The sequence below is a fragment of the Aptenodytes patagonicus genome, chromosome 1 (assembly GCF_965638725.1).
Source record: "Aptenodytes patagonicus chromosome 1, bAptPat1.pri.cur, whole genome shotgun sequence".
Lineage (NCBI taxonomy): Eukaryota > Metazoa > Chordata > Aves > Sphenisciformes > Spheniscidae > Aptenodytes > Aptenodytes patagonicus.
In genome coordinates this window covers 158,887,712-159,007,455 of record NC_134949.1, presented here as the reverse complement: position 1 = coordinate 159,007,455, position 119,744 = coordinate 158,887,712, and the positions used below count along the sequence as shown (strand labels likewise).

Genomic DNA, 119,744 nt, shown 5'->3' with positions numbered 1-119,744 from the left:
CTTACTTCTCCCATCCCCTTTTTCTTTCTTGTCCCTATTTGTGAAGGTATTGTGCCTAGCAAATCCAGCAGCTTCAAGATCTACTGATCAGGGATGGGGTTTAACCTGGATGTTCTCTGGCTGTCTACTGTGATTTTACATTTGTGCCTGGTAGGGAAAAGTGAAGGCAAACCTTCTCCTGGCCTTCAATTGCTTCTGTGTTAGGAGTCCTGCAAGGACTCTCATTTCAATCATCTCGAGACATATCATATTCCATAAGGAGCAGGCAGAGTTATCATTACAGGTATTTAAATACAATCATTGCATGTAAATACATAGTGTTAGCTGTGAATAACATCTATTTTACTTAATTGTCCCTATGCAGTTAAGGGTTTCTCTAAAGATCACACATTAAGGAAAAAAATCCTTAAAGTAATGACAGTTTGGTGTGAAAAGAAGAAGGTATAACTACCCATTCAGGAGGAGACATCCATTCCTCAGATGGAATAAGGCAGGAGTTTTCCAGGAGCACAGATAATCTTAAATTTCTGTAATTAAATACTATTTCATAATGCATAGGTACAAGGGCACCGAGTGTAGGTCAGATCAGCAAATTCCCTTTCTGTAAGTTCCCAGCTTTGGAGCTTTGAACTCTGCAAAGTTAACGTGCTCCCAAGGAGGTCGTTCTTCACTGTAGCTTTCTGCATGTTTATTCCTTACACATTTTTCAAACTCACAGGCTGAAAGAAAAATAAGAAGTTTTGTGAAAACCCAAACTTGGGTTTGACAGCAAGAGCGGCTGAAGCTTCTTTCAACTGCAGGGTTATCACAACAACCATCTGTACAGATATGCCTCAGTATTTACATGTAATCAAGGTGTCGGCTGAAGTATCATGTTATTTTTAAATTCCTTTGAAAGGTAAGAAACTTTGATTGCAACATCTAGGATCAAATTATGACTTCTCTCTGCTTACTTTGTCAGGCTACAAATTATATCACATGACTAGTACTGGAGGAAACATTCAATTCCCATTTCGTGTTAATTTGCAGATAAATGTCTCCCAAACACTAATGTTATCACTAGCTGATACATTGTAAAAATTGCAATTATTTAATTTAAATTTCATTTTTTTTATTTCAGGTATTGCTGACACTGTTCTTTCCTGTCTTAAAGAAATCAAATCGAGGAGGGATGTGTAGCACTGAAAACTGTCAGCAACATTTTGGTATTTCCATGGTTTGCTGCGTAAGTGGTTACAAAAATAACATGTTCTCAGCCAGCTGTTTGATTCTTTTTTTCCATTGAAAGTGTAGCTCACATGTCTACCATACACCAAATTTTTGACTGAGAAATTTTAGTTTCGCTATGTGTGAACTTATGAAAATTATACAACTCAATTTGCCGTTATTATCCAGTAAGCCATAGCAATCACTGTGTATGACAGTGCTGCACATTTGTATTTCTTCTGCAACAGGTACCTTCTAGTTCTGTATTTTCGTATTTCTCAACAACTTATTTTTCAAGAATTTTCTCCTCAGAAACTCCGATCGATAGATTATTTTTATAATAATTTCCTTTTACATGACATCTCATCACCACTAGTCCTCCATGAGCAATTGATAAACCTCCAAACACAGTCAAGTAAGCTTTATAATAATTATGATCTTTCCTGATCTATGCAAAGTCATTTTTTCACATGGTTGCAAAAGTGCAAGTGTCTTCTTATTAGATGTTGATGGAAAATTGATCATAGCCATAATCCCTATGTAGATGTAAATCAGTATCTGCTGAAATACGTAAGTAATACTTAGAATTGATGTTAGACCATTACAGTTTTGCCTGCTGTGGACATGCCTTGTAGGGGCCCTGATGCTCTGCCCCACTCGGTTACAATTTAGCCCATGATATCTACATGTGATGAAACCATTTTGCATTCCAAAGAATGAATCTATAAGTAATACCAGCTGCAATTCTCTTAACTACACTGTTCTGGAAATATCTCTCAGGCATAGCTTTTTGCATTTTGATGGCAGCATAAATGCCCTGTATAAAATTTGCTGAGAATTACAGACTTTGAGTATTTAATGGTTCTTTATATGTGTGCAACAGATTAGTTTGTGTAAATGAAACAACTTACAGCAACGAAAGCTCAGATTCAATCCCACAGAAGTCACCGGGATGGGGGGGAAGGGGCTGAGTGTTCATCATGCCTCTCTTAATCATTTTCAGTCCTTTGTTTCAGCCTGTCCCAGTCCCCGGGGTTCAAACAGCCGTGGCAGTACGGGACCAGAGAGCGTACGAATCACTCAAGGAGAGGAGGTGATTCTCCTCCAGTGTGCAAAACTCTCACTCAGGCCTTCACCCAAAAAAGGTGATTTCTCTCTCCAGTGCCCAGCTCTGAAGCCCACCCAAGGCTTGGAGCCCCCCAAGGCTCAACGCAGGGTTGCTGAGCGGGGAGAAATGCTGCTGGGAAGCTCTAGCACTCATTCTAGCCAGAAATATCCAGTCTCTCCCTGAAGGAACCAGCTGGTTCTCACAAAATATATTACACGTGGCTGTTCTGTCTCTCACATGGCATTTCTTTGCTTGTGTTACAAAAAAATGGAGGCTGGGGGCTATACGTTAAAGCAGGCCAGATCTTAAATGTGAAGGTACAGCCACAGTTTTACTTCACATTTGAGTAGTCAGGGAAAGCAAACATGAAGGAGCTGCAAGTAGAGACAAAGCAAGTTCAGCCTTCCATCCAGTAGAGAAAATGCTGGTTTGTTGGATATTGCACAGAACACCGTGGAGTTTTCCCCCTGCACATCACAGGATCAAATATAGCTCACAGCAAAGTTGCAAGTCTAGGACCTATATACAAGCTGAGAATTGAATGGTCAGATACCAGAAAGACGGACAACCTCCTGAGAACTTCCTCAGACCCACCCAGTGCTTCAGAAAAGAAAAAAAGAGAGTTTCCACAAAGGCGACTCTTGGAAGTCCTCTTCTAGGGAGGACTCAGCCTTTCAAAGTGCGGTATTCGTCAGCGTGACTGGGACTTACTCTGTGTGGAAAAACACCGGTGGCTCTTTTGATGGCAGCGGCTGCATTTTAGAGTACTGATGTGTGGTTACTACAAGGGGTGGTTAGTGTTCACAGTGTAGTTTCTAGTATGAAACAAATGCCAGATTATCAAGGTGGTGTATTTCCCACAGCAGTAGATAGTGTGTCCCTGGCAATACCATTCATATTCCCAGGGGAGAAGGCTAACGCTGATCCTTGCAGTCAAGCTTATGGCGTGATAATAAACAGTACTCAAAAACCTCACAGTTGCTGTCAAGAGTCCTCACAAAGGGGGTACTTGTAATGAAACAAGAGACAGCTCTGATGGACCGTTTTCTGGGAAGAAATAACAATTAGGTAACGCTTACATGAGAATTGATGGCTGGTTTTAGCTTTTCAATGGTCTGATTTTCCGCTCACGCACCCTGCAGTATCTTTTGTAAATACATCCTCCTGTGTGTAACTGGCTTTTGCGACTTGCACTTCCCTGACCCACAGAGCTATCTTCAGATGTTTGGGTCCGGCCTGCATTTAACGTTTCTCGCTAAACACTTTTCAAAACCAGTGGAGTAACATCAAATAATATTTGAGAAATTTGCTGCAGATGGTTGCAAAGAGCAAAGCTGTGAATGCTGAAATGTTGATAATAGGGACGTGCGAAATGCATATCTTGCCACTTTCGTTTTAGCACTTACCTTTAATTAAACTAAAAACCTATGTCGACCAAAGGCGTCTGGGATCTCCTCCCCGAACGTACGTACTTCAATACAGTAATCGAGTTGATGGTCTGTACTATTAAGGATGGGTGAAAATAGTTTAGAAGAAGGTGAGGCAAAACCCGTCTTTGATGAGTGTGAGAAGAGATGAGGCAGGACACCACAGACAATCACTGCATCAGGGTTTTTGCAGCTCTCATTTGAACATGGCTATTTTTAGAGGACCTGTTGTACATACCAACAACACTAATGACTGCCAGCAGGGACAATCACGTTCCTAGAGCCAGCGACATTGTGTGCAGCTCTCAGGATTTAGCTAAAGCATGTTTTTGCCAAGTAGGCGTTGTCATTCATTCTTTTTGTTTCCATCAGATTGAATTATGCTTCTCTTTTACCTCTCTTTCCCTCTGGGTTGCCATTTTTTAAGATAAAACTGTATGGAACAAAGGACTTACAGTGTAGGGCCTGAGAGGTTTCCATGGGCAAAATTAGCCTGAGATAAATGAGTGATATGAAGCCAACCCAAGAGCAAGCGTGTGTGGAGTGCAAGGGGAAGGGTGGCTCAGGGGGCATTAGGGTGGGCCAGTCCAGCTGGGTACGGGATCTGACTGCCCAGGATGGGTGAGAAATTACAATTATTAATGTTTAAATCTGATAGAGGAGGGTAAGAAGGTGTAGCACAAAGACACCAGTGAGAGCACCGCTTCCCCATGAGTATTCCCTACCGGAATATTCCAAGGCAGTCCTAGGAGGTAAGTTTGTGCTTTAAAGTGTGGAGTGAAAGTGGTTTAATTACCTGAATTCTGATCGGTTACCTTTCACCTCCAGAGAGTAATTTCACAGGTTTTAGTTCTCACTATTTAATGGAGTGAATGGCTTTTCTACAAAACTCTCTTTTTTTTTGTGTTATGGATGGTTACCATATTTTCCTATTGCCTTCTTTTTATAGCTATTCTGTGGTGCTTCTAACATTTTGGGAAGCAAGGCAATCGCTACCAAGAAACTTGTCTCCCTCATTACTTAATCCTGAGAACAGCAGAGAGCAAGATGCCTGTAATCCCTAGCAGGGGACATGTAAACACGTTTGCCATATAAACCCATGTTTGGCTGTCAGAGGGGCGTCCTGGGCTGGCCCAGAATAAGGGAGCTGTCGCAGGGCAATATTCCTTCTGCCTTTGCCAAGGGCGGCTTTCTTATCACCATTTACTATTAGCAAGCTGTTCACTTGCAGATCTACTCGCAGTGCCGAATGATAATATTCATAAGTGATAAAGCAGCCTTGTTAAAAAAAGCTTCCGACTAGCTGTGGTGGCTGGGGAATGCAAGTTGAATGGCAAGCGGCAGGGAGTCAGAGAGAGCACTTTGATCTACGCCTGCAGCAGAAAAACAGCCGAAGAAATCACTGTGCAAACGCTATGGGGGAATATCAAAAGGGCCTTGAAGCAAATCGTGGAGGATTTAATTGTTGATCTCAGCAAAACACCCGCCAGACCTTTTCAAGTCTGGAAAATGGAAAGAAAGAGCTAGATCCTACAAAACGCAGGGGCTCCAGATAGGCAGAGCCACTTTGTTGTTGGTTTGTGCTCAGCGCAGCTACTGAGCCCACTGCAGACATGACATCAAAACCCTTTGCCCTGAAGTGGCAGAACTTTGCAGAAGTCTGGGTGGGGGCCCTCCAAAATGATTTGTGTGGGGTGGAGGGAGCCAGTGCTCTTGCTGGAGAGGGATTGCAAGAGGTGCAGTCTTCCTCTCAGGCCTACACCACCACGTCATCTAAGTGACAGCAAACCCTGGGATTATTTTTGTCAGCAGTAATCTGGGGCAGCAGGCGAATGATTTCCACCCTGTAAGATATGAAAGGATGTTCTGTGCCAAGTGGTAATGGGGCTTTAAGACCGCAGCGTTATGGTACTCCTAAGACCCTGTAGCAACTTCACTCTCAGCTGAGCCTGGAAGCCCTGTGTGCATTGGGAAAGGCAGAGGTAATGGCATAGAGAGTCTTGCAGCAAGGCAAGGAGGTTTAGTTAGCCAAAAATGCTAGTTTTTTTCAGCCAAAAAATGCTGTGCATGCAAAGGGAATGCCCCCAGGCTAGTGAAATATGCTAGTGAGGTATTGCCTCTGCTCCCCTTAGCTCTGCCCACATGGCCCACAAACTGTTGTGGGGTCAAAGACAAGCTATTAAGACCTAGAAATGAAGTAGAGTCTGTGGTTTGCTGGAGGCATGAGCTACTAAGTGCTGCTCTTTGCCAGCAACATGCTCTTCTGAGCATAAATCAAGAAGTTTTCTTCTTTATTACCACTCAGCTTTTGCTGTGCATTTCTCCTTTCCTGGTACCCTCTTCTGTGCTCCACAGCTGCTTGCCGGCTCAGAGAGTATCCCTGCAGCAGCACTGAAACAGCTCCAGTCATGGCTGCAGACCTGCAGCGCTGGGTGTTGGGTGTGCAGAGGAAAAGCCATGGGCAAATACATTCACATATGTGTCCAGGCTCTTGCAAAACCCACCCATTCCCTGTGGGTGAGTGGGGACAGTAGTGGCGGTGGCAGAGCAAGGGGAGGCTGGTGTTTACATGAGGTTTTGAATCAGTGCTGCGTTACAGCACGCAGATCATCTGGTCTTGCAGCTTGTACAGACGAACAAAATGGCAGAGCTCAGCCCTGGTGCAAATATAACAGGCCTGGCTTGTTTGCAGTGCATTTATGGTCCAATAGCTGAGATAACATCCTCCTGCAATGCTGGAAATGTCAGAGGGGGTGCTGCTACCTGCTTTGTAGCAATACTGGCAGCAGCAGCAGCTGCCTGTCCCTTGTGCTGTCCAGGGGTCCAAGATGCAGAGGACCCTGCCTTCCTCCCCCCAGGGCTCCTCCTGCAGCTGGGGTGGTGGCAGAGGGAAAGTCCCAGGCTATCCAGGGAGGAATGGGTATCGCACTGGAGAACGGGAGGGGTGGAAAAATCCCTTCCCCCCCCCCCAATATTTTAGTTATTTGGGCACCAAATTGTCACCAAATTTGAGATTTGCAGCCAGAATGCATTATGTGTGTGCATTTGTGTAGCTGATCAAAATAGCGCATTGAAAATGTTTTTTTGAATGGCTGTGAGTACTTTCTTCAACAAAATAACAGTGAAGCTTCAGAATGGAGAGATTACTACGTTACTGAAAACTCTGTTGGTTTTAGGGGTTTTCCCAGGAATTAATGAGCAGCTGCATGTTGGAAAGACATTCCTACTCATGCAGCTCTCAGGAGGGCTCAGAAATCTTTAGTGAAAAATAAATGGGAAATTTGACGCACACAAGCAAGTTCTCTATGTTTCTTGGAAACACATGATTCACATTCCAGCTTCATTTTGTAGCCCTTGGACAGGACAGAAACATAAGGGGAAAGGTAGGAAAGTGGAAAGGAAGAGAGGGAAGCCAGCAACAGGAAATGTGTGTGTCACAGGATGAGCTTAGCGGAGTTTCCATGTGGGCAGTCAGGGAAAAACATGCATTCTTGTGTATATTAAAAGTACTCTTTTCAAGTTCATATTCCTACTTTTGTGAAGTATTCATATTTTTACTTTAGTGAATTGGTGAAGGAGTCCAGGTGAGTTTAAAATGCAGACATGGATTTTGAAAAACAGATATGGAGAACATATTTTTGTAAAAGTATGTGATGATTCAGTGGGGCCCAGCCTCAAAACTTTTTACCTTCTGGGGGAATTTGGCTCATGGTGGCGCAGAGATCAGTAACGCTGCAAGTCATTGCTTGAGTCTTAGTCTTGGATCTTGCTGTGGGACCTTTGGAGTCAGTCAATATGGGTATCTCTTAATTCATGTCAGTGTATGACTAAAGACCATAGGGGAGACAAGAAAATGATAACATGATCATCATATACCTTTGCTTCACCTCCTGGTAGAGCAATTTTAATGATTTTGTGCTGTGGACTGTGGCTGCTGCTGAAGTGGGTGATGAAGTTCCCTATTTCCATTGCAAATAATAATGTTTAATGTTCAGCCAAAGTACTGATATTACCATCTTCAGGGCAATATCCTCATGCCTAGTAAACAGCTGGTCATGCACACAAAATTAAACATTATGGGAGAGGCGTTAGGGAGGGCGAAGAGTTAACTCTTAGCTATCATCTTCACACGGTATTCGTTTTTCAGATTCCCTTAAGGACGCAGGGCCTTTCCCCATCTCCAAATGGCAAACTCGCCATCTGCAGGCCAGCAAGACCACTCAGAAGGACCGGGGAACAAAACAGTCCCCCAAGCTCAGGGACACCTTGCTTATGGTGGTCTTAGGATTTCCTCTTCTTTTATGCACCAGTTAGCAAAAGGCAATTGCCCTTTGGGTGTTATCCCAAAGAAGTTTAGAGTATCCGCCTCTGGAGCTTAATCCTATCCAAGTGGATTGTTTAAAAAATGTAAAAAAAAACAGACTGGATATTCTTCTGCAGCAGCCTGCTTCTATCCTTGCTAGCGGTCTCCTCATTCCCAGTCAGTGCCTCAGCTGCACGGAGAGAGCACGCTGCAGGGCTCCTGCCCCCTTTGGCTTCCCAGCCCAGGCCTTAACACCCTCCCCCTGCTACTAAAAATCAGCAACGGTTTCCCCATGAAACGTGGTTTTGATTGGAAGATACTGTTTCTTAAGCATATTTTTTTTTCCATGAGAACATGTTTTATTTTTTAAAGATACTAAAACACGGTGTTTCAGGAAGCTTGAGCTTTCTTGTCAGGCTGGAGGAACATTATTGGAATGCGTTTTTCTATTTGAAATAAATTTTAAGGAGAAAAGTTACCTTATTTCAGTGGCTGTCTTGTTGTAGTGCTCACGAATCACAGTTGCATCCAATTAACAGTAAAAAGTCAAAACCAAAAGAAAATGTTTCATTTTTATAGTATTGTTTCCATTCAGCCCTTAAAAAAAAACCAAGAGGAAACTGAGGCAACCTCAGTTTCACCCCATTTTGAATAAAAGCTACCTCAAAGCTGCTGAAAGGAAAACACATGTAGTCCAGCTCCCCCAGCAACAGAAGGGTTTGTAAGCACCACAGAGGAACCAGAAAATCTGCAGTCCTGCCTTTGCCAACCCTGTAAATAGTGTCCTAAATACCATCATGCGGCACGCTAATGAGAAGCAGCAGGGCCTTGTTACTGCTATGCCTCCTGCCCATAATTCACTGCGAATTTGGCCCCACTGGTCCTAGCAACTGTGGGCGAGATCCAAGCCTGTCTGCTATGGCCTCCTCCGGCTCTTATCAGAGGTTTGGTAGTGGTCTTGTCCCACCTGGAACTTCTGCCATGGAGGAAGCTGCTCCGCTGCCGTAGGTTTACAAGGAGGGCAGCCACCAGGGAAGGGGCTGCCCAGCAAACCTGTCAAAGCTTCGGGGTCCTGTCGCTGCTGGTTGACTTAATACGCTCTTACAATCCTTCATCAGTCACAGCGCACTCAAAGAGAAATTTTAATGATCTTCACGGAGGCTATCGTGATCTCGCAGCCTTCAGAAGTGAAGCTGAACTGGGAAGTGGACAATTATCTCATTGTAGTTTAGCCCCTGAGATTTGCAAACAGCTGATTTTTCATTTAAACCTCAGTTTCTAAAGGAGAAAGCATAAAGAAAGACCTGATTTTGCGTTTCTGTTTGCCTAGAGTTGGGCGCTAGTGGTGTACATTGGAGAGCAGTGGCCACTTATTTTAAAAAGATACTTAAAAAAGTCAGTGAACCAATTTTTTAGTACAAAACTAAACCTCAGTGTTAGCTTGTTTGAAAGGGAGCACCCAGAGGTTGTGCCTGTGCCGCATGTCTGCTTCCAGGTGAATTCTGAAAATGAGGGACTGAAGTTAATAGAAAATAATAAATGTAATCTTCAGTCTAAGTTTTCACATTGTCTGGAAACTTCAGGTGAGCTCTTAGTTGCAGTCAGATAGGTACCTCCGCATACATACACTTGTTGCAGGCTGCCATGGCCCAAAGAATATATATATCACGTATACAAAGACAGGCACCAAGGTGAGGGGAAAAGTCATTCATTCCCATTATGCAGATGGAGAAGCAAGGCATAGAAAGAAGCTGATTCTTTTGACGTCAGAAAGACTTACTGTATTGGGGGGGGGAATCAAGACTTACCTGTATTTTCATTATACTTTCTTAGGAACAGCTTGTGCTTAGATGTTTGCTTCCATGTGATACTTGTACAAGTCTGTTTCTTCTAATTCTTAGCGACATTCAGCTTCATACTCGCTTATGCTGGGAATGGCGCTCCCACACACTTTACACGCACCCTTTTTGCCTTTTTCAAACATGGGTTGTACAAGCTGGTGAAGAGAAATGCCAGAGCAACATCAGAAGGCCCCAAGCAACTGCTGGCATTGGTTTGGGTAATAACAGGGGAGTTGCAACTTGACTAAATACACAGCTGAAAAAATGTTGCCTGTGTACGGGATCGCTCTGATAATCTGCGTGCTCGCGTGGGTTGTCTTTCACCGCAGCTCTGCCCACTCTCCACCGCACTTCTCCTGCTCAGTGGCCATCTCACCTACAAATGTCCCCTGGAGAATTAACACTGAAAGAGGTGAAGGGGAGGCAAGGATCAGCGGTGGTGATTTTGGAAGTGAAGTCAGATGTACAGGACAACGGCGAATGTGGGTGGGCAGCCTCTGCCCTGGTTTCCCTGTGCTGCTCGTGTCCAGGTGGTGGGTCCAGGCTGGGTGCTTGCCAGACCCTGGCCATGGTTGGCACCCGAGCTCCCTGCTGCCTGCAGAGTATGTCCTCTGTTTTGCAGGTAGGACGCATGGACGGATTAAGTGCCGACAATTGCACAGAGAGTTTGTGACGAGGAGGAGCAGAACTGAACTTGGCTCTCCCCCCTGCCATGGGCAGGGACATCTTCAACTAGATCAGGTTGCTCAGAGCCCCGTCCAACCTGACCTTGAATGTTTCCAGGGATGGGGCACCCACCACCTCTCTGGGCAAGTGAACCCTCAGCAAGATCTCTCTCTTCCTTTCACCAGTGTTGGCAGGAACAGAAGAAAGGCCCAGCTCAGGCAAGGGCCAGGGGTTGAAGCTAGTTGAAGGTGTCCCTGCCCACGGCAGGGGGGTTGGACTAGATGACCTTTAAAGGCCCCTTCCAACCCAAACTATTCTATGATTCTATGATAGCCAAACCAGATCCAGGCCTGCTGTGGTGCCAGGTTTGTTTCAGGTGTGCATTTAATCTCTCCCATCACCAAGCAAAAGCAAGATAGGAAGTCATGTCAGGTCACGCAGCCCTGCCTGGCCACCCCCACTCTATGGGCAGCGTGGGAGGAGGAGGTTGGTCCCACCAACCTGGTCCTTAGCCCGTCACTGCTCCTATTTCACTGGCTGGAGTCACCTCCCTGCACGCAGCCTGCTCTTTGCCTGGGTCTGAGGAGCTGGCAGGGACAGGGCAGCAAGGAGCAAGCTGCAGAAAATGCAGCTTGTCGTGCTCTTTTCAAAGCCACGACATTTGCATAATTAATGCTCCACGTTTTCTACCTATTCCCAGCTGTCCCATGAAATTCAGCATGTGTCAGCTCTCTTGGGCATAAGGAAAAGATTTTGCATACTGATGAGATACTTACAGGCACCATTTGTCTTTGTTTCTCATGCTCCTTCCTTGATAATGACAGAATGATTACAAGATCATTATTTTGTATGCTTTTATTATTATTTTCATCTTCTCAACACACAAGTAAGACTCAGTGGTATAAATAAGTAACCCATCCAAGAAGGAAAACAGTTTTATTAAGAAATCTGTATGGCATGACAATGGTACAGACTTTCTTGTTACATGATGGGTGTAATTTAAATGAGTTAATAAAGATGTCTTTTGGGGATTTCTGTTCTTCTGTGATAAGTTTCTTGGAGCTTGGAGGCAGTTAGAGCTGAGATACATGTGGTGGGACCTTATTTGGGTGCTTGGATCACCGCTGCCCGCACTGTTCCCATTCTTCAGAAGAATGCAAGATCTCAGTAACCGGGGCTAGCAATCCAGAGCTGCCTTTGGGTAGTCCATTGTATTGGTATGAATCCCAAGGGACACAAGCATTTCACTCTGACGGTGTAACTTGACTAAACACAGTTTTTTCTTGGTAAGGATGGACTGGCTCTACAGTGTCCAAGAGTTTTCTTTCTTTGATTCCTCCCAGAAGCCTTGGGGAGCACAGCGATGGGAAGCACTCACCTTCTTTTTAGGCTGCATCTCCACCGTGTAACAACTCTCTCACCTCCCTGCAAGGGCCAGAGTGACTGGCTTAGCAACTGCCGTGGTGCAGGCCAAAAAGGTGTGTGGCCTGCAGAAAGTGGTTGCAATTCCTTGCGGTAAAAGCAACCTGCACTGGCTGCATTCACCCATAGGGCTACAGCAAGCTAGCCTGTCCCTGCTTGCCAATTCCTTTGTGCGCAGCCTTTTTTTTTGTAGATGCAGGGGCAAGTAGGTGCCTGTGAAACTCTCCTGTATTTCAGAAATCTGGGTCAATTTTTTTAGAAGGGGCTTTGGTTGCCTAACATGAGGCACCTTATGAAAGAAGCTTGATTTTCAGAGAGCAAGTGCTGAGCACTTCCCCAAAAAATCATATTCTTTGATAAGGTGTCCCATGTTGCAGATCCAGAGTCACTAGCCATTTTTTAAAATATAGGTCCTAACAGCTCTTTGGTGGCTTTTTGAGGACAACCAGTTCAGTGCATTATAGATTTTTATGACTTTATTATCTCAGGAAATTTTCCCTCTGGCAGTGCATTTCTGCTGTTGCGTGACACGCATCATTGAAAGCCTGCTGCAGCGCTTGCTTGCCAAGTGAAAATCCCACCATGTTACAAAGTTGTTCTTGCACCTGCAGCTCAGTGGAATACAAGCAACTGAAGGCACGTTAAGGACGAACCAAGTGCAGTAACAGGAGGTGTGTAGCAATGCCCAAAACTGTTTCAGGTCCTTCAGGTTGTAAGAGGTAAAATACTGACCTGCCGCTTCTTTGGCTACTCAGCATACAAGAAGTCTTGGCAGGAAAGCAGATACCCAGCAAGATTTTTTTCCTACGTTGAAAGTTCTCATCAAGGAGTGAAAAATGTTTCACTCTATAAAAAGAGGTGCTCATGGAAATGAAAAAGAGAAATAAAACTTGGAGGACATGATGCATTTTGGAAACCACATAGTGAGTAGAGTAGTTAAAATTGTTTCTGCTAATAGCTGATAATACCCCTGTGGTTATTTCTCAGGTAACAGAGTGTTCCTTTAGTGTTCCAGAGCAAGCCCCCACCCCAAAAGCCATAAAGATCCTCAGTTATTACTTGTCAGGTTTCTCTGTTCACACAGACAAGCTCCTTTTGGATGGTGTGCAGTCCTTACCGGCACAGGAATAAGAGAAGAAACGGTTCCCTAAATTTCCCTACTATTCCTACCACTATTCCCACTTCTGCTCTGCGTTCACCACTGCTTGCTTGCAACCGGCTTTACAAATTCAGCCGTTAGGTGGAGCGTTTCTACTGTCAGCAGCCCAGAGATTTCACCTGTGGCATCTCGGGGCTGGGAGGGATGCTTTACCCCAGTGCTGAATAATCCCTGCGTGCTGGGATCTGCTGGCTGCAGGTGGAAAGGAAAAAAGCTAAAATGGGGGGGGGGGGGGGGGAAGTTGCATTTTAATATGAGGTCTTTTCTATTCTCTTTAGTGCTTTCTTCTATTACCAGCTCCACTGACATTCAAAAAAGTACAATGGGGAAAACCTGAGACAAATCGTACAATTTCAGGTCTTGGTCTCTATCTTTTTTGTCATGCGCGATGTGTTAAAGGTTGTCCAAGACACAGCTCTTGAAGATGCTGATAAATTACTAAGTTATTTCACAGTTCAGAGCCAGAAGTGTGCATTCATCAATTTTTTGTTGCATTTGAACAATTTGGAATCAGACAGCGCTACTGGGGCAACTGTCTCTTCCCAGTTTTGAGATCTGGACAAAAGTAGCAACACATTTCCTAATTTTTATGTTTCCGGTCATGTCTTGTGGTACAGCACTGGCCTGAGTTCTTCCACTGGCTAAATCTTCTCAGGGCTTGGGCTCTTTTTGCTGAGAGTAGCTCTGCTTTATATTCCCTCTTTCAATTTAAAAAAAAAAAAGAAATCAGCAAGCGGGAGCTCTTTGTTACAGTTTCATGGAGACAACGCTCATTCAGCACGGCTTAGCAGCCCTTTCTGAGCTGGGGGGGAAGAGGGAGCTCTCAGCCCTTCCCCTGGTCCCTTTGGTCTCTTGGTGCCTGAAGCCCCAGAAATACGGGCATCCCCAGAAATACGGGCATCACATTCACTTCATGAAACTTTTGGAGAAAGTGGCGGTCTCTTTACAAAGCTGGGACCCTGAGGCCCAAGTTTGTCCCACTCAGCTTCAAGCTCCTCAGTCGAGGGCTGCGTTGCTGTAGGAGATGGAGGGCGGGCGAGGCACATCCAGAGGGCAGTTGACCTAGTGCTGAGTTTGGACACCAAAGGCAGAGGTTTGTCCTTCAGTCAGAAATACAAGAGGATGAATGGGGCTGCTGGAGGCAGCGGCCACATGTTCAGCTGTGGGAAGGGGACGGTACTACCACACTGGTGTGCAGTTTGTTAGGGTCCATGCTTGGCTATCCAAATCACCCCAAACCAATCGTTTTGTGAATCCCGTATTACTAAGCCCATCTGAGAGATGTCCTGCCAATGTGAAGTGCTAGGGGAGATTTTACTATGGCCTAATTAGAGAGGACATAAAAAATCTGAAAGACTTTACTGATGGCTGCTACTGGGAGCCTGCCTGGCTTCTCTGCTTGCCCCGACCTCTACCCCACCACTAACTACCAAATCCCCCTCAGACCTGCTTCTTCAGCTGGGACCCTTCAGGTGCCCCAGTTCTAGCTCAGCGTCAGGACTCCCCTTAAACACCTCCTTTACTCAAACTTTCAAAAACTCCTGGAAAGCTACACTTCGGAGAATCCAAAGCAATGGGCTACGCCCAGGGAAATGATGTTGTCATTCATTTTGCCCAGTCCCCTTAAAAAAATCTCTCTCTGTGAGAGGCTAATTCCATAAGAATCTGAAATTTCAAACTATGTCACCACAGAGGGGTAACCTTGAAAAACCTTTTATACCTGGTCTTTGTTTTTTCTTTATTTTTGCTGTGCCTGGCCTGGGTTTGATTGTCTGTCTGTATCTATAGCTAAGCTAGGGCTTTAAGGAAGCGTTACTAAAACTGGCAAAAAAATATTCCTGCTACATTTAGTGTGGGCTAAGGACCTAATGCCTTCGGTAGCCTTGAGAGACACTTGCTTTGAAAGATGCGTTTTAGTAAATCAGAGGGCTGTAGTGTGGTGGAGGAACAGAACTGTACAGAATTACACCCGTCGTGCAAAACTACAGAAGCCAAGAGATGTACTGGCAGAAGCGTCAAAAATATCTGTTATTAGGTCAGACAAAGTGAAATAGCAGCCCAGGAGGGTTCCCGTCACTGCCTCTCCTGTGACGGGGTGGGAAATGTACTTAAAGGAGAGCAGAGGCACAGGGCCTCTCATCCTGGGGTGATGGAGGCCGGGAAGGACTCCTGGAGACTGGGAATGAAACATTATTTTCCCTTGTGTGTCTCCCTTGGGCAAGGGTCTCACCAGGGTTTGAGCCTGGCCGTTTGCACACCTTCTGGCACAGCTGATGTAGATCTGTGTACCCCTCCTCGAACTCCTGTTCTTTCTGAAATACCCATTTCTGGCATTTCTTTGCTTATCACCAGTGCTAAATTTCCTGCCAGCATGGTCTGGAGTGGCTTGTTTTGGGGCTGTTGACTGCAAGACACACCAGTCTTCTACTGCTCTTCTAGCCATCGCCACTGGAATTTGTATGGCCTCACTTTCTCCTTTCCTGGAGGATTAATTGTATCAACGCCTGAAGCAAAACTGGGTAATTTGCTTAACTGAGGAATTACCTTAAGGATGCATTTAGTGCAAATCTCTATGGCATTTTAAGTGCATTTCAGGGAGGAACGGTCAATTGACTTGGATGGATGATTTATGTTTTACCAGCAGAGATTAAGGCATGCAGCAACCTAAAAGTTAACCCCCACAAGACGACTCTGCCTGACTTGTCCTGAACGTAGGGTGCTTAGTCTCCTAGTGCTGTATCTCTGTTGGGAGAAACAGACATTGCAGGTGTAAATTGGAGGAGTTGAGGGCCTCCTGGTATGCACTGACCACCTCTCTTGGATGGTACCTGCTTAATATCTGGCAGACAGGAGAAGTCCTTCAATTTGTGACAGGGTAGTGATTTTTCCAGGTGTGAAAAAGAGGCAACCCCCCCCCTGTAAATTTCTTTTAAAAGATTAGAAAAAGAATAATTAAAACAGCTTCTCCTGTGCTGGCAGGAGAAGCCAGCGGATAGAGAATTTACTATTCAAGTCTGGTGCGAATGCTTTACTTTGTAAGGACTTTTCTTAGATGGGAAATGAAATCATGGACAATAAAAAGTAAATTACGGTTTAGATTTAGTACAAAGTGGCCTTTATGGTTGCCAGCTCATAAAAGTGGTGGGTGAAACACCCCTCTGCACAGAAGGGCAGTCTTGTACCACCAATAAATTCCATTTAGCCTCTGTTTTGAGGACCGGTGTGATATACATATGTGCTTTTCATTTTGCGAGCCTCCGTATGCCAGAAAGACTAATTCTTGGCATGTTGTGAAGGAAAAGAAATCAAAGTCTAAGGCTTTTCGGCCGTCAGGGGACACGATGTTCATGTGCCCTCTTCCTCCTGGCAGCATCCCCGGCCGGGCCAGCCCAGTTGTCACGTATGTGACTCGTGTGCATTGTGCTGGCGAATGGGTTTGATCTCAGCTTGCTGCCAGCCTGCTCTTGTCCTCGTTCCATTGCTGGCAGTGGGTCGGGGCGCTCTGCCAACCTGGGCTGGAGGAGCGGCCAGCCCTCGGCTGCACAGAGTGCGGTCGTGAAGAGCGTCTTAAAAATTGAAGGGAAGTCACTGCCATGGGGGAGCAGGACCTCGCTTGCATAAACCCTCTCTCTTTCTGGATAGCTCTGCAACTTTCTGAAGGCGGGTCCTTAGGATATGCCTTTAGAGGTCCTCCACAGTAAGTTTTAACTTGAATGCGTGGTTACAATGCTAAGCTAAACTGGTGTATGGGAGAGCGGTGCTGTAAGATTTCTCTGTCTGTCACAGCTTTGCTACTACACCCAAGGCAGCAACCCTGCTCTCACTTCTCCGAAACAATGTTTGTCATGCACAAACTTTGCGCAGAAGCCGCTATTACTGTAAACACAATCATGTCCCATTAGTGGGATTCAGTGGCATTGGCTGCTTCTTACTGCTCCGTTTCACATCGCGTTGTAAAATAAACTCTTCCTAAGACTTTAAATGTGAGCTGCAGCGCCTGCCTCTCGTCTGTGCGCCCCGGGATTTGGAGTGGGACAGATGTCCCAGGAGGACCTGAATTGTCCCAGCAAGGTGTTGAGTCTCTCTGGCTTACATTGCCCTCAGGAGAGGTCCTCAGGGCCTTTCAGTGTCGAGCTTTTCTGAGCTCTTACACTTGTTGCATGTTCATCTGCAGTAATTAAGAACCCCTTGAAACGGTGTATCTTTACAACAATAGCACATACAGTGTATGGCCAAAGCGCAAATGGCTTCAGAGGAGGTTAAATCACTATTTTTCCAATATTAATATTAATGAGGCTGAACATTTGCATTTGCAGTAAATCCTCTTGTAACATCAATGTCCTTTGAGGATTTTTCTGCAGGTGAATGAAGCATTCCCCTCCTTCACTCACTACTTCTACTAACGGCATCACTCAATGCAGCAATAGATCAACAGTTCACATTAATCTGTGAAAAGGCAGAGCTTAGAACAAGCGCTTTTTGACATAATTAAAGCTGACACTGCCTACCACCATTCCTGGAAGAAGTACTAGCGGGGTTTCATTAGAATAAGTAAATACAAATAGAGTTCACCCTGAACAGTTGTCTTTGTTACAAACAAAACCCATTAGTTAGCAAAGAGAGTCTGGAGCAGGGCTGAATTCACACGATCTCAAAGCCCTTCTCATATTTAATTTATAAACTGATGATTAATTCAGCGTTTAGCTAATTCACTTGCAGTGATTAATTTAATTCATGTCTTCAGGCTAATGTTTAAGAAAGGAAAAAAGCCCAGCTCAGACAGATGCACATCAATGTCCTTGTGATTAAAAAATGATAATATAATGCCCTGAAGAGTAAAGGAAAAAAGAAAGATCGAGGGAATCAGTAGCGTGATCAGTTGTAAGTTCTTGCCTAAGATGTAGCCACATTTTTTAGCTGTCATGTTTAAATGTGTCAGTTACTCTAATGATCAATGGTTTGAAAGATGAATCTAAGGGTCTTTCACTGTAGCTTTCCACTGTGTATTTTGAGAATGACGCTGCTTTAGAGCAGTCCTCCAGTTCTGCTTTTCTCTCACTTGTTTTGCCAGCTGCCTGCCAGCCCTCCTCCCTTTCAGAAACATCTTTGTCACGCCTCACCAAATTCTTTGATGAGAGCGCTTGGTACTTCTTAAATCCAGGCTGGTTTTTCCTATTTCCAGCAGGACTTTCCTCATCTTTTGATGCAACATGAAATGAGGATGATTTGGGGGACTTCTCTGTATTAGACGAACTGGTCTCTTTTGGGCCAGTATTGCTTTTACAATTTATGCCATTACTTGGCAATGGAGCTTGGTAGCTCTTGAAGTCGCCCACAGGGCCTTCCTTTCCTAAGCCATCATTGCCGTGCTTCTCTGTTTGAGCTGAAGAGCGCAGCTGGTATTTCTCTCTTCTCTCAGGTCCACTCTTCTTTTCTGGACTACCAGTTTTATACGTTGTTTTTTCATCAAGTAGTGGTGGCGATTCTTTCTTTTTGGCTGTGGCGTTCTTTTCTTGAGGCTTCACCAACAAATTTGAAGGGGGGGACTGGCACATCCCAGAACCTGGATCTTTGCTTTTATCTTTTACAGCACTTACATCAGGCTTTGTAAAACTTTCAGATACAGTTTGTTGTTTTTTTCCTCCTGGAATATTTTTCTCAGGCTTCGCTGATTTACTCAAAGGTGGTAACTGGTGGTTCCTAGAACGCTGGTGTTTATCGTCCTCTTTTACAGCCTTTGCTTCAGGTGACCTGATGTCCTCTGCTACCAGTGTCTTTTGCCTCCTGTCTCCTGAAGTATTTTTTTCTTGGGACTTCACCACTTTCTTTGAAGAAGGTGACTTCTCAGAATTTGGATCGCCGTCTTTTTCTTTTACAGCATTAGCACCAGGCTTCTTAAAATCTGCAGAAGCTGATGTGCGATGCTTTTGTTCTGGAGTATTTTTTTCTTGAGGCTTAACCAATGTTTCTGAAGATACTGATCGGTACTTCCTGGAACTTGGAAATTCGTTCTTCTCTTTTGCAGCATTCATATCAGGCATCGTAAAATCTTCACATCTCGTTTGCTGCTTTTCTCCTCCTGGAATGTCTTCCTCACACTTTGCTGATTTTCTTGAAGGAGGTAGCTGGTACTTCCCAGAATGCTGGTGTTTATTATCCTCTTTTGCAGCCTTTGTTTCAGGTGACCTGGTGTCCTCTGCTGCTGGTGTCTTTTGCTTCCTCTCTCCTGAAGAGTTTCTTCCTTGAGGCTTCAGCACTTTGTTTGAAGAAGGTGACTGGGGCTTCTCAGAGGTATGTTTAGTCTTTTTTTTGTCCGACTTAGTTTCAGGCTTTACAAAGCCACCTGGTGACATCTGTTTCTGTATCTCTAGAGGGGAGGATTTCTTGTCTTGCTTCACCAATGGATTTGATAATGGTATTCGACTTCTAGAATCACACGAAGTATTCCTCTCTCCTTCACAACTCTTTTTATGCTGCACTGGTTCATTTTTCAAATTATGAGGGGTATTCTCCTCATCAGCGGTCTTATTGTCCTGCCTTGATGTATTTCTTGGTGGCATTGAATAATTATTGAAGTTTGACGTGATGTTTTTTCCCCCTGCATTGTCATTTGCATGTTTCATTGGTTCATTGGTTGAGGACAGGTGGTGTTTCCCATTATTGCAGCAGATGTTTTCATCTACTGTCATATCATGTTCATGTTTCACAAAATCTCTTGAAGGTGTTAGAAGCTTCAAACTCTGCCCAGTATTTTTCACTCCTTGAATGTTGGTATCATGCTCTGATGAAGGTAACTGGGATGTTTGAGGTCTATGAGCATTATTCTCATTTGAAGAGTTATTATCATGATCCAGTGTATCACTTGGTGTGAATACTTGTTCCTCCTCAGATTTATGCAAGACATTTCTCTCTTCTCTCTCCTCTGTCTCCATCCTATCATTCTCATGCTTCATGTCATCATCTGATGACAAGAGTTTATCCTTTGTATGTTTGGAGACCTTATTACTACCTTTTGCATGCTTCTTTTGGTCTGACACCAATTCAGTTGATGAAGGAAACAGGTTCTCTTCCAGCATATCACTTCCTTGCTTCATGGTATCATCTGAAGTTGGTGTTCGGTTCTTCTCCAAGGATAATAGGGGCTTTCTTGCTAGCACGGTTTTATTTTCATGTTTTCCTGGCTTCTTGGTTAAAAGTGAAAGACAGTTCTCAAATCTCTGACATATGTTTGTCTCTTCAGCTGTAGAGTTTTCATTTTCTGTTGCATCATTTGGGGACAGCACTTGGTTCTTAAAATCACATGAAGTTTTCTTCTCCACCGTCGTATCGCTCCCACAATTTGTCAACTCATCTGAAGAGGGTGGTGGATGCTTCTCACAGCCATGGCTGGCACGCTTATCTCCCACACCACCAGCTCCCTGTCTCACCAGATCAATAGGTGGAAGGGCTGGGGGATTTCCAAGAGTGTGATGGATTCTTTGTCCTGCAATCCCACTCATTGGTGTTGGTAAAGGGGTTGATGAGGGTGACTGCCATGCCTCAGAGTCAGGCCAGGGCATCTCATCTGCAGTGGCGTCTTCACGCTCAATGAAAGATTTGGATAGCTTGTGACAAGTCTCCAGGTCAGTCAAGGTAGTCCTGTGCAGGGCTCGATTGTTTGCATGATTCATCATTTCATTTGATGAACGTAATTTGTCCTTTCCAAAATCTTCCGCCATGTAGGAACTGTGCTTCACAAGGTCGGCTGGCAAAGGACTTCGTGTCTTTTCCAAATCAGAAGAGATGTGCTCTTCTTCTGCAGCACCAGGCTTCTGCTCCTGGTGCTCATTTGGAAGCGTGGGTTTGGTCTGATTTACATCTGGATTTGATATGTCAGCATTGGAATTACCAAAATTATTTTGTGGGCTGGGCATTTGAGGAGGCTGTGGCTGCTTGGTTTTGGATTCGTTTTGCATTTGGCTGTTGGGTGTTTTATTCTCCTCTTCCTTTTCAGTTGGGACATCACTATCATTTTTGTTATAAGTAGAGGATATTTTGTCTTCACTGTGATATTTCGCTCCTTCTTTGGCTTCCTCAGTACATCTGCCTCTTAAACCTGGTGCCTCTTTTTGGACTATTGGTGGCCTTTTGCCAGAAGCTGGTGTTAGGAGAGTTATCTGTTGATCCTCCATTGGAGGCTCAACTTCACAAGATGCTTGAACTTCTGGAGAGTGAAATAGCAGAATGTTTTCCAGTGCTTTCTGCTCCAGAAAACACATTTGGCCTGCAAAGAAAGGATCCTTTTTTGGCTCTGTGAGCTCTGTGTCAGCTTCCTCTGAACTGTATACGTACATAGTTATTTCAGGAATCTCACCTGTTTTAGTATCCTTAGGACTTTGTTCATGGGATCCTTCAACTGTGCTAGAGTAAGGCGAGTTGGAAGGTGGGCTGTCTTCCTTAACATGTTGCACAGCACTGGTAATCCCCAATAGTGAATATGTCTCAGGCCCAGCTGACATGTTATTCCTGTCACAGTCTAGACTACGTTCAGACAAGGGAGGAATACAGTCTGCAAGAGCTTTGTCTTTACGGGTAGTAGAAGAGCTATCTAGATTAAGATTAAAGTCGGGTCCTTGCTTTGTGGAATCTATTTTAGCCTCAGCATGGTCCTTTCCATCAGACATGGCTTTGGGTGTCACCAGTAGCTCTTCTTTGTCCTCCCTGTCCTGTGCTGCATTTGCTGGTGTTTTGTTCTCACCAGGCTTTCTGTCGGACCCCCCCTTTTCTTTCAACGGTGTGTCATGACCAAAAGGTTGTTTTACGGCGTTATTTTTCGACCAGCTCCAAGGATGGTTAACTTCGGTAGCGATGCTGAGTCTGGGCACCGGGACCGTGGAGCACACTAAATATTGGGACTCTGGACTGTTTATATCTGTGGCTGTCATTGCTGCCGTGCGCAGTACTCTGACCTCTGGCTTACGAATAGTTTTTCTGCTCAGGAAGTTTTTAGTCTTTTTTTCACCTTTGCGCAAGAGTGATGCTTTGACCTCTGCGGCTGAGCAGAGGGTGCTTTGTTCAAACTGCTCCTTCAGTTTGGACAGGACTGAACTCCTGTTGACTATTTTCGGCAGACTGCTGTTTGGCCCCTTCTTTTTCCAGCTGGGAGACTTCTCCTTGGCTTCTTTTTCTTCGGCAGCTAAAAATTTCTTCAGGATGTCCTTCACTGTGTTTTTCCCACTCACGCTGCTCCACTTGGCCCTCTCGCTGGGCGCTGTGTCTGCATCCTCCTCTGCTGCTTTTCCATCTCCTTTCCTGTCTCTGCTTCTGTCCAGCTTGTTACCAGCCCTGCTCACCCACAGCTTCTCTTTAATGACCAGTTTGCCGACTTCTCTTCTTTTCTTGGTGTACGGCTCGCGATTGCTGTTTAGAAACCTGGACCGCAAGAGCTGAAATCTGGTCGGATGCTGGCCCCTGTTTGGATCTGGACATGGCTGGTTATAACTCACCTTGTTTTCTTTACCTTCTGCCCATTTTGTCCTCTTGCTGCTGAGCTGCGGATCGCCGGCTGCAAGCTCAGTGACGTACAGCAGCAGGCTGCTGAGAACAGCAAAGGCCCCTTGCTCTGTTGCCATCCTATTGAGCTTCTTCTTCAGCACCAAAGGGTCTATCAGCATCTTATCATCTCCGCAAAAGCGTGTGCTTTTGGTGCTGCGCAAGAGAAAACACGAATATTCTTTTCAAGTCACCAACATTGCCGCTACCTCCTTATTTTGCTTTAATGGCATGCTGCCGTGCGTAAAATGGAAAAAAATACTGTAATTTAGAACTTCTCAAGAGAGTTGTCATTAGTGGCCTGTTAAAAAGCATGCAAAGTGCTTTACAAGCTTCGTGAGGCATGGTGTGGCAGAAGCGTGCAGGACTTCACATGGTCCCACACAGCACCGTCGGCTCTTTCTTCTGTGTTTTGTAGCCAGTGGAAGCACTTAGGGGAGCAAGCAATGCTAGTCGGGGTGACCACATCTCCTCTGTGCCACTCCTCACTCATTTAGCATTACCGTGTCCTAATGCGAGGGCAACATCGAAGGTGTTTTCCTCTCCTGCTAGGTAAAGAGTAGGCAAAGGTAGGCAAAGATAAATCTGATGAGAACGCAGTTAGCAGGAAAACATGGTTCTGCCTCTGGGTTATAAAAACAGACTCAAACCATTAAAACAAAATATCAAGGCTGAGGAGCACAAATATGCCACTGATGATAGTTTTTGCTATTGGTACAGGTTAGAAGTCAGTAGGTACCTCTCCAGAATTGAAAAAACCCACAGGATTTGCATGATTTGCTTTTAGATAGCGTTCAAATCGCACATCAGGACTATGCTCTTAAATCTGCTTTGTGAAGCATAGCACCACCACAACAACCCTGGCAATGTCCCTTGACTACACCCCCCTTTAATCTGGAGCAAGAAGGCTGGTATGTTGGACCTACACGAGTTTGAAGAATCAGGCCCTTGGACAGCTGGGGATTTAGGCAATGCTTTAATTGGTGTGGATCAGTTACTAAATAAAATACTGAACTCAGCACAAAAGCTGGAACATGAAGTCAATAACAATAGGTGGGGCTAGGAGGGAAAAATCCCAGAGGTGTCGGCTTTCTGACACCACGAAAAGCTGGAAGGTTACTTCACCGTGCAGTGAAGTAGCTTCATGCACAGAATGCAGCCTGCATACCAGGAGGGGATTACTTTTTATGAGCAGAAGTGGAATAAAAAATTCTTTAAATTAAGCCCACATGTAGAAAATGAAGAAAGGCTGCAAAGAGGCTCATCCTTCAGGGAGTGTCAGCCTCGAAAGGCTGGGGAAGGCCCAGCTGTGCCCCAGCAGCTGGTACCGCATGGACTCTGAAAGAAATTGGACCCGGCCCCCCACCGCGATATTACGGGGGCTGTTTGCAAAGTGGGGGGCTGGTCCTCGTCCAGTCGGGTAGTGACATTTGGATTCCACTTGGCTGCATTTCATGTGCACATATTGAAAATTACATCCCTCAGCAGTGGGATGAAGTTGCCATCTTGAATGGAAGAAGGTCTATTTATAATGGCTTTGTAGATATTTTTAAAGGCCAATAAAAGAAAAAAGTGTGACAACTGGCCCATGTCTAATGTGACAAACAATACTTCGTAGGTTTTGATTGGGAATAACCACATTTCAGCATAGCACAGGTGCATGCTCCCACGAGCACAATGTGGTAACATCTACCCTTTCCCTTACTGAATTGACCACAGCCAAGGAAGCAAGGCTCCTGTGTTACACCAAGATCTCCGTTTGTCACAACTATGGGAATTTTCAGAATAAAAAAAAAACCCCAGAATTCAGGATATAATTGAGGCTAAAAACATCCTGGTTCACTCTCCCTCCTATAGCCAGTCTGCTGATATTTTGACTGAAACCTTGCCGTGGCAGAAGATCGTTCCTCTCCTCCCTAAGAAGTGCCTGGTGTATTCAGAAACACATGTAGGGCCATCAACCATCATGATTTAGGGTCGTCTCTGATCTCTCAGAACAGCAGTGGAACCAGATGCCCTGCTTACCTCTCCCTTCCGGACTACTTTGGACACAGTAAATGGCCACAGTAAAATATACACTAGTTTTGCTTTCAGTGAGGTCAGCATAGCCAAACTACTATTGATTGTGAAGGGCAGAAGATCAGACCCTCTTTACTAGGAGTATTCAAGGTAATTAATCACTTATGAGCTATAAAATTCGAACAGCTTCATTAAAATATTTTACTAGTGACCTCTGTTCGGAGTTTTCCTTTTATGCTTTTGGTAAAATATATGTTAGAGCGTTCTTATAGAATGCCTTCTGACATGTAGCATTTGTGGGAATACTGCATTGTCTTAAGTACCAAGACATGTTGCATGGGTTGAGTGCTTGATCCGTATTCACCAGCAAGCAGCAGCAGACGAGCAAGCAGCTATGGCACCTTTTTAGGGCATCTGCAGTTCTTCCAAAATGACTGCACCTGCAAACCAGCATCATGACTGTGTAAATCTGAAATGCGTTCTGTGCAAGGGCTGTGGTACAACAACACTAAATTCTGAGACCACCACAGAAAATGTGGGTACTGATGAGACTGCGTTGTCCCAATGTTTGGAAAACACCGTGCTTCCGCCTTGGGGAAGGAGGGCAAAGGTGGAGGGTTTCTCAGGTTTGGGAGCATGACCACCATTTTCAACAGGCCAAGACATCAGCCCTAATATTTCTTCACCACCTTTTTCCAAGTAAAACAGCATCCTGCTCTTAAACTATGTGACCTATCAATGAAATATAGTCACCTCTACATCAACTACAGACTGTCAACTCTAGTCCCACCTATGGCTGGGAGGAACCGGGCAGGTACCCCCCGAGCACAGGGGGAACCCCACGCCAGCAGAAGTCACTTCCCAGTGGCGTGAATTACACCGGATGACAAGGCAGATATTTGGGTTTCTCCCTGATGCTGTGAAATGGCCTAAAGTGGACTTCAGCCTCCTTGCCCCTCTTCTCCCCTGGAGATGCTCGTTTTCACTGTACTTAATGTGTGTGGTGCTGCATCGGCCTGCTGCTGGTTTCTGGAAGCACCGCTGCATCGTTTTCAGTGTCCGGAGGACAGACCGCTTGGACCGCCAGGGGAGGCAAGGCCACATTCAAAAGTTTCCTGTCTTCTTGGCCCACGAATAATGAAGATGCATAAGACAGGCAGCTTAGTTATTTATTTATAGGTTCTTCGGTGACACTTATCATGGCAGCATCAGAGTGGCAACAGCCTGATATGCTAATGGGCGGCGGTGCAACCCTATCCTGCTAGCTGGCTCGTCCCAGGGAAACCTCTGCAGCGGACACCGCCGTGTTGCAGAGCGGAGGAAAGCCGACGTGCCGTGGCAGAGGGAGAGGAGCCAGCGCTTTCCCCCAGCCCTGCCCGCACTCTCCTGCACCAACACCCTCCTGCACCAACACCCTCCTGCACCAACACCCTCCTGCACCAACACACTCCTGCCTTTCCACTCTGTTAGGGGTCCGGAGGCTGCTGAGTAGCAGGGGGTGGTGGCATCCCATGACGTTTGCTAAAAACATGCAGCTGAAGGAGTTTCTGGTTTACTGTCTCTGGTGTGGAGAAGAGAAGTCCCTGTCTCTTGACCCTGAATTACATGTTAAATATCCGACCACCGTTTTGCACAGCCTGGCAACCCAAAGGACTAGCTGCTGCGGGGGCAGTGCTCAGGACAGGGCACGGGCATGGGCAAGAGAGGCAGCACTACAGAGACTTCATCAAAAGACAGGAAAAGAATTGGAAAACACTGTCTGACTCGCAGAAGCTGCCAGAGATTGATGGATTGCTCTGACCCACTGTCGGTTGGCTCTGGGGAAACGGCCACGAGCTGGAGCACACAAGATGCTGCATCCCGTAGGTCCCCTCGTCCCCGGGGATCCCCGTCGCTACCTGGCTCTGCGTTGTGTTTGGTTCAAAGAGCTGCCCGTAGACAAGGAAGGCAGCCGGGAACAGCTCTGCCTGCTCGGACCAATGCACAGGCCTTCTTAGTGCTGTCAGTGAAATGATGGCCAACACTACGCTCGCCTCAACAATTGCAGAAATGGTGCTTTACGAGTTCAGTCTTTGGGAACCGCCTTTTGAGTTAGATTAACAAACTTGGTCCTCCCCAGCCTGGATAGAAGGTAAAGTGGGAACAGTTATGAACGCTCTTCATTTTTTTGTGACTTTTTTTTCAAAAGGAAGAGGAAAAGCCAAAGTACTAGAGAAAATCCTACCTTATACAGGATATGTTCTTCTCTCTTCTCTATTGCTGAATTTATTACAGGTATGCTAAAGGCATCCTAAACTAGATGGAATGTTTTTAGAAGGTCTTGATATTCTCTTAAATCAAAAGCTACTGACACAAATGCTCGTTTTGGTTCAACGTATCTCCAGAGCAAACAAGAAAGCACCCTGCAAAGCTGCCAAGAGAAAACATGCTAAAACAACAGTGTGTGAAGTAGCTCATAGTACGGAAAACATTTTCATACAGATATTGTCATGCAGGCTGCTATTCATAATGACAAGCATCACCTGCTCCTCCTTCTGCCACATAACATCCCAGTGACGCTTCCAGCAATTGCTTACATGGAAAAAGGGGTGGGAAAGTACTTAGGTATTTTTAGCTATCTTTTTAAAACGCAGTTCAGCAGCTGAAGAAAGATAGGAGAAACCAACACCATGTAGGCAGTCACTCACGGTGGAGGTTAGAAAGTGCTATGTAGACCTCAGTTTCTGAAATTCTGAGGTAAAACATAAGGTTCAACACCGGGGACAAATTCTGTGCTTTCTTCTTCTGTGTAATTTCATTGAGGATTCCAGATTCGTGCCCATGCTGCTGTGGGGGCATCAGAATCTGCTTCACTGGGGTTTAATCTTTACTTTGTCTGCTGTATGCAACTTTTAACTGGATCATAGTTTGTTGGCTTTATTGAAAAATAACAATTTAAAAAATTTAAAAAAAGAAAAAAGAAAAAGGAAAAGAGGAAAAAGGAAAAGGAAAAGAGAAAAGAAAAAAGGAAAAAGAAAAAGGAAAAGAAAAAGGAAAAAGAAAAAGAAAAAGAAAAAGAAAAAGAAAGAAAAAGAAAAAGAAAAAGAAAAAGAAAAAGAAAAAGAAAAAGAAAAAGAAAAAGAAAAAGAAAAAGAAAAAGGAAAAGGAAAAGGAAAAGGAAAAGGAAAAGGAAAAGGAAAAGGAAAAGGAAAAGGAAAAGGAAAAGGAAAAGGAAAAGGAAAAGGAAAAGGAAAAGGAAAAAGAAAAAGGAAAAAGGAAAAAGGAAAAAGGAAAAAGAAAAAGAAAAAAGAAAAAGAAAAAGTTAAAGAAAAAGAAAAAGAAAAAGAAAAAGAAGAAGTTGGAGAGGCGAGGCAAGGTGAGGCAAGGGGAAAAAGGAAAAAAGGGAAGAAAGAGAAAAGGAAAAAAAGGAAAAAGGAAAAAGGTAAAGCAGTTGTAACTGTTTTCTTCCTGAGGTTTTTGTGGTACTCAGACTTGTGAAATGTATCACAGCCTGACTGCTGACCTATTACAACTGCTTGAAGACCTCAGCCAAAAATTCTGATACTGATACAGCAACATATAATCTGCTCAATCTAAAAATAAAGAACGATGCTTAGAAAATAGTGCAAGATTAATTTATTTACAAATATTTCAGCCAGTTCTATTTTAAAAAACCTTTTGTTCTGAAGACCGACGAATGGTAAAAGCATAATTCAGAAATTTTAGACACACTGATGCTTTGCTGTTCCTTGGGGGTATTTTTAGTGTTGGCTTTTCCTTTTCTGGAAGCTTCTAATGTAACAATACCTTGCACCACAGTGCTGATGCAGGGATCAGCGGTTCATTAAAAGCTAATCCGTGAGACATTAGGTTTACAAGTGTCAAAGACACATTAGATTTGAGAACAAGGAGGAACAGCAGTGGTGAAAGGATTGTCAAATATACAGAGAATATCCCCATAAGTGGGTAATACCATTAGTTTTGCAGGAAAGCATTAGTTCTGAAAATTAATTTTGTATGTGTAATTACTGGTCACAGCCGTTTAGGAAGTGGTATTATAGCAAGTTAGACTGAAATAAATCAAAAGAGGTTTTATTTATTTTTTTCCATTTGAGATTATCTCACTGGTTTAAGCAGCACTCTTTGTACTCAGAAATCCCTACATCTGTAAAAAAACCACAAAGACCATAAATATCTATATCAGTCTTGAATAATTCAGCTATTTTCGCTTGCACACAATCTGCATACAGCCTTTCAGACTAACTCTCGGCTAATTCCTTCGCTATGGACGTCAGTCAATTATCTACAAAGTTTGATATAGTCTTTATAGAAAGAGAAAATGGCAGAAACCGCTTTACTTTTCCTCCATGGATAGTCGGTAAAGATTCTCGCCCAAGTACTCGAGCCTCTCCCTTTGTTCCAGGTCCTGGTACAAGCCTTTGGGGACCTTGCTCAGGCCGTAAACCAAGCCGTACAGACAGCCAGCGATCGACCCAGTAGCCGCGCTTTCTCCTGCAGGTTTAAGCACAATTGCAATGGTTTCTTAGTGTCACCTTCATATACACAACCGAAAACTGTGCTGCACAGAGGAGGAAATACTACGCTGCTGACGGAGCGTGGTGGGGGCATGTTGGGTCAGTCCCAAAGGCTTTGCACCACCTTGTGTCCTGCCTCTGGTGGTGCCAGGTGAGGAAGCCTAGGGAAGAGACCAACACCAAGGCAAGGATGCGGTGATGCCCCTGCGGCGAGCGCTCCTGGGCTAGGAGCTTATTTGGTTTGGGGAAAATCCACTCCAACACAACAGCTCTTGCATGCAGCTAGCCGTCGCTAGGAAAAAAGGAGGGAAGAGTAGTTGCAGGGGTCCCTGCTACACGGCAAACGTCCTGGATTGGAGAGTGTACCTTCCTTCCTGACAGCACAGCATGGCATTGCACGCGCTTTAAAACATCTAGCCACGGCATGTAGCACCGATGCTCCGTGCGGTGCCTGCGGGTTTGTGCCTACAGGCTCTGCAGCAGGGGACCGTGAGCTCTCTTGGTTTCACTATGTTCCGTTAAAAGGTCGCATTGCCAAAGGCACTAGCATTTTGGCGGGGGAAGATGCCAGCCCTTTACTAAGTCATATTGGATTTACTTCTCATGCACCTCTCAAAACTGTGAGACTTAGATGGAGCAACATTTGAAAAGCAGCGTGAACGGCTTGCGCGGCAGCTGCCGCCGCAAGAAGGGGGTTTAGGGGGTAAAACCAGGGGTGCGGTTATAACAGGCGGCATGGCAGATTGGCCAACAGTGGCAGCTGACAGCCAGGAGGGCTCTCTCCCATCCCGCGATGAGGGACCGGGGGGGGGCGGGAGCCACGGGGGGACCTCACCTCCGTGGAACATGGAGCGGTTGCAGAGCTCTGTCCAGTCCCCGCCGCAGCCCAGCAGGGCATCGTAGGCGATCATGGGGGCGTCATGGCCGCGTCTCCCACCCCGGCCTTCGGAGCTCCACCTCCTGTACGTCTGCGGGAGAGACGGCGGCGTCAGGGTAGGGCACTGGAAATGGGGACGCGGGGCCCGCGGCTGCGCCAGGGTGGCTTCTCCCCTGCTAGGCGGGAATAGCTCGTCTAGCAGGGAAAGGGCGGTAGGCAGCTGCGTTGCTTGCATCGCTGCCTGCGGCGCGGGGTGAGCCAGGACAGCGGCAGCTACCGCAGCCGAGGTGAAGCCTGAGGTGCGGGTATAAGCCCGCATCCCAGCTTAACGCAACAAGTTCTTGGCAGGCCAAGAACTCGGCTTGATTTAAGCAAGCCAAGAATGCCAAAAAGTAGATCAAGGTAGATTCCAAGCTCACATCCCAGAAATTCCTTATTATTTAAAAATCTAGGGTTGGTAAGGACTTACTTTGTCAGTCCTCTTCCTGCCTCTCGGAAATATTCTCAACTCCCCTTGTCACACATTTGCAAATGTTTCAATTAGCCAGGTTTTACATGGGGGGTGAAAAAGTTCTGATTCAGTAACTTCCTTAGGGGCTCAATTTCAGACTATGTTAATTCAAGCCCCCTTCTCTGACTTTTTCTTGCCAAACCCTTTCTTTCCTCTTCCACAAGCATTTATTGAACAAGAGGGAAAATAATTTGCAAATGTAAAAAACATTTCTTCCCCAGGAGAAGAAAGAAGAAAGAAGAAAGAAGAAAGAAGAAAGAAGAAAGAAGAAAGAAGAAAGAAGAAAGAAGAAAGAAGAAAAAAACCCCAAAGCCCACAGCTAGCTTTGCAAAGGAAAACTGGGTTTTCTCTAGAGGAGTTACCTCCAGAATGCACTTTTTCCTGCCCAAAACCCCCAAATAAGCTCAACACTGAAATTTATAGTAAAAAAATACCTTCCTTTAAAGGAAATGGGCAGCTTTATTTCCTGAAGTTTAAGTTACATTGTGGTAAGTTGAACTGTTTGCTGCTTGGCTGGCTCTTGGCTTCTGCAACACATATGAAGGGTTTGCATTTCTATCTATTCACTTTCACCTCAGCCATTGCATACTTGGTTGTGGTTTATCTGCATATGCATCAAACAAGGTGGAGTTGGACTACAGCTCCACTCTGTTGCTTTCTTTTATTTTTTGCAGTCTAGAGAATGTCTTTATGCTGTCCTCGGACACATGCAAACTTTCCAGGCTTATTGCTGCCGTTTGGATGCTGGAGCAGTACTGACACACGCGTAATACTACCAAAGGCAAGAGGACTAAGCGTGGAGGTGCTATTCTGGGTGCGCAGGCAGGCTGCTCAAGTGTCGCTCCATTTAGCCCTTAAGAACGCTGATGCTCTGAACACATCTGATGTCATCTCGCCTTGCTGAAACAACTTTACACTAGGGATAGCTGTCCTCGGGACCGAGACTCTGGGGACTTAACCGCACCAAGGCAGCGTTTCTCAAACATTTCAAAAGTGCAACCTCCTTTTGACTCCTGTGCCTTCGTGCAGCCCTGCGGTGTGGTATCAGCCCAGCTTCCCTAGGGCGGGCGGGCGGGCGAGGGGCGGCAGCACTGAGTGCATGGACGGGGGTCTCAACACGCATTTCCTCCTGCTGGAGGCACTGAGCTGCTGCCAAGCCCTGGAGGTAGTTCACACATCCCCTCCTTGCTGTAAACCCCTGCGGTCAGTAATTACAGCTACCTCTGACTTCCTCCCCCCCCAGGAGTTGACCCGCTGCTGGCTAGCACTCCCTTTCCATCCATTTTGTTTCCCTTTCTGGGTCCTTTCACAGTGCTGGTTTAAGCAACTGCATCTTAAGGGGATGAGATCCTCAGAGTCTAATTGGCCTGGATGACTTTGGTTTGGTTCCTCTCCTTTTGTTGCACATCGTGTCCAGCCCGGGAAAGCGAGCAGGGCGAGTGATTTTTTTGCAGAAGCCAGGCTGATCCCGAGTGCAGTGAAGTTTCTGCCTATTTGCTGTATATCTAACATGTTCCAAATGCGCACCACTGAAAAATGATTTATCCTACATTGGCCCATCTTGTAGTTATACATTCAAGAAGGGCTAATTTGTCTTTTACCCCCATGTGTCTAGTTATCTCCAAATTTAAGCTGTATACCTGCTTATACAGAATGGGTATATTAGCATTTCGAGGTGTAATTTCTTTCAGAGAGGGAAATTGCCGTTGCAACGTACTCAGAACAATCCAAGCCACATTTGAGGGCTTCACTTTCACATCTCCTGCAGCTGGTATGTGCCTGCAGAAAGGTGCGCCTGGTCGAGCAGGAGCATGCTGGCCCCTGATGGCAAGAGTGGTGCCAGATATTGCCACTGTAGAAAGGCAATTAATAAACCTCCAGACACAAGTGGCCAGTTAGTTTGGAGGGAGTGCAAAGGAAAGCACTCCTGGGAAAAAGGCAGGCAGGATGGTTACCTTCTCCTCATTTATTCTTTCCATGGCTATTGACATGCTCAGCTTATAAGCAAATTAAGTCTCTCGACTTCTGTCAGGCTGTGATCTCTGGTTGGCGGTCAAGCTTGAGGGTCAAGCAACATTTTCCTTTCTTGTGCATCAAAATAAATAGCTCAATAGACCAAACTAGTTGGGCTAGGGTAATCACGGTAAATTTTGTTTCTGCATGAGGAATTCATGCAGTTCTCTCTTGAAATTATCATGGGGAAATACTGTTGGGTTTAATCTCTCCTAAAGCTCTGCTAAGACTCTGGTAGAACTAGAAGGAACAAAAAACTAGTAACAAGTTCATGGCACTGATTCCATAAAATAAAACTGGAAGGAGATCTATTCTTTATGTTTAAAGTGAGCAATTTCTTATTATCCACAGTCAATCTACCTTCCATCGGCACTTTTCACTGCACAGATGAGCACCTAAAAATATACAAAGTGACTTCTCAGAATCGAACTGTGCTTTAATAGTCTGGAAAAAAGGATTGATTTATAGGAAAAGGTGACAAAACCACATGCTTATTGCTTAGCTGCTAAGTGGAGAGCTTTGAGAGGTGCCAGCACATACCAGAAAGCTGTAAACACCAGGGAAGATGTCACATTATTTCTCTTGAGTTAAGAAGATATAACCAGAAGTCATGAGGCAAAGGAAAGATCATGTACGCTATAAAATAGAATCCCATGGGATGTGGTGAAACACCATCTCTCGAGACACTTAAAACTAGCCTGGGCACAGCCTGCGCTGGCAGAGAATTGCTTAAGACGGCTGTCTTCTGTTTGAAGGACCGTAACCGAGTCCAGCTCCTAGTACCCCGGGGGATTTCTGTGGGACTCGGGCCACAGCTCCATTAGGCTTTAATGGGAGCCCCTGGCGAGACGTTTGCCTTTTCCACCCTCAAATAGCCGTGGCTTATGTTTTGTACCTGCTCTGGGCGTCAACACATCTGACCGTGAAGTCCGCCTCTCTGCATTGCTTCCTCCCATTGCAGCAACCCCGGGACCGGTGGCAGCTGCTTTTTTACACTAACACATACCCGAGCCAAGGATGGGGTTTGTTTTTTCTTTCTTCAAATTTTAGGAAAAAATGAAGACTTCCTGACGGCTCTGGCACTGGAAACAGTTGAAGAATACTGGTGTGTCTCTTTGAAAATACCCCTCTCTGTTCAGAGCCTTTCTGAGCGCTTTCTGAAGTTGCAGTTACCTTTTCTCTCTCCTCTGCATCATAGTTGTCCGGAAAGACAGGTTTATTCTGATTTTCCTCATTGATTTCTCTCTCCTCCAAATAAAACTGCCACTTGGCTTCGAAGTAAAACCAGTGCTCCTGATATTCTGAATGCAAAGGAAATTAATGATGTAGCATTTCATCTCAGCAACATTTTCAGTTCTACTTAAATTTAAAAAAAAAAATGACAGTATTGACTGACCTGAAAACCTGGGTATTTTACAGTAATGTGCAATAAATAGGCATATATACTAAGTATGCATTTTAATATGAAGTGGGACATCTAACTGGAAACAGAAAATGTGAAAGAAGAAAATATTTTCAGAACCTCATGCTATTTTTATGATGTATTAAAATTACATTAAAATACATCAAGATGAGATTTTTTAGAGAACTTACTAAGGAACACTCCAAGGAAAAGATAAGAGTCAACAAAAAGAGAGAAAAAAAATCAATTCTATGCCAATTTTTGTATTCCTTTACTATGATTAAAGAATATCTAAAAATGATTACATGTCCTAAATGCAAATGGCTTCCTACCTCAGTTATCAGTTTTTAATCACATAATTTCTCCAGTATTTCTGTTCTGCTCTCACAGTATTTCTGTGTGATCTTTCAGGAAAAGGCAGATAGGCAAGGCCAAAATGCCATTTGCATATATTATAATACATATCAAATGTAGTAAAAGGGATAACTAACACACACATCTGCTATCTGTGCCCATACAAATAAGTCTTTTTTAATAACCACAGGTCTTTCTCCTTTTTCTGTCACTTCAGGAAGAGCATCTCTAATCATGTTTAACTTTGCGCGTGTAAATAATCTTATTAAATTCAGTTTATTGTCAAGCCAGTGCTGTGGTTCAACCTTTTTGTAAAGGCTTAAAAAGGCGCATAAGTCACACTGACCTGTTAAGCACACACATACGCACCCGTCTGCAGAATTGAGGCCTGAGTGAAACCCTGCCTGGGAAGCCGAGGGGGTAAGGAATTAGAAATCAGTGAGACGGACCAGATGGCTAGGTATGCCAAGGCAAACTAGCAATTCAGTATGGGACTACTGGCATACAGTTTAAAATAAAATGAAGTGTCGCTGTTTTTCTCTGAATCTGTCCTGCTTGGTTGCTCAGCTGTGTGCTGTAAGTGGCTGAGGATCATGCACACAACCAAACCATTCCTCTGAAGGACATAATCTCATTTTGCTTCTTTTCCTAAAAAGCCATACAGGTGACCCTCTTTGGCAATTAAGATCTTTAAAGCGGTTCAACTCCATGTAAAAAAATCCAAGCTGCCTTGTAGGACCTGATACGTTCACAAGGTTGCTGGTTCCCCAGTCCCAGACAGGCATGAGCCTTCAACCGCGTGGCCCTATATGCCTCGGGATGCCCAGCTGCCCTTTTTCTGAGTCCATGCCCCAGTTTTGCCTGATTACAAGGAAGCCATTCATTATTAGAACCCTAAAAAAAGGGAGGTGTTCAGAAAAACAGGGTGAAAATGCACTCACAGCTGTCAAGCCAAGGAGAGCATCTTGAGGAAAAAAAATGTCACACAAAGAAAATGTTGTTGGTTGAAGTAAGCTACTGACACCCGCTCCATCAGCTGGTTACAAGACTGCTGTTAGAAATGCAGGTGACCTGACAGGTGTCTGTCGTTGTGGGTTTTTTCCTATTTCCCCCATGACCATAAAACATGACTGTCTCAGAAACGGATGTTTTCTGTGCAGCACCTCATCAAGCAAGGAAGTGCGATTATTCCAATGCACAGGCCCAGAAACAAAGGGATCAAGAAGTTGCAGGAGATTTTGGTTGCACGGACGACCCATAGCATGGTCAGAAATCCCACGCCGCCAGCCCTAGCAAGGCTCTGCCCCGTCCCTTGAGCCCATCCTGAGACGGCAGTCACATTCAGGTCCACGGGACTAGTAATCGCAACTGAATATCAGAGAGGGGTGCTGAGTTGAGCCCTGTGTGACTGAACACTGTGTTTGTTATCCGCGGGGGATAACGCAGCTAAAAAAGAGTTTTCTAAAACTGGAGGACTCTGTCTGGCAGGATTTCTTTGCAGTGCATCTCACCAGCCAAGGAGCTTAACTTTAATGCAGGAGACTTTTCCCACTACCAAAATAGGACGAAGCTCAACAATACAGGCACTAGCTGGAGAGCGTGCCTCAGGAGTCCAATGCGCATACCTCCACGCCAAGGGGTCCTGCTGGGGTGGAGTGACAGGGACCTGCTGCAAAGCCACTCAGAGAGGAGCTTGCTCACACTAATCCTGCACCTGCTCCTCATAGGTCTCGGCTAAAAAAATCCTGGTGCGCAATGAGGTGCAGACGAAAATGCAGGGCCTTTCAGAAAGGCTCCCTGGTGCTCCTTTCAGATTTTAAAGTGGCAGCTTTCCTTCCAGGGTAAATCTTCATTTCTGAGTGCTCTTGAGTAAAGATTTCCATTGAATTCAATCTTTCTTAACAGCCATCCCTTGAGACTAACAGAAAAACCTCTTTCCTCGATGTTTTAATGTAATGATACTCGTCTGCTCGTGGCAGGTCTCACCATTACAAATGCATCACTCCCTGGCAAGAGGGGACTAAATACCTTTGCCCTAAAGATCACATACGTTACTAAAGTGGCAATATCAAGTTCGGTAGTTGTGTTACGCTCAGTTGTTTTAAAACAAGGATACAACAGGTTGTATCTTAAATATTTGTTCAGAAAAGCAACAAGTCAAGTCTGAATTTGTGGTCAAAAGCTAACTCTTGGTCAGGAGGCATCTGCAGGTGAACTTTTGCTGGCAAAATGAGGAATGTCAGTGGGTTTTCTTAGGGAAAATATTGGACTGTACTAACTGATGGAAGGGAACTGAATAATTCATATCTCAGCAGTCAGTTTGCCTAATAACCTGCTAAATAGCATTTCCTCCCTCCCCCCTGCCCGGCAATCTTTGAAGACTTTCTAAAAATAAAACTGTGCAGTAGGGCATTATCATTGTTATTTCTCTTTGTATTTTTGCCACCAATATACCAGGCAACTAACGGACGGTAGAAGAAGGTGGCACCACCTGTGAAGAGCTTACAGTCTGAGCAGAGAAAGCAGGAGGACAGCCTGTGGAGACGGGAAAAGGAGGGGAAACAGCAACATGGAGAGACTGGGGAGTGACGTTTCTTCAGTGTCTTTCTAGCTGAACATAGTTTTAAGAAAACAACTCTTTTGATTCAGACACGTTACCTGCCATGTGGCGAATGGTCTTCTTGCAGTATTCTTCAGCCATCGGCACAATCTTCATCATCTCTCTTCCCCACTGCACAAGGGGTTTCCCTTGTATTGCATACGCCACAAAGAGAGCTGTGCATAGGGACCCTAGAAAGCCTGGAATTCATAGATAACAATGATTACCAACGCACGGTTTGTGCTCTTACCATCCTTGTCATGTCCTTCGTAAAATCATTAATGGAATGCCTCATGGCTGTAAGGTAGATTAACAAATGCACATAACCTATCTCCGCCTGTTTGCAGGCTGGCTCGTGGCATGTCGAGATTCTTGGCTAATGCGTGGTGCCGGTTGGTTTACAACTTATTTTACACAGAAGGGAGCTTCTGTTCTCAGTGGTGTAACATGACAGAAATTGAGTTAGGGGTCAAAAATAAACATCATCCACTAATGTGATACTGAAAATCTTCTAACTCAAGTCACATGAAATAATTGACTTGTGCAAAGTGATTTGATTACAAGCTATATCGCCTTGCTTACAGAGTCATCCAGCTCAAGGGCTGTGGTTGTTAGATCTAACACTATTTCTGGCTCATTTTACTCTAAGGAGTCAAGTCCATGTCTTACTTGGACAATTGCTTCTTTCCTTTAAGGGGACAGGCCCATGTCCTCTTAGAGGAAAGAAACAATTGTCCAAGTAGGACATGCTGTCTGACTGCCTAGCTAGGTCTTCCACTTCAGATATGAGTATACTTAAGATGAACTTTCGTTAACGGGCACTCAACTCTTCCATGATGTCAGAAACAGAGGGGCTCGTTTCTCATATTTGCTTGTGCTCTTGGCATTCTGTCAAATGCAACAAAACCAACCCAGTGCAACATGCAACAGAAGGTTAAGAAAACAACTCAGGCATTTATATAAGCCCCAGGTGGACAAAGTATTGATGCGTGTGCTTCTCTCGGTGCATGGGTCCAAAAGTGTTCACTCATGCATAGAGGTAAACATGAACTTCATGTGTTTTGCTGAAGGTAAAACCAAATTATTTTAGGAGGTTACAAGTCCAGATGAGACGATTACTCATTCTCTCTGCCATAAGACCTGCAATACCAGCTCAGGCCAAAGGCACGTCTAACCCAGGATCCAATAGATGCTTTCAGAAAGAATAAAAAACCACGTAGAGCCAGCTCAAGGGGTCTCACTCAGATAGACAGCATCTAACCCAACTGCCATAAAGATCCTTGAGTGCCACATTCAGCGTGAGGGTGGCAGCAGAGGGTTTAGAGGGTGAAGCAAAGGGCTAACAGGGGGCAGCAGGACAAGTCAGTGCAGAGGGTGGTAGAGGTTGGGCTGTGCCCAGAAGGTTTTCGGGGGGCTGGCAGTCTCTTCCTGCCCTCTCCCCAGGTAGCTCCCTCCCCCTGCTGCTATCGCCCTGCTCCCCCTGCTCCCGGCAGCCCTCACATAGCCTGCTGCCCCTCACAGGGGAAGAAAGCAAGCCCCAGCCGAGGTTTCTGGCTCTGCAAATAATGCCAGTACAGAGTGAGCCTAATTGGTTTGGCTTCTCCACTCCCCAGAGCTTCTAGATTAGCTTAGGGGCACTTTTAATTACACAGCTTGATTGCTTTTAACAGCAACAGCCCTTCTCGTCCGCTTGCCTGATCCCTTTTGAACCCAGGCGTATCTGTGGACTTTGCAGCTGCCTGTAGCAGTGAGGTCTGTGGCTTAACTATGCACGACACGGGGAAGTATTTCCTTTGTCTGTTTGTTTCAGTCCTGACTGACAAGTCAGTTGGTTTTTCTCAGTCTTTGAGTTACAAGAATCACAACTGACGTTTCCCTGGCACCTTTCAGTATGGTAGTGAGGTCCATGGTGGCCCTTCCACCCTTCTCCTGCCCGCCTCCCCACCGCACCACTTGTCTCTTTTCCCAGCTGAAAACTCCTTCTGGATGTAATTTCTCCTTGTATGGAAGGCGTTTGACAACTTGGATGCTCCTTGCTGCCATTTTCTGGCTCTAGTGAGTCCTTTCTGAGGTGGGAGGCCCAGACTGCAAGCAGTCTTACCGCTGCTAATGCACCATGGACTTCATATATTGGCTTAATGATATTTTCTGTTTTGCTTTGAATTCTTTTCCTCTAATTTTATGCCATCCTGATGGCTTTTCTGACCGCTTCAGAGCACTGAGCGTGCTGAACATGTCACCGTTCATTATGGTTTTATTTATTGCTGTTTAAAGCAGACAGAATGAATACATGGTTAAGTGGCATAAAATTATCAGAATGAGAGATCTGAATATTGAAAACAACATTAAATCTACTTATTTATGTTTTGTTTAGAGAATGATTCAGATTGTGTCCTAAAATATGTGGAGTTAGATTTTTTTGTCTTTCTACCTTTACCTACAGTGATTGGATATGACAAAACCTGTCAAGAGAAAAATGTTATTATCCCCTGAACCATAAACTTGCATGACAACAGTGAGTCATCTAGATGTACATGAATCTTAAAGTTTGACGAGGCAAGTGACACGAATATGCTTTGGACAAGACAGGTTGTGTTTAGTTCTTGGGATTTTAGGAGGGAAAACTCCTATGCCTGCAGTTGCTGTCTGCATAATATACAAGCAAATATATAAGCTCATATAAGTAATATATACACGTATATATTATCCAAGCAAAATTCAAACCAAGGCCTTGGAGTCTGCGAAGCAGGAGCAGTTTAACCAGGTGAATTCACAGGAGCCGTGTTAGTCCCCGCAGAAGTGAAAAGCAGCCTTAGGGACTTCAGCGCGCCGATACATCAGCGGACATTACCTGTAGGATGGTTATGAGTCATTCGTCCGCATTCAATGCTCACTTCAATAAGTGACTCCAGCCTTTCCGGCTTCCAGTATCGCATCCCTAAACACATGGCTTTTGTGGATGCTCCAAATCCAGAACCTAAAGTAAAAAGATAATGCCAAGCATTTAAAAGGAGACTAATGATACACAAATATGTTGATAAAATGTGAAACAAGCACATTTTATTAATTCAGCTCATGTGTGGGAACTCCTCAGGGAACGGGAAATTAGCATGCAAAGCGAGTTACAAGTTTTGAAAGTTTCTTGCGAGGAATTTTCCTTCTACACGGTCATTCTGGTTTTACAGGTATATTCCAATATTCTCAAGTGCTACGAAGAGCATAGTGGGGTCAGAAAGCAGTGTGCTCTCTTGTTCACAGCACTTGTTTGATTCAAACTCTCATGCCATCTTTACTCATTCTTGGCTGACACAGCTGTTTTGCTTGCTCCAGGTGTCAGCATTAATAACAGAAGTTTGAGAAACAGATACACTAAGCCCTTATTTTAGTAGTCTTCATGCTGAAAGCACACAATTAAAACACTTTGTATGAGTATCACAGTTGATCTTACAATTTTAATGCATGTTTCATCCTAGAGAGCCCCACAGGTAGTTCACAAAATAGTTTCTGCTACATACAAAAATAACGTGTCCAAAAGGAAACTAAAGGCTATGGAGCCAAATCCTCCAAAGTTAGGTAATGTCAGAACTGAGGTTTCCCGTGCGACCTGAAGTCAGTGCTTGCGTGCGCACTCATTATGGTACAGCCTGCACTTACTGAGCTTGGTCTTGGGAATTTATTTATTTATTGAATAGCTAATTCAGTATTTCTCTTAATCCTCAGCATTGAGTGCATGATCCCAGGTGTTCAACTTTTAAACACTTCATTGAATGGAGAGTTAAATTTACTAATGAGTTTCTCTGCAGTACTTATCACAGTAATATCAGGATCCCACAGAAGTTTCAATAAGTTTATCTTTACAAGGCACCAGTGAGGTGATTATCTCCTCTTTGCAGCTGGTGAGCCAATGCCCAAAAAAGCATTAACTCATTGCAGGCATCCACCCTGAGATGGATAGGGTTTAATTTTTCAAAGTGCTTGGCATTTTTCAGCACTGTCTTTGCTTAATCACACTTCCCAGTGACCTTGGGTATAGTTGAGAGCAATCAGCATTTCTCTGCTTGGTCCCTGGAAGATAAGGGGCATATTTATGCCACCTAATTTTAGCATCTGTGGAAACTGCAATAGGAGCACAGTCACCCTGTCTTTCCCAGACAGGCAGCATGGAGAAAGGCTGTATCTCCATCAGCCGGTAAGATGGTGTAGTAGGAGCAATTCATGGGCCAGAGTGAATTGAAGCAGCAGAAGCCAAGGAGCCAGGGTCAGGGCTTTTAGTCACCTACCTTCAGAGGAGCCCTCAGCTGCGCCCCTGGGCTGTGCCCACTGTGGCTGCAGAGCACCAGGGGCTCTCCTGGAGCACCGCTTGCTGTTTAGTGTCATCCCAAGCGACTTCAGCTCAGGTGTCCTAAGATCATGAGTGTGATCAAAATGTGGTAGTGGGGGTGGCAGGAAGATTTACTTCAAAAGTAGTTGCCTGAGCCAAGGTGTAACACTAACATTGGTATCTGCAGGTGCAATACAGACCAATCTGAATTTCTCTCTCCTGAGAAGATCTCTTCTTCTCCCTGGAGAGCAGCTATCCTGAGTGAGCACCCTGGTTAAGTGATCTAATTAGCTAGCTGAAGACATTTCTTCCCTTCCTCCTCAGAGTCCAGTGTGCAAATTTTGCATGCAATAACTCTTCCAGTGGGTTTAACCATCAAGGGCAGTCTAAAAAAGGTCAAACATCTGATAAATGTGACATGACAGGCTTTGCAAAATACCATTTTATTCCCCGCGAGCTCAGAGCTTGCTTCCTCCTTACTAGCCTTCTTGATACTAGTGAAAGAGACCCTCTCCAGGACACCTTCGGCCACTGCTCCTGATGAAAAGGCTGGACACTTGTCTTGCAAATGGTGTGTTTGCTCCTGTACCTCGTATATGCTGCAGCTGTAGTGCCTGGTTATTAAGGAGCCAGGAGCAGATAAAACTGTCTGTCTATCCCACAAATCACATAGAAACCACAAGGAAGAGTCAGGAAAGAAATCCTGTCTTCCAGAGCACCAGTAAGCTTAACTGGGAGAACATATCTTCTCCTGCTTGCAAGACCAAACACTTCATTAAACCATCTGCTGCTCTATGGCAGAGTCTTCTTCACTATGCAATCCTGGTTCCTCCAAAGGACACAATCCATGCTGGTTATCCAAGAGGGAAGGGTGTTGTGCTACACAGAACTGCTAATTAAATAACATCTCTTAGTATATCCAAAGTGGAGCATGCACTACAGTAATCTGACCGCTGCTCTGAAGGTGCTTGTCTTTGCAACTTCATTGTGTTCCTCCAGTCTAGGAAGTTATATTAAAACCTTCTGCAGATTTAAACAAGCAAACTCGGTAACAACAAATTTCATCACGTGGAGTAACACTAAGCCGAGACAGGGCTGCAGGTGATTAGCAGCTGTTAGCTCCCCTGTCTCAGTATCTACCATTTGAATCAATGAAGTAAGGGACAGCGAGAGTACTCCAAGCAAGGGGTGAGACACATATGTAAGAACATAGATCAAAGGTCGACCTAACTCATCATGTCTGACAGTGGCCAACAGAGAGGATACTTAAGAAAGAGTAAAAGAAGAGTACAATGACGCTACCCCTTTGTACTAATGAAGCTGCTGACAATTGGCTCCCTGATCCAGGAGGCAGCTGGCTATTCGTCTTTCTGCCTAATAACCCTGGAAGGATTTTCCTTAGGTGAATTTGTCCAGCTATTTTTTGAACCCACATGAACTGTGGCATCTGCAAATTGGCATTGGAAAACAGTTGTGCAGCTTCATTAGGTGTTGAGTGAAGAAGTCTTCCTTTTTGCTTGCTTTGAACTCATGACCTGCCAGTTTCATTTGAAGTCCCTAGTTCCTGTGCTGGAGGAGACAGAGAGTTTTCTCATGTTCTCCAAGCTATCTATGATTTTACAGCTCTCTATCATACTGTCGCAGACATCACAGCCTATGGAAGCAGTTTTTTACTAATCCAACCATCCTTCCTGATATCCTTTCTAGTTCTCTTACATCCTTTTTGGGGGAGGGAGGGACCAGTTTATATACAGTAATCAAAAAACAGCAGCTATGGAGTTATGCACTGGTGCAAACATGTTTTGTGTTTCATTCTCTCTTCCTTTTCCAGTCATTTCTAATAGTCTATTTGCTTTCTGGTTCTTGCTGAGCACTGAAGCAACGGTTTTGTAGAACTGCTATAGCTCTACGATCCCTTCCCTGAATGGTAACTGAATCAGCAACTGCAACTATGTATATAAAATTAGAATTCCCCCCACACGCCTATGACTTTTCATTTATCTGCATTGCATTTGGTTCTGCTACCGTGCCACACAGTTATTCACCATTGTGGGCATCTTCCACAACTCTGCACCATATTATCTTTGACTTTGCTGACCTACTATGCACTTGCATTTCCAGATGGTTCGTGGACATGTTGAACAACAGAGGTCCAACACAGGTACCTCCTTCTCTATGGAGAAAACAGACTGCAATCTCCTCCTCTTCATTTACTGTCTTTTAACCAGTTGTCTATCCTCAGGAGAACCTTTCCGTCATCCTGTAGCAACTTAGTGCCTCATCACTTAATGCCTTTGGTGAGGGACCTTGCTGAGTGTCTTTTGGAAATCCTAACAGACCATCTTCACAGTGTCTCCTTGGTCCTCCTGTTTCTTGGCTCCTTCATGAGCTTTCTAATAGATTTCTGAGGTATGACTTCTCATCACAAAAGCTGTGTTGATACCTTCTTATTACATCATTTTCATTCATGCCCTACATTATTCTCTTTTAGTATGTAATACCCCAGTGTGCTTTTCTTCACTGTACCTCTGTAGAATAATAAAGATCAGCTTAATGGCTGCTAAGCCCTGAAGAAGCTCTGTCTTTTGTGACTACAGACCGCTCTGCATGAGAACTTATAGCCTGGCCCCTTTTATCTCCTGTTCCTCTGTGGCTTATCCTTCTCTTCATTTTTGCTCCCCAACTTTCTGCATTTAACTGATGCTTTTTCCTCATGCTCCTGTAGCAATGCCACCAGCAAAAAGGCACTGTTCTCGAGGGCTACTAGGAAGCCCAGCAGCTGCTTCAATAGCTGCAAATAAAGACCTGCTTGGGTGCTGCAGCCTCAGCCTGAAATGCAATACAGGTAAAGCCAAGCTGCCATTTGACTGGCCTTTCGGAGTGGCTCCGAAGGCACATCTCTGGCTCAAGGGGTACCGCCTTACTCTGATTTGGGTTCCAGCTCTCAAACATCAGCAATTCTCTTCTGAACAATTCGAGCTTTTGGCAATGGAACAAAACATTTTTACCGCGTCTCAGAAACAGCAGACTCATCTGCATCAGAACTTTAAACAAATGCTGACAGATAAACAGAGGCAAACACTCAGCAGTGATAAATTCAGCCTCGAGCTTATCAACATCATAAACTGGAAACAAGCTCTTAAAATGGAAGGTGTTAGACAGCCTTGGGCAGGTCTTCTGGTGGTCACAGGAATCTCACCAGCCTTTAACATAATCCGGGTACCTCTGCAATGAGTGTGGCAATGGACATGGCAGCAGGTGGCAAAGAGACACACAGGGCAGTTGGACTTAAGAACTCAGTGTGCTGACTATACCCACATGAATTTGAGCAGAGGAGCTTAATATAAGCAATGCAAAATTACCTAAGCTACGATTTCACTGTTCCATGAAGGCTGGCATGTGAATTCTTGCTAGAAATGAGGTAAGATAGAATGACCACAGGAAAACAGCATTTTAGTTCCAGCTCATCCAAGATATCATCTGACTGCTAGGCATTCAATGCCCGTGGAATGTTTTTGCCCCGAGAAGAAATTTGCGAAAATTCAATTAAAAAGTTAATTATGTCCATAGCAGTGTCAGGCCCCGTGGTATGCTGAACATCTCCACTTCAGGTCACCGGTTCTTTTGCTCTCAGGGTGAAAAAAAAGGCTTCTTGAGATGTTCAGGATAATATTTGTCAGACCAGATGGAGAAGGTGGGCTTTAGCTGCCAGGTCTCAAAGCAGGAGTCCATTTTAGATCATTCTAGCCCAGAGCATCCCAAGAGCAAATAGTTCGTCATGGAAAGCTGGGGAGGAGGAAGGCTAAAAGAAGGCTTGTAGCTCCAACACAGCAATGGGCTGGGGAACAGCCATGCTCCACTGCTGGAGGTGTTGAGAGCTGCTCAGGGCCAGCAGCAGCTCCCACATTTATTTTGGCCAAATTTTACTCACTGTCAATCAGAAAACTTATGACAAGTGCCAAAGGGGCACTTTCTCAGATCTGCCTGGCTAATAGTGGGGTGGGCAGAATAAACAGGGAGGGGATCCTTTTCCCTCCCAGCAGCTGTTGTGAGGAGTGGGGGCCGAGTGAGGGATGCTTTTTGTGTCAGAGAAAACTGACTGCAGAGACCCAGAAATAGCCGTGGCATTGTGCCACCGGGTCTTTGCCACGGTACTGCATCAATATGCAATGCTGTTGAGTGGTGCCGATACGTACTGCAGTGACGGAGCATCACACCGACACAGCGCAACGTCTGGGTGAGCTGCCATCGTCTTGTGGCTGTCCACATCTACCTCCTCTGATGATGTGGTGCCTCTACAGTCTTTCAAGATTAATTGCACTGTATGGGTATGGGTATATGCGTATGTGTGTGCACATAGCTGCCTGCATGCTACTTAACTTGAAGCAGAAATTCAATTCATGATAAAATGAAATTATCATAAAGACAAAGAAAGAGAGGGTCATGTGTAGGGAAACAGGGCTAGGAACATTAGGAATTATCAGCAAAACAGTCATAGTTGTTAGCGGGGCATCCACCTGGAGAAAAGTCTCTGCTTTCCCTCCAGTGAACACATTGGTGCATAGAGCATTTCACAGGCTCGGCTTTTTGTTTCAGATCTGCCATTGCTGAAAAGATCCAAGACTACAAACATTTAAACCCAAAATGGCAGAAAATATTTCTTAAAATAACCATTAAACTCAAGGACAAAGATCTGGACCCAGCGGCACAGAGCCAAGAACAAAGTCTCTTTAAATAGATGTCAAAGAGGGAAGGGTTCATTTATGAGAGGACATAGTGCCCTACAGAAGGAATTCCTGGCAGATCTTTTGCCATCCTCAGGCAAACATGGAAACGTTTCAGGGCTAGTAGCCTTTGATGTCAGGGGGGAAAAGGAAACAATTTCCATCTAGCCAGAAACGCTGAAAGCATGCATTATTCAAGCCGGGATCTGTAAATGGAAAGCGGTACCATACCCTTTTCATTGAATGGTGTGTGCCAAGCAAGAAGGTAGTTGTCTGGTTTTAATTCCCTGCAGCCTTCAATGGTAGCGGGGTCTGGCCGCCTCCCCGAGAGCTTGTCGACAGCATCCACGTAGCGTTTTACCAGCTCCCGATACAGGTCTTCTAAGCACCAGTAATCTGCTCAGAGGACGAAGAGAAGGTTGCTATGTAAAGGCAGAAGAGCAAGACAGGACAGAAAACAAACAAGCAAGCTCACTATGCATTTCATAAATGTTCCTATTTCCACTTCTGATACACCGAGTCGTGTTTCTGGTGCCACTGTCAACACATTTTTGCACACCATGAGAGCAGGCTGGAGGGACAACAGCCTCGTCTCTCTGGTCTTATCTTTTCCTGCTTTCCTTTCCATTTTTAATTCCTTTAATCAGAAAGACGAAGGCATTCTGTTCATCAACAGTAGCTGCTCAGGGGCTTTATTTAGGCTCCGTGGTGTGAAGTATTTACAGAGGTGTCTAACTGTAAGGTGGGTGTGTTGCCGCCGTGGGGACTGGGTGTGCGCATGAAGCCAGCTGTGCCTGGCTCAGCCCGTGCCTTTGCTGTCGTTTGCAGACACGAATCCAATTTAAGAATGAAAGCCTATTTTTTTTTAATTACCACTGAATTATTTTAAAGAGGTATGTATGATTAAACACAAAAGCGAATTAGTGACTTTATTTTTTAATCTGTATTTTATATTTATTTTGTCTAAAATTTGTAGGTCTTTCATGCAGGGATCCCTGTATCTTATGTCAGCACAGTAACCAGAACAGCGAGCTTTTATAAAATTGGTTATAAAGATCAGCAAGAGTAGTAAATCCCTACAGTCTGTAGTATTTCCAGCAGATAAGTGTCTTTCGGAATAAGTTCACTAGCAATATGTGTTTATTGATTGTTTTTACTAAGGCCTACAGTCTTGCCTAAGGAGGAACCTTTCCCCTGTTAAACATACACTGTTTCTTCAGTATAGCTGCTTCTCTCGGCTGCTGCTGCATGTTGTTGGCCTTGAAGAGCCCTGCCCTCAGCTCTTGCCAAGGAAAAGCTTCCACTGGCATCTACTACAGTTGTGTAATCAGTGGGAACTGAGGAGGCCGTCGGGATTTGTCCATTTATATCTTTTCTATGTACTTTGAGAAACCCCGTTTGATACTTGGTTTGACTCACAGATCGAATGACACAGCAGGGGAAGTTCCAAAAATATCTTCATTTTGTCAAAGATCGGTGATTTCTTGAAATCCACAGGGGAGGTTTAATTTAAGAGAAAGTTTGGAGCCCTGTAAGCCAGAGCCACTCAAAAGTACCAGTTAGGCAGACAGGTGAATAAAGAAGATGCAGGGCAAAACCAAGATTCCCCTCCTTTCACATAAAAAAATACCCTATCCATTACGCTGGCCATCCCACATACTGTCCTAGAGGAACAAGATACTTTCAAGCTGCCGACTCTTTCCAGATTTAGGAATCAGGTGTCAGTTTATTCAGATGGGAGCCAGGAGCAGGATTTACCACCTGGCAGCTTCTGCAGAAGCCTGTCCCCAGAGCCAGAGTCCCTGTGGTCCAGCAGCTCCGGGCTGCCCGAGCCCACCACAGTTCCCACACCTGGAGCTGGACTGCCGTCTCAGCCGTCAAGTCAATAGGACAGGTTCCTTCTTTAGAAATGAACCTTTTTTTTTTTTAAAACCCATGTTTAAGTCAGAGAGGAAAAGGCTTTCCTCGTTGCAGGGGTAGTTCCCCTGCTTTTGATGATGCTGTTTTCGTTCCTCCCTTATGGGACAGATTCCTACTGGAAGTAGGCGTTTTGTTTATCCTTCATTGTGGGATCAAATTTTCAGCCTGTGCACGTGGTGGATTTCGGGAGTGCCAGCTCAGTCTGCAGCAGTGCCCGCAGCCCCCGCTGCTTCTGGCCATGGCCCTCCTGGGGTGTCCTCCATGCAGCCGGCGAAGCGCTGGCCAAAATCACCTCCCTGGGTGAGAACTGTCTTCGTCCTCAGTGCAAACCTCCACCTCATGCTTGGCTGCTACCGCAGCCTCAGGCTGGGAGCTCCCCCGGGGGCAGTGCCCTGGCGATGGCACTTCACGGCGAGCCTAAGCCCTGGGCGAGCCCGACCCAGCCTGCAAGCATCCCGCATGTACCTGGAGGTATGCACCCAGGGGATGCTGCCTGCAGCCAGCGGGCAGCCAGCCAGGTGAACAGGACGTGCGGGGAGCGGGGCAGTGAGGGACAGGAATATTTTTATTGCTTATCCCCCCCTTTTTTTCTTTTTTTTTTTTTTTGGCTGGTAGTGTTCCAGGCATCCAACATATTCTTTAAAATCTCAGTCTATGCAGCAGCGAGGGCTCCCTGCTACACGAGGAAGGCAGGTCCCCGGGGCCGGTGGCAGCTGCCTTCAGCCTCACGGACCCACGTTCGCCTTTAGCTTCACTCCGTTGACCTGGGTGATTTTGCACGCGGGCCGGGCCATGACCAAGCCCAGTGGCCTTTTGTGTCCCCTTTGCCAGGAGGAGACACTGCTGTGGGCAGGAGCAGTTCTGTTTCGCTTGTGGGAAGCAGAGAGAAGGACTTGCTTTCCCCTGTTCACCAACATTACTATGAAATGAAGATTTCTTACTAAAATTCCCCACACCAGCTTGTTGCTTTCTCACCAGCCTATAAAAGCACCTTTTTAAAAAGCTTGTCTGATCAGGCCGAAGAAATGAGAGTGTAGGATAAATAGCTGATGGGAATTGTAGCTGAGACTTTTTTTTCTTTAGAGCCACAGTGCTCCTGCCATATTTAAGAAATAAAATTCACTATTTTACTGTTACTCTAACTGGCTTGATTACCCAGAAGTTATGGTTTTAGAGAGTTTAATAAGCAAGAAACATATGATACATATTTAATCATAGCCTATATTCAGAAATACGTTAGTCATCTTTTTTCTTGATAGGCTGACAACTTGCCCTTATCTTTAGTGTATTAGCTACCCCTTAAACCATTGGTTAGCTAATAGCCAAGCACGAAGTGTCCAACGCACTCTCCAACTGATCTCTACGTACTAAATTTAGAGCAGATTGGAAGCAGGGAGATAAAGCAGTGAAACAGAAGCACAAGGGAAATTTCATTGACGTGAAGGATACTTAGCTACATTGTGAGCTTCTGCTACTGTTAATTATCCAGTGTTACATGTGTTGGGAAAAATCAGGAATATTTTTACAGAGATTAAAAAATTTGATCCGTTCTGAAGAGGCAAAATACTGCTGAATGGTCACTGTCTTCTGGTGTACTTTTGATGACGATCTTGACAGTCTCAGAAAGCTCTAGTTCAATGGGTAGGGTGTTGATATAAATATCGCATCTTACAAAAGACTATTCCTTCTTTAAGAAAACACAAATATTGTCTCTCAAACTATTGTGATTTTAGAAGACACATATTAATAACTTCCATTATTCTGATAGACTTTATTATAAACATAGTAGGTTAAAATATTTTTTGGACTAAAGACACAGAGCTCTCCTTGGAAAGCAAATTGTTCCATTTCTGGCCTTGCAGGTGCAACCCTTTGCCTGAGGGGCAGCAAAGAGGAGACAGCGCTAGTGATTTTAGCCTGAAAGAGGTATTAAGGTGACTCTACTCCAGCCTGGAGTTCTGAACATAAACACGTTAAAAATGCACTTAGAAGAGCTCTTATCTTTTCCAGAAGAATTTCTAGTGGCTATATTATTCCCTGACGTACTCCAGCGTGCAGATAATCTACTTAGCAATTATTTTTGTTATGCTGGACGTGTGGTATTTTAATCTTTAAGCTTTAACCAGCTGTATAAACCTGGGGAAAATATAGGGAGAGCCCCTCCACACCCAAGAAATCAAAACTCCCCAGTTTGTGTGATGGTCGCCAGATTATGCTCACGGAGGAGACAAGCTAATGCACATCATCGTTCACGTAAGCGGCATTTCTGACACACTTTCTCATGCCCTCCCCAGCACTCAAGCTTATTTGAAGAAATGCAGCAGCTCGACAATTTTGTTCCTTCCCAGACTGCGTTCGCTAGTCCCGTCGTACCTACCTGTGATGACAGCCTCTGCTGTAGCCATGTGCATGAGCGTGTTGTCACTTACTGGCCACTTGTCGGGGGAGAGCACCAGGTTCTCAAGCCCTCCAATTTCCTTCAGCTCCTGCTGGATTTTTGCACCTAAGGCATTGTTTTCTCGGGAGAAATTGCGATAACCGAGAGCATCCCCTACCCCAGCCAGCACAAGCGCAGCCTTAAATTTATCCATCCCCCAGACACTTTCCGCTTTCCTTTCGTCCGAGACAGCCACCGAATCTTGATCTTCCTTTGTTCCTTTGCCTTCGGCTCAGCTCCCCTGACACTTTATATCAGCCATTGTGTCACACCGAGCGCGCTCTCTATAAGGCAAGGACTTCCTTTTCTGGCTCTGCAGATGCCGTCTCTTGTCCAGGACCTGACGGAGAGGAAATATTTCATAACCCAGGGATTTTACAGGGGCTTTGTTCAATGAAATCGCAAGAGCGGACCCGCAAAGTGAAGCGCAAAAGCCTTGTTTCTGCAACCCGCTGTAAAGCAAGCCAGAAAATCCTTAGCCCTACCCAGCGTAACTCTACACCCAGAAAAACAGATGCCTCCACAGGGGTGTTTATTTATTTAATAACTTGTAAATTAATATATTTTCCTGCCCTTTTCTGAAATGCTGGAGTCAGCCTTCCTTTCAGGGACCAGTCAGAAGGAAAGCCTGCGATAAAAGGAGTTTCCAAACTCTGTAAACACTAGAATGAGGGGTTAAGCAGTAAGAAATCTAGTCAAACGCAGCCGACCTCTCCCATTTCTAATTACACCCTAAGGTGATATTTTGTGAACAGCTTTCTCGCTCTCTTCCACCTATTACAAGAACATTTTGCAAATTCACTGCACCCCTGGATAAACACTGAGCAAAACACCAACTTCAATCCCACCCCTCTTACTCCCTGGCAAAGACTGACTTTTTCCTAAGGCTGAGCTCAGGTGCAGCCCACATTTGGACTCTGAAAGGAAACTATTTTGAAAGATGCATTTAAATGGCATCCTGTGAGTCTAAGAAAGTTCACATATGAAGAAATCTCACTTAATAAGAACCGAGCTTTATTAATACCATGCTTTCAAATTTGATACTTGTGCACTTACGTGCTTCATTCTGCTACCGCAGTTTTTTCTGTGCTTCTGCCATGCAGTGCAAGAAGGGGCTCTGTAGTCTTGCAGCTTTTTAAAAGTGTTTTGCCCACAAACATGTCTCTGTGTAGGCTCAACATCTTCCTTCAAGGGGTCTGCTGACGCTGACTCAGATCGTGGTTCTGAGTCACCATCCATGCTGTCCTAAAGACTCACAAATTACTACTTTACAGATAGAAATACAAATGTAAATATAAACTTAGGTAGGTAAACAGAAAGCTTTGATTGGCTTGACTGTAATTTTGATAAAGGATACCTGGGGAAAGGTCTTTGTTTTTCTCTGATCTTTTTCAGAAAGCAATACTGATTGCTATTCGGATGGAAAAGGCCAGCAGTACAAAGGATGCATCTTCCTATCACCCAGAGCGATAAGCAGTTAATCAAGGACTGAGTTATTGACATGTGTAGAAGTATCACTGTACTTCACAAAAATCCTTAATGCAGTTTCAGAACGCAGATAAGCATCGCCATCCCTATTCCACATTATAAGAAATAAGGTGCCAAAGTGGTGAAAGTAGCCTCTGTTAGTACACTCTTGTTTTAAAGATTAGGGTTAGGGCAACAGAAGTGCTGAGTATTAAGGAGAAGACACTGAGAGTGTGTTTTCATTGCTAGGAAGGAACAACTCTGAACTGAAAAAGCACAAAAAAAAAGGCAACTATGCCTTAGGATACCAGGGGCACTACGTAGGGAGCAGAGGAGATGCAGGGCCAGCCTGCTCTAGAGATGGCTCACGACGAGCAGTGAGGATACAAGCCCCTCTGCCCTGCATGGCTATGGGAACAGGCATCACATCCCAGAACCGGGGCATTGAAGCAACGCAGAGGTAATCTTAGAGTCACCCCTGCACCGTCAGAATTACTTCAGGTTCTGCGTGTCTGAAAGTGAACACTCAAAATGGAAAACTAAGGCCGAAGCAGCTTGCGAAAACCACACCAGGCAGAAGCACTGATGTTGATGTCTCCATTACAGATCCATGCACCCTTCTGCAGCACCCACCCCTTCTCTGTTCCCGCAGAGCATTACGATTTGGAAGCACATGGGAATTTGAACTTGCAAAGCAAGGGTGGGGGAAATCACTTGCTGAGGCACCGCAGAGAGCTAGTAAGGGCCTCATCAGATGGAAGGTTCCTTCCTGAAAATGGGCAAAGCTATTCTTAGTTTTCCATTTATCTCTTCCTTCTGAATGCGCCTGGCAGTTGCACTGCCCTTTTGCCTCCCGTGGACTTCACGCTGTTGCATGCACACTTGGCTGCTCGTAACACAGCCCAAATTAGGAATAAAATCTTTGGCTTCTGAAATAAGGCTATAATGAACACCCAGAGAAAATTTCAGATAAGTTCTATTTTTCAACTCTGCAAAACAGAACATGCAATAAGGAATTTAGCTTTCATTTAATTTGTTAATTGCACATGATCCTTTTCATGTGGTACTTCCAGCCACTATGAGCTTTCTGGGCAGAGGCACACTGGTATCTACCTCTACTCCCCCCAAAAGAGACAATTATTTGTAAAATATCATACTTGAAGATCTTAAACACAGCCAAAATACAACTCCATTAAGATGGATAAGTATTCACTTATACATATTCACAATAGGAAAAAAAACAAGTAGAGCTGGCAAAAAACTTTTGGTAAATGTTAAATCAGATAAAAACGCAGCTTTGGTGTCCTCTCATTAGTGTACACATGACTGCTTTCAGATGGGGAGAATCCAGAAAAAAAAGGAATGGGGAGGCAGGACAGAGAAAAGGCTTCTTCGTGTTGGTGGCAACACGCTGTTGTTTCAGCTCAACTGCATTTGAAACCCTCCATGAGAACATGAAAGCATGCCTTCAGCAAACGTGGCTCCACCTGCCTCCTCCGCCTGAGGGGATGCAAACCAACTGCTCTCCACTGCCCAGGAGATGGCTCTTGGGATACACAGGCACTGTTGTCTTTTATGAATAAAGGAACCGGCGAACGGAGCATAGGGTGAGACTGCTCTGTCACCACAAGCCCTTCAGCATTTTAAGTTAAAAGAAGAAGTACTTCACCCATGAGTGAGCGATGCATCTGCCATTCAAAGACACTCAGCAGAGAAATGCTCTTGATTCCAAGTTCGCCCATCCAAAGGAGGCAGAGCCATATCCTGGAAAAGTAGGGTTGATACCAAGCGGGTGTCAGACTTCTGTCAGAGCTGCATCTTTGCCACTACTGAAGTGAAGGGTTTCACTCTGGCAACAGGATCATTCCTTTAGGAACGATACTAATTACAGAACACATTCATTGAGATCCAGGAAAAAAATAGAGAGGTTTTACTCAACTCTTTAATAGCGGGGATGAATCATTTTCATACCGCTTTACACCACCATCTTAAAGGAAAAATATCCCTTTAACACCACAGCATGGACTGCTTTCTTCTTTACCCTCTTGACAGAAAGCCTGTGTCATGACATGAAGCCTATAGGGTTTGCCTAACAACAAATAGAGTATTTCACTGCTTGTAAAAGAGGCACAAGAAAACACACATGGGAATTTGTCAAATCCACGCACCAACAAGAGGAAGTATCCCAATAATTATAATCAATCAAAATTTGAACGCCCTTAAACTTCCCCAGGTCTTTCTCATTAAGAGGTGAACATTGTACCCACTTGTCTGAAATACGGAATTTTCTGCCTGTGGTTGTAGCGGTAGCTGCAGTTGCAGACCCCTCTGTCAACAGTTTATAACAAAAAAAGCCCATTTAAGAGGTGTGTCATCCTCACCTAATTCTACCCAACATACTGTACATAATGCAAAGGTCAGAAAACATGTTTTGTTGAATGTTTTTTTAAAAAGAGTTCTCACGGCTGTAAAACCTTACACTTTTACCCTTTCAGAAGGGAAAAACACACGTCTTTTGGTGTGCCAGATGCTGGTCGGCATCAGCTGAGGGAAGCTACTGGTGCCGACACTTGAAAGGAAAAGAACCACTTGCCGTGGTTCAAGTATCAGCATCAGCAGTTGCGCTGTTATAGGAGAAGGAAGAGAGACCCGTGTGATACCAAAGCAGCCAGTGGTTGGTGAAACCACCGGAGAGGGATGCCAGCTGGGAGAGTACAGAGGACAACTTATTTATTTTGATTTAAACTTTCAGAAGAGAATTAAGGACAGTTGAATACATACCTCTGAAGGTCTTTGCACAGACTTCTGAGCGTGCTGCTTCTCCTACAGAGCTCAGAGCCTAGGACTGAGCAAGGCTTTCCCTGCAATTACACCTCTCATTGCCAGTACAAACTAATGACACAAATTGCAGAGAGCTTGGTCGCTAGCAGGTACGTGTAGTGGATGCACCACTGCAGCTAAACACAGTGAGCTTCTTAAAAGCTTAAAGGTGGCACAGATGAGCAAAACAGATATTTATTACAACTGCTCAACAATTAATGAGTTACATCCTTACTCTCTTCTGACTGATGGAATAATAATGCAAGAATCCAATAAATTAACCAGAAAACAAAAAAAACCCACCAGCCTTCGCAAGGCTTCCAAAGCAGAAAGCTGACAAAAACCATACAGACATCTCACATGACTGACTTCAATCCTTTATGTTGACAGTCCATTTATTCCTTTTTCCATTGCCACAAAATTTACACACGTACAGCTTACTCAGCAGCAAATCTCTCAGGTGCATTGAATGAGCAGATGCCTGCAGGTTTGCTCTCCTTGGCATGACATCCATGATAAATTACATTTAAATTTAGAATTGGCAAGTACAAATCCTATGGCTCAGTTTCAAACACTCTAGGATGTAAAACCAAACAACTTGGCACCAAGTTTAAAAATACATACAGCATATCTAGGAACTAATACCGTATGCACTGAACAACTTGAAGACATCTGTACCATTTATGATTATAAATTGATCAGCCTAGGGGTTACCACTGTACCAGCTTACCTAAAAAGCGAGTCTGAGTGCCCTGTAAAGCGGAACTTTGGACAGCAGCAAATTATTAAAATACGTAAGGAACTCATAATTTGAAAGCAGTTTAGTTGCATTTATTTTTACGATTGTTCAAGTGTGAAGGTGTTACTCTATGCTATCATTTATGGGAATGTAAAATGCGTATGTGGTTTCAAAATGGTAGAAGACTAGGAAGAACAAAAGAAAAAGCATATTATGCCTAGGAAGCTGACTGATAAGGAGCAATTCCTGTCTTGAGAGTATTTTGCCCAGAGTATTTTGCCCAGTCTTCCTCTGTTGGAAGGTGTCTTCCATAAAGGATCCTCACAGGAATGAGGCTTAAGAGTAAGTGAATAAGTGTGTACATATAGAAACTGAATACTGTGCTAAGCACCTTCCTTCTTCCTCAGGTTAACAAGGCAAAAAACCTCAACCCACATGCATTTTTTATGCTCTATTTATTTTAAAAGGGAAAAGGTTAATCAGATTGATTTGAGGGACTTCTCAGCATGAACAAATGTTTTGCAAGCTCTAGCACTATGAAACTATTCAGTTACATCACATACCAATAGATTAAACTACTTCTGGTTAGTTATATTATAGCTATGCATTTTAAGTGGCAACTGTGTGAACAACAGGCATTCCACCACTTTTGGCTCGATAAATGCCCTTGATGTTACGAGAAGTTACACATCCTCCAAAGCCTACAGGACAGATACAGAAACGGCTTGTTCCGGGAAGGAAGAGTAGGTAAATCAAATGCATTAGAAAGAGCGTAATACTGTTTTTAAATCTCCATCGACTTCTGTAGAATACCTGGACAAGCGCCCTTCTAAAAAGATGTAGTCAGAAAGTAATAATTTGGCTTAATATTACTCCCTAACTCTACGCAGGAGAGAGAGAGGCAGCTGAAGGCTGGGACACTGACATCTAGTGGCTGCCGTGCAAGGTCTAACATTTAACAAATCCTGCTTAGGGTAAAAAGACTACTAATATAAATCACTCATGGGGCATTTGTAACTTGCCTGCTATATTCTTATTAACAGAAAACTTGCTATTTTTTTCAATTTTGTCCTAACCCTGCTTTTTAAATATCATGGACAACTGAAATTCTCTCAAGCGGAAGAATGAAGGTAATCTTTCTGTACGCAGCACGTACATTTGTTCCTGTAGGCTGCACTGACATAAATGAAAGCTGACTGCTTATATGAAACTCTAAATATTAGAGTTTAAGAGAATATTGTAAGCTTTTATACCCTCACAACTACAAAATAAAATAGTATGCTGTCATGCAATACTTAAATGATCTGATGTGATCCAAACAGATATAAATTATATAACTTAATACACTATTTTCTCCAAAATTCTTGCGTCTATTCAGCTCTGATTACAGAAAATATGTTGATCGTAGCTGTACATACTCCTTAGCAACTCTTTGTTTTATCGAATTTTTACACTGGTTATGACAAACTCATTTTGATGAGGTAGCATTTAAGAGAGCCCTGTGTGAAGACGTGTTGAATAGTTTCTGGTAAAACTCTTTTGTGCTTAGACATTGGAAGACACTTGAGAAAGAGGAGACTGACCTCTGTACACTTTATAATCGATAGCTGGTGAAAGGGAACAAACAAATGATTGAACAAATTCACATTTGGTGAAAACTAGTCCAATTCCACTAGCCTTGAGATCAATGATACTGCATTAATTTACTCTTTTTTTTCCCCTTAAATAGATGTTACTGAATGCACAATACATCCAGAGGCATAAATGCTCATCATCATTAATGTAATGTCTCCTTACCCCTAACTATTTCTCCAAAGTGGAAGCCAACTAGTTAAGTCTTCGGGCTTATTCACATTTATTTTCTGTGAGAAGTGCCAGGAATTGCATTTATAACTACGCTGCATTTAGCTAGAAATTACCGTATGTTTCAGGCTACAAATAAAACTAAAAGTTATATTCCACCAGTTCATGATTTAAAATAAAGTAAATAAAACACATAATTGAAGACTAACTGAATTACGATAATCAAACAGGAATTATAAAAGCATCTTTGGTTGTTTAATGCGAACTTTAAAATGGTTAATAAAAAAAGCTGGAGTTGCAACATGGCATAGAGCAGCAGCCCTTCCTCAGCAACGCTACTGTTACATGTCCAAGCACTTCAATAATGAGGAAGTTAATCTCACTGGGAGAAAACAAAAGGCTGGATGTAATCAATCTATACATCTAAGACTTAAAAATACAAATTTAAAATTTTGGCAACAAGTAAAAAAAAGCATAAGTTTTTTTGTTTTGTTACAATTCTGTATTAGGACAGATCCACGGAGCTAACTTTTATAAAAATACAACATACTGCATAAGTTTTATTTAGGGATTTAATTTATATACCACAAATACTGCTTTTAATATAAGTACAATATAATACAGTTTTATTTATGTAACTGCTGGTGTTCACTTTGGATCACGAACTGAATTGCATGCTGTGCTGTCAAAACTGTAATAAAATGGCCTCTAGTTAAACTTCTCCGAAGTATAAAATCATGCAAAAATCTACATCCTATATGATACAACCAGTACAATAATTGAAGCCAATAGCCTACAAACAGCCTGGACTATCTTCTGAGTTTGTTCTTGAAGTGTCCACAAGTCAGCCATCATTTTCTTTAGGCAGAAAGGAAGAATTTCAGTTTTGTCTGCAGAATGTCATCACGACCACTGAAACCAGCAACAATGCGCAGTTATCAGTCAACAAATCTTCATTACCTAATGCAGTTCAGAGCGCACTTTTAGTCCATATTGACAAGCCTGGGGTTAGGAAGTTTTATGTTTTCCTCCTGTGACTACTGGTCGTGCATATTCCACAAAATCATCTATAAGAACAGGCCACGCTCCTAAAGAGAAGTCAAGCAATTCAGAAATTAATGTATCATTATTAGCAACAAATGGGTGTAGTCTCTAAATACAAAGGATCAGAAGCTCACTTTGACATTTCTGGCCTAGTCTGGCTTTAACACACGATACGATAAACACTTGGAAAAAAGCGCCTAACTAATAAATTAAACATTTGAATCTCTTCTTACAGCAATAGTTCTTAGTACAAACAAAACATATTTAAAGCATAATCCACGCTACAAAGTTTATAAACATTAGTTGATAGCAAAACCATGGCATTCCTATTAGAGCCATTCATAACTTAGGAAGTATTTCTGTACACAGTCATTCCAAAATAGGATTTGCAGGATTAGTAACAGAGTGTAAATTGCTTTTAGGTTCGTAAAAAAAATGCTCACGTAGACATTCTTGCAAATAGAAGAATGATGTATTTCCTTGCAGTTAGCAGCACTTTTGTACAAAAAGTACAGTTTCACTGAGACTCTTGCAGCATAACAGGTTCAAATAGCATGCGCTATATCATGGTGTGACAGTATCTTTACTTTTATTTACATACTACAGCAAACTAGTTAACCTTCTTATCTTTACTGTTTTGGCAACAAGTATGACTATATTTGCAGCTAAACCTCTAAGGGTAAACAAATTAAGACAGAAGGTAGCAGCATGTTCTGTCATTTGTTTATAGCAATATTTTAATTCTGCAGTACCAATTTTTAAAGAGATTCAAGTACTGCTTACCTTCTTCATCATAGTTGGACATATCATCTGCAATCATATTTCCAAAGTCTAACAAAAGATTCCAAGTATCTTTTGGAATTGATCTTTTATGATGTTCCTATAAAGGAGGAAAAATGGTACTGTTCAATCCAAACTATTTTCAAATTCCACAGTAGTATTTTGATATACTGACACATACAGAAATACATGTTTTACAAGTATTTCTTCTTCTTCTCTCTCTCTCTTTTGTTTTTTTTAAATGAAGCTCAGAGCTTCCAAAGAAAGCTACAAAATAAATTACAACTGAAGGCGGCAAAAAAGTATAAGTCGTCTTTGATAGTCATTTATTTCTTCCATTCTGCTTTTAGGGCATGTGTTCCTAACTTGTTATGGAAAAGAATAAACCAAATGCACTTTATACTTCTACTTAATGGCATCCATTCCAGGTTTTGAAACTGTGCAGCCACAGGTTAGCATTCTGCCACTTCAACTTGAGGCCTTTTTTCCTTATCCCTTTTTACTCACACTTACCCAGTCTCTCTTTCAACCTGTTGGTTACAGTTGCACCTTCGCTCTTCCCACTTACTCCCAGACTACCTTCCGGATCCGTCATCTCGGCCTCTCTTCAGCTGTTCTCTCCTTCACCATAATGCACTACCTGCATTCGCTCCACTTCTGTCCAGTCTCCTTTTTCCCAGTCTGCCCTATTCTCCACTACCACCTCTTGTCCGATTTCAAGTACGCTCTTTCTGCATCACCCCATTCACAAGTCCTAGTTGCCACCCTGGCCAGTTTGAGCAGCACTCTAAAAACTTCAGTCCCAATCAGCGTTCTCTCAGCTTTTAAAATAAACACTCCCAAGAAGAGAGAGTGTGTGGGGAAACACAACTACTAAGCAGTTGTGAGCTGTAGGATCAAGTCAGACCATTCACATCTCCCTTCATCTGGTGATACTGCTGTGTTACCTGAAGATAGCAGGGGTGAGTAATAGGGAATTAAATTTCAACACCTAGTTCTGGTTTGCAGAGAAAAGTTGCAACTGCACGAAAAGACTTAATCGGTGAAGGGTTGGGTTTTTTTGTGGTTTTGGTTTTGTGTTGTGGGTTTTTTTGTTTAGTTGGTTGGTTTTTTTTTTTTTAAGCAGTAATACTCTGAAGTATTGAGAAGAACAAACTGCATTTCAAAAATCTGGAACTTGATCAAAATGAAGTTGATGTCCAACACAACAGCAAACATGTCCTTTCACTCAAGCCAAATGTCGTATCTTGACTGCAAAAAATATGACAAGCAAACATAACTTCTGGAAAAGGTTCCTTAAAACAAACAAAACACAAACAAAAAAAACCCCTCATCCTAAAGAGTCCTAAGTTGCTTCTTTCTTAGGTTGAATTTTTTTAATCTAAACACTTCTTCTAAAGTAAACATTCAGGTTAAATATTTGTAGCAAAGCAAGACACTTTATACCAGATCATCTAGATTATTTCTTGAAGTAGGTATTTGCAGAACTGTCTGTTGCAACAAACTTGAACACATAGCCAAGTGGGAAAAAAACATTAGGACATTTCTTCAGTTACTTCTATAGATCGGAATTTGGATGTGTTAAGTGTATTAAGGCAGTTAAAATGCGAAATGTTTTCACAAGTTCTCTTGATGAAACTGGTACATTATTCAGTGAATAAGTATACTGTCCAAAAATTTAGAAAAAAACTTCAGAAAATATTGCAAAAAAGTATACACTTTCCCTATTAAGCATTGGTGATTATGAGACAAAATGCAGAAAGACTTCTTAATTCTCCTGAACTACAGATAAAAAGATAAATTGAAAAAAAAAAAAATCAAGATAAATTATACATTATGTAACATTATATAAGGTATTTTCTTTGCAAGTACATAGAAATGCAAATGTAGAAACATGGATGAATGAATCAGGTCTTTAATAAGAATATTTTGCAATTTCTGAAGTTTAATTTATGCATCTTTACCTCACTGCCCACAGAATTGCAGTGGTAATAGAAAACTGTCAAGATCAGTTCACAACTATTATCTAAACACTGAGTCAAAATAATTACTCAGACAAGAACTTTCGCTTAAAAAGAAAAGTCTCTCAGGTTAAGTCAGTCATAACAGAATTGATAGTTAAAAAAGACTGAGTTTATGCACTAATACTACAAAAGGCAGAGCATGGTAAAATACATGGTTGACAATAATCACAGCTGTCTTGAGAATAAAGACAACGTAGGTTCAATCTACAATCATGGCTTCATTTCATGCAGAAGCCTTCATAAGTAGGAGGATACAGGATCAAGGAAGCAGAATGCTCTATTGCTTTGCTACATCTTTTTGCGTTCTTTGCAATTAGAAAATTATATAGAGAAGATTTAATTTGGCTTGATTTAAGACTATTTTATATCAGTTTTCAAAAAGGAAAAAGTTCAAAGGAAGTATTCAGACGTCCTGTCTTTTTCTCTATTGTAAGCACACAGCCTACAAGCCAGACTACTGTGGACTAAGATAGTCAGGAAGGAATACAGTACGTACTTACCAACAAAAATTTATTCCAAAGATCTAGAAATTTAAACCTTCCTGACAAGACTAAATTCCAATATGCAATTGCCATTTCTAGATCTGCAACAGACAAAACAACATGTAAATATTACAGCACATTGTATGCAATAAAACTCTTATGGTTAAACAATTTATGCTACATCCAGTATATTATGATACAAATGAATAACATTCTTTTAAAATCACCACAAAAATTATAAGGAACTGTTTTCTACTCTCACTGACCCGAAAGGCAGAAGACAAGCAGTAATGGTATAAATTGTATATTGAATACTGCAGTCATAAAGACTAAAATCTTTTTGTCACCATCCAGCAGTGCCGGATTAAAGCTACTTTCAATCTACAGAAACAGAACAAAATAGCTATCAATAACTCTGTCTACAAATCAAAAAAAAAAAAAAAAAAAAAAAATACACAAACACAGCAAATATTGATAGAAACCCAAACATTTAAGTCTGCAGGTGCCAATTCCTGTTAATTTATTGCATTTTAGACATACTTGACTTTAAAGGGAATTTAAGGACACGAGGGGATTAAAAAAAAGATTTGTCTGGTACATGATAATTCTACAGCACCCCTTACAGCAATAATTCTCTTCTTCTGGAATCGTTTAGCCGACAAACACCTACACCCAATACTGAAAACATAAGTCCAAGAAAGCAGCCCTTATTCTGCACCATGACCATTGATCTGAGAGCAGAGCTCAGCTCGTGCATACCAACAGGAGGATGCCGCACTGCCACACATTCAAGCGGAAAAGTAGGAGCAATATTAGATGCGGCACAAGGGTAGAAAGGATGTTTTCTTGAAGGCCTGTTTTCATTCTCAGCAATTCACAATAGCTAACGGCTTCTGTGCTTGGTCCCACAGGTAACAGCACTAAATGTATGCACACTGCTGTGCAACCACAAAATAAAGCACAGCCTTTCTTAAACTACAAGAAGATTTCAGTTTGTGCTTTCAGTGTAAAGTAAATATAAACAAAATATGAAACTTAATAGAAAGTATTGTCATAGCAGATAAGATGGAAGCTTGACCTCTGCCTACAAGAAAGGAGCATGGTATTTTAAACTGTACATATCACATTACAAACCAAAGGACACCCTGTCACCTGAAATCAAGTTTCAAGTCTGAAAGAGATGTTCCAGATTTTAACATAGCCAGTTCCCTAGAGTCTGTATCATAGAGGGCTGGGGCCCAGACAAAGTGCAATAGTTAAGTTGTAGAGAAATGCAGTATCCTTGTACCTAGCTACCAGCCAGCCAGGGCTGCCGGTGTTTGTTTACTATGATCGGAGTGCTTTTCAGTACAGTACTTGCTTTATGCCCTAATAAAGTTCCTTCAGTCCTTCCTGTCTTTGCCACCATGCTCACTTTTCACAGAAAATAAGTAGAAGAGAATAGTTGATAGCATTTACTTGCTGTTTAGATATGCAGATTAATTATTCATATCTGTTATCCCAAATGAAAAGCAAAAGAAATGGGAAGGGAGAAACTTGAATAATCTTAAGGGTTTCTAAACTTCACGGTGAAGTGACTGGCTTTGATCCCATTCACTCAGGCTTCATTACGAAGACTCAACCTTTCCAAGCCAACCTTGCAAATCTATCACGTGACAACATTAAGCAAAATGCACTTTGAAGAAAAAACACTTTAATAGCAGAAGAGTTGTTATACTTCTGATGAAATATTCCCTGGAAAAAGGCAGAAGGTACAGGCAAGCAAACAAAGATGGTGAAAGGTGCCACAAAAAAGTTAAAAGGGAAAGAAGAGGCCACACTTCCTTGGTTTATTTGGGTATGTGTCAAATTTACTATTAAGTTAAGGTGAACTTGATTATTGCAAAACTGTATTTAACACAATGCATGTGAAAGACTATCTTAATTAAATTGATACTTGAGGGGTACATTACATGTGTGTGCACATCGATTCTCCTGCGCAAAGATACAGGAATTATTTCCTATAATGTACAACAAAAGCTTATCCTGCTGAGGATGCCGCTCTGTAGTGGCCGAAACCAGTCCACGCTGGAGCTGCTCTCCCCATTAAGCACACAGAGGGAAGTCCTGATCTTGGTTAAAATTAGCTCAAAGGAAAAAAAAATTAAGAAAGTAAATCTTCCTCACCTGGTTCACTGCGATCACACAAACTCATGAACTAACACAAGAGATATTTGAACAAAAGGACTAGATGGGACTATCACTTTTGGTAGCGGTATCAGTTTATGCAATCTTAAAGTATTTGAGAAAACTAGGCCTTCAGGGGTGCTACATTCTCAGGGGATACGGCTACGCTTTTGTTTGAAGACAATTCCCTACCTAGATTGAAAAATTTAGCACTGAAGGACAGAAAAGAGCATTTTTCTGCTTTAAAGGGAAGACCTAATTACAAAGAGTTCCAGTTCTACATTAGGATGCTGATAGTAGTATCAATAAACGGTAATGCTGTGGAGTTTGTGTATCTGCTACAATTAGTGCAGCACTAAAAGATAAAAAAAAAAAAAAAAAAAAAAAAGGCCTTATGCCATGGGAGTTCTGCATCCCCACAAGAAGATGCTTTTGCAAGGCATGGATTTCTTAGGCAGTCTTAGGAATACCTATTTCAATGCTGCATAGATATGAAGGCACCATTACAAATAAAATAAAATCAAACTACAATTACAAAAATACACTGGTTTTGTGCCAAAAAATATGCTTCCCACATTATAGACTAATAATGCAAGTTTTATAAACAGGAAGGAAAAGACAGATGCATGAATCTCTGGAAACTAATGCCTAAGCAAGGACCAGTTTAGAAGAGACTTCATTGCAAACATCTATGTTCATAACCAAAACATAAAATTGCTAAATTGTTAATGTTTAAAGAACATCATAAAAATACCACATCATATACTGTACATTATACAACGGTTTGAGCTTTCCCTTCACCTCAAAATATTTTCAGCGTCAATATCTAGCGAGTGTTGTATGTCATGCAGCCCCTTCAGTATAATGGCTTTATAGTCCAAAGTTTTCACATACACTGAAACAAAGCTTCAATATCTAGATATTCAGCTTTCTGGATATCTAGCCTAGTTGTGGCTACATACAGCATCTATAAAGCCTTCTGTAGTAAAACCCCAACAACTGAGTCACCTAAAAGTGATAATCAATTACCATTACAAAATTATTAAAACTAAAATTACTAAAATAATTTTAAGAATATATACAATATTTAAGTAAAACAAGTTCAAGAAGGAGGAAAAGGTTAGTAAAACAATGTTTAAATGATTTTAAACATTATTTTGCTAAATAACATTTATTATAGTAAACATGTTTTAGTATATTTTAAAAGGAGTTCTTTACACTTTTGAATTAAACAATCAGCTTTTCACAATCAGAAGTGAAGCATTTGCATGCAGTATGATCTATTCTGAAACATTAAAGCCTCATTCTAAAATTGTTTTTAAAAAACCCTCAGCCTCTTCTACCCTGATTGAACAGAAAGCTTGAAGTGATAACAAATTAGCACAATTAATGCAGGAGAAATACATTATCAGTTAGACAGCCTGTGTCTACTTTCAAGATTTGATCAAATGCTTATCATCTTGCTAACAAAAAAAACCAAAACAAAAAACCATTACCAGATTCTTGCATGAATTAAAAAAAAAAATCAAATTAAGTTCCTCATCCCTTTGCTATGATTTTGGACAAGGACAATGAAGTCATTGCACACAAGTAATCAAGAAAGTGAGAAAACAGAAAGATAAATCAACAGATAGCAAGGAATTGGCTGGAGAGTAGGATTTATGAGGAACATGAAATGAAGTTCATTTAGACCTGCTGTGCCAAAACAGCACTCTGGGACTGCAGCACTTACTTGTCATCCTCTGCCAAATAGAGCTTTCCAGCTCTCAGACTGCTCTACCAACAGAGCTGTTCACGCAGTCATGTCTGAAGCTGTCAGAATATTAAAACTAATTCACCTAAATTACTGATATAACTTAAAAGAAAAAAAAGCTAAAGGCATTACATTGGCCTCCTAATGACATTTTAAAATCTTTAAGTTATTTATAAGAATACTTTAATATTAGCCACTGTTGCCCTCATAATCCCTAGTTAGCATATTAACTAGCTTCTGTACATTATGATGGTAGAGTCTATCATGTTTTAGAGCTTGGAAAAAAATAATTTATTTTAATTTCATCTTTTGAGATTAACAGATTGTCCCAGTATTGCCTTTTTCTTCCTTTATTGATGTTTAATCTTGTTACCAATATTGTAAAGCTTTGCTACTATATATGTCATCTCTAGGAGACTTTGGGCAGCTTATTATAAGTGTCAGTGCTCACCAATGTAAAACTCATTTAAAGAGTACTCTCTCAAACTACATGGGCAGCATTTTTTTTTCCCTCAAAATAACAGGATGCATCAGCCTTACCCAGCCCATCTACAGACACAAACCAACAAATTAGTAAAGAATGTAACAAAGCTTGTGGGAGGAAAAAGTTACTTTTATTAGACCAGTTAATAAGAGGCGGGGGAAGGTTTTGGAAAAGAAAATTTCAGAGCCAAGAGCCCCTTTGTTTGAGGCTTTCTCTCCCCAGTGCTTTAACCAAAACTTACTCTATAGCTTTGAAAACAAAAGAGTATCCAACAAACTCTCCTGTTCCCAACACTGCATAAAAAATTAATCTGAACAGGTGCAAGACAAATCTATTTTATCATTCAATCGCCTTGTAAAAATATATGTCATATAATTTGCCCTAAAGTATCATTTGCTTGATATTCTTTGATCTCTTTCTTCTTCTTTTCTCACTGTGATCACAGGCAAATATCATACTTCTGTAAAGCTAAAAAAACCCCGACATTGCACAAAATTATTTTGTTTCAATAAAATTCCTGGACGCTGTGCCGAAACTGGTGCAGATGTGGCAACAGTGAAAACTGGTGTCAACCTATCTCAACAATTGGATTATCACACTACCTCACCAACAAACGTCAAATGAATACTTGCAAGATTCAGTGAGTTACTTGATTCCTTGTTTCCTCATCTCTGAATGATTTTAAGAGTCTTCTTTGGCCTCCAAATTACTAAGAACATGGACACAAGAATTAGTTTCTTTCCTAATCAGAATGTTTTCTTCTTCTACAAACAAATAAAATCCACATAGCAAAATAACAAGAAAATACCATCAGGCTTCAACCTAAAAACGCTTCACCAAATTGCCAAAAGTTTAGAGCAAAACAGCCCTTATCTGCAATTAGGAGCTCCCCCACAGAAGGAAGAGAGAAGGGGAAAAACAGTTAAGGGGTATGATACAAATACAGGAAGTGTCTAAAGTCAGGATCCAGCTGAGCTGAATCCATTCACCCCTGCAAAGCCGCAAGCAAAGAGCTTCCCAGTGCTCTATGTTAGGGGACGTATAATGCACAGTGTTAGAGTTAAGTCCCTGTGGTGGACAGGGAAGAGTGGTGAAGCACAGCATGTGGATTTCAGAAGAGCTCTGCAGGGATTGGGCAGGGTCTGACTGTGCTTATTAACTCTGTCTCAGCTTAGAAGAAGATAGCTGTCTAACCATCAACTTGAGTGCAGCCTAATAAACCTGATCATAGCCAGTTTCAAAATCCTTCTGTCTCTGCAAATCTCTCCATGTACAATTCAGATAAACTACAACAGATGACTTAAAGTTGACTGGATATACATTTCCCAAATGAGAGCCAAACATGAGTAAAAGAATCAATGAGGCATTACTAGAATTGGCAGTTATGCCACACTTTTGCTGCTACTATTGGCCTTTTTTGATCAGAGTACCCTGTTCTATACTAAGCTTCTCTTAAATTGCTGGCATTTTCAGAAAGAAAAATGTGAACAAAAATAAAGCAAGGACCATAAACACAGACCAAGGCCATCGAAACACCTAAAATGCAGCATTTACAGACCTCTTCCAAAGTAAACATGAAATTCATTTATTGAACTCCCTCAACTTCTTCCATCCACTCACTCCTACAAACACCCTACAAATGGATCAATCGAATTCTTCATTGAAAGTGGAGGAAATCTTGATAACTAGTTGGGGGAGGGGAACAAAAGAAAAAAAAAAATCCTTCCCTAATGTCTAAGTGTCTCTTCAAAGAATCTTGAGATACTGCTATGATGAAAGCCAAAGTTGATGTTGCTTCAATTAAAAAGAGCACGTTATACTCATCTGCTCATAGAAGATGCAACCTCCTTGAAGTCCACATACCGGATGCAAAGATAGTCATTCTTCTGGTCTTGAGGTAATATTTGATTCAAGTCTCAATGCCCTCCTCATGTATCATCTCTTGCTTGATCCCAGGAAGCTGGCAGAGAGAAGGAAGCACAACCTTTTGAGCCAGCAAGCAGGCGAAGGGACCACAAAGGAGTGATGAAGGACCAAATCTGCTTTTTGTTTCCATGTTGAAAGTCGAAGACCATGAAAGAATGCATTAAGTTCCTCCACGGTGCTGAAACAAACTGTAGTAAACTCCTGAGCATGAGGAATCTCCTGAACACGTGTTGTTGGGGCTCAAAGGGAGACCCATTAAGAGACTCACAGTAAGTATCAGGTTTAAAAAAAAAAAAAAAAAAAAAAAAAAGAGAGCTAAGACCTTGTTTTGAGCTTGAACAGTGCCCTTAGAAACCTGAGCTGCTTTGTATACAACATGACAAAAGATCTATAACCCTATTCTTTAGTACACTTATCAACCAAGAGCTAGGATGCAAAATTTCACTCAGACTGCAGTAGAAAAACCTAAAAATTGGGAGTAGAAGGTGAGATAAACCTCTCCAAATCTGCACCATGCAAAACTTAAAGATTTATTGTACTAAATATAGTAGCGAGAACGTGAGAGAGCAGACAAAACAGACAGAACCACAGTTATCCATAATAATTCTTTGTAAAAGTCTCCTGGCAAATCAGACCTTAATAAACTGCACCTTTTACATTACCTCAAAACGTATACAAAACACTCAGATGAAGTTTTATATATCTAAATTTTATGCCTGCCAGGTCCAATACGCAGCCACTGAGATGGCACTGCTGTGTTGAAACCTTGCTATCTTTTTTCCCCGAATTCTGTCCACCACTTAGAGAACAATAGTCTTAACAGTTATAAGCATCCATCTTTTTCTTAGATAATAATCAAATTTATTCAGATGTATTTGAAAGACATTTGGCAGTTGGGTCCTGACTAACGTTAACAAGAACATCATTTTCTGCTTAAAGAAAATCATGGTAAATCTTATGCAATATGCTTTTGCCTCCTGCATCTCATTACTTACACAAGCTATCACCTAGGGGGACTGGTACTGCTTTTACTTCTTTAAACAGCATGTGTCCAGACTGAAGCATATTACTTGACAATATTAAGCTAATAAAAGCAAATGGAAACATTCAAGTTGGATGAGACTATAGAGACAGAAGTCCTGCAGATATAAAGAGAAATAAAAATTCCCTAGTATCACTGCATGAACTGTGGAAAAAAGACTCCTATAAGAGGCAGTCCTATTTCTAGGAATGAGTATCGGTGTACTGAACTCTGTGCCTATTTTCAGGAATGACAGAATAGATGTAACTTAATTTATTGGAGACGATTCTTCCCATCTAATTACATAAAGGCAGAATTTCTTGCATTGGTTTTGAGGGGAACTGTAGAAGAAACTAAAAAAGCAACGGACGACAGGCTGTTCTAAAAATAAATACAACACAAAACTGCACACACACTGCCTCCCGGACCGCTTTCCTGGAGAAAAATCCACTGCATCGCGAAGACAACTGTGTCAGGTATCACCAAAATTCTTCTATTGCCAAAAAAACTTCTAAGGGCTTCTGTGCCTTTCCACTCCCTCCCTTACAAATGGCAGCTGGTGTAATAACAGGTACTATGCATCCTGCTGATACCTCCCGAAAGAGAAATGTTTGGGATACACAGAGATTTTTTTCAAAGATGTGCTCCAGGCAAAAAGGTTCAATGAAAACTGACAGTAATCTCAGAAACAACTTCTAGAAATTCAGTCCGAAAGCGCTGGTGTCCAAAGCGAAGCTAGACACGGTGAAATTCATCTCAGTATGCTGAAGCAACTTCAAACTGCTGCCTACCACCTTTGAGACTTCATAGAGGTCAAAGGAGGTTCTAGAAGAACCTCAGTGGTTCTCTGCCAAACTGGGAGAAAGTAACTCGTCCAAGGGGGTCAGTCCTGTAGCTAACACTGTCCAATACTCAAGTAACTCAGATAATACAACAAAGAAAAACTTTTATGAAATCTGCAACTTATACAAAGCCTGAAAAAAGTGTAGCATGGTAGAGGACAGGATTAGAATTCAAAATTATTTGGACAAATCTGAAAACCATTTGGAAAGAAGTAAGAAAGATTTCATTAAAGAGAAGTACAAAGTCATATAGCTAGTGGGAATAATCGACTGCAGAAATACAAGATCAGAATTAACTGAGTGCATTGCAGTTCTGCAGAAACCCAGTAATATAGCAGATCACAAACTGCAGACAGTATCAGTGTTATAAACATATGCAAACTTAATAATGGGATGTAAAACAAGGAGCAAAATATTTAAGGCACATAGTAGATATCTAGCTTGTTTGGGTACTACAAGACAAGAGAAAGTTAGATGAATTGGATTGCAAAGGAAAAGAGAGTTGGAAGATACAATTCCAATATCAGAGAGTTGGAAAATAAAATTTATCAGGGTAATTGGTTTTACTCAGTCTAGAGACTAAGGGAAGACGCATACATAGTTGCCAAATTTGTAAAAAGTTGTTACTAACTCTAAGGAAACATGTATTCTGCATATTTACTTTGGATGGGTAAGTATTGAACTGAAGAATCCAGGAAGAGAGATTTAAGTTATATGCGAGAAAAAAAAAAAAAAAAAAAAAAAATCTAAGAATAGGTTTGAGCAAGCACGGACATAGATGTATGAGACCTGCCATTGGAAATTTAAGATTATATTATGTGAAGGCAGTGGCTCCCAAACTTTTTCAGACAGAGGACCACTGCCAATCAGATCTCAAACCTTGCTGATAACTACTGAAACTGAAAAGGCAAGTTAGTATATATTGCTAGCACATCACCGAACATTTGGTTAGAAAAACATCTGTGATGAATGGTTTTGGTAGATGTTGATCCTGTCTGGCACAAGGGAATACACTATATAAGTGTTTCTCTATCTTTTAGATTTAAAGACCACCTGGCATATTAAAAAGGAACCCATGAATCACTGTATTTCCTGATGTTCTTCAGGGGGAGATGGGGCAAAAAATAAAGTAATAACTGCTGCTTAACACTTCTTAAAACAGCAGGAATAAATTTAAAAAAAAAAGTAATCTGAAACATTAAAATACTGATAGAGCAATGCACATGACTCATAACCAAAGCATCGCTGTTTGGACATTTTAGAGGTATTTCAGTAATTTCTTATAGTTTCAATATGTTAAGATAATAAACATGAAAAATAATTGCATAAATGAGTCGTCTTTGCCTATCAGACATTTTTCTGGCGAGCTCTATTCTCAAGAGTTATTTCTGTTAAAAAAAAAAAATGCATTAGCACTTAGCCTGAAGTGCTCCTCCAACAGAAGGACCATTTTAATTATGTCTTCTTTTATAAAAAGTTTTTATTAACAATCTGCTAAGAATAAGAATTTCCCATTTGTCACTGGCACTACGTCAAATTTGCTTAGTTTTCAAATATGTGTATTCATAGGTCATGTGTATACCTGAGAATCAAGCAATATTCTTTTAGCCTACAGATCACCCCCCTAAACAATGAGTGCAACAACTACCAGACTTGGTGATTTAAGCTCCGAGTGTAATAAGAGGAAGCATTGGATAATTCACACCCCAGAAAAATCACATTAAAATATTTTCTAATTGAAAGTCAGGAAAGAATTCCTTTCATTATTTCCACTTCATTAATTAAAACCATTCACTTTTATCCCTACTTGACATAAGCTTACTGACCTCTTAGTCTTCAAGTCATAATTCAAAAGTGAACGTGTGGGAATGAGTAGGCAAGCACTGTCATGGGAGCATGCCACCAGAAACATTTTAAGGCAAGCAGCTAGGGCAGTAGCTTAGCAGCATCCTATACTTAGGTAGCACTGCATGTCATCTAACGCGCATGTGGGGAACAAGGGGAGGTCAACACCCTAAGATGACCTAGACAGAGCTAGGCAGAGATTTATACCAGCTCATTTGGTAACAAATCTAATTATACATTCTGTTTAACTATCTGGACTGAATTCATAAAAGCATCCTAAGCCAAGTCTCCAAACTTAGTAAGAGAGAAACAGACTTTGTACATGTATGAGATAAACTCCTGCATCTCCTTGACAATAGGGCACGCAGTCCTTGGGACACAAATACCAAACACTTCTACATTAGTTGTGGAGAGTCGGGGGGAAGATGGACAGCTTCTCATTCTAGGAGAAAATACATAGTGTGTACAGAGAAGAGGATGCAAAACAAAAAAAGCACCTAAGCCTATATTAAACGTAGCTGAACCAACTAGAATTCTCAGCTCATACAGACACTCCTGTAAGATAAATGACTGAATTTTTTTCCTTGCTGAACACTTTTTTGCTGAAAGAGAACAAACATAACTTTTACAATAACTGCAGCAGGAAGCAGTACGTTGTAAATGCCAACCTGTAAACTTATTTTTTTCCTCCATCTCTCTGCTCCACTGAATATAACGGCATTCCCCGACAAGATTCCAACTCCAAACCTATACAGTGTTAATTTTTATTTGCATAAGCCATCACTGACCTCAATCACTCAAAAATGTCATATTAGTCAATATGCTTGCTCAGCACTCTCTTTCTACTCGACCTATAGTGATCCAAGTTCACACCAGACAGAAATATGGTCTATCTCCACTGAAATAAGAGCAGTGGCACCTGCTTATATTTATTTAATATCTAGAATCATCTTAACAAAACCAGAAAAAGTCTGACGAAAAATGATACCAAAATACTGCCATGTAAGAACTAAGCACTACATGAAATTAAGAAACAGTAAGTACTACCAGAATTATTAAAATTCCTGAAAACTAAAATCAGCAACAGTTCCAATCAACTCTTTGTACAGTTTATTTTAAGCTTAATTTTAATTTTTGCACTTCTTACTTTCTCCTGCTAATACTACAACTCTTAGTGCAAGGAGGCACTTAGGCGTCTTATTGCCAAAAAGTACCATTCTTACACAACAGAGAAGACAGACTTACAAATGAAAGGGCCTCCATACCAAACAAACAGAAGTAATGGAAAACAAGTAAGTTTCCTTTTTCCTCCTCACGTCAAATAAATAGTACATTCAGTTCCATAATCTGGGTTGGGCTGCCTTCCCTTCTCCTCTCTTTGTACAGGCTTAGGTGAAAAGCTTTTGAGACCTATTTCCCAACTACATGAGTTTCACGTTGGAACTGATCCAATTAAAACAGGAAGCCATTTGTAATATTTCTTTAGGTATCCCATAAATTCCAACCTCAGCTGTAACTGACTTACCTTTTCCGCAATCTGAAAGTACTAGGTTTTTTAACGAGGAGGGGCAAGAAAATGAACAACTACTAAGGGACTTGAATTCCAACCAGCCTCACAGAACCACTACAAGACTATTTCATTTTTGTGTCTGTAAAGGTGGCATATGACCCATGCAAGAATGACACATGTAATGAAAAATGAAATTGCTGCAAAAAATAAAGAAAAACGGAAACTGGCTAAAAGTTGCCAACAGTTCAAAAAAGGAAAAAAAAAAAAAAAAAAGACACTGGGAAAGGCAAGAGATAGTATTCAAAGTAATTCCCAAGAAAGGATGTAGAACAGACGCCTCTAGTTGAGAAGGTCTAAATCAATATTCTGCTCCTTCACCTCACTACTCTTCCAACAATTTTTGAGAAAAAAGTATGTATTAACGTGCTTGCCAAGTAATGTAGACACAGAGTTAAAGTGGCTATGCTAAAAAAACCTCACTTCCTCTTACCCACAGCACAAAGAGAACAGTGATGATGGTACGGTGCTATTCTACACACAAAACAGTTTAATTCCTTCCTACACAGTCTCTTTTGAAAGTAGACATAAATGTCAAAGGATATCAGATTTCATCTTGCAATTTTTTTTCACCTATTCACAAACTATAGTTTTTTTTGATTTGAAGAGAATAAACCATTGGAATTTAAATAATGTATCAATTTTACTCCAGCAATACAAGGCATTGATTGGGACAAATCTCAAACTTTATAAAGAATAATAATTTAATACTTTATAAACTGTATGCCTATTTCTATTCACTAGCTTTGAACCAAGTCCATAATACTCTTTTTCTAAACTTTACATAAAAATTGTGAGCTAAAACTAAAAATTCTTAGAAGAACAATAACTTTTGCCCAGAGTTTTCTCCCTCTTTTTAAGCCAATATGGACATCTTGTTTCAGTTGTTCTGAACAAAATGGAAAACACAAGGAGCTCACTAGCTCAGTCTTTTTAAAAAAAAAATAAATTCTAACAGGTCTGTAAGAACCGCAGGAACTTCCTTTGACAAGAGGAGAGAGAATGTCAATACTAGCAGAAAACCCCATTAAATTATCTGTACCAAGGGGACATTAAAGAAGAGATGGGAAAGAGAAGTCAGCGAAAGAAATCAATAATGAATTTACTATACAATCATCAGTGAGAAAACTGTATTATTGGAAGTATTTGGAATTGACTTCACTGTCTGTAGATATTTTCTAGATTTTTTCTACTTACCTAGACCTTTTTGTCCAGGGTTTTTAGCAAAGTTAAAAGTAAACTGATAGAAATCTTTGAACTTTGTTGGATCCTTTAGCTCTTGTTCCAGTCTTGGCAATAAAGCTTTTAGTTTTTCTGTGGTGTCACACCTGTTCAAAAGAGGTTACATTATTTGTAAAATATTTAAGATTTTTTTACTTTTTTATTCCCCCTTCTCTTTTTTTATTTTTTAAGGTTTAGTTTCAGAGCAAAATAAAACAGTAGTTAAGATAAAAACAGAGTATCTTTCTGGAGAGCATTCTTAAAAATACAAACACTCATATGTCTTTACTAAACAATTTTAAGTGGAACATTATTTATAGGCATCCATTAAGTACACAAACCAAACAGGATTCAGTGGTTTAACTTCTTTTCTCAGCCTCTTCATGAGTTTATGAACTCAAACAATAGAAGTTATTCTGTTCTTAAAGAACATATAAACCTCACTGAAATCTGCTATCCTTTCCCCTTTTATAGCTGTTGTAACACAAGGGTGTGGGTTTTTGCTTTAATCTAGATACACATTACTTATTCCCTGCTCTACCTAAATGAAGAGCTGCGTACTATGTTTACAGTTAACATTAGAGGACTTTCCAATAAAATGAACTATTATTTGCAGTCATCCTCTCCCCACCATAGAACACTTGCAGATAAAACCTAGGGAAAAAATGAGCCTTTGATGATAGCTTGAAGGCTGACAAACCGTTTAACAGCCTGCCACAGGTAAGCTAAGATAGAATCAAGTTACTGAGATTCTAACAGAAATACATCCCTTAAAAACAGAAGACTGCAGCATTTTCAGTGAAAGCACCCGAGCTGACAAGATGCAATTTTAAAAGAAAAAGGGTTTCCCTCACGCCAAGGAATCAAATGAACATTCAAGGTTTATAGGGTATTACCAATATTTTGAATTGTACCTAGAAAGTCAGAGAAGGAAATAGGTTTCAAAGAAGCAGTTATCATAACTAACATCTTGCATTTGAAAGTTCTCAGTAGCTAAACGTTTTATTTTTTTAATTCTAAAGATTCAAGAATAATTTTATTAAAGGATGGATAACTACAGCAAAATCCGTAAAATGCAGATGCAGTTTTAACTGTCTGGCACGGTACAGATAGAAGTAAGTACCTTTTTGGCCTCCAGCAGTACCTGGTGGAGAAAAGAAAGAATTCTGCCAATAGTCTTCAACTGAGAACTTCAGTTTCATGGAGACTTGATCTAGTTAACAATAGGGACAAATATCATACCTTCCCATAAGTATCCTAAAGGCGCTATATGAACTAAGCCTCAGGGAATTTATCTTCATTCAAATCTTCACCTATAGAATCATAGAATCATAGAATCATTGAGGTTGGAAAAGACCTCTAAGATCATCGAGTCCAACCGTCAACCCAACACCACCATGTCCACTAAACCATGTCCCTAAGTGCCTCATCTACACGTCTTTTAAACACCTCCAGGGATGGGGACTCCACCACTTCCCTGGGCAGCCTGTTCCAATGTTTCACCACTCTTTCAGTAAAGACATTTTTCCTCACGTCCAATCTAAACCTCCCCTGGCGCAACTTGAGGCCATTTCCTCTCGTCCTATCGCTAGTTACTTGGGAGAAGAGACCGACACCCACCTCGCTACAGCCTCCTTTCAGGTAGCTGTAGAGAGCGATGAGGTCTCCCCTCAGCCTCCTTTTCTCCAGGCTAAATAACCCCAGTTCCTTCAGCCGCTCCTCATCAGACTTGTTCTCCAGACCCCTCGCCAGCCTTCTTGCCCTTCTCTGGACACGCTCTAACACCTCGACGTCCTTCTTGTAGTGAGGGGCCCAAAACTGAACTCAGTATTCGAGGTGCGGCCTCACCAGTGCCGAGTACAGGGGCACGATCACTTCCCTATGTTCAATGCTAAAAACCACAGACACTGCACCTCCAGTATGTAACAAAATCATTCCAAATTCTCAATAAGCACCATACCAGTGGCAAGCAGGTATGATCAGATTATGCTCCCAAGAACACAACAATAATGCGTGTGGAGCAGAAAGAGGTAAAAATCACAGACCTCTGTGGAACTGTATCAGAGACAGTCATGAGGACATAGGAGCAAGGTGACAACAAAGTTACAAAAAAAATCCAAGCCAGAAGCCACAGGTGGTTTAGCAAAACCTTTTTAATCAGTTATATCAAATAATGCTGGCAACCTTTAATATAACAGCATGAGCACTTGATTGCTGTCCATGGCTAGAAAAATCATAATTACTCTTACAGCCTGTACCCAAAGCTACCCAAAGGGACAAAATAAAGCAGTGCACTTCAGGTGATATCCGAAGTTACTTCATCACAATTTCTGAATACCCTTACCTAAAAAGGAAAGCTTAGAAAGAAGTCGATAACCGATGAGGTCACTAACAACAGACTGCTAGGACCCCTGCTCAAGAAACAACCACCACATTTGCGAGAAGTTGATCTATTGTAGAAAGGTATTGATAAGGTGCCATTCTAAGATCAAATGAAATTATTTAGCTACAAAACATACGCACAAGTAATAAACTGTAATTCTCCACCTATCTAATGCAATCTGCTTAAAAAAAAAATCATTTTGACACCTCTATATATTAGAAATACTGCATCTCTTCCAAGGAAAGGTTATACACAAAATATTATTTTATGGTGATAAATGCTTGACTTTATTGCTAAACAGAGGCAACGTGGTTTAACCTCAAAGGCTATTATCCAGAATAGCTCCCTAATCCAGGAAGGAAAAAAAAAATTTATCAGTTCCATCACAGTCAGACTAAACAACCTTTTCTAGTACCAATACCCTCATTTTTATTTCAATTTCTTATAGATATTCTGTACAAATGAAGTATCTAGTATACAAGGCAATAAGAGAAAACTATGGTTTGTAAAACCGGTAAGAAGAAAAAAAAGTTGCATTTGGTGGTGATAAGGTAAAGGGAAAGAATTGAAGGTTCTTTTCTGCTTTCCTATTTCTTTTCTGCTTCAACACTGACTGAACTTTTTTTTTTCCTTCATACATCTCCAGTGACTTCCAGCTTTTAACAGCACATGGTCCAACTCAAAATCTTAACACAATCATGCATATGTTTGTATGAATTACATGAAAAGATCAGCATATCTGTCTGTTTTCCTTGCTGTACAGGTAGGAATTATTTTGCTTCACCCTTACTGCAGTCATTGTTAAGGCTTTGCAGTAAAGTACCAATTTAAGGAAGACGGGACACTACAGGCATTTAGCACCTGTTAAGCTTGGCATCAGCCCTACCAGCTTTTTGAAGCTTCACACTCAATTTAATTAAAAATGTTTTAAACGTAAACCGAGCTCAGGCCTTACATTTTGCACTATGCAGAAATGGATACTTACCCCAACTCTGTCATGCCGTCAACAAATTCCTTTTTACTGAATTCACATTGAGTAGCTGCCCTGAACTTCCATGCTACAACCAGAACACTGATACTGGCTGGGTCCAGGCTTAGATCATCACAGAACTGTTGAATCCCATCAATGCCAATTTTATTTTCATCTTGTGGGTCTGCAGTTCAAAATACAGACAGGAGAATTATAATTACTTACAAAAAAAATTTACAGATAATCATCTGCACAGCTTTGATATGCTGCATAACACAGGTCTTCCTTTTTTCATAAGCTTCACAAATGTCTTCACTTGAAATCTAGTTAATTTTAGAAGTACCTTGAAGAGTATCTGTAAATAGATTAAGTATTCTGCAAACTTCCCTAGAAATTGGTTTGCAACTTTTTCCTAAATTCATCAGCTAATGTCAATGAAATAGTTTTGTCTTCTCTCCACAATGCTCTATGAAAGATCTGAATTAACTGAGGAGATGCCTGACCACATCTAAAAACAGTAAGGCTCATGAACACATCAAAATGTACAATATATTTATTGGTTAGCATGTATTAAACTTCAAAAGAAAAAACAAACAAACAAAAAAAACCCAACAAAAACACACCCACCAAGTAAGCCCACGGATTTTTTTCCTGATAGGGATATATGATAATCCATTATAACTCTTTAAAGACCACAATTAACTCAAACATTTTTGGTTTTTAATTACAAGTCAAGGAAAACACCAAAACATTGCTCAAACGATGCCTTAGCATAACAGCGTCTTAAGCTAAACAATACAACTTGGGAAATATTACGTTTCAGTAGCACTAAGTTTACTACCTTTTTGGAGGTCAGAACGACACTTTGTAACTACCTACGTCAGGGTAGATGTCATTGTAACAATTCTGTAACTGTAACAAAATTCTCTCAGAAAAAAAAATCCCAAACCAGCAAGCAAAACCTCCTGCATGTAAACTTAAATAATTGGAGGGGGAAAAAACCCAAAACAACAACAACAACAAAAAAACCCCACCTTTAGTTTTCAAAGCTTGACAGTTTACAAACTACAAAACTGTCTTTCCCAGCTTTTGATAGGAAGACATTTCAGTATTGTAAGTTGGGCTACGTAGAAAAGAATCTTAAATTTACTTGAGGGATAAACTCCTTAAACTGGTAAGATTATCAATCATGCTATTTTTTAAGTCCTTATCCAATGAGTTCATTAAAAAAAATAATTAAAAATCAAGTCTAAAGAAAACTTTCCATTTTTTGTAGGGGGGGGGATGTTAAGCTAAGATCTCTTCCACTTTTCCAGCCAATACAGTGGAATAAATGCTAAAATGTAGAGACAAAGTTGATTTAGCAAAGATTTATATCCATTAAACAAAGAATTACACCCATGGTGTAATTCAGGGACCTTTGAGCAGGAATAACAAGTAAACATATCTATTCTACTATATGCCAGATCTAGTTCTAAGACATGTAAAATGCCTTTCTTGTATATTTGGGGAGTAATTGAAGAACCGAAGGCAAAAAAACGCACTAGCGTTGAAGTCTAGCGGGAAAAATTCTGATGGATTTCAACAAGGACTGTTTCATCCTTATCATGTTTCACGTCATCCAGGTAACTAGGAACAAAAATGAAATTGTTTTGATAGAGCTGCTGGATAAACAGATAAGAAAACTAACACAAAGCACAGAAAATGAAAGACCTCTCATCTCAGATTTCAAATATAGCGCAATGTATGTAGCATTCTATAGGCCCTGTAGGACAAAGGAATCCCTTGATGTTGAGAGGGCAATGACTCAGGTTTAAGCTACATACGAAAAAAGGAAAGGTGCTTAACCAAACCTTTTATTGTTTTCTCTCAAATCTTGTGAAGGTTTTGTTCAAGTTTACAACTTTACTTAAGTGTTAAAGTACTAGAAGTGCAAAGGTGTGCTGCTAACCAAAACATGGACATAAAACTGACTAGACTTTCTTTCACAAAAGCCAAGTGGTGCAGTTTGCAACTGCTAGAAAATTATGAATAATAAATAACATTTGTGATTTTTTTTTTTTTCATTTTAGATATTCTTAGTAGCACTTAGGAATTTGTATATATTTTTGACCCAGCAATCTCTAAGACTGGCATGCAAGGAGCAAGCAAAAGATTTAGATATGTATATATATGTTATATATATACTTATATATATATAAAACAAATCAAAAAAGTGATTCTCTAGTTAAGATTTTTTTTTCACAAACAAAATGCTATAGTGTTGCTGATTCTTTGTCCCTACACAATTCATCACCACATAATAATGAAATATTGAAGAATGTCTATACTTAAAATAAAACACATTATATAAAAAGTAAGAAAAAAAGGTGGAAACAATATCATAAGAACAGGATAAAGTGTATACAAAGCATGCCATATAGCACAATTAGAAAAGTACATAAAATCATAGTTGAGTAATTGTTAAGAGTTCATTTTTTAAAACACGAGATGTATGGATCTCAGCAGGGGCCGGTAATGACTCCAGCCCGCCCTGCTCTAACGCGTAGTGAACAACGCACACATTCGTGTCAGATGGCCACATTTCAGAAAGCACTGTTACCTGGATCACGGACATTCTTACATTTACATGACTATCTTTTATTTTTTTCTGTTCTTTTTAACAATGCTGTAAAATAAAAATAAACGGTAAAGAAACAACTCTGCCTTTAATCCGCTTCCCTGTGGTTTTCCCTCCAAGCCTCTCTGAACAGGCACATCACTTTTGCTGTAATATGCCAACACAAAGAATAAATTAAGGATGCAGTTTCCGTGACCGGTTTTTGGGTTTTCTTATTTGACTGTTTCGTCAGACTCCTAGCTGTAATGTTATCTGAAACGTTTTTTATTTTAATGTATAGAAACACTACTATCTTTGAACAAAATTAACTCCCCCAAATATTAGTATAAGAATCGTATGTATTATTTTGCCACACAAAGTACATTGTACATATATTTAACAGCAGCCACTGGCAATAAATCAAATAAGTTGCATAACAAGCTCTACTCTCCTCTCCACCATATGTAGCTCACACTATTTCCTCACGATAGGCTTACTTTCCTATTGTGAATTTACTTTAAACTCTACAGGAATATCTACAGAAGTTGTGTACCGAACATTAAGAGCATTTAAAACCTTTTTCATTCTTATCTCACTACTGCAAACACAGAGTGAGAAGCAAAAGCTAGCAATCTTTCCTTAAAAATCCTTAATGGCAGTGGGAAAAGCAGAAATACCACCCAAACAAAACAATTAGAAAAAAAACAAAACCCACAACAAAAAACCAAGCCTTACCTTTGTATCGATTATACAATTGTTCTAATTTCTTCCTGTCTACTGAATTTTTCATGGATTCTTTGTAGTACAAGTCTGGGTTCTGGAAGTAGTTGTCTGTTGCCACTTCTAGCTTCCATTCATTCTGCATTAAGCAGTATATAGCAGTCCTTTCACCAGCCTGGGTAAATGCCATAAACTGGCGGACCTTGTCCTTCTGAGACGATTTAAGCTTATGCTTTGGGATGCAAAAGAAGCGGGAAAGCCAATGAAGCTAATCCAGAAGTTTGTTTCAGCATTCTACTACTAACGCCTATCTTTAAAAGGTTTTAGTTTTCTTGCTGATGACAACTTTCACTTCAGAATTACAGGAAGACAAAGCCTTGTTCTTCTGCAGTTAAAAAGACAGCATTTTCTTCTGAAAATTGAAATGACAGCATCTATATATACATTTTTAGCAGCACATATTCTGGCAGTAATAAATTTGTATTTCTGCTTTATTGCTCACACATGCACAAGTTTTTCTGTTCTGTAACAGCAGTAAACACAAGTTTCATCACATAACAATACAGTTATCTTCCGAAAATATGCCTAGTGGTCATACAAACAAGAAATTACAAAGGCGCAACTTAGAGATTCTCAGATTCTGTGTAAGTCCTTCATACATGCAGAAAAATTGCTCAACAGTTTTCCTAATATTTTCCTAGCAACAATGAACAACGCAAAGTAAAGGCAGAAGCATTTCTCACATTTTTATGTTAGAAACCATTGCCAAGAGAAGACATAAGACAAAAAGAAAATAGATAAAGCAGACATGTCAGAGGTTTGCCGAATGTTACAATGAGACTATAAAGTTGCTGTAAATGTGATCTAAAACTTTAATTAACTCTGAAAAAGATGCTCATACTATTAATACGTCAAACAACAAAACTGCCTATTATAGTGGTATATAGGAACCAGTAAGATGTTTCTCTTGGTGGCAGCTAACTGCAGCAACCATATCTACACAACACCCCTAAACTTCTGGAAAACCCGAGAGGTGGGAACAGGGCTTTTATAGGGAGCAAATTTGCTATTAACATGGCTTAACATTATTCTTTACATGAAGTTGGAAGAAGAAGGAGACAGCTTAAATCAAACTCTGTTTTTTATTACATTCTGACACTTTCTGATTTTGTTAAACCATACTGAATACATGTTCTGGGCCAACAACTAAGCTGAGAAATTTGTCCAAGTTCCTTACTACCGCTTAAATCATCAGGTATAATAGAAAATTTACTGGTCTCTTAAATATCGGGGGGGGGGGGGACGGGACACGACACACGACTGAATCCTGATTCAGTAAGCAGTAAACATAGGACCATCTTTCAGTTTACTTGTTATCTCTTGTACACATATGGATGGTGACATCTTGACTACAGATGGTCCCGAGACAAAAAACACATCAGGTAAACAAGATAAGGATTTTGGCCTTTCCTACAAGATTTTTCAATTTTATATAAGCAGAAACATGTAAAGTTTCTTTTTATACAAGAAACATGTAAAGTGGGAAAAGAGCTGCAAAAATAACTACAATGTATTTTGTTAAGGAAATGCTCAATAATCCTTTGACTGCAAGCTCTGTGTAACACCCCCCCCCCCCCCAATTTTCATTAAGGTCTAACTGTGAGAGTCTCTCTGCACCAAGATCTTCCTCAGTTACCTAAACGTCTTTTCAGCAACCAACTTAGCGATGATCACTTCAAAACAGAGGTCTCTGACAACAACTCCAAAGTAAAACCCATGTCCTCTTGTAAGTCTACTTACGCCAGGCATTTAGGGATATTTTCTAGGTTCAGAATGAAACACCGAGTTATTTGAAGCAATCAGAGATAAGAAACACATTCGACTACCCAATCGACTACTCTGCCATGCAGCATAGCTTCTACCGTTCATTGGCGTTCAACGCCCTGCGTAGCAGACAGTGGTACCTATACTCTCTCTACAGGGCAGGGGGGGAAGGTCTGGAAGTCGCGTTTCTAGCATGACTTCTCGCTAATGGAACCCAAACAAGGAGGTGTACTTCGCATCAAGCCACGATTAGGTCACGTTTCAGAAGCCCTCTCAAAAAGGTGATTACATCCCCGATCGCAAATACCAAGGAAGCGCTGAAGTTGAAAACGCGCAGGCTGCGGCGGAGGCAGCATGCGAACCCTTTCCCGGACAGCTCCCACCGCTCCCTGCGCCACCCTGCCGCTCGTCCCGGGGCGGTCCCGGGTCAGCGGAGCCGGCCTCGACCGCCTCCTTGCTCCCCTGCGCGACCTTCCCTCACTCCCCGTCCCGGGAAGGGAATCTGTACCGCACCTTGCCCACCGCCTCCGGCTGCCGCCGCTGCACCTGCCGCGGCCCGGGGTGGGGGGGGAAGCCGGCGGGAGGTGGGGGGGGGGGGGGGGGGGGGGGGAAGCCGGCGGGAGGGACCCGCCCGGTGCCGGAAGGCGGGGCGGCGGGAGCGAGGGACACAGGGCTCCGGCAACCTGCCCCGCGAGCCCGAAGCCCAAAAAAGGGAAAGGTACGCGCCGCGCCGGCGGCCGGCGCTCGAAATACCCGCGGCGCCGCCCGCCCCGCCAGGCCCCCTCCCTCCCCCCCCCGCCCCCGGTGACCTTCCCCGTTCCCGGCCCCGGCGGAGGCGGCAGGGCGACTCCGCACGGTGTGTGTCACTCCCCCCCGGCGCCGCGCGCGTCCGGCCGCTCGTCCCCCCCTCGCCCCGGTCCCCCCCGCCCGGCGCCGTCCCCCTGGGGCAGGGGAGCGGGACCCGGCGCTGAGGGAGGGGAGCGGCGGGAAACCGCGGGGCCCGGCGGGGGCCGCTCGGCTCGCTGGCCCGGGTGGTTGGGGGTTGTTTGGGGTTCTCCCCCCTTCCCCTCCCCAGTTTCTCTACCTGCCTCCCTCCCCTCACCCTCCCCCCCGCTCCAACAACCTACCATTTTATCACCGGCGCTTTGACCAACTTCACCGCCCGGCGCCGCCTCTCGCGCAGGCGCGCACCGGCCCGCCCTCGCCGCCTATCGCCGGCCGCGCTCGAGGGACGAGGCGCAAAGGCGGAGCCCGGGGTCGAGGTTCGCGCCGGCGGAGCCCGCGGCCCTCCCTGCACCGCCGCCCGCGGGGAGAGGCGACGCCCGCGCGGCTGGGGCGCGCCAGAGCGGCGACTACGCCTCCCGGCGTGCACCGCGCAGAGCGGCCGGAATGGGGGTGGGGGAGGGAGGGGGGAATCCACTAGTACGTTTCCCATAACACGCCGCGAGGAGGCGCTCGGACTACAGATCCCGTCTGACTCTGCGCTTAAAGGTGCCGCACCGGCGCCCGGTAACCGGCGCAGCGTGAGGGGGGCGGGAGAGGCCGTTGGCAAGGACGGAGCTCCTCGGCGCCTTCCGTCAGCGGCCGCCGCTCCCTTACGCGGCGTTGCGATCTCGTCCTTCCCGCGCTCCCCTGGCCGCTGCCGACCTCCCTCCCCGCCTCCCTCAGGTGAGCGGGGCGGAGGGAGGAAGCAGCGCCCGGGGCCGGCCGCTGTCTCCATCTCCTTCCCCTCGGCGGCCGGGCCAGCCGCCGCCCTGAGGTGGGCGCTGGGCGGTTGCCGGCGGGGGGGATTGGGGCTGCGAGGTGGCGGCGGCGGCTTTGGCCCTACTGCCGCGGGGCCGGAAAGTTGGGTGCCGCTGCCGGGAGCGCCGGCCGGGCGGGCTGCGGGGCGTCCGCCTCCCTCCCTCCGCCGCCATGAGTGGGCGGGAAAGGGGCTGTTCGCACCCCCGCTCTCCTGATCTTTCTCTGCTCTCTCCCTTCTTCCCTCTCCCGGCCTTCCCCAGGGAGAGGTACCGGCAGGCGCCGCTCGGAAGCCGTCCCGGGAAGAGAGGCGGCGGCGCAGGGAGCTGCCCTCCGGTTGCCATCGCTCTCAGGTGGGTGCCTGCCGGAGAAGAGACGCCCGGGGAGTCACGGCAGGGGCCGGCGCCCCCGCCTCGGCTGCCCTGCGGGTCCTGAGAAGGAGCTCGTATTGAGAAAACTGGTGGGTGGCGGCAAACTGGCAGGTGTGGAAGGACCCGTAAGCGTTCTGGAAGAGAGGATCAGGGTTTGCATTGGAGGCAGGATCTAATACCAGCTTGGTGGAATCCGGTACTACCGTATCGCGTTCAGGAAGGAAAAATCGGGAAGTTGAGCTGCAACGCATCAGAAAAACTGTGCTTAAAAAGGACTCCAAACGGCAGGAGTTCCCTCTAATTTGCTAATTACTGGTGCATGGAGGGGAGTGTGGTGGGGTTTTTTTCTCTTTATTTGCACTCTGAAGCACATCATGTATTTTTATATGTGAGGTCATTATTCCCTTAAGAGCTTTTGAGCACTGCCCCAGGTGCCACTTTTCTAAATATTTTTTGTTAGCTAAGTAAAAAACACTGTTACTGAAGCAAAACTACTGTGTCTGAACCACGGTGGTAAGTTTACACAGTGCAACAATGGGCAAACTTACTAGTATAAATCTCTGCTTAGAATTCAGTTATGTGGTTTCACATACCACGTAAGACATGCAGTAGAGTGCTTTACTCACCTCCCTGCAAACAGAAGCTTGAATATACACTAGGCGTTTTCTTCTCTCTCTCTCTTGCAGGAATAGGTTGTAATATATTCAGCAAAATCTCTCCTCTGAACATGTTAAACAGGAAGTGTATTACTTTGTATACGTGAAGAAATATTTCCTTAAATATCACTCTAGAATTTTGCTAGGTGGTGGGGATTGTTATTTTTTCCTGATTTCTTAAAAATAGTAAACCCTATAGCTTTATTAAAGTTCTGAAATATTTCTACTTTATTATTTTATTGAAATTAGAGTGATGTAGACATGCTTTTGCTACTTCAATTACACTTTCAGTTCTTAATTTCAAATGTTTTAGCTCTTCATGTTGTTAAACCCTAGCCCACAGTCAACTATTGATAGCTAAATACTTTGGCTTGTATTTCATGCATTGAAAAGAAATAAACCAACCCACAGACAGGTTTTCCCAGTTCTCTCTGAAACAGAGATGGGAGGGCATTTTAAAAACCAAGGTAGTGCATGGCTGTGCTTGCCATCTTCCCTTCCCATTCTATAGACTGATGATGGCTGGCTTGGATAATTGTGATTGCAGCTGCTACTGCATTATGGGGAAAGAAGATTCTCTCTTAGGCAGACTGCTTCCAGATGACTATGTCCATATATTGGTCCCTGATTAAGGTGGCTGGCCCAGAGATAAAGACTGCAGCTAAAGTTTTAGGCAAATACCTGCTCTATTGATCATCTACTAACACGTAGTGTGTGTTGTGCATTTTTAGAATGCCATGCTTCAGTGATGAATGTATGTCTTGTGCATACATTTATACATTGTTATGTATAACTTTGTGGTGTGGGGGTTTTTTTGTGAGTTTTTGTGTGTGTTTGTTTGGGTTTAAAGAAACTATAAGTTTGTTATTTTACAATAAAGTCAGTATTTTCCTGTAGGATCTGGGGGAGGGAAATTGGTTCTTAGTTTTGAAATTCTGTCCTTGGTGTTAAAAGCCAATATAGCAGTTTAAATATAGATCTTCAAGTAGCTTCTGGGAAATGAACTTATGAATGAATTGATTTTAGTGTTCTTATAACTCTATTTTAAAATAATCATGAGGATTGCAGATGACTACCATGTGATATGACTAAGCTTTTCATTCAGTGTTTTTACAACAAGATGATCTCTAGAAAATACTCAAGGGGAAAACAAAAATCTATCAATAACCTTGGGCTGTTTCTTGGTTTTGATAACTGTTGACTGAAGGAGACCATATACATTCTGTTGTATATGGTCATAGTGTAGGATGCAGTCTTAGGTTTGTTTTCTACGTTTGTTTGACCTAATGGCCCAACATTATCATGTTTGATAACTGATTGGTACTATCTTGCAGCATGGTATGCGTACTGGCGATGCAGAAACCATGTAGCAGAAAGCTTTGAGCAGTTGTGGATTATCAGTTTCTCCCAACAGCAATAAAAAGTGAAGAATGAAGGCGACTGGATTTATTTCCCTATGGACGTTGGTTTCGCTGCCTTGTGGCCAGTTAGCAAATCCTGCAGAACATGAAGATGTAGTAAAGCATGCAATAAAGCTGCACCGTGGGAAAGGAGCTGTTATCACTCAGAGGAAGCAGTGGGTGTTGGAGAGCTGCAGAAAACTGTCTGGTCTTCTTCGCCAAAAGAATGTTGTTCTCAATAAACTAAAAAATGCTATAAGAGCAGTTGAGAAGGATGCAGGACTGTCAGATGAAGAGAAACTTTTTCAGGTGCATACCTTTGAAATTTTCCAAAAGGAGCTAAATGAAAGTGAAAATTCGGTCTTTCAAGCAATTCATGGCCTCCAGAGAGCTCTACAGGGTGATTACAAAGATGTTGTAAATATGAAAGAAAGCAGTAGACAGAGACTGGAAGCCTTGAGAGAAGCTGCAATTAAGGTTAGTTCCCCCATGTTTATTACTGGGAGTAATTAATATTCTACTTGTGATTGTAATTTTATTATGGCACGGTTTCAATCTGTTTTAATAAAAAAGTGGATCTACATGAACCTTGCAATGTTTTACTCTTTAAAATGGATTTTGAATGAAGTATTTGTTCTCATTAGTAAAATTAGAAGTAATTCTGGTGCAGAGCTTAAAACTTACTACTAGTCAATAGTTCTTATTTCAAAACAAAGCTAAGCGTAATCATAAGACCTATGGCAAATATTATGTTAAAGGGAAAGGAATACAAGAAGCGAGTCATAGCACAGTTGCACTAGATAAACCAGTGGGATTATCAGAGTGGAAATAATGCCATAAATTGGCAAAATATTAACTGTTTTTTCCACTTCAAATGAGAATTGCTCAACCAAAATCCACAATTTAAACAGAATGACTTCTTGCCTTTTATTTCCGTATTCATATAGGTGTGGGTAAAATGGATGTGCAAAATATGAGATGACTAGATTTTTAATCTCAGTGCAGCGCTCCTAGCCTAAGAAGTGCAGGTTTGAAAAACTACTTCCAAGAAAGAGCTGGCTGAGATAACTTTACCAAGAAAAGCACAGATGAGTAACAGTTGAGCACAAGTACTTCATAGAAAGTTTGAGTTCCCATGTCAATGCAGACCTGTTAGGGTGTGCACAATCTGCCACTGTCTTGGTAGTGGACTTGGTAGTGCTCAGACTGTGTACTGAAAGTCTCCCATTGAGAGAAAACATCATTTAATTGATTTGGTATTTAAATTGCTCTTTTCCTTGCTGTACCCCTCAGCCACTGGAGGAATATATTAAGAATTTTCTTTGTTTTCTGTCTTCTAAAAGAAGAGGCTGCCCTTGCATGAGGGAGCAAGAGAAGGAGAAAAAAAATGTAATTGGGATATAGCATTTGAGCTGGGAGAATCTCTAAAGGGCATTTGTGTAAGAGATGTGAAGATCTTAACAGGTGAAGATGGCAAGAGATTGTGTGCAAGAAAGGTGTGAAGTGAATTGTGGCAAGAAAGGCTGGTGGAAGTAGAAGTTAGGATGCAGACTTGGGAGACTACAGTGGTCTGTGCAGTGAGAACAAAGATGGAATTACGACAGATTTGGATAGGGAGTAGCTTGGATCTAGGTGTGTTCCAATGAAGTGCTCAATCAATATGACTTTCATATTGGTGCTTAATGGTAGTGCCAGCCTTCACTCCATAGAAGCGGTAGCAATTGTCATGAAAATTATTTGATTTTCCACCTTTTTTTTTTTTTTTTCTTCTCAGAGCTCTTAAAATAGCAGCAGTGAAGCTGTCCAGAATCTTCTTTCTCATTTACTTAATTCTTGGCAATGTTACTGTAAAGTACTGAAGTAATCTGTCCTTGAACTTGAGAATGGTGCTTCTTCATTTTTCTCATAAAAGGAGGCCTGTGTGTATAATGATGTGTTTGAGATGGGTGTCCTGTCAAAACTTCTGCACAGGTGGATTGTGTAGGCCTTTTTTGTATTATCATATCAAGATATTTACTTGGATGAGCAATCTTTTATACCCTTCCTTCTTATGTCATGTGCGTGATTATTTAAACAGAGTATTTGTTGTTCTAACCTTACAATTGTTACATAAAGTGAAACAAAGGATAGTGGGGGAAGTGCATACCAAAAAGATGAAAATTACATGGGATCCATTTTTTTTTTTTTGGACGACTTCTTACTTCAGAAGACACATAATAGGTCCAGTTTTGTTCCAGTTTTATTTTACTGTAACGATTACTTTGTTGGTGTACTCATAAGACATCCTTTCCATTTTTTTAAACAGTGATTGAATGGAAAATACAAATGACTGTAGAGAGTGCTGGACTCTTCCCTTCATTTTATTTCTGTTGAGTTGAAGTATTTGGAAGTCTTTAGTGTTGGGATATGTATGCATGTCTGATGCATTTCTTGCTGGTTCTGCTGCTGGGAAAAGGTATAGCAGAATCATGCATGGGGGGGAGGGGAGGAAGGAAGAAGCACTGAAGATAGCTTCTGCCTTCCTTTGCTCCAGGAACCTGTGTGGAGGTTCAGGAAAAAGCAACAAAATCTTACCTGCTTTTTACGAGCTTCTAATTTCTTGGGTGCCTACTACTTGGACATTGATGGAAAAACTAACTCACAAGTAGTGCAAAGATGTATCCTCTTCTGAATGTGCTTTTTTCATCCCTGATTAAACAGTAGAGAGCAACAGCAACACTGCTTTCTTAACTAGCATTGCCCCAAAGTCATACTTAATCTTGCTTCATTTTGCTCATGTGTTTCTAGGTGTTCCAGTCTCCTGTTTAGTGCACAATCCTTATCTGTATTGCCTTGCTTAAAAGATTGTTTGGTATGTACCTTGTGATCAGATGTCTCCAATCCCAGCATGAGTTGTGGAACAGTGTTTGTACTGTGATGCACTTCTGCTTAACATGTAGCAGGCTGTTTGAGATAGCTTGTCCTTTTCACGGACACCGTTCTCTGTGATTGTCCCACTCTACTGCTGTGACACTGGTCTGTAGGTGAAAACAGAGATACCACTTTAATAGACTACAAAAACCTTTGTCTTCATTAATTAAAGGAACTCACAGTTAAACTCAGATTTTTCAAAGGTCTTCTACCTTGCTATTCAGAGAAAGTTAACTTCTTGCAAATGAGAGCCTGTATTTATTTTTCTGCAGTTTACCTCTAACTCTGTTCAGCCAGTTTGTCTCAGCCGACAGAAAGGACTGATCAGCTCCCTCCACCCAAAACCTGTTCCATTTTTGAGGGGAAAGAATCTAACCCTTATCAACTCCGTCTTGTGTTCTAAGTTGTTGCTGGCTGAGGAAAGAATCTGCAGCTCATACGGGGGCTGTTTTTTATGTCTTCCAAGCAATGTCTGCTAGCAGAGAACAACAGATAGGAAATGTTTTTCCTTGAGGCTGTATGAGAGTGACTGTCTCTCTTGCTTTTGTGTTGCATAAGAACTAAAGCAGTTGACGTTGGGCCAAACACATTAATAGTTACATTTTTCCCAACTCCAGTTATTTTGGGAACTGAGTAAGTTTCATTGTGCTGGTGTAACTATGGTAATTCTAAACACCCAACAGACAAGAGCCAGCACTTCTGTGGTTTCATCACAACCAGAAGTATTCATCTGACTGTCAGGATTTTAAAAGGGTTAAGCTACAGTTACAGGCTGTACTGAACATACTCTTGTCTTGGCATCAAGGAATTGATTAAATTATATGCATGTTCTTGCAGGTTTCAAGGGGAAAAATGTCCATCCACAAGCATGTGTGGAGGAGGGGACACTCCAGTTATTTAAGCATAGGAGTTTAGGACCATTTTAGATGCCCAGGTTATCCAAGGTATCTGTGTGGGGTAGGCAGATAAAACACACAACCTAAGGGACACCTGTGTTCTTATTTGATTTCTAACTGGCTGTGGCAGGACATGTAAAATGGAGACAGAAATGTGCATTTTCTGGGAATTCAGTCTGACCTAGAGATTGCTTATATTTTTTGCCCGATCTGTTTTTTCCCTTGGTAATAATATTGGCTTTCTTAAAGAACAGATGTAAGGTCTCTCTCATCTAAATCTTTGAAAGAATGTGGGCATGTAAAGTGAAGTATCATATCTTTTTTTCAAAAAAACCTCAAATTATAATCTGTCCATACACAAAGTATTACATTTGGTTATTGTCTCAGTAACCATGTAGAAGGGGCAGTGTTAAGTCCAGTCTTGATCAGTAAAAAAACCTTACTTTTTTAGTTCTCTTTTTGAACCTGAAACATCATAACTTTATCAGGGAAGCTACTGAAATATTTTTACACCATATCGAACCACATCAGCATTTTTTCTTTTCTTACTTCTGAAGCCTAGAAATGGATTTCAGAAGTCATTAGTGCAAGTTCATAAAAGGCCCAAACTGTAAAGATGGACAAAGTCAAGTATTTTACTTCTGATAGGAAAAATGCTTCTTGGGAAACATAGGCAGGAACCTCAGCTAGAGTGCTTGACTGCTCATCTCTACTCCCAGCTGCTTTTATTTTTTTGTAGCTGTTTCCACAGTTGTTGTAATTTTTGAAAACCATAAACAGACCTCTTCCCATGATTATAAAATGGCTTATAAAATTAAGATTCATTTTGTTTTCCTTCCAATTTGTTTGTTTGTAGCTAGTAAAGCTATGCTTTCAAGGTTATTGTGCTTCCCTGCTAAAGCACTGAGCTCTAAACTTTACTTTGCTCTGAAATGTTTCCTAGAGTTCCTCAAAGTAATTCCTTTCTTGTATTTTCTGGATAGTAACCTTGGGGCAGCTCTACTGTTTAATGTATTAGAAAAGGCAATTGGTGGATATTTTGTTTGGTGGTTGTTTTTCGTGCCCGCTTCCCCCAATGAAAATTGGCACAAGAGAAAGCAATCTTCAAATACCATTATAAAGTCTATATTGCTTTTGCAATTCCACTCGTAAGGTGTTTTGTGTCAAAAGAAGCGTACATTTATGTCAAATGTTTTCCTGCTCAAAGGCCTGGCCAGCACTTTATCTGTGTATTGTAAAATTCAACAGGAAGAAATGGAATACGTTGAACTCTTAGCAGCAGAAAAACATCAGGTTGAAGCCCTTAAGAACATGCAGCATCAAAACAAAAGCCTGTCAATGCTTGATGAAATTCTAGAAGATGTCAGGAAGGCAGCTGATAGATTGGAAGAGGAAATAGAAGAGCATGCCTTTGATGACAACAAATCCGTAAGTGATATTTTAGACTCAGTCTTTTCATTTTTTGCATTTATTTTTTCGTTGATATTTGCACTGTAGGGGTGTTTCTCTCGTGTTAAATAGTTGCTAGGATTTTAGTGACTATTTAAGAAAAAAACAAAACAAAAAACTTTTGGCTCTACATTTGGTTTTGCTTCCCTTTCAACACAAGAAAGTATTTAGTGATAGAATGATTGCTTGTTAAGAGTGAGCACACAGGAATAATTACTCCTTTTTACTAGTGACTTCTGTGTTTTTGATTTGAAAGTCCTTCCTGCAGCTGCCACTTTGACAGTGACAAGTGTAGTCCGTCTCACTGATACAGCCCATGAGAGTTATGACATCTCTGGTGGTGGTGGCGATTGTGATATTTAGACTTTGTAGGATATGGAGTTCCCATGTTAAGTGTAGTCTCCGCTTTTTTCTCTTTCATCTTGTTGAGAAAGTTATGGGAGAACAAGAATCCTTGCAGTTAGTTTTCACAGTCTGGGAAAAGATATATTGTTCAAGGTAAGGACTTGAAATGCATTTGTGGTGTTGCTTTCTCCACTTCTGACTTCCTCTGCTTTTTGTACCTTGGTCTATTTGCATTGTTCATTGTTTCTGTGTTGCGTGATGGACAGTATCCCTCAGGTAAGGCTGTGTGTATTTGGAGCTGGGAGTACATCAGTTTATTCTAGTGTCCCACTGTGCTGTCCTCGGAGACTGACTCTCTAAATTGGTCCTGTTTGCATAAACATGGGTTGCAATTTTATTTGGCTTTTGCTCTTGAAAGACTTTTGTTGATTTGCAGGTTGACTTCTGAGGCGAGCATATCTCTTGAATTCTGCTGAGGAGGAATTCTGTAGTAGAGAGCCAGGCCATTTTTTGTAGTTGTATTGAGAGAAGGTGAAAGCAGCTTTTTATTTTGTATACCCCAGATGGCAGCAATTGTACCCAGTGGGAATCCTACCTAGCAGGACCAACAGCAGGGAAGGGGCGAGCTAGCTGGAGTGCCCTCTTCTGTTCCGCTGGGGTATAACGGCACGTTTTAGAGACCAGGAATGCAGGTTTTTCTGCTACACCTGTTAACTGGCAAAATGCCAACACATCCTTTTTCTCCAGTGTCTCTCTTTGGTTTTCTGCCTGTATCGCTATTCATGAAAGAAAAGGAATCATGAAATGCAACCTGGAGGACTATTTACATCTCCTTCTTTGCAAGAAACCTCTAGTGTGTTTTCTCTTCAGCTAGAACACTGGAACATTAGAACAAAGAAGCTCTAATAGAATCATCAGTAATCTGATAAAGATACAAAAGCTTCTATTAAAATATAATCAAATAGAGAAGTGTAGTAGGTAAAAATGGAAAAAAAAAAAAAATCTGAACTAACCCACTTAATGCAAGACGAGTATTTGTGCACTGTATTCTGTTACGTACAACCTGCTTTCAGGAATTGCTGTTTTAGGAAATAAAATCCTGAAAATAACTGTTTTCTCTCATTATGTCCTCAAATTTATTAGTATTTAAAAGCTCATCTGAACCTGTGCCATCTACTCTTGCTCTTCTAGCATAGTCTGTCTTTTGTCAGTTTCCTTTTCTTCTGTAAAAGTAAAAATGCACCGTAATATCCACACAATGTGTGATTTTATATATATACTGCACAGAAAAAACAGATTGTTTTTCATAATGTCTTAATCTTGTAAACATCTTCCCTTTTTCCTAATATTGTTTCTGACCTAGACTCTGAACTCCAGTAGATGCAAGAATGTATTTATCCAATTGCATTGCTTTTATATGATCTTTGATACATTTTTAATTTTGATGCAGAGTTTGGTTAGATTCCAGACGCACAAGCTACCAAGTACAAAGGAACATATAACAAACGCTATATGAATTTGGAGTTCCAGAGCTTCAAAGTAGATGCTTCACTGCTGATGTATTTTATAAGATAATTTTGCTTAGTGAACACTGATGTCATAGCATTAAATTCCCAAGAAGATACTAGAACAGATGTTGGCTTATTAGCATTTTGTTTTTCAGGCAAAGTAATAGTCATCTGCAAGATGGGGACACTGCACTGAACAGTGAAACAATTCCAGTGTGAAAGTCAGGATAAAGTATGTTTTATATTGCAGAGCCAACATTTCACAGTAAGCTCTAAGTTCTGTTTTAGTATCCCTGGAGTAGCAACGAGGGTATGGAAGAGAGGGTCAGGAGCAAAGATGACAGAAAAACAGTAGGATTGGGCACTTATTGTGTATTCTGATTAGAAACAGTTCTTCATGTTTGCTGACTGTAGGGAAGCCTTTCTTCTTTGCTCCAGTACTGTGAGAATAGTTTGCATGTACATGGCATGCAGCTGCTCCTGCTTTTTCCTATCAGCTGAAAACGTGAAAACATGGTTTGGTCTCTTAGACTTGGCAATGGACACCTCATTCTGGAACGCAAAATAGCCTGGTAAGTGGGGAGCTTAGGGAAGTAAAGGCAAAATATATATATAAAAAGACAGGTTTTGGGCAAAAAAGAGTGAAAAGACAACTTTCATAATGCGTAAAAAGAAAATGGTCATCAGCTTCTCACTCCAACAGCTAAAAATGCTGATGTTTGAAGCAGCTGTTTTATGCTTCTGAATAATTCTGCAAACTTCAAATTTGTTTCAAATTCCGTTTTTTTCCCCTCTGTTGGATTCTTAGTGACTTCCAATTCTTTAGAGGCCCATCATATTGCATGATGTACAAAAACAGGGGAAGAGGTCGTTCCCATGACAAAAGTTTTTACTTAATTATACACATACGCAAATGTAAGGAGTGGAAGAAAAGGATAAAAATTGCAGGTTAAATGTTAAATATTAAATATTGAAAATGCAATATTTAGCTGAACAGTTGGGGGGAAATGTGCTGAGGAATCAGCAAAGAAAAATAGGAGGCTGTTTTATAGATGGCTTATGTGAATGCGTTTCTTCATTAAATTGGGGAGTTGCTTGGCCAAAATATGGCGATCCAGAAAAGCTGAATGTCTTGTAGTCAGTCATTGGAATGACAACAGCCTACTCTCTTTACTAGAGCCTAAAAGTAACAACCTTAACTGTTTCTGAATATTGGTAAAACCCACATTATTTAAAATACAGTGAACAATGAAATCATCATAGTGTCTTCTACTTTGTAATTACAGGCACGGAAGACAGAGCTAGGTAGAAACAGTTCTTATCCCCTCTCCTTCAAATTCACAGGACAGTGACTTTTTCCTGACTTGGAATGTAGTCATTATTTCAGATTTTTGTGAACTGAATATCACTTTGTAATCTCTAATTGTTTTTGTTTAAGGGAATAAAATGTTACATTTCAATCCAACCTTTTGTGTTCTAAATGTGATGAAGCTTTCTTTTAAAAAAATATTTCAGATTAGGTGCAATTGAAAATACTGAATTGGAATTTTACAGTTTTGAAATCCTGTCTATATTTTTTCATTGGACAACTTGGCTAAAGAGGTCTCAAACCCCTTGTTTTTAAAATGTAAAGCAAATTATAGCCTTTTCAGTTATGGACATCAAGTTTTGATAAAGAGACTGAAAGACTTCTCCAAGAAGAAACTGCAGTACTTTTAGTCAGTGTCAACAAATTCTGGAGCAACTTCAAGCACAGCTAATAGTCTTTCCCTTTTTACTGTATGCTTCATTGCCTCCCCCCCCCCCCCCCCCCCCGTTTTTTTTTTTTTCTTTTGTTATTTGCTTTCTTCTTCTTACAGGTAAGAGGTGTAAACTTTGAAGCGGTTTTAAGGGTGGAAGAAGATGAAGCCAACTCCAAAAGAAATGCTTCAAAAAGAGAAGTAGAGGATGACTTAGGTCTTAGTATGCTTATTGATTCCCAGAACAATCAGTATATCCTTACCAAGCCCAGAGATTCAACCATTCCTCGTGCTGACCATCATTTCATAAAGGTAATCATTTTAGAGACATTCTTGTCATTTGTTTTGGTAAGATTTAGTCCCACTAGTTTGCATGCCAGTACTGCTTGGTTGGACTGAATATAGTTTAAGCATTTGTCCCTCTAAAGTTACCCTAGCATTCATGATTATTCCCCCGTCTACTGGTGATCTGGCCAATGTGTTCCCTACTCCTAGTATAGTCTTCACAAGACTGGTTGTGATGCCATATGAGTCCTCTCTGTTTTTATTTAATTTAACTTGTTGCACCTTTGGGGCACCATCCCTTCTCTTGGACTGCACAGCGTTAAAGCAAGCTACTGCTGTGCCTGATAAGCCACTTACATGTTGTCACTAGAGATAATTTATCTGTTTAGGTCTTGTGATGAAAAAAGGGATGCTGCGAAATACATAGTCGTGTTTTTTATTGTATTTGTGCTTCATGAAGAATACCTGGATTTTTTTTGTTTCTGGTTTTTTGTTTTTGTTTTTCAAAAAAACCCAAACCAAAATGGATCTGTTTCACCATTTTATTTTAAAAGTGTCATTCCTCCCACAATTCCCCAGGAAACTGTCTACTTCCTACAATGTATTTAAAATATTTAATAAATTGATCAAAAGTCCCCAAAGCTACCAATTACTTAAGGTCAGTACCTCATCTGCTTCATCTGCAAAACTGCAGTGCTTACACCTACAACAAAGTGTTCAGGTTAGTTTACTGAAGTTGTATTTTCTTTTCACAGGCAGTATTCTACATTTAATTTTACAATGCTATTTATCTTTTGAAAGATAATAGTCTTTAATTTCATCACAAATTTGTGTGTCCTTTATATTAACACATTTCTAAATCTTACATATTTAGGATATTGTGACAATAGGAATGTTGTCTTTGCCATGTGGCTGGCTGTGCACAACAATAGGATTGCCAACCATGTTTGGGTATATTATCTGTGGAGTACTCTTAGGACCATCAGGACTAAATAGTATCAAGGTAAGTGTGCAAGTTGCTTCTTGACTGATTTCATTTGTTGAAATCTTTAAAAGTAGTTTGAAAAGAATATGGTATTGCCAACCTCAAACGTATTTTAAAAAAAAAAATAAAAAAAAAAATCCCCAAACCTGGACCTTCGCAAAGTGAGGCCTTAAAATTTTATGTCTTCGAATCACTTTGTTTTCGATTTTTTTTTCTCTCCTATATAATCATGACATAAGCAATTGTTGAAAGTGAAAGTTGAAGGTTGCGGTTTGTTTGGTTTTTTTTTTTCTTCTTTTCTTTTTGTCTTTAATCATGAAGCATCACAACAATCTCACACATCTGAGAGCCAAATTACTTAAATGACATCAAATATTCAGAAACTTGCAAAAAGACAGTGTTGGCAGTGGAGGAAGTGTTTAAAAAAAAGTAGTTCCCTGAGTAGCATAGCTTGGCTTCCTAGAAAGTTATTTTGCATCTCTGTAGCTCTTTCATCCATCCTAGTCTCCCTAGTTCTTTTCCAGTCCCCTGTCCGCATTCCTGAAGTCTCTTGAACCTTTTTAGCTCTGTCACGTGTACCCTGATTACTAGCTCATGTGAAACCGTGGGCAGTGGTTGGCTAGACATTGCACATGTTTTGATTAGTGGTCTGGTGCGCATTAACAGATTGTTTAGCCAGCAGGCAAAACAGAACACATGTTAAGGTTGCATGGTAATGTCCGGTTAAGTTGCACGTGTCTCTTACACTGATATCCACATAACTGCTTGGAACTTACTGTCTTTGCAATCTCTGCTCTTATGTGGACTTTTGTTTAAAATGACTGTTGGGCTCAAAAGTAAGTAGGGATGAATAGAATTGTAGGATTTTGTCAATCTCTTATTGGAAGAGAAGGCTACAATACTACACTTTCAAATTTTCATATTCTAAAACTGAGATTAAATAATAACCTTTGTGTCATACATAACTTCTGGGTTGAGAAGGTCTGGAAAGCTTGACCGCTTGGACTGAGAAACAAGTTTGTAAGCTTGGCATTAGAAAGAGATTCAACAATGAATTTTCAGAGACTTACACTGAGGAAGATGATGTGGTCAGAACAGACATGAGAGGTTTCTTTAGGACAGTTTCTTAGGGAACTGCCTGTTTCTTGTGGAGCTGTGATTAAACATTATTCATCTGGATAACATTCATGTTGACTGGGTCTCATGTGTGTACTCTCTCCTTTTGTCTCTTCCATATTTCATAAAAAAAGTTAAATGTCAGAGGAAGTGAGGAGACAGGCAGATTCTGATCTGGCAGGGAAGATAGTTTCCATCTCCAGTTCTCTATGATTGATGATAGACCTTGTCCTCTTCTGCTCTGGACTGTAAATACATAGAAGAGAAATGTTAGGTTTTTCTGTTGTGACAAGGAAGACAACCACTATTCTTGCTGTTGTACCCCTCTCTTTGAAGTGGAAAGGCTGGTAGTTGTACTGGTCTGAGAGATGGATGCATGGAGTCTATAGGATGGAGAGCAGAACAGCAACTACAGTCTAGCAGAATGATTATACCAATAGACCAATAAAATAACTAGCCAGAAGTAACTTCTGGAATGCAAGCCTTGGGGGTTTAATAGCATATGCATAAAACGTAACCTATTTATTGTCAACAAGCAAGCAAGCAAGCAATCTTACCTAGATCAACGCATGTGTGCATTTTGGGTGACCAGCACTATCCAACCAAATTATCTAGTAGCAGCCAGGTGATGGGGAAAAATGTTTGAACCCTAAAGATGCTGAGGGAACTTCTGATGTCATATGACCAACAAGTGAACTACCTATGGAAACATAATGAGAAACAATTTGTTTTGTAAGTGGACTTATAAGTAGACTGCTGTGCACTAATTTTTATTTTATTTTTTTTAAAGTCTATTGTACAGGTGGAGACGTTAGGAGAGTTTGGTGTATTCTTCACTCTCTTTCTAGTTGGTCTGGAATTTTCTCCTGAAAGATTAAGAAAGGTATTTTTGTATAATACCTCTACATTACAGGATTTAATTGCTAATGTTCAAGTTATCAGTTATATTTCAGATTTTTACATTCTCCCTATAATATACTGGTGTGATTTTGTACATTTTTCAAAAGACAAATATGACATAACTCTTTGGAAAGAATAGAATCCATTATTTATTCAGTGTCTCAAAAAAACCCTTTGCTATTCCTCTTCATTTTAGTAAAACAGTTTGATTACTAGAAAAATCTCACACAATTTATGGCAATCCATCTCTGCTTTATTTTAACAAGCAGTAACATGCAGTTGCTGTTATGGAGTGTTCAGTGATGTTTGCCAGTCCTGTTTAAAAAAAAAAAAAAAAAAAAAATCAGTTTAAGTACTGCATACTGAATTGATGATACATGCTGTACTGGCTAATAAACTCATTCTGCAAGTATGTTAGCACAATCTGGAATATTACATGATGTGGCCATCAGGATTCAGCAAAAAAGTACAGGTTATCTCATAAACCAGCTAGAATTTTAATAGTGGAAAGTACTGCTGCAAGATAGGTAAAGATTGTATGTATGTAAAGAGTTGCATTGTGTGATTTGTTCCTAAACTGATGGTTGTGAGTTCGTGAGACTATAAAAGATTTAATTGAAATGTGTTAAAATTTATGAGCATTCAGCTTAATCTGCTATTTCTAGTCCATCTAAAGTCAAAGATAAAAATCAGTAATTCAAGGATTCCTAAACTGTAATATATAAATTGTTACTTCAGAATTGTGCGCTCACTAGTGTGGAGCGGGCTGCTGGTATTGATGATGGCTTTGCCACTCCCATTTTTCCCCACCCTGGAATCACATCAAATAGCTGGTTTTCCATTTGATGATTTTAATATATTTCAACCCATACTGGACCTTCGGCCCTTAATTTGTCTGTGAACTCTGGGAAATTTACCTAATTTCTGGTAATGAGCCTTCTGGCATAGAGTATTATCTACTAGGCATAATAACTTCAGAGTTTTAGGATGTATAGGATGACAGCCTGTTACTTCTGTGGCTCAGCACTGCAGCCCCAAATCATGAATCTTTTAACTGCTTATTTGCACTGAAAATCATTGTAACTTATCAGTGAGAAAAGTGTCATCAGACTTTATCATAAGAACTTGTTTTCTTCCCAAGGTATGGAAAATATCTTTGCAAGGACCCTGCTACATGACAGTTCTGATGATTGCCTTTGGTTTACTATGGGGACACTTGCTCCAAATTAGACCAACACAAAGTGTCTTCATTTCCACTTGTTTATCTTTATCAAGCACGCCACTGGTGTCAAGATTTCTTGCAGGTAGTGTTCGAGGAGATAAAGAAGGTAAGTATGATTTTACATATGGACTACTGTAGTATCTGCAATAAAATTTGAAAGAAGTTGGCTTTGTAATATTATGAGAGAAACTATTTAAAAACTGAAACAAAACAAAACGAAAACCACTGTTAAGTCTTGTTTACAAGTGATCATCCTCCTTTAACACTGGCCAGTGCTGTGTATTTTCTTGTTATGAGGTGTACCTGCTATTTACATAGCCAGTCCTCTTCGGAGAAAGACAGCGTAGCCCAATTAGAACTCTCCATGTTAAGAACTGACTTTACTGAGGGTCTGGAATCTTTCTGCTTTTTAAGAGGTTACCAGGTTAGACCATTACTACCAGTCTGTCATCAGGGCAAAAAGGCTAACTTAAATAATTCACACCCTTCTTCAGCAAACTAACACCAGCTCAGGTAGTCTTTCATAGCGAACAACTCTTCAAATAAGTACCTTCAAGTGCCATATTGCTAGCTTCTCAAAAGACTTCTAAATGTTTCCTTTCAAAAATTTTGCCATCCTGCTTTCTTCCACTTAGAACTCCCTCATACATACTGCATTAAAGTTCTCCCCACCCCCTAGAATATTCATATTCTAATGCCTAAATTCAAAGTGCATATTTTACACATGCTGGCTCTTACATGCATCTGTTATTCTAAAGACTGTATATTTTCAGTAAAGGAGTTCCAGTAAATGCATAACTAGTGCTTAATTGCTAAACAAAGTCTATATTTTTATTGTGTAACAGAAGCTTCATATGAATATTTTATTTATATTTTTAATACATCTTTATTTATATATAGTTTAATTTACTTACTGGTGGGGGAAAAAAACCCAGAATGCTTTGAATGACCTCACCCCATTGAGAACTATACTTAGCCTCCATTTGATTAAGACATTTCTAGATTTCTGAGCCCTGCAAGCATTCATAGATTCTGATGAATGTTTCCATGACTGCTTTGTTGGTGCACAGGGGATATTGACTACAGTAGCGTACTACTTGGCATGTTGGTGATGCAGGATGTGCAGCTTGGTTTATTTATAGCTGTCATGCCTACACTTATTCAAGCAGGAGTGAGCACATATTCCAGGTAAAAAAAAAAATTATTGTATGTATCTTCCCCCCACCCCCTTCCAAGTAGCCTGTAGATTGGAAATACGAATATGAGAGCACTACCGTTAATGTCAGTTCCGTGAAAAATACGCACTCTGTTCTGTGAGTTCCCTTTACTCTTTGTACTTGTCATGTTGTATGAGGATATTCTTTCTGCTCTAGCTGCCTTAGTCCTGTTCAGTACTTAAAATCTGTAGTGAAAAATTTGTTATTTTAAAAAATAAGCGAATTTTGTCAGTTACTTTATTCCCTCAAGACATATTTTTGTCAAAGACTATGTGGTAGTATTATTGAGCCTGATGGCTTACCTTGAAGATCAATCAACAAAAATCTTTTTGAATAAACGTGAAAGTAAATTCTAGGCTGTAAAAGAGATTGCTGGGCACTCAGTGGATTTAGTATTCATCTTGTTTACTAATGTATCTAAATATCTAACTGTAGCCACTCAGTTTTGAACACCTGTGGAATTAGATCCCTTCTCTTAAGGGGAACTGGTTGGGAGGCATGAGAGCACTTGAAAGAAATGTTTTGTTTGTTCTTCTCTTCCAGCATTTTCAAGGAAATACTGAGAATACTGATACTGATTGGCCAAATCCTCTTTTCTCTGGCTGCTGTTTTTCTTGTATGTCTTGTTATAAAGACTTATCTCATAGGACCGTATTATCGCAAGTTGCATGCAGAAAGCAAAGGGAATAAAGAAATCCTCATTCTAGGAATAACTGCATTCATCTTCCTTATGTTAACGGTAATCTTTTAAATTAATAAAACACTTTGATGCATGTGGTAGTTTACTGCATCAGTATCACAAAAGCCATCACACTTACTGTTATTGCATATCCATGTACCTCTGTAGTTAATCATTTGGGTTTACTATGTTTTAAAACAAACCCCAAATGCACAGATGATTCATTCATTACAGCATAGATGAGTAAGAAGACGTAAAATTTGAATGTCAATCAGCTGAACTTCTGCTGGTAACTTTTAATACAGCCAGTTAAAGAATCATGATTTCAGTTTTAATTCTGGGCTACTTCATGCATTTGAAAATAACTTAGGATGGGTTTTGAGATACTGATAATGGCTGATTGTGACATTTGCTCACAAGTTTCTTTTCAATAGCAAATTCTTAACATGGTTTTTAGTATAAAATACTTTTCTTTTTCTGTGGGAGCTAAACAGTTTGGGATGAAGTTGAGAAAGCAGAGAAATGCCTTAAGGTTCATAGGTTTTGATATCCCTTTTGGGTTTGGTTCATTTTCCTCTGAATCTTCCTCCTATTTGTTTCTATCGTACGTTTCAGCCCTCTGAAAAACTGTTTTGCTGGAGAACAGAATGTGACAGTCACTGATAATGTTGTGGGTTTGAAACTCCATTATCCTGAATGTGCAGTCTGTTATGTCCTCTCAGAATTTCTGAGAAAAGTTATCCCAAAAAGTTCCTGTGCATGGGCCTTCTTTTGTAGTATTTGCTTAATTATTACAGGTCCAACAGAGAAGGCTGACCTCCTTCAGGAAGAAGGTCCAGAAAGAAGTTAGTGAGAGCATAGCTTTACAATTTGTTCATTTCTATTGTATAGGTTAAAAATGCCACCCCTCTAAAGAGCTATTCATATTCCAAACAGGAGTGCCATCTAATAAGAGAAGGAACAAAACTAGTTTCTCCTTTTTACTTTCTAACAAGCAGATGTAACTTTTGTAGAACAACTTCAATGAAAACCAACAGCAACCAAACCACAAAAGTTGCATAAAATATGGTATCTAGAAGCAGCCTTACTTGCATTAAAAATATGGCCTACATAGACTGATCTGACTGAATTTGGTGTAATGTGCCCAAATCACATATCCAATGTACAAGGAGTTTGTCTACATGACTTTGCATAATATATGTGTGTATATAAACCTGAGGGAGAATATGTTTGAGTGGGTTGGATTCATACTGCAAAACAGAATGCTTCTTCAGCATGGGAAGCATTTGTGAAGGAGCAAATATTTTGTGTACTTTAAGTGAAAGCAATTTTCCTTTTAAAGTTGATAAATAATGTATCAAAGGGAACAGTAGAAAGGATACTGCATGTAACCTCGGTAAACCAGTTGAGATGCTTGATATTCACTGACACTGATACATTCATTATGGTAATACTACAAGTTGTGGTTTGAGCACAAAGACTTAAAAAAACAAACAAACAAAACCAAACAAAAAACCAAGAAAACAAAACGAAAAAGTATTTGGTTGTCCAGTTGAACAGTTCAACAAACAAATCTTCTGGAAGACAAATCTTAATTGGTATAGATGCCCTACTATGTCAGGAATAAAAACATAGGATGGGGGATGGCGATCTAATTTGAAAAAATGTTGCATGTGTTTGGAAAGATAAATTAAGATTTTTGGGTGCCAGGTAGGAAAACAATTAAACTGTCACGGTTCCTGCGAAGACCTTTCTCCTTTGAAAACCAAGCCTAAATATTGATGGAGTTTGTATAATTCTCTGCAAACAGAATTTTCCATACTAGTGTAATTCTGAAAAAGCTTTTGAATTTGTAGAGGGAGGAATAAGAGAGTGCATATTTTAGTGGCCTTAACCAAAGATGACTCTGCAGCTCCATTTAGAAAACTTGAGAGACCTTTTTAAACAAAATATTTTAACTCTCTGTCTAGTGTCTGAGTTATTCTGCAGGCCACATCCTTTCCAATACATGACAAAGAGGGTAGGAATGGTAACTCTATTCCTGTTTCATGCATATAGTTACATGCATACAGTTACTTGTTACATGCTTCAGTGTTGACTGGATTTCTGGGGTCCCCCTAAGTTTATCTTGTATTGGGGTTCATCTGTAACACTAGCACATGTAATGCACGTTATATAGAAACATAAATTTATTTTACTTGTTTCCTGTGTTTGAAAATCTCAGATGACTAATTAAACAAGAATTGCCATTTCTCTACCAGTAAGGGCAAATTCTACATGGGAAAACAAGAGGGAAGATAGGACAGAAGTGAGTAAGCAATTTTGATGTAAGGGATTCTCCTGTCCATTGAGGAACTTTCTGTATGGAAGTGACTTTTGAGCATCTCTGAACTGCTTGGCTCACTTGGATAACATTGCAACTCATTAAATCTGAAACAGGATCTTAAATACATCTCTTCTTGATAAACTAACTTAGAGTAAAAGAGATGCAACAAATCTTGAATATGAAATATTTTACCAAGATTTGGAGCTTAAGATACCTCTTTCTGTTCCCAGATATTCTCAGAAGTAACTGAAATTCCCCCTGCCTTTTTCCCCTCAACTAATTAGGCAGACTGGGGGCGGGGCAGGGGGGGATTGTGTCAAGTGCCAGTCCTATAAAAGTCTAGCTGACTTGGAGACACAGTTGTGCATCTTTCAATCATGTACCCTGTCATCAGTAACAGAGATTCAGTAGATCGTTATTATACTTTCAGCAATGCCTTTTCAAGCTTTGAGTTATGCAGATACTGCCTTTTTTTTTTTTTTAAATTGGGAAATTGTTCTCCTGAATCGCAACCTAAAGAGCAAATCTAGCTTACGGTTTTAAATATGACCGTTTAGGATGGATGGCCAAACTGGTACATTTAGGTCGAGATATATACTACAATGAGCTGAAGAACATGTTATAAGTCAGCCAGTGTTCACTGGTGTAGTGTTGCTTTTTCATGTTCTGTATGTACAGAAACATTACAAGGAAAATTGTTTTAAATGCTATCCTGATAATGAGTTGCTAGATTAGATATCTGCAGGACAACAGTGGTCAGTTTTGTTATGTTTTAAAACTAAGTTGCTGAATGTTATTAAGGAATTGGAAAAAAAAATAAAACCTGACCTGACAGGAAGGACAGCAGTTACATTTACGCGTTTATAGGACCGTGCATACACATGGAGGGGGGGGAAGTGGCTTCCAGTTTGACTGCGTTATGATTGACCTGGGATGATGGCAGCAGATGGAGGGAAATTGCCAGCTTGCTTTATATACCAAAAAGATGAAAAGAAAATCTAGCGATGTTATTGCAGTACTTTATATATGAAAATGTACATACTTTTTCTTGCCATGTATTAGGAATGTCATTCCTTGTTTGCCTGGAGTACTTCTCAATGGCTCATAACCTCCTTATGAACTCTTTTTCAATCAAATAAAAGGAGAAGATTAAGGAAAAACTCTAATCTCAAATATTCTAGTTAATTATGTAATAAAATACAGTTGAGATGGAGTTTTTACAAGGCTCACTAAAAATTGTTTCCACTTCCATTAAGGCTTTACTTCCTTAAAATGCAAGCTTAGAATTCACCTCTTTAGTCTTGGGCAGATTTAAGTTATTAAAGCCTGAAATTCTAATACATTTATTTCCATCAGGGATTTCTTTAATTTTACTGGCTTACCATATTCATTAAGCTTCTATGATGATTAAAGAGTAGCAATAAGATACACATTATTAGATAATATAGGCAAAACAACTGCTGAACAAATTGTTGAAATTCAACTGGAACATGTTATAGCAGTAATGTTTATTTCTTTATTACTATGGTAGAACATTTGAACATAAAAATCCAATATTCTAGTGAAAGCAAAGCAATCCTTTCTGAATTAAGAGTAAAATGGGACCTTTGAAAATAACTGAAAATAAATTGTACTGGGAAAAACACGTAAATTGACAAAACTTTTCATTTAATTTTGACTGAAAAGGCTTTCTGTAATGTAGGAGTTGAGAAAAGGACAGTCCAGAGCCAAGGGATTAGTAATTGTTAGAGCCCTGTTTGGTAAAGGGAAGAACATTAAAAATGATGCAAGCAGAGAGGGAATACAAAATGCAAATACTTTCCAAGTTCTGCTTATATAAGAAATTTTGCTGAGAATGCCTTCCTGCCAGTAAAACAAACCCTGTCCAGTGTGTGTGCGCGTGCGCACGTGCCCACACACATTATATATAATAAACCCTGATGCTACAGATTTAGTTGAGGAAATGTATCCACTTACTGGTATATTATTGGACAACCAGAGACCAGGATGGGAATAGTAAAAGGAGTCTCTGTATAAATCTAGATATAAATTTGAAGAACAGACTGGAGATGGGGGGGATAGGGTTAAGAAAAGAATGTAATTTTTGGTTCTTTTCTTGCCCTCTCATCCACTTCACACTTTTCTGTGCGTAGTGACCTATAAATTTTGTAGGCCTGAAGTTGTGTAGTACCTAGAGAGTAGACAAGAAAGAGCAAAATTTGCCTTTTTATTTACCAGCCCCTTGAGCTCATACTTAGCTTGCCGTAGAGTAAAGGAATGGAATTCAGGTTTTGTGTGGTGGGAGCAAACCCAGATGGACATATCGTTTGCTCCAGTTATGTCTTTCTGAACAAGCATGTTTCTTTCACACTTAAATTGCTCTTTGCTTGAATAGTGATTTTCATAACAGCATAGTATCATGCAATTCCAATACAAGAGATGGTAAATCCTTTCCTACGTGGTAACCTAACCATGTACAAGTGAATACTTAAAATATTAGCTATAAAGGTTTTGATCTGGAGCTCTGTTATAGCTGATGACATTTACGTGCAGGGGGATTATAGCTGAATAGTAAAAATAATTCCAACTTTATTTGAAGAGGCTATATTGGATCTCAATCACACTCAAGAGGTTGTGACTTTTAAAACAACTAGTGTATGACTGAGAAGAACTTAAATGTTTCCTATTCATAACTGTTTCCTTTATCTTATTCATCTTTTGGTGATTTTAAAGCCTTTTTTATAGATTTCCTTCTTAAGATTTCAAATTGTAGTGAAAAGCACTGAAATTCCTTTTGTTTTAAAATGAGAGTAACGTTATAATGTTATTTTGTTGGTTTTGCCTGATCAGCAACTATTTGTATTAGTTGACAGAACCAATTTGTTTTCTTAAATGTCTTGCAATAAATTACAGACTGTTAGCACAAATGGAGTTATGTGATGAGCATTCAGACATTAATATTTCAATACACAGAAGTCTGGGGTTTATTTTTAGGCATTTTATGCATAGCTTGGAGACTTCTTTATTGTGTCTTTTGCTCTCCTCCATTAATTTCAAGTCACTTGAGTTTTAGCTTCATACCTTACAGTATAACACTGTTCAAGATATGATGAATGTTGTCCATAAATGCACTATGGTGTATTGTTGCTTAATCTAAATCAGTATGGAAATAAGTCTTCAGTTTTAAATGTTCTATTAGTATTAATAGCATTGCCCTTTCTCAGTAAGATGACCGTCTGCAGCAGCATGGTTGTAAAGTAATTATTTTAAAACATACTTTATACCGACTAAAAGTGCTGCTTGCTTTTTTTTAATGTTCCGAGCATTGCCTAAGCAGGTTTTGGTTTTAGTTCAGTCTCTTTACATGTGTTTCATCTCTTCTTTCTAGTACCGTATTCAAATAATAAAAAAGAATGAAGAGCAGTCTGAATTCTTTCAAACAGATACCGTGCTTCATTTCAACAGTTTACTTCACATACTTAAATGCATCCCTGTTCAGTACAGGGATTCTATGTGCCTATTCACAGGCACATTTAAGTCCAATTTACAATAATAAAACATAATTTATACCTGGGACTCCTGCTAAACTGAGACTATTCTCCTGCTAAATTGAGACTATTCTTCCAAATTATAAGCGTTGATTTTTTTTTTTTTTTTTTTTTTTTTTTTTTTTAATCCACCCCCCCTTGTCTGACAGCTGGAAAATATGCTATTCTTACTGCTTTATTTCACAGCCTCAATGTATTATGCAATCCTGACTCCAAAGCTGTTATGGTCTTTCTCGTTTTTGTGAAATCAGATGCTATCCTTAAGAGTGACACAAAGCATTATAGCGTAGATTAAGAAATTTATTTTTGTTTTTGTGGGGAAGGAGATAACATGGAGGGGAAACTGGTTTTGTGAGTCTCTTGTATAAATACAATACTGCAGAACGCTGAAATACGCTGAATTCTATTTGTTGTTGAACTTGCATAAAGACACAGTAATTTCCTACATTCAGTATAATGTACAGTTTTATAATTTCACTGTGAAATGGTATTAAGTCACTCAGGGCTAAAGGAAACAGCAATAGATTTTCTGTTATTCCTTGACAGATCACAGAGCTGTTGGATGTTTCAATGGAGCTGGGATGCTTCTTAGCCGGAGCTCTGATCTCTTCTCAGGGTCACATGGTTACTGAGGAGATTATGTCCTGTATTGAACCAATACGTGACTTCCTTGCCATCATTTTCTTTGCATCCATAGGTAACTTCTAAGAAAACTTACTTACAAAATAGTGTTAACCTACAAATGTGGGGGAGGATAAAAAAAATGGTGTCTACAAATTGGGGGGGAAATTGGGGGGAGGAGATAGTTGGTTTTTTTTTTTTAACTTATTTATTTTTAAATTTATTTTGTTAAGATACTCAAATGTTAAATGACCACAATATTGGTTTGACTTTGCTAATATTTTTAAATGTAACATTAATTTTCATAAGCAATTTTCATGTTGTACTCTCAATTCTTATTTTAATGTCAGTTTTTCATTTTTAATTCTGAATTTGTCTGGGCTATTTAAGACACGTAACTAAAAATTTTAAGGTAAAAAGATGGGTTTGGTTTCCCAAAAGTCCCCCCCCCCCCCCTTTTTTTTTTAATGTTCTTCTGTCTTCACTGTGGATATATTTGTACTTTATACTAAAATTGTATTACTATTTTGAGTCAGTTGGTAGAGTAGATTTAAGGTCCTTATGGCTTGGTTTTCTCTAGAAGCAGAATATGATAATGGAAACAGATCTTTCTTTATAGCATCTTGTTTCTTTAGTTAGGAAAATGTGATCTGTGTGTTCTCAACGCAGGGAAAAAATAATTGAACAAGATGTATCTCAGAGACTACCTGAATGCCAACTGAAATGCAGCATTGATGCTTAAGACCAGTGGAGTAACTCATCATGCTTGTTATCCTGAACAAGTTAACTCTGAGAATATTTACAGTCAATTGGTAGCTTCATTTTGAACTGCTGCACTCTCTAGCTGTCCATGCATGCCCCAATACGCTTTCTCTAAAGGAAACGGAAACACGTTACCGAAGTGCTTAGGTACAGTGAATCAGGAGAGAGGGCCTGTGAAAACACTTGCCTCTCACCGTGGATTGTATAGGAGATGCATGTCCTATTTTGGGGGCACTGCAAGGTCTAAAATAGAGGGTTTGAATGTGGCCTTTTGCACAAATCCAACCTCCTTCAACCCATGCTTACTCAGAAATTCTTGGGGTTTGGTTTTTTTTTTTTTTTGAAGACCACCCTTGGTTTTTCTTCTGGTTTTATTTTAAGTTTTCTATTGTTCTTTTTATCTCCATATATTTATTCCGATAACATAAATGAAGTTTATCATTTATGTGAAGTCTCATCAGCATAATTTTAATGGCTTTACTTGTATACCTGTTTGATACCCATTGTTTCATAACAGAAACTAAAGCTGTTTCTGGTGGTTGCCAAAATAAAAAGGAAATAGTTATACTTGCCAATCTTGATTTTTGTTTTACCCAGCCCGTGATAACAACTTGTGCTGATCAGTCAGATTGCTTAGTAATAGATATGTTTATTTGAATAACTGATTTTTTTTAATAAAGGGAGGAAAGTGGTGAGCTATGGGTAAAACTCTTGGGCCTATATAACTGACAAGGTTGGATGAGTAATTGCTAAATGCTCACAGGTAAGTTGTTTGTGTGTTTCAGTAAAGATGGTGATGGAGCAGATAGTGTTATCATGAATACAAAGTATGACAAGTAATTATAAGCCCAAAGTTAATTTTACAAGGGACTGAACAAAAATACTGGCCTACGCTCTTGTAACTGCATAAATTAAGACTAGAGATAAGACTTTGGTAGAGTACAATAAAATAGCGAGACCTCAGTTGGCATGCTGGCAGCACTCCATATAGCCTACGTTATACTGTAAGGAAATTATTTTAGTAGTTCTGTTACAGAATTTAAAAAAAAAAAAAATCTTTTAACTGTTGTTACCATTATAATCGCAAGAATGGAAAGAAAAGAAAACTGCCTAACAAGTTTGTATGGTTTTACAGAAAATAGGTGTTATTCCTGCCTCAGAAGAAAGTTAGCTAAAAATCAGAAAAATGAGCTATGTTATAGACCTCTGACAAAATGGGACAATGCTTGTTTGTTGGTTTTTGGGTTGGGGTTTTTCTGTTTTGGGTTTTTTTTTTTTTTACAACCAAACCCCTACAAAAAACAAACAAAAAACCCCTTCCCCCCCACCCCCCAATAAACATTATTCCACCCTTCCCCCTTTACTTTTAATTACTTTCAAATTTTGTGGTTAACGGGAAGTTCTGTGGGGTGGCAAGGAGGTAGGTTTTAAAAAGGAGTGATGTGATGTTGCAAAGAAAACCTGAATAGGATAAAAAGTATTCCTTAAACTTTTTAAAACGGAATCTAGTAAGAAAAGACTTCTTGCTTGGTCTCTACTTATATATGTATACATGCAAATTATATGTATCTATAAATATACAGAGATTTACTATGTGAAATTATGTGAAGGCCACAGGGAAAGATTCTTCCTCCCTGCCTAAAGAGAAGGCTTGTGGCTATACGCAGCAAGCACCCTATTATAGAGAGCAGAAACACTTGAGATCCTGAGGTGGGATGGTACACCACTGTAGTAATACAATTTCTGTTCCTTTTAGAACAAAGGAATAAATAGAAAAATTTGACTTAATTGAAAAGTGACTGTAAATACGTCATTTGGAAAAGTTAGTTCCTAAATGCCTGCTTTTCTGCTCTCACTACAGAAATCCTTCTGGTGCCTAAAAGCTGAGCTGAATAGTACTTGTTCGTGTAATATCTATAGCAGCGGTCCTGCCCTTAGCTTGACCTGTGTAATGCTACTGCTTTCAAATTTGCGCATGGGTGCATTTGTGGGAATAATACACCTTTGCAGTTAGGCGTGAACAGCTGCACTTTGAGTTACTCTCCATCTGTACATTCATTTAGGCCCGTGTGTGTTCTTCAAGGTTTCTGGCTCTTTTTATGCTATCTGCTGAGGTTAGAGAGTTCCTGTTAGTCTCTGTCCTCACTAATATTTGTGAGAGAACACCTGGACTAATCCCTTAGCGCCACATTTTGAGAACTTACTTTCTCATTTCTGTTTTGGTACCTAGTACTCAGATCCTTCCATTTCCACCTCTGCATCATTTGATTTTGTTTTGATTTCTTTTTAGAAAGATGGAAGGTATCTTTGCATAGACTGTTTGACTTTTTTTTTTTTAAAGGCTCCAATATCCCATTTTTTGTCAGTCTACAAGGTACACAGAGTTTGAAATTGGGCATCAGGACCCTATCTGCAGGAGGCAGATTACTTCCACTGACTAAGTTGTGTCCTCAATGTGCTGTACAGATGTACTCACTTGCCAGGCTCCACGTTTCCCTTCTGGGTAAATCTTGTGGTCAGCGTTGGACCTTGAATGCAAGATGCTGAAAACCCTTTAACAATGTGGTCTGTTTCTTCAGAAGATGGGTGATGCTGACACTGTCAGCACTACCACTGTCCAGAACAAACATGCATGCAGTGTTTCTCTGACGAGCCTCTTAATATTTCTGCTGAATTTGAGAGAAATCACAAGGAAGATGCCAACTAGAATTCATTAAGTGACATACCTTGCCTTCTCCTTATACATCCAGCTCTACTGCTTTGTTGTCCTGCATGGAACACAATGAAACTTGGAGGTTTCAAGCTCTCGGAACTGACATTAGAATCAAGAGGACTTTCCCCTTTGCAGAAAGATGGAGATGAATGTTGGTTTTCCCCTCTGCTACTTAATGATCTAGCATTTATTGCATTTGCTAGCTATGATCTTAGGTTCATTAAGACTCTTAGTAGATACAGCATCCCAATGCATTGCTAACGTGATTTTTCTGAGTGGTGTCCTCTCTTGAGGATGTGTCAGAAGTAATTCCACTGGCTCCAATTTGACCAACAGAGTTCTGGTTTCTGTAATCTTGTTTGCCGCCAAGGATCTCCAAGATTCCTTTTCTTGATGCTGGATCTTCCAGGATGTGGTCACAACATTTGGATCTTCACGTGCTGTTTAAGTGGCCATCCAGCAGATCGGTGAAATCTGTCTAATCGGGGGGGAGAGGGAGTTTACTCGTTAAGAAAAAAAGTACTTATAAAAAGAATGTGCAAAATCTTGCTTGTAATCGTCCACAGAAGAATGCATACCAACTTATATGAGTGAACTGTGCTTTTTGGCTTGACATTGATGCAAGGTCACCTTCACCCCAAGGCCTCCATTCCAGCTATTCCAGAGCACTGCTTAGAGTTGAAGTCTGGTGGCTTATGCTCAGCTCTGTGAAAATACACCTAAGTGATATCCTAGCTATTGGTGGCAGGCCAACATGCCACATGCTACCTGATGACTGTGCTGAAGTTCTTGAATTATTTGATTGAAGCGTTTCTTCCATTTTAGGGAACAAGTCCATAGTGACTCTTGAGCTTAGTCACAAAGTCTGATTAAAACCATTGAAATAAACGCCTGTATTCATGCACCTTCTCTCTATGAAGTTAATCTTTCTGATGACGTTCCTGTTGTCAGGAAGGCTTCATGTGCTTGTATAGCAGTCTGATATGACTTCTGGCCTTATCCTAAGTTTTCATCTAGGGCTGGGGCAAAGGTCTGTAATGACCATGAAATCCACTATGGTGGGATTTATTTCCCCCAAAACATGTCTGTGTGCTGGAATGTTTATTTCTTTGTTCAGAACAGTGTATGTAACAGGTTTAGGCTTGCTTCTCCTTGCAGATGCTTACCTCCATGGGACTGGTATAGAAATCTGCGGTAGTTTGTGCCTCCGCTCTTTGGAATATGGTGCTAATTTCCACATTGGGCACCAGTTCAAATGGACTTCAGACTGCCTGTCTACTCCAGAACTGAAAAGGTAGCTCCACCAGTAGTGATGAAAGCGCTAGGCTATATCTATAGCCTCCCTCTGAAATATTCAATTCCAGATGTGGCAAAGTTGGCCCTCTTATCAAACATGACATTGTTACAGGCTGTATTTCTCTAGTTGCTTTTCATGTATGTTTCTGAGACCGGCCTAAAGGTGAATGAGCAATGTGCACATGATATGCTGTAAAAAAAGAGAAGCTACTTGCCCTTCCACGTGCATGTGTGCACACATTTGGATTTCTTTTTTTGGTGTGGTGTTCGTCTCTCTTATTCTGCCTTCTCTCCCCTTATTTTGATAGTCTTTTGTATTTGCGCTTCAGTAGTTGGAAGGAAATTAAGAAATAAAACAGGGTGTGTACATGCTGACTGGGTAGTACTTGTATAAAAAAAATCTCTGATGTACTTGAAGTACATTTCCATCCACAATGGAATGTGCGTACGGACAAAACATTGTGAAGTTACTGCAAGTAACTTCTCTTGCGCACTCAGGAAGAGATGACGACTCTTAGTTCTCGACAGTTCTGGCTCTGCAGCGCTATGGGGCAGGGAAAATTAGTGAAAACCTGTCTGGCATTAAAATAAGAAGTTACAGCATCGTTTTACATGCCTCGTGCTTTAGAAAGCTAAATTCTTGTCCATCACCAGAAATAATTGGGTTGGAGAACTGCCAACTGTTATGGATTTATCAGGAACACCACCACTATTTTTGGTTCCTCTTTTTAAGAGCTTTTTTGAAAAAGGAATGAGCTTCCAAAGATACACAGTTATGTTTGCCTGCACAAGTTCCTCATACCCTAAGAGGAAAAAATGGACTTAGCTGTGAGTAAGATTCTTCCTAAGTAACTCCAGGACTTCTCCAACAAATACTTCTTTTTCTTATGTTTAATATTAGCAGGATTTAGTTTTAAATTTCAGTGCTCTTTATGGTTCTTGTATCTTTCTTCATATCATTACCGAATTAAAATGACAAAAAAAATGCAAAAAAGAAAAAAAAAAAAAAAAAAGACGGACATACCCCACCTCCCCCCAAAAAAACCCCAACATCATAGCAATGGGGTTTTACATAATTCCTTAATTGTTAAACCATGCTCAGGGGTTTATGACTTTACCTGGTTGCAGTCTAAGTGACTTTTCCAGTTCAGGTGACTTTCAGTGTTTGCAAGTGAAGGTCATGGGATCAAAACAGTTACATTTTCTGTTGTAGCTATAGTCTATGCAAATACTGAATATCATGTTCCTCCTGCAGTGGTAGTCCATTACCATGTTATACAAAAATGCTAAATGGCTAGCAAAATGTATGTTACAATCACTGTGCAGAACAATGGAATTGTTTTCCTGCAGTATTTTTATAGCTTTCATTAGAGGTGTGTTTCAGTTCAGAGTCTGGATTGTTGACTGGTGTGGAAGAGAGAAAACTCTATAAATGAAAGTGCTCATGCATTGATCATGTACAATTTAACTCAATTGGGAATATTGTTTGTGCTAAACCCCTCCAAAGGAAAAATGGTTGGATAATGCAGGAAGTGCTTTAGTGATGAAGTAGGTAGTGGCAGTAGGTATGTTAGGGCTTTTTGTTTGTTTGTTTTTGAGAAGACAGTTTTGCAATTAAATCTATTATTAACTCAGAAAATTATCATAGTAAGATATTGTCCTTAAACTTTGAAATATTGTTTTCTTTCCTCCTAGGACTTCATGTTTTCCCCACATTTGTAATATATGAACTCACGGTCTTACTATTCCTTACATTGTCTGTGGTCATAATGAAGGTATTTTCTTTTTCTCTTTTTTATCTTTTAATAGTCTAAATAATCTCGGTGATGCACGCCCTAACAAAAATTCTGTGCAAGAACTGAACATCTGATATAACAGAGAATATTACATCTTTACTGTAAATCTGTATTTGGAGGAATCTTACTGATTAGAATACAGTTTGATACAACATTCTTAGGATACTAAAAAACAAAGGATTGTATTTAATGTTAAAAGTAAGTTACACATGGAGAAACATCTATTTATCTAGCTTGGGACTTGTGACAAAGTTATCAAGTGTTTTTATTATAGTAAACAAGATACTACTTTTTACTGTGCAATGTATGTCTCTTTCAACATTAATACAGAGGACACATTTAGAAGTCCACTAGTTTATTTTTATGTCCAGAATTATTGTATTTGATGCTATGTATCTTACGAAGATAATTTATTGCACTTCTTTTATTAAAAAAAAAAAAAAACCAAACACAAACAACCCCCCCACACACAACAACTGAAAAACCCGTCTTTAAAGTTTGTCTTGGCAGTGCTCGTCCTTTCTCTGATTCTTCCAAAGACCAGCCAGTATATCAAGTGGATTGTCTCAGCAGGACTGGCACAAGTCAGTGAATTCTCTTTTGTTCTGGGAAGTAGAGCACGCAGAGCAGGGATCATATCTCGGGAGGTAAGCTGTTCTATAGTTATTAACTTCAGTTTTTGCACCTGAATAACTTACACTGTAATACAAAGTCCCAGTATTTGAGATACCAGTGCACTCCAATTTTGTGGCATCTCTCAACTGTTAACAAGGAGAACCAACCCATACAAAAGGAGACATGTATGTCCCTGACAGGGTTCTTAGTTCCGTTTTTTAATTGTTTCATATTGTACTTTAATATTTTAAATGGCAGTTTTTACTTTTAAATAGCTTAGTTATAAATGCTTTACCTTAACTGCTCTCACTTACAACTCCTTTATTAACTGAGCAGTGAGTTGTACATAGCACCCAAGTCACAAAGACTGAGAAGCCTTTGCTTTTAAAATCTTGGTATAGCTATAGAAAGAGGTAACTGAGAGTATAGGATTTGAATAAGGAAATATCAGTAAATATGAACTAGAGAGCAGATATGGTGAAATGGAAATTGCCTTAACATTTAAACACGCAAACAGACTTGTAATCTTTACCTGCAAAGCTTGTTCATTTTAAATCCTCTGCGGAAGAAACAACCAGCTTTTTCAGTAGTCATGAAAAAAATCCCCTAGGAAAGAAACCTTAAACTTAGTTTCATATTGAAGCTGTGAGAACGTTATTTTTTTCATGAAGTCTGCTTTGTGAAATTAAGTAAATCATGGCTATAGAGATACAACAACTGACCTCACTTTCTAGTGCTAGCTGCTTTCTGCTCTGTATCTCTGCTCACAGAAATACTCAGCTGGTGCTCTGAGCTTTTAATTGTGTGAGCAAGTGGGCTGTATAATGCTGGAACCAATTCCAAATAAAGCACGTGTTAAAAACTTACACAATGCTGTTCACTTGTATAGGTAGAGGTGATTCATTTTCATGTTCACTCCTGCATATAATTAGGAGTTATAAATATTGTATGTTTGTACAGAGTTTCAAGATACCCATACGGATCACAGAACCAGTTTAGGGGCCCACCCACTGCGCCTGGAGGCCTTCAGGCTTTCATTTTTTTCTGTGGCAGCTCTCATGTGATTATTTACTGTATAGGTTTATATAGCTCTGAAATTTCCAAAAGTCATTCTTCTGTTTGAGACCTCAAAACTACTTCCTGCTGTTGTTTTATAAGACTCGTTCAGACCACGTAGTTAAGATCTTTTTTCAGAAGATGTGCAGTATGACTTAAAGGGATTTTTGTTTGCTTTTTTTTTTAGTGTATAAAATAGTAGTGAACTTTGCCATTACATCATTAAACCAGAATGGTTTGGGGAGGTGTGTTGTTGTTTTGGTTTGTTTGTTGGTGGTTGTTGTTGTTGTTTGTTTGTTTTTTTTAAATAAAATGGTATTTGGCGTTTGACCTTTTAACAAACATTGAGCTTTCAAAATTGACCTCTTAACTATACGTGTAAATAATTGTTTTTCTGTAAGTTCATAATGTTGTTTTTGTAATTGTATCTTCAAACCAGGTAAACGGATAATTAGATGATTTGAGCATGTACTTGTTTGCTTTTGTAGCAATATGCATAGTTGGTTAGGAAGACAGGTGAAGTCTCCTGAAAATACTGTTCAGAAGAGTCTGATCTCCTCAAACTTCTAGTCACATCTTAGTTTACCATGTAACTAAGAGAAGTAATGGCTTTTTTTGCAATTTTCAGGTCTATCTTCTTATTCTGAGTGTGACTACTCTAAGCCTTTTACTTGCCCCTGCCCTGTGGAGAGCTGCAATTATGAAATGTGTTCCAAGACCTGAAAGACGCTCAAGTACTTGATTAAGATTTGCACATATACAAGATACATCTTCTTGCAAGGAATATCTTCATTGCTCATTGTATTTCTATGCACTGAGAAAACAAGAGGTTTTGAGTAGCCAGTCCTCTTAACGTGCACTTGGTTATAAGCCTTATGCTGACCTTAAAACAAAACAAAATTCAACATTAAAAAATAATTACATAGTTAGAATTGCACACCTTTTACAAAATTTACTTTCTCTCTGACAGATTAGAATCTGTCAGAATATTTGTTCCTGATTCAATCAATTATTCAGAGCATAAATTATTTTTTTTAAATATAGCATCATGCAAACTGTGTTGATTAACTTTTTGCCTGAATGTGCCTTTTAATTTTCATCCTATTTTGTTACTGCTGGTTCATCACCAGATTTTGTTTAAAAAGAAAAAAATATATTATGGTGCCTATGGTATCTTCTTTCACTAAATGACTTGAGTCATTTTCACATTTAGGAGTTTAATATGCTAGTGTAAAATTAATCACAAAACACATTTCTAACGGTGAGTAAAAGTGTAGTCCTCTGCACAAAGAAAAGGTTTAACTGTTTAGCATCAAACTGTTTTAAGCAGTCAAATACATATTCCAAATGATGCAGCCAATATTGTATGATATTTTATTCCAAATTGCAGCATATAATGTATTTTCTTATAGTGGTAACTTTTACTTGTGTTAGTTCTTGTATTTATTTACATATTTGACTAGAAGTTGACTGTAAGAAAGGGCATAACAAGTTATATCTGAAGACTGACAGTTGTCACCCATTCTTGTGCTGTTACAGTAATTGTTTACCTTTTTTTTTTTCCTTTGCTTTAAATCAAAAATAGATTTAGTAAAACTGGGAATTCTAATTTCAAGCACGTGAAGAATATCAGTTCTGTAACTTTGGAGGTTGGATGTTATTTGACACTATGCTAGATTTGAAATTATTTTAAGTAAATTAATTTGCACAAAACTAGAAATGGCAGACTGGATGTGTATTTGGAACTCCACAACTTTATATGTTGCATTTGCATTGAATAAATTGTTAGTCTCTTTAAAATATCATGATATTTTAAAAAACAGTGTTTTGAATGTGATCTTAAATGTCTTGTTCTTTAAAACATTATATGTAGCGGGATAAGCCTTGTAAAAGCCCATCCTTGAAGTGCCATAGAGAAAGCTTACTCACAGACTGTAGTCTACTCTGACAAACACTTTAAAAATCATCTTGAAGTTTATCTGCTCAAAACAATACTATTAAAGCTATGTTAACACTTTAGGTCAGTATCCTACTGTCATCTGAAATAACTTTGGTACCCACAAAACGGTTAGAAAAATACATGTTACGTAGGTTTAAATTGCCAATTAAAATGAAAGCTGTCCTCCCAAGTAGCAAAACAAAGCTTTGGATAGACTGGTGTGCTTTATACCTCTTTCCTCCACCATAGCAGCCTCAGTTTCCTCCTGTGTTTTCTCTGACATCTGCTGGGCTTGTCAAAATGCAGCTTGGACTAGTCTGGCTGGGTACATAGTGTTAGGACAGGGTAGGGTTCATCATATTTGAGTTCTTGCTCACTGGATTCGGGGCTTTCTCTCCAGGCACTGATGCTTCATAAAGGTTGCAGGAATGTATGGCAATTCTACCTCTCCTTGAATGGTTTCAAAAGTTATCGAGGAACAGTGACAAATGCAGAGGAAAAAGCTGCCCTATATTTTTTTCATAAAATGAATCTGTAACAGAAAAGAAACTTGAAACTGATTTGTTGTATTTCAATATTTTTGTATTCAAAATACAGAAGTAATTCAAAAGTTTTACAGTACCGCTTAACAATCTACTCACTCAGACCTTTTACTCTTTTTCAGGTGCCTCACTAAAATAATTTGTTTCTTAACTGTACTAGGGAGAGAAATCTTCCTCTTATCCACTGACCTAGCTCATGGTTTCTGCTTGAAACACAAGCTTCTCTCCTGAATGCCTCACTTTGGTTTTGAAAGATGCGTATTTCACATGTAGTTTAC

General features: G+C 40.9%; 3 protein-coding genes across 8 annotated transcripts; 1 reads left to right on the top strand and 2 right to left on the bottom strand.

Annotated features, from left to right (window-relative positions):
- Nucleotides 1–28,282: 28,282 nt before the first annotated feature.
- ADPRHL1 (ADP-ribosylhydrolase like 1) lies at nucleotides 28,283–50,836 on the bottom strand. Its single transcript, XM_076360573.1, has 7 exons — nucleotides 50,295–50,836; nucleotides 46,229–46,393; nucleotides 39,804–39,929; nucleotides 37,012–37,152; nucleotides 33,771–33,898; nucleotides 30,032–30,164; nucleotides 28,283–29,173 (listed from the first exon to the last, which is right to left on the bottom strand). The coding sequence occupies exons 1-7, from the start codon at nucleotides 50,506–50,508 to the stop codon at nucleotides 29,016–29,018; spliced, it is 1,065 nt and encodes a 354-aa protein (XP_076216688.1). The 5' UTR covers nucleotides 50,509–50,836; the 3' UTR covers nucleotides 28,283–29,015.
- A 4,166-nt stretch (nucleotides 50,837–55,002) lies between these two features.
- DCUN1D2 (defective in cullin neddylation 1 domain containing 2) lies at nucleotides 55,003–84,101 on the bottom strand. Of its 6 annotated transcripts, none has more exons than XM_076360524.1 (7): nucleotides 83,962–84,101; nucleotides 81,026–81,242; nucleotides 77,707–77,875; nucleotides 74,315–74,445; nucleotides 61,532–61,614; nucleotides 59,011–59,107; nucleotides 55,003–58,271 (listed from the first exon to the last, which is right to left on the bottom strand). In XM_076360524.1, the coding sequence occupies exons 1-7, from the start codon at nucleotides 83,962–83,964 to the stop codon at nucleotides 58,192–58,194; spliced, it is 780 nt and encodes a 259-aa protein (XP_076216639.1). In that variant the 5' UTR covers nucleotides 83,965–84,101; the 3' UTR covers nucleotides 55,003–58,191. The 6 variants fall into 6 exon arrangements, with proteins under 6 accessions (XP_076216639.1, XP_076216650.1, XP_076216666.1 ...); XM_076360535.1 differs by having other exon boundaries at nucleotides 81,026–81,422; nucleotides 83,962–84,100; XM_076360551.1 differs by lacking the exon at nucleotides 83,962–84,101 and adding an exon at nucleotides 83,348–83,365.
- A 431-nt stretch (nucleotides 84,102–84,532) lies between these two features.
- SLC9D1 (solute carrier family 9 member D1) lies at nucleotides 84,533–119,519 on the top strand. Its single transcript, XM_076360502.1, has 14 exons — nucleotides 84,533–84,593; nucleotides 84,838–84,927; nucleotides 86,936–87,478; nucleotides 92,056–92,235; nucleotides 95,969–96,160; nucleotides 97,008–97,136; nucleotides 99,025–99,117; nucleotides 100,276–100,462; nucleotides 101,427–101,544; nucleotides 102,117–102,312; nucleotides 108,673–108,823; nucleotides 115,214–115,293; nucleotides 115,812–115,961; nucleotides 117,614–119,519. Exons 3-14 carry the CDS (start codon nucleotides 87,032–87,034, stop codon nucleotides 117,725–117,727), a joined length of 2,037 nt encoding a protein of 678 aa, XP_076216617.1. The 5' UTR covers nucleotides 84,533–84,593; nucleotides 84,838–84,927; nucleotides 86,936–87,031; the 3' UTR covers nucleotides 117,728–119,519.
- The last annotated feature ends 225 nt before the right edge of the window (nucleotides 119,520–119,744 follow it).

Bases quoted from the DNA above. Each gene is read 5' to 3' on its own strand.
- ADPRHL1 (XM_076360573.1), bottom strand. From the start codon at position 50,508: ATGGATAAATTTAAGGCTGCGCTTGTGCTGGCTGGGGTAGGGGATGCT. The intron at 39,930-46,228 runs GTATGGTACCGC...TTTTTACTTTAG, and splicing joins CACACCATTCAATGAAAAGG to GTTCTGGATTTGGAGCATCC. The intron at 29,174-30,031 runs GTGAGGTCCCCC...TTAAACCTGCAG, and splicing joins CCGCTCCATGTTCCACGGAG to GAGAAAGCGCGGCTACTGGG.
- DCUN1D2 (XM_076360514.1), bottom strand. The intron at 77,876-81,025 runs GTAAGGCTTGGT...TTTGAACTGCAG, and splicing joins ATTGTATAATCGATACAAAG to ACCCACAAGATGAAAATAAA. The intron at 59,108-61,531 runs GTAAGTACGTAC...CCTCCTTTATAG, and splicing joins TTTGGAATAAATTTTTGTTG to GAACATCATAAAAGATCAAT.
- SLC9D1 (XM_076360502.1), top strand. From the start codon at position 87,032: ATGAAGGCGACTGGATTTATTTCCCTATGGACGTTGGTTTCGCTGCCT. The intron at 87,479-92,055 runs GTTAGTTCCCCC...AAAATTCAACAG, and splicing joins TGAGAGAAGCTGCAATTAAG to GAAGAAATGGAATACGTTGA. The intron at 115,294-115,811 runs GTATTTTCTTTT...CCGTCTTTAAAG, and splicing joins TGTCTGTGGTCATAATGAAG to TTTGTCTTGGCAGTGCTCGT.